The sequence below is a fragment of the Amia ocellicauda genome, chromosome 2 (genome assembly GCF_036373705.1).
Source record: "Amia ocellicauda isolate fAmiCal2 chromosome 2, fAmiCal2.hap1, whole genome shotgun sequence".
In the NCBI taxonomy this organism is placed as follows: Eukaryota; Metazoa; Chordata; class Actinopteri; order Amiiformes; family Amiidae; genus Amia; species Amia ocellicauda.
Genome location: NC_089851.1, coordinates 5,068,074 through 5,212,252, shown reverse-complemented (window position 1 = coordinate 5,212,252; position 144,179 = coordinate 5,068,074). Strand labels below are relative to the sequence as shown.

Genomic DNA, 144,179 nt, shown 5'->3' with positions numbered 1-144,179 from the left:
GTAAAACCAGAGCAACTGATCATTTTTCAGTGGTCTCTTAATCTTTTCCAGAGCTTTATATATATATATACTCTAAGCAACTTAAATATGTTTATCCTATTCTAGAGTTTCTTAGGTACAAAGCTGAAAGATAGAGCGTAAGACATCCACAGCACTCCATACACCCATAAATGTGTTTAAAGAAGGGCTTTTTATTGTATCTCTGGTTCTGATATTAGTAAAGGAAATTCGAGATTAAGGATTTGAAATATTACAGCAGCTACATTTTCGAAAACATGAACTTAGGATCTGTATTCCTTATTACTTCCCACTTTTGAGTATTCTGTGCTTTGCTAATTGCAAATGAATATGTTACACATTCGTTAACTAATTAACATTAACTGTTTAAGCAACCTTCTCAAGTCCCGAGGTTCATACGAGAAGTGCGTTCCAAGTTGAACTGTGAAATGCTGGCGTTTAGGTGCCCTTTTCTCTGAGACACCCTCTTTCTTCCTCAAGTCGTTGGGTTAATGTTAATGGTTTATTGTTGGACAGATGCAGAGCCGGGACCCTGGGGCTACACCTCTCTACATAATGACTGGCTGCCTTCTATTTGTCTTCTGACACCCGTGGACGACAAAAGACATTCTCCACACATTAGTAGCCAGACACTGAGGTCAAAGGGGCTATCTTAATTAAGTCTGCTTCCCCATTACTATTTGAGACGTATGCTGCAAAAGCTTTCTTTCCCTAGATGGATGTGCTGGATGAGCGGGTATGATGGAAGATCCGAGTAATCTGTCATTCAAAGAAAGTTGCAGCTGTATATTAAAATCTCGCCACCGGGATTTAGTGATATGTGTTACGGTGTGTGTATATAAGCACAGCTAATTGAAACTGGGCCATTGAAAGCATCAACCTTTATCCCCTCACATATTCAAGGGAAAGACAAATGAGTATCATTCAATGTTTAAAAAAAGGCTGGCAGTAGAAGGGTGTACCTCTCTAAAATCATCACTCCCTGTAAAATTCTGGTTTTCTCTTCAACTCCTGACACCTTTTCTTGTTCATGTGACATAGGAAGTTAGTAAAAATATGTTTAGGAATAATTAGAAGAATGTGTTAATAGGAAAATATTTGTTGTTGTTGCTGTTGTTTGTTGTTGTTGACAGGCTGCTAGTTATTTGAGCAGTTTAATTGTATGATACAATAGTTCCAGAATGTGTATTGCCTTGTATTGTATACATATCATTTTGCACATATAGTAAACATGTAGTAATAATGGTGTCATAGTTGCACATTTAGTTACAGATATACAGGCAGTTCTGAGTAAGTCAAAATTAAACTGTTTGCAAAGATTTATTACCCATATCCAAGCTTGAAAGATTCTGAAAAAGATGTACAATCACCTCTTTGACTCATGCAGATGTAAATGGTTCAATTGCTTTTCAAGTCAAATCCATTACACGTTTGTTTCTTCATATGAAACATTGTAATAGACTGTATATCATATAATATATAATAGCAAAATGTGCTGCTACCCAATAACCTATTTCTTCTGTATTAAAAAAAGATCAAAAAGCTGTACTGGGGAGAGCAGAGTCAAAGCGACGGAGATTATTAAGAGAAGAATCTGTGCCAGTTGAAAGGAGAGTCTCACATTGTGTAAGGTGTTCAGACTGATGATTTGCAACACAGCTTCTCCGCGGCGCCCCACCTGAGGAGCCCGGCGCTTCTCTTTGAACTTTAACTCCAGCAAAGAAACCGGCTGCATTTATCAAATGCGTCAGACACCGGCCAACAAAAGGTGTAGCAGCTGTTGGTTTTTGGGGTCATTTTATTACATCTTGAAAGATTAACAGCCGCGCCACTTCAACTGGGGGCTTTTAGCTGATAATAATGTAACAAGAGAGCTTTCATATTCCACCGCATGCTGGGGCATGGGAGCTAGGGCCTTTGGGATTAAAAAAGAAATAAAAATGGTGAGAGGTATATAGTTTATGTTTCGCTTGTTACTGTTGAAGACACTGCTGTGCTTTTCCCCCCCGGTTGACCTGGAGCATGCTCAGTTTAAGACTTTAGGCATGGTGGGGCGTGACAGAAGGAGACTTTGTGAGGGCAGGTTTTAAATGTGGAGTAAAGCTGTTCTGGGACTTGATAGAGAACACGATCGCAATGCAAACATGGCGATGATGCAGGGTATTAAAGTAATTCAATTAATCGTGCTATTGGTCACCTTGGTAACTGCTAACTGCACTTAAAGCCTTCTTGCCGCAGTCTGAAGATTAAATATGCTTTAATTTGGCCAGTCTGTTACAGAAGGGTTTGCATTAGGGCTCAGTTTCCTACAGAGGAAATATGCTCTTCTGTTTATTTATTTTCTGTCGTTTTTTTAGTCCAGAACATTTATGAAACAAAGGCACGTTTATCCCATCCTCAATTGCAAACCTATTTACCTGTAGTATGAGAATTTGAATATCAAAACCAGTGTCATCATGTTGGCTAAAGTAGTTTTAAAACAGGAACAAACGGTAGTTATATTTATTATTGGCACCACAAAATGATATCAAATTATTTGTGATTTTGTTGCTGCAGTAAAGCAAAATCACATTTGTAAAGGGCTGTAACCACAACCCATTGTTTACTAGCTCTTACGTAAAGGGAACCTATTGCAATATTCTCCCCCATGGTCTATTATGAATCCACAGAGAGAGCACTGGCTTTAAAATTGACTTACAATCTACATTTTGCAATGTATCAATCTGGAGGAATTAAAGAGCACCCAGCTTCGCTATTTCGCACACTGCTCCATTACAGCTTTATTTTGCCTACTATGAAGCCTGGGGAAACTATTCATTTTCGTTCATTTTTGGGGTTTTTTGCATGTGGAAATTAAAAACAGGAATGAAGTGGGAAGCTTATTATCTCAGAAACATACATAACTCTTAAAGTATTCACACTATTCAACCTTTTGTCCAGAGCCAGACAAAGCGTTGAAATGTCCACGCTATGACACTCTCCATTCAGCCGAAAGCCGAAGCGTTTGATGCCGCAGTGACCATTTAATCAATCTCTTCAACTCACTGCATTTCTATATTTTTAGAACTATTTCCTGAAGTCACTAACATTCACCTCTTGTTCTCTTCTTGTACCTTTTTAATGTCTTGTCGGGGAAGGGAAAAAAGAAGAAAAATCAATACAAATGCAGGAAGGTAGCTTCTGCATTGGTGATGTGGTATTAAGAATCACAAATGACCTGAAAGTTCACGAAATATAACTGCTTTCTTTATGGAAAGCATTTTCCCTCTGTTTGAGAAGGGGGCTGTTTGGCTCTTGCTTGCTTGCATTTAGAAAGTGATTCCAAGGACATTCAAAGAACTCCAGAATAAAGTGAGTCTAGCAGCTTTGATTTGCAAAAAGAAATATGTGCTTATGCAGTACACGGTTTATACCAGTGTATAAGTTTTATTATCTCGGCGTAAGTTTCTTCACAATGTTCCACCTATGCTAAGATTAATTAATTCACGTATTATTATTAACATTATTATAATTATTATTATTTATACTGACACCATTTTCACTGAGGGTAGACCTTCTTGTCCTTTCAAAATGTCCAGATACCTTAAGCACAATAGATGAATGCCTATCAACACAGAAATGGGGTTATTCACATCAACACTTACCCCCTATTTGTGTCATTTGTGCCCCAAAACAGAAATGGCTGCCCCTAAGAAATATTGCTTTCTTTAACGCTTTGTCTGAAATGTCTTTCATTTACAATTTCTGCTGTTGTCGGATCCATTTCTATTTTAGTGAAATGTTTGTATTGAGGTGGATAAAGGCCAACCTTTACTTAGAAGCTCACACAGGTTATATGACTTCTTCATATTCTGCATTTAAAAGGAAGAACAAGCAATTATATGCAGAAGAACCTGATGGAATGGCTGACGGTCTCTCGGTCTGAAAGCTCCATTTTATTCCGTGGCTGTTGTGTTTATTTTGATACACCACTGCACAATGCAATATCTGTGCCAGCGTAAGCGCATCAGTGATTCAATTTGTACAGAATGAAACAATCAATGTACGTGGTATGTTGTACATTTAAACAGGGGGGATTGTACAAAACATACCCGCAGTAAAACGGTTCCTGTTGTTGTTCAGCAGATCTGTAAAGGTGTATGATTAGGTTAATGTAGTTTACATAATTTCTGTGAAGCGTCTTTTACAATGTCTCACTGTATGTGTTCTTTGCAGTCTGACCATGTACATTACTTTATAGGACTCCTTTATGCCGTAATATGTAAATGGCTACTGAAAAAATCAAATTAAATCACCAGAAAAAGTCCAATTAAGGAAGTGAATGTTAGACGATGCACATTATATACTGCATAGGTAGGAGTCTGTAACCCTGGTCCTGGAAAGCTATAGATTAAACTATATGATATCAATGCATAGAGAGATTAAATCAATTTATTAGGGTGGAGAACACCCTCAGTATAAATGTATACGGTTGTCCACAATATGACAATAAGTCCTGGCTGTCATTATACCCTTCACAGAAAGCATTGCCATTAATATAGTTAACGACTGTAAATAGCATTGTTTTCTTTAGTAAGCCTTGACTTGTTTGTTTTTGCTGAACACTGAGCACAATAATTGTGATCTTCAGAAAGTAAAGGTATTTCCACAAATTGTTAATGTCTTTTTATTGTCTTTCTCGGAATCATCATCAGGTTTTTATTTGGACTTTTATTCAAAGAAAAAATGTTTTCTGAGCTTTTACAAAAATAAGTAGTATTAAGAAAAAAACTAAGATGTTTTGGGTGATTTCAATTTCCCAAACTTAGACTGGGAAAGCCTGATTGGAACTACAGAAGCAGAAATAGAAATGGTTGAGATGGTAAATGACTGCTTTCTAACTCGATTTCTCAGGGAACCAACCAGGGAGAGAGCATGCATTGACTTGATCTTTTCAAATGACCAAGATAGAGTCAGGGGGACAGTAGTTAGAGAACCAATAGCAAACTGATCACAACATGGTTAGCTTTGAGGCATTCTTTCAAAAAACAAGGACCAAGTATAAAACAATGGTCTACAATTTTAGAAAAGCAAACCTTGAAGGTATGAGGCGGCACTTAGAAGAGGTAGACTGGAGCACACTGGATACAGAGTTAGTTGAAAATGGATGGTTATATTTTAAGAATATACTACTTGAGGCTCAGGAGAAATTTGTACCAAAACTCAGCAAATTGAGGACCAAAAAACACTGGCCAAAATGGTTTAATAGAGGAATGCAAGATAATATCAAGAGAAAGAAAATGTTGTATAGCGCATACAAAAGGGATGGTGACGAAACAAAATGCAAATAATATTTTGAGCTGCAAAGAGATGTTAAGAAAGGGATCAGAAAAGCAAAGAGGGAAATAGAAAGAGGCAGTTCAGAGGAGAGCAACCAGACTTATTCCAGGTCTGAAGGGAATGTCCTACTGAGAGACTGAGGAACTGAACCTTTTCACCCTGGAACAGAGGAGACTACGTGGGGACTTGATTCAAGTCTTAAATCATGAAAAGCATCGACCACATCAAACCAGAGGAGCTTTTCCAGATCAGCAGGGACACACTGACCCGGGGACACAAATGGAAATTAGGCTTCAAGGCATTCAAGACAGAAAACAGGAGACACTTCTTCACACAGAGAGACGTCACAATCTGAACAAACTCCCCAGCGATGTGGCTGAAGAGACAATTTGGGAACATTTAAAAACAGACTGGATAGGATCCTTGGATCACTTAGTTATTAATGGACACCAAACGAGCACGATGGGGCGAATGACCTCTCGATTGGACACTTTCTTATGTTTCTTTTTATGTTTCTTATGTTCTAATGAGATGCTTATAGAACAATTGTCTGCAGATTGAGAATAAACAAAGTGCCCCTAAGACTGGCAAACTGTAAAAAACGTCTTATTTTGGGAGGATTTTAGAGGATGTTTCTGCAGTTTTTTTCTAAATCCCATGTTCAAGTGACAGCACCTTATAAAAACAACTGTAACAAATGTATTATATCGGGTCTGATAGAATCGTAATCTAAGTGTATCAGCTTATCTGCACTCTATATAGAAGTTTTCTATTAGGCTTTGTTAGAGTAATTTATCCCTGGTCTGAAAATCCCTTGCTGTTCAGGACTGAGCTTTAAGAAGAAATCAGACAGTTCAAATGTATTCTATGTGCTGCTGTTCAGATGCTGAGAGATACCTGGAGATCATCAAAATCCTATTAGTAACTTCAAAAGGTTCACTTTGTCAATTTTCTGCTTGGCTTTTTATTTTTTTATTTTTTTCCCCCTCTGAAAAAGTTTTTTTTTTCTTTTTCCAGCTCAAGGAACTTGTACAAGTTTAGGCCAAAGTATCTCTATCAGTACTTGTTTTTATGCTGCTTTGACCTTTTCGATTTGTGTATTTCTGTATTTTTACCTCTTGCTGTTAGTTTTATCCATTCATCTGAATAGCTGCTGTCGTCTGGACCTTTCTCCTTGTGTGCTCAAAGGTGGCCCGAGGTCATATAGCATGTCAACTCCGCTTAGTCCAGTGCTGATCAAATATCACATTGTCCATCCTATGATGATTGCCACTAGCACCCTGGTTGACAGAAACTAGATGTTATGCCAAAGGCAGAAGGTCCTAGATGTCACCACCTGGTATTATAAATTGTCAGTTTTTGTTTCCATCAGGTGACTTTCCCTTTTCTTTTGTAAGGCACTGGGGCTGCTATTCCTAAATAATTCCTAAAACGGTTAACTGACCGTTTTATTTCTTATCTTTCCCAGTATTTCCTAAGAACTTCCAAGTGACCATCGATATATCAATCATGTGACCAATCAGACAACTGGCAAAGTCAATTCTGTTTCAGGCATCCCTGTGTGCTCAAAAAGGTCAAAAGGTAAAGATACACCGTAAAGATTCACTGAGGTGAGTAAGCTGGGGTAAACAGAAAGTCTTGCAGTAATTCTGTTTAATAAGGTGCAATGCCATCCTTGATAGCCCTTGACATAGAGTTGCACAAAAGTGAAAGAGAGTATCAGACATTAAACAAAGAACGTTAAATTGTCCTACCCAACTCAGAAAAGAATCTTGTGCCCCTTTTTGAGGGCTTCCTGTAACAATTTAGAACATAAGAACATGAGAACATACTGTAAGAAAGTGTCCAATCGAGAGGAGCCCATTCGCCCCATCATGCTCGTTTGGTGTCCATTAATAACTAACTTGATAACGTCTTGAATTTGTTGCATTAGTTCAGGTATTTTCTCATTGATATATAGTGTAATAAATTGAAATATCTGAAGATCTTTATCCAATGATGCACATTTGACTTTATTTATTGCTTGATTGATTGATTTTCATGTGTACCTGTGATGCAAGAAGACAGCCATCCTTGAAATACTGGAATTTACTGAAATGTTCCAGGGCTAAAGATTCTAAAACCTCACTTAATTAATTCAGTTCAAAGGGTTTATTAAATGTATCCACTTGCTGCACCATTACAAATATATTAAGTGGTATGGTTACACAAATTAAGCTTCAAAATCACTTATAAACCAACCTGTTACTCTGCCCCCTGTGACAATCATGCTGATTATGTATTGAGGTGAGCCACATCGCACTGAAATAATGTGCAGTAAAGAAGAAACTTTATTTTGGTTGCTGTCCAGTGTGCCATTTTGTTGGGTTTATATTAGGGAGGGAAAAAAATGTAAACAGGAAGGTCTGTTTGTATGACGCCCAGACTGTCCTATAATAGCAGCTTTGATACTCAAACGTTTCGTATGAGGTACCATGGTACAACCCCCTTTGGTTGGTATTCTCGATTTGAAAGATAACAAGTGTTATTTGTTATAGAAAATCCAGGCAAAACTGCACGGATTTAAAAGTAGACTCTCGTTTCATATACATCTCATTTTCAATATTTCCATAATCTGTGTGCATCCAACAGTAAACCTGAAACAACTATTTTATGTAGAAATAATTATAGAATTATGTATCTTTCACATCACACATCTTTGGGTCTATACATACAAAAGAACTTGGAAACCATACATAAAACTTAAGCCCGAGACTCTTCTGTAATTCAATAAAAAGTAACATAACCTAAAAAAAGAAGACAGTTTTTCAACATCAGGGAAACGTTTCACCAAAGTAATCCTTATTTCATAAATTGAGCCCAATATGGCACTTTGCCCACATAGTAATCTCTTCAAATGTGCCAAAAAAGAAGGCAACTATTCATCTATGAAGGGCATCACATATAATTCAAGTGTTTTACCATCCTTTATTGCAGATTATAAATGAACCATCTTTTTCAGATGAGGATAAATCAGCCTAAAATAGTAAATCTCTCAGACTTATAAATGATAGGTTATAATCTTGTGATTTATTCCCAGTTTAAATATTCATTTTAATACTTTTCAGCATTACAGATTTCTTTGCAATTGCAAGTGTAAGTGACATGACATCGGATCCGTCTCTGTCTTCAGCATCTATAGGATGTGGAAGCTGAATCAGGAAAATTAAACATAAAACATCTGAACCGCGTGTCATTTGAAAATGTATTGAATGCTACACAAGTCTTGTAAGAGTCGCCCTCTGGTTGGCTTTGAAGTGTGTTGAAGGAAACGGGAAACTCTGAAAGCACAGACTTATAAAGCAAGATGAAGTCACTCGTGCAATATAGCAGGTGTCAATTTTCAAACTGAATTCAGAACTACTGCAGAAGCAATCGCACGCTGCTCCAAATTCAACCACTCATCTGGTAATCATTTCACTAAATTGACGCTAATTTTAATGTGGATCCTGATCAGAATTAAAAGATCATGTCAAATACATATGGATCACCATTTTTGATCAGGTTTTTGCACAAACACAAACAAAAGTTAATATATATCCATGCAGGGTACAGGCAAAATCACTTTGTCTTTGAAATACATGACTCTATTTCATCGCATTATAAATCACAGAGCAGCATTTCCAACAATTCCTATGACTCCATCTACTTTCAGAAAAGTTGTTCAAATGAATGCACAAAACAGTATTACAAAAGAGTCCAAAAAAAAGATGTAGTGCATCAATCTACAATGATTCATCTGATTAGATTGTTCACCCAAAACAATCTGTTATACTCATGAAATAACCAAGTAGATGATTTTCACTTCTTTCATTTATTTCCATTTGGTACACGTTCTTTTCCATAAAATTGGTGGAAATTATATTTAACACCAAAATACCAAGCGTCTCTTGATGTTTCACAGCTCAGATGTGAGCTGTGGGTAGATTATAACCTTCTGGCCACTCTTTCAGGTGATCTTTAAAGTTTTCAGCCTGGACTCTGTTTAAAAATCTTTTCTTATGGTGGCAATCAGTTCATCTGAACACTAAGCTTAGTGCTGAGTGTGCCATTTATGCACAAGTTGTGTAGGGTTGCTTTTTATTTTGCTGAAGCTCCTTGGTGTGTGTCTGTTTTCTTCAAATAATTGTAACATTCTGTTTGGAAGTAAAAAGCCTATGCTAAATCTAATCCCGGGGTTGAAGCTCTGAAGCTATTGGGTGAATGTGTGCAGGTAATGGATATAAAGGATAGGAAGAAATGCAACCGACTGCATTTATTTCTGTGCTTTCGGATTGTGTCGAATCAGCATAGGGTTTGCTGCCTCTTCTACAAATACTGCTCGGCTTTATAGGATTTCCTCTCATCATATGGGCCTTAAGAAAGTCATATCAATTTACAAGAGCATATGGTGCTCACAGACACTCAGACATGCATGTTACATACATTACATTTCTGTTGGCTTTATACCTACTTTATAATTGGAATATAATCTTTGTATATTGGCATTACCATTGGCAAATGTCGTTATTGTGGCCATTAAGCACCATCAGTTTTAATTACCAGATATGTAACTACCTTAATGTTGTAATGAGTTAATGGTTATACCCATGTCTCTTGATGTTATTGCTTATTATATTATTATATATCACATGAAACGTAGGACATTTAACGGCAATAAGGCAGATGCTTGCTGTGCCATTAATGTGCCATAAACATTGCAATTGAAAGGACTTGTTGACATATTGCCCCAAAATGGAGACCAGATTTGTGGGATGGTTAGCTACACAGCTACGTAGCTATTTTTTCAATGATCAAGGTAGGTTCTTTATGTGGCATGTTCAAGCCATGATCACATACCAGTGTGCATGGCATGGTCTAGATTTTAAACCATAACTGTGACCACGTGACTGCATGGTGTCCGGCCCATAGCACAGAGACAGAATGAGGTTTAAAAATAAGTGTAAATAGGTGTTTTCATTCAAATAAACCATATCAGACCTTTGCTAAGATGAAAATGTGTGCTTAATGATTACATGGGATCGTACTTTTCGTGTTAATAATAAAAAACTAACTGTAGAAAACTAAAATATTAAATTCTATGATTTTCCAGGATTTAGATTTTAAAATATATATACAGTTAGGTCCATAAATCTTTGTATAGTGACACAATTGTCATCATTGTGGCTCTGTACACCACCACAATGAAAGGAAACAATCAGGATGTGCTTTAAGTGTAGACTTTCATCTTTAATTTGAGGATAGTTACATCCAAATTGGGTGAACGGTGTAGGAATTACACCCATTTTTATATGTGGTCCCCCAACATTTATGGGGCTCAAAAGTATTTGGACAAACTAACATACTCATGAATTAAATTGTGAGTTTCAATACTTGGTTGCAAATCCTTTGCAGTCAATGACTGCCTGAAGTCTGGAACCCATAGACATCACCAGATGCTGGGTTTCTTCCCTGGTGATGCTCTGCCAGACCTGCACTTCAGCTGTCTTTAGTTCCTGCTTATTTCAGCAAAATCAGGCGCAGGGTATTTGGGGACAGTTTGAATATTTTCGGCATCTTTTAGTAAAGTGCTCAGCTATGAATGGAGGTTGAACACACGCTCTGGAGTAACCATCATCCACTAGTAAAATAATATCAGTTTATCCATGACAAAGGGATTTCCAGCTCTGTGGTGATGACCCTCACTGGAGCCTCACTGCTCTCTCAGCTCACACCCTCAGCTCGATATACTGTTGTTGTCTGTTATCTTGCCATCTGTTCAAAGTGCGTCCAATCACAAGCACAACGCTGATACTGTACATAAATTGACCGTAACAAGTTAAGGAAACCATGTTGTAAATGTATTCAAATGTAAATTGACTCACAGATGGTACTTTTCTCAGCGTAAGCACTCGTTTACTCTGTAGGTGTAGCTGGTACTGAATATCTTTAGCGCTCCTAATACGCTAATTTACATATTTAACCCCATAGCTAACGAGAACATTTGAAGCTCTGCTAAATCCACCAGCCCTCATGGTTAAGTATACCAAGTGGCAATGTCACGCCCACTGCACTTTTCTTAGTTTTAGTTAGTTTCTCATATTCTTCATTTGTGTTGCTGTACTAATTTTCTTTTTAAGCCACTTACGTTGTCATTTATTTCTTATTTTAACACTTTCCATCATAACAATACTCTCCTTTCACCTGAAACATGCCGACATACTTTCTCTAGATAATGAATTGTGTGGATTCATTTTTAATCCTGATGTAAGTAATTACGACCGATGTATGCACATGCATGGCATGTATTATGCCCCGTGTAAATCCTCAATTCAAAAGCAGGCATTCATGTTTTGAAATAAGCGTATTTTATTATATACGGTGAATTCAAGAGGCAGATATATAACCACTACTATGCATTTCCATTCATGATACACAGGGCCCTCATTATAAATATCTGGATCTTCCATATGAGAGATCTGTAAGCAACTGCTCCCACTGCTTATGATTTGTATGCCATTAACAGTCAGTTCTCGTTAGCCACCTTTGCTCTTGTTTGTTTGAAAGCAGAAGCTAAAGAGAGATGATGCCCTCTGACATGCAAGTGCAACCAGGCTGTTTTCCTTCACCTTCAATTTAAACTGCTCGCGATTCACAACTCTCCTTCCCTTTCTTTCTCACCCCGATGTATGAATAATGTAAGCAGCTTTTTCAATCAAGGCAGAACATCTCCCCCCTGAAAGTGAGAAGGGCAGAGATCGAAGGCCTTTGTTCGGCATCGGGAGGGCCCGAGATCTGGCCCACCCACAAACTGCCTTTTCTTCCGTGTCATCCTGCATAAAACAGAACTGGCTTCACACACGCTGCTGTCTCACTCTAATGGACGTGGAGGACGAGGGACCAATGAGCTTCTGGGAAAAGCCATTTGGACGAGGACCTACCGTCCAGCTGTACTATAGACACCAGAGTCCATAGGGAGATCCGTGCAAAAAATAACCAAACCCAATCTATCAAAGTCATGCAATATTATGTCAAGGTGGCCACTTAAAATGCAAGTTGTAAATCAGTAATGCTGGGCAGTAACAGATGGATCTTTTCACTCACAACAATGCGGCATTAGCTCTTAACAGTCACTCAGGAAAATTAATAATATATTATACGCAGACCATACCAATCTCTTTGTAAACCATCTATCAGCTCCAGATGTCAGAAAGTGGTTAAATCTGAATAAATGTTAAAGGTGTTCATTGCTCTAAGTCTATTGCTCTACTGTTTTTGTGCAACTGATGCTTGTCAGTCCAAACGAGTTTCAGTTAGCCTTAGAGCACTTGAGCAGGTTATGGAAGAAAGGTTTGCTGTCCATTTCTTCCCAACATGAATTATTAAGTTAAAGAGAATGTTTAAATATATGATGTAATCGCCAAACATTACCCAGAACACAGATAACATTAAAAAATAAAAACATGGTGTCCTAACTGCCTTCTTTCTATGGTCAGTATTAGACCAACCCCTAGCTCCTTCAAATTAATCTATACATTAGAGGCTCTGAACATCATTTTCCAGTCAATAGTAAACTATAAATAAGTAACGACTCCCAACATAAGTTTATATATGTGCATTGTAAATATATTATGTATATACTGTGATGAAATTATAGTTGAGACATACCTCTTTTTAAAGTGGGGAGTAGGGTGTATTTAGAGCGAATGCAAAACTGATTTTGACTAATTAGCTAATTAGCCGTGAGTGTGGGAGGGGAATGTGGTGTATATGTGATATTAGAAAGTTCAAGAAATCCGTATTTCGATGATTAGCTCGATGAGTTACTCGTAAGTAAATGTCTGGTCTTGAAATGATCAGCGTTTGCCCTAACACGCACATTATGATTGCTGAAGGGGAAACACCTCTTGGTTGAAATTCACTTAATTTCCCCAAGGTTGGGTAGAGGTACAGCGGAAGGGTGACATGAATATTCATGCCTTTATTCATGTCTTTGCTACAGTTGAAATTATTAATGTTGGAGAGCCACTCTTTGTCTGTCTAAAAGGAAAAACAAATCAGGGCAGAGTCCGGTCCTTGGCTCTGCCCGGCAACCCAATCCCCATCCTCTCCCTTCTCTCTCCCATTCACAGATGGGGCTCTAACACAATGGAGACAGCAGAATTAATGCCGTCCGAGTTGTGTAAACTACTGACCATGCCACGGGTACTGGAACTCATTTCACGTGTGAATAAACCTCACAGCAAATGAACCCCAGTCGCTTTGGACCTGCTTAGATGAAAAAAAAAACATTCTCCAAGGTAAACAGCCATTGTATTTATTGTTCATGTCAACTGATCTTTGATAGTTATTTTAATAGACCATATATTGTGTTGACAGAATCTATGTAACTTTAATTCAAAGGGAATTAAAAAACACACACACACCATGATGTTAGGGTATATTTCCCTTAAAATATATGATATTACACGCCAGTGGTAACTACGTGGATGCTTCTCTTGTCACGTTGTAAAGTCAATAAGCAGAATTGCCACTGGGATGCAGCACAGAATACCTCTTTTAATTCAAATGGCTCGTCCCCTCACTCTCGAGGATAGCGCCAGAAACCAAACAGTTGTTATGCTCCCAGATAAATCTTTAAACAAAGGCTTTACATCATCTGTAAGCTCTTTATGATATTGCTTTGGAGACAAAGAGCAGTGCGCTTCCGTTGTCCTCTAGATGGTTCATCCTGTCGTAAGTCAAAAATTAAGAACTATCTATTGTTTCGAAGCTCTAGTATTTTACACGTTGTGAAGCGACGCAATAAAAACTGACCTAGACCAGACACAATTCAGAGGCTCCAGAAGAATATATCATATGTGCTGGTTTTTGTCTCCGAGGCGGACGTGCCTTCAAAACTCTTCTGTCTTTGACTCCACTTCCACACCAGCACAACGAGGAGGTACTGTGTGCGATGTTTAAAAGGAACAGAACAAAAATAGAACAAAATTAAGAGAATCGGCTCCTGACGAAGGCTTTTCTTGATCTGTAGTCTTCCTTGGGGCAGAGAATAACAAGCTAAATTTGCCTTGAAGTCCATTTCTTCCTTGTGGTTAGATAAACCTGGGAGACTAAACTGATTTAAAAAAACCCAGGCACTGCAAATGGATCATTGAATGAATTGACAACATGCCGAAGTCAGTCCCGTCTTCAGTCGACCTGTCTTCCCTGAAGCAAGTGATTGATATAAATTGCCGGGGTTTTCAATATTATTTAAAATAATATTTTTTATTAAATACAATATTTACCGTGGATGTCAGTCAAGTTGAATGAATGTGGGCGAACGAGAGGTATTTTATGGGCTTCTACAATATTCCCAATGCCAGCTCTTCAACGACAACTGTTTTCCAAACCCTTGTAATAGAAAAAGCAAAACAAGGCTAAAATCATATGTATTAATTAGTGTTACAATGTGATTGCATCATATTGTAGTGTGCTATAAATAAATCCTGGCTCGGTCAGGGACTAAGCCTCTCTTAACAACACAGGCCTGTTATGTAAGGTTGCTTCTCATACGTGGAAGCAGAGCAATCATTGTAACGGAGTCGAAGATTATTCATTTTCCTGCGCCAATAGTAAAACTCGTGGAATTGTATACGTGTTTGTAGAACCTCCAGCATTGTGCCGTTTGATGAAGGCTTAATAGGTTCACAATTAGAGTAACCTCTCAGAGTCAATAAACACAAACTGGGTTGATTGTTGATTGTTGGGACCCAGCATTGTGTTGGAAAGAAAGGGTGATATTGCTCATGTTCAGCTCACCTGCAGCCTCCAGTAAAGCCTTTTTTAAACCTCAGCTTTTCCTCTTCCGTTTTGTAAGAATAACAATTAACGAATCAATTGATCATTGGTGTATTTCCCCTGTCGAGTCCTTTCAGAAGCGATACGTTTCTGAAGCTGTTAGACTCAAATCTGAATATAATGCTTGCAGAAACAACACAATGATCGCACCGGTCCCAACAGGGTGTAGGAAACCAGAGAATTGGAGTCACAGGAAATCTGCAAACTCTTTTTGTTGAGTATTGGTTTGTACTGTGAAAGGAACCAGCAACCAAGGGCAGAGATGTCCAACATCTGATCAACGTCTGGGGAGGAAAAGGACTTGATGCCTGACAGCTGTCAGTCTGAGGAAGAAGATCCCGATAGCGGCACTGCACACCTAAGGGCATCTACCTACTGCTGTCCTGCTTTAAAACACAGTGCATTAAGAACATGGATCAAGAGAAATCCAACAAAAAGATATGACATTGCGCGGTTTGATACCTGTGAACATTATTACGTCCTGCCAAGAGTATGATTTTGAGACCCCACTCAACAACAAGCACATTAAAAAGTCAACATTATTCTTTCTTTGGCATCCATTTATTTCAGAAATTGTATTGCTCAGTTTCTTGAACTAAGACAAGACGGGCACTTTACCGAATCACTGAAATAAGCAAAAACATATTTCGCACCTTTAGATAATTGTTGGATTAAAAGTTCGGATTTGTGTGGTTGTTGTACTTTTGCTTCACGACTGCTCTGTTTGAATTTAACTGACACTGTATAAAACAACTTGTATTGTCAGCATTAGGAAATGTGAGTGATTTATACATAATGTCAGAACTGCCAGACACTGGGTGGCGAGGATATGGTAATTAATTTAAATAAAATTACAGAGACAATTTAATTGATCTCCAAATGTATAATCAGGAAATGCAAGGACAGGCAGTATTTTCAGCACTTTTAGCAAAATAGGATGTCAGGAAATATATGGAAATGGCTCTGTGATAAAAAATATTTAGCTGAAACTGCTTGAAGGAGACTTAAATGACATTGGAGAACGACTGTGCAATACTTAATTTCTTATTGTGCAAATATAACACATCAAGAAACCCAACATATAATATAATATTACTGTAATAGGAAACTTTGAACATTGCTTATTATACTTTTCACTGAATTGTTTAAATGTAATTCTACTCAGAAATGGAAGTTGGTGAAAAGACACTAAACCATCTTGAAATGTACGGAAAGACCAAACCCTTTGTTGAAATTGTAACTGTTCCGATTCAAAACTGTGTGGAACTACTTGATACATGTGTCTCCCAGCTAAAACAATATAAAACCAATTTTGATCTCCACTTATATTGGGAGACTTGGAGAGTTATTACGAGTTCTTATTTCTCTTATCTATAACAAATCTGACTTTCACAATGGTTCAGATACTCTCGTATGTTATATATCTCTGTGCATTTACGAACCACTGTGTCTGAGTTGTTAATAAAGAAACTGGGAGAAAGCAATGAGAAACGCTTGAACAAAAAAGTCTTCAGCTATCTCATAAACGTCCCGAAACATTTCAGAAATGGTGTAATTAAAGTAGACCGTTAGCTCACCTTTCTTATCTGTGTTTTTTCTTCAAATAACCTTGATTGTTCCCATGGAAGTCCTTTCATAATAATCTTGTGCTCTGAATTAGGTCTGGGTCGCATTCGTGTTGTTAAAATTGGGTCTGCTTCCAGATGGTACTGCAGTCAGAATACTTAAGATTTATTAAGGCACCGCCGCAATGACAGAGGACAGTTGGCGAGAATGGCCCTTCTCGTGAGAAAACTGAAGGGACCAAATGGAAGTAAGCAGAGATGCAACTTCTCTTTAATAGATGTCAGATGTATACACTTGAGGTGGGGGTAAGGGGATGCCATAAATAAACTACCCCATTGTTGGCGCAGTCAATTAAGTTGAATATTAATTACCTGCAATAAATGTAACCTTCCCCTGGGCTTTAAAAGGAGCAAATTACTTGAAGGGGGACTAATTAAGATGATGTAATCTTCCGCACAAAGAATAATGCCTCTCCAGCAACAGAGATGATCTAATTGAAGTATCTCATTAATTAATGCCTCATGAAATTGACTGATAAAATGCCTTTGCGAATGCCATCTGAACTCAGGGGCCTGCTATGTATTGTCCCGGGTTCCCTTCCCTTGACTGCAGAGACAGTATCAGTGACAGGGTAATTAGGAATTAGTGTTTCTCGGTACTTAACATCCTTAACCCTGTAATAGGTGCAGGATGACAGATTTGTACCCCGCAAGCTGAATATGGATCAAAGACTCCAAGCAGTCTGTTACGTCGGCCTGTTCTCTTCATTCGGCCCCACGCGAAGGAAAACAAGGCATGTGGAGTTGATTTGTGTGCTATAAATTGGTTCTCCTCAATTCAAATTCAATTAAATTAACTTTGTTGTCTAGGTGTGCTATTTTAATTCTTAGTAAAGTGAAGTATATTTGAAGTATATTCTCTATCCTGTGATATGAAGCCAAATTATAATCAGGGCTCATGTGACCTGGGCAATAGAAAACAACAAACTATCATTACAGAGAAATATTCTGAGATTAAGTACTCATGTAAATCAACATCTTTCCCCTCTGTATGTCTCAGAGAGTTTCAGAGGTATTGTGACTATTGTATTGTAAACTCTGTGATACATACTACACTTCAAGGGGATGATTCACTAAAATACACTACAAAAAATACAATACATGTTTTTGCTTCTGTTACTTTTAATATTTCTATCAAATGCCCTCCTAGCAAAAAGTGTGGTAGGAAATTAATCCCAAAGAAATGTTAAAAATAGGTTAAAAAATATTCCACAAATAATCTGAAACACACAGATATCTTTAAAAAATATATTGTTACTACGGCTTTGTTACGACATACACACTGGAACACACACAAACATAAATACATTCAATTAAATAAGCAAAACTGTAGCTTCATGGGAGTAATTATGAAGATTTACAAAAGGCTGCATAATACTGGCTACCAATATATAAGCATCTTTAAACAGAGCAGTGATATTAGTCTTCATAAAATACTATAGAGTAGTTAAATTAAAATATCAAGGTGGAATTGATATTCAGCATATTCTTTCAACAAATATTCAGTGTTTTACACTGTATCTTTAAAACACTCTATTAGCAGTACTTCTTGAAATAAATCAGTACGAGTTTAGAAAAATATATCGTCTAAACAACTTGTTATACCAACTCAAAGAACCAGGACCTACTGTATAGTGGAAAAATGTGACACAAAATAAACATATAGTAGTAGGGATTGGAGGTAGCAACTGTACAGGGGTCAAGCATTGGTTAATGTACAATAAGCATATTACTTATAAACTGAGAAGGTCAAATGGCTACAATTCTGAAAATCATGACATACTTGTAATTTCCTAGTGGGCTTATATAACCCAATTCAGTCCTGCGCATATCTACATTGCAAAGCACATTTCTGTACGTTTAACAGCTGTGCAGATAAGTCTCATCCTAAAAGCCTCGTTTGAGCATTTCTAGTGAAGTAGACAGTGGTGTCGATTTAAAAATCTCAAACACACTGTACTGATTACAAGATCCCGACAAGCAAACTTTGATTATTGACGCTTGAAAACCTTAAAAGGATGTGACCGTCTATGAGTTCACACACATTCCTGAGTTATCCGGTTTAAAAAAACAGTATATTTGATGAAAAGCACTGCCACGAGTCCTCCAGATTTCCATTTTTGTATAGGTAAAAAAATTACTTCATAGCTAAAAGATACAGGACTAATTGGGACAAAACAAGACAACGCAAAAGGAAAAGGACAAGGACAAGAGAGAGAAAGACAACCAAAATGTAAAAAACACACAAAGAGCATTCCATTTTTAATTAAATGAATGAATGTCAAATTAAATTCTCTTGACCAACCTCCCAATCACAAAATAAAACTCTAATTCTCAAGGCTTTTTACTCGACAAAGGATTTTCCCCCTCCCGAAAGCAAACCTGCCACCCAGTCCTGTTTAATGTGCAATTGGCAGGTTGTTCAAAGTCTTGACACTGTCCAGGTTAGTGATTAAAGCAATCAGATGTTTAATCAGCAGTTGGGGTCTCGAGAAAATGTACACAATGAAAAATGCACCTCACTTCACGAATTAACGTCTCGCCTCCCACCAAGGACTTCAACCCAGAGGGCATTTTTTACTACATGCATGAAGGGACATCTTTCAGCGGGGCAAAGGTTAACTAGAATTAGTTTGTTCACAAAAAATGTTCAATGGCTGAATGATTGGCTGCTAAATTAACCCAATTTCAATCCAATTGAGAATGTCTTTATGCGGGCTCCCCTCGGAAAATAAATTTGTTAGATGAAGCCAAGCAATGAAAAGGGGCTTGATGGGTCACTAGCCGTGGCTTGTAACGCTGTTATTAACCTGCAATTGATTCGGAAAATGATTGGTAGAATTACTATTAGGAAGAGGAATAAATGAAATATCAAAGTCAGGTTTTTTTTCAGTTCTTTGGCTTGTATGCACAAGGTTTTGGAATAATCTAAACATTTTGGCAGTAATGTTTGAAATTAGTGTTTCGTTTAATTATGATGAATCAAGGTCACATTTACTTGTTTTTTAGACCAGACATCTGGAGCTACACATTCATGTTTATTTGGAAAATTAATGAGTTACGGAGATATTTAAGCTGTCATTAACATTAACAACACCAGTCATTTGGTACAGTTGTGACTGTTAGAGATGGACATCCATACATTACCCATCATGCCTGCTGCTGAGAGGCTCACCATTGAGTTGCTGGTCTAATGTTTACACATCCTGTTATTGTTACAAAGAGACTGAGGGAACTGAACCTTTTCACCCTGGAACAGAGGAGACTACGTGGGGACTTGATTCAAGTCTTCAAAATCATGAAAGGCATCGAGCACATCAAACCAGAGGAGCTTTTCCAGATCAGCAGGGTCACACGGACCCGGGGACACAAATGGAAATTGGGCTTCAAGGCATTCAAGACAGAAAACAGGAGACACTTCTTCACACAGAGAGGCGTCACAATCTGAACAAACTCCCCAGCGATGTGGCTGAAGAGACAATTTGGGAACATTCAAAAACAGACTGGATAGGATCCTTGATCACTTAGTTAATTAATGGACACCAAACAAGCACGATGGGGTGAATGACCTCCTCTCGTTTGTTACCTTTCTTATGTTCTTATGTTCTTAAAGTTTACTAAAAGCTTGATAGATGTGCTGGTAGGTAGGGGTTGGGATCTGCAGAGGAGAATGAAATATCCCCTCTGCTATTGTGCCTTGATTTATGGTGACTTTCCTATTGTTTTGACTTTAATTAAGGTGTTATGCAAATCACTTGGATTTATTCTCCTATGTTTATGATCTAAATAATAAGCTCAGTATTGAACTTGAATTATACCCAATAGTACACAATAGCCACTTTGTAAAACCTTGAATTGGTGTTTCTGGGGGATATTAAAGCATTGATGAAAAGACGGAGAGAGAGGTTCATCTGAGAAATGTTTTGCCGTTGAATATACTGTACTGTATGGAGCTTAATGGGCTATTCAGGGCCAGGGTTAGTTAATTAGGAACATAATAAAAGTTTAAGAAGTTCAGTACTTAAACCTGAATGCCAACAATGTGATGCCTAGACCAAAGGGTCTCCTTAAGGACATTCCATTAGAAGAGACTTTTACTTTCTATAAAATATGTTTTCTATTTCATTTTCCTAAATAGAGAACATGAAATGTCTGCTTTTCTAGGCTATTAAAGGAAAGGTATAGGGGTAGAGAGCTGGTCTAGCTTGCCTAGAATTGCACAAAACGTAACAGTTGCTATTTAAATGTAAAGAAATCCATTCAGGAAATAAGACATCTGTATGGATAACGACATGCTTTCTCTTTAGGTTAAGTACAGTACAGTGCCCTGCACATTGATTGTTTGTCAAAACGTAAGCGCGGGTATTTTAAATTGGAACAGAAGTGTTTCCCGTGGAAGTCAATAATTATTAATTAACCACTATATTGTCTTGGTTAATGGAAGCTGACGCGATGCATTTTCCTGCACAGAACGCCTTCCACTGGATGATTTATTATTGAATTATACGACAGGGTAGCCATTTATTGTCATCTCTCACAGTTTAATTGAATAAAAATACTGTATATTCCAGTGACATCATTCCTGCTGACAGTGAAGAAAACGGGTGCAACACAAGGACTTATGAATGTAAACAATCAGACAAAGCATGGGACTATCTATGCCCTTTAACAACCGGTGCTGTGGAATGTCTTTGATATGATATTAAGCACATTTAAATGCTTTTAATTAAAATAGCAGAAGAAATGATGGTTAAACTTAATCTGTTAATACTTATGGTGGGAAGCACCTCACTGTGAGTTTTACTGCAATAAAAGAATAAGATTCATTACAGGGTTTATCAACTATTTGGCTTCAGAGGTCAGCATTCAAAGGCGTGTGCAGAACCTAAGCTTTCTTATTTCTCTAGTCTGTTGCTATATTTAAATCAGATTGTATTCACACTAATAGTGATAGTCAATCCGTGATTATCTGAAAGCACAATGATAAGACGGATAACCTTTGAAGACGGCGGACGCACTTTTGCAGGGATAATGTTTAAGTTTAAGATAAGCACTTTATTTTATTTTTTTGCCTTTGATTCGCGGATTCATTCATTTGTGACAATTTCCACTTCTGAAATGGTGTTCAATTATTCATATATGGGAGGTCACGCATGAGTGAGACCTATTGAGCAGAAGGGGTAGATTATATAATTGTTCATGTTTCTCCCATTTCATTCGTTTCTTGGCTGTTGCTTATCACTTTATGTACATTGTGCAAATCTCGGGTTTCAGCTGAGGTTGTGATTTGACTGAAGAACGGTTTCAGCAAAAACGACTTCCCAAAGATTTTGCAAAAAGCTAAAAGAGAGAGGACATGGCACAGGAAAGTATAGTAGTGTTGCTCGATAATGTTTAACTCAGGAAAACACCATTCATGATGCAACACTCAGACAGAAGTCTTTCAAATTGATATCAGTCCATGAATGTAACACAAATACACTGGATTAAATGACAAAACATAGATTCAGGACCTATAATATTTTTATATACTTATTATTATTATTATTATTATTATTATTATTATTATTATTATTTCTTGCAGACGCCCTTATCCAGGGTGACTTACAACAACTTAATATACTTTTTCTTCCATTCTGAGCTTCACGATACCGCAGTCTAAAACTGTGTCTACTTAAACTTCAGACGAGGAAATGATTTAGATCGTGAGAAGATGATTTTTTTCTTCAGATGTGTGAAAGAGGCACCTATGCAGCTTTCTATTCAGGCAGCCCTATATTCAGCGAGATGTTCAGCTGACATTGTGGAAAAATGTTTTCACAGAAAAGTAACTCTATCTTCATGGATTCTGATTACCTTTCCTAACCTATTAAGGTTCAGAACATGGCAAACTAGAGGAAACTACTTTCTTCACTACTTTTCCTCTGCAATTTCTTTAGCCCTTTTTATTTATTTTTTCAAACGGAAAGAGAAAGACAATTCAATGTACATGTAGTTCTGCAAGCAGATAAAGAGCCGAGACCTTTCATCTTCAAATGGGAGGTTGCGTGACCTCTCTTACCCAAGTGCAATCGCATCGTTTTGAAAAAGCTGGGCAGTCACAAATGTCTCGTGGTTTGAAAATGCACAGATGATGTGGAATGTGCTGAAGGCTTTCATATGAAATAATGTACATGTATTGCTATCATTCACTTCCTTTCATTTGAACATTTTGTGTGTGCTTTGACTGTGTGCATTCACACTGATACATTTCTTTACTGCAATTGAACGCACACCGCAAAATGAGATCTGTGGGCTATCTATCACACTCATAAGGAGGTACACTTCCACTGCTGGAACCTTTTTCGAATTTCCAATAAATCCACACACACCAGGGGTGAAACTGGGCAATAACAGCAGCCTTGCACACGAGGGTAATGCAAACACATGCACACACAAACACACACGTAATTCATTTCAATCAAAACCTGAGTGCCGGGAAATTAACTGAGAACACATTCTCCTTTCCACTGACAAGCGGGACCGACGCGCTGACAGCACTCAGCTGATAACACAAAACAATGACAATGACATCATGAAACAGGCATGTTCAGTCTTGAACAGAGGGGTCTGTGAGTGAATTTGATTCAAGTGTTTAAAATCCTCGAATGTAATGACAAAGTCAGCCCGAAGGACCTTCCAACTCGACAATGGAACAAGGACACGATGTCATAAGTGGCAATTAGAAGGAGGTGCATCTGTGACTGGAAATAGGAGGCACTTCTTTACTCTGAGTCGTGGGTATCTTGTGCATGTTATCCAGCCATGGAGACTCTGGGATAAAATAGCAACCAACTACTGTAGGAAAGATCTGTGACCTTTCTCATGTTCTCCTGTTTCAGCTACAATATGCAAATAACACACAATGACTGCAATATGTATACAGTAACTTTAATATTCAATTAAAAATGTTGCAGGTTAAATATATATCTGGGCTCCACAGTTCAAGAAAGATATCACTGCTCTAGAGGCAGTTCAGAGGAGAGCAACCAGACTTATTCCAGGTCTGAAGGGAAAGTCCTACTGAGAGACTGAGGACCTGAACCTTTTCACCTGGAACAGAGGAGACTACGTGGGGACTTGATTCAAGTCTTCAAAATCATCACGTCACAATCTGAACAAACTCCCCAGCGATGTGGCTGAAGAGACAATTTGGGAACATTCAAAAACAGACTGGATAGGATCCTTGATCACTTAGTTATTAATGGACACCAAACGAGCACGATGGGGTGAATGGGCTCCTCCCGTTTGTTACCTTTCTTATGTTCTTAAATTTGATATCAATCTTTTTAGTAAAGTGTCCTTAATTTGTGAATGGAAGTTCGTCCACCTTATAATCTCCTTTGGGTGTCGATATTCAGAATATGTTTCATATATTTATTACTCTTAAAAAAGTTGCTCTGAAACAGGTCCTGTCAGACTGAATCTTCCTAGTCAACTTGACAGCAAAGCCTAGACAGCCTCTTTCAGGAGAAGGATGATTGGAAATAGTTTGGCAGATTTCACATTACTGCAGAGGACAGAATGTACTTCCCTTCAGAAAGGATTATATAGAGATCTGTGCACTTTATTAAGGAGCTGTGCAAGCGTCTTCTGATTTCCGCCGGAGGTGAATTATTTACATGAAAATGCCAGCGACAAACAAAGACTTACCAACATCCAGAGGCGAGCACAGCAAGGTGCTTCTAGCGTTGATATTATTATTATGAATTATAGTTGTTGTTCTTGTATTTATTCAATATAATCAGCTGGACCTACTGATTGGGAAACATAAAAGGATTGATCTATCTGTACCAAACAGCGCTGTACACTATATCATCGATGGATTTGACTTTGTTGAATTCATTTCAAATTCTAGGCTTATGTTTGTTGCTTTTTTTTAAAGCTTTTAGTGGCTGTTGTTCTTTTTTCTATTTTGTATGTGGTGTTTTAAATTATCCCAAGGTAAATGAACTCCAATGTGCACACAATAATGCATTCTTGTGATTGACCCTCAGTCAGGACTGGATTGAGCTCCAGCTCCCAGGGTTAAATGTTTCTGTGGCTTCCAGGTGAGGAGTTGTGAACTTGTCAGCAGAGTTGTTGTTGCCTGTCTACCAGGAGAGGCTTTTGAAATATTTAATTATAGTCACCTTTCAATGTCAATATAACTGGAGGGCAGTAAGGTTAATGTCATTTTAGCAGGTATATGCAGGGGATTGTGAATTTAATAGCTCCATAATAAATATAGATTCAATTTTTATAAACTAGGATACAGGAATTCATTTATTTTTTTGAAGACTGACAGGTTAGAGATCAAAACAGGCCTGAAAAGAAAGGATTGCCACACAGGTTTCTAGCTCCAAAAGTCAATGTTGATGAGTGGTAGCTTGAAAATGATTCGGGTAAATGGCCATGAAAATAGCTGCTTTTTTTTCATTTATAAAGCAACGAAATAGAATTATGTTATCATTGTCGTATTGTTGTACTTATTCGAAAAATCATCCTACGGAACCAACACAGTCTTCTGTTTTGATCAACGCATCAATTAACAGTTTTGTAAAAATCCAATACGCCCCCGCAGAGCTGAGAGTGAAAATGGACTGAAGACCAAACCACCTCGAAATTAAAGATTTCTCTAACAACCGGAAAGTCTGCATGAGAAGAAAAGTGTATTACCCATTTAGAAAAATGCCTTTCTGACTTCTCTGAATTGAAGAATACGGTCTTGACCAGGTGGCTCTGAACAATAATTTGAGGCTTTTTTGTAAATTCAATTCAATTGTTCAAGTAATCACCGCTAACTGAATCATCACTCTGTGTGACTGATCGCCCAATCATACGGAAGCTTTTGAAATGCACACTTTGTTATCATTTCAATCACAAAATCAGTACATCAACTTAACATCCGTCCTGTAGATGATAACTTTACTTTGCACCCAAAAAAGATGAATGTTGCTGCCCTAGTTATGGCACTGAGGAACGGGACGCTACTCCAGAAGCTTTATGCATGAGTCTCAACCAGTGCTGAGCTTTTGGGTTTTCTAAGCCTTTATCTGTAATCAATGTCCTTTAGGTTATTTGAGATAATTTCTAAGATGAACTGAAACAGAAGACAAAAAGGAGCCCTGATTGTTCTCATTTTGCATTGTTATGTGTTGCAGCCTTGCTTTTCTTCCTCCGATCGTATTGTGCTCACTACATTACTCACATCAAATCAGAAGCACTTTTTAATGATTTATTTATTTGCATTGGTACCTTGAAGTACACTATTCTAGGTGTGTTTCCTGGAAGTGGTGGTGTCGTCACAGAGAAACACAAAACAATTGGAAAATATCATCATGGTGTGGAAGTACTTTTATAGATGAAAGTGTACATCGATGATGCTTTACACGGCTTTCCGAACCCTAAACTTCCTTCCACTGTTACACCCTGAGAACATTATGTTTTATGGTATACTGTTCATATAGAAATCCTCATTAAGAGACCTTTTGGAGGCTTTTGAAGAATACTTTTCAGAGGAGGTTGTTGGGGAGCCACATGCACTGATAGTAGAACAAAAGTGTCTCTTCTTGCCTTTCATAATTCCACAGTTTAATTGAATTACAACACTGAACTCAAAATATAAAATTCATGATTATACACTTTAAAGGCAGCAAATCTAAAAAGAGACTCATTGGCGAGTGAGCTTCATATATGAGTCATGTAGCTGTCTGTCTGTTTGTGTTTGTAACTGATAGAACGTGGCTCTTTGGGTCAAGGTTTGGTAGAATTTAACTTGGCAATCAAAGGATTTAATGGGAATAAAGATATTTAAATCTGATCACATTCCTGTCAAAAAATGTTTTATTTTATTCTAAGCAGGTCAATGAATTAATGGGTTCAAACTGCTATCATAGTATTTTGTTCGTACTGAACATGGGAATTAAAAAAAAAAGAATCTATATTTGTTAGGGTGAAAAATATAGATTAAATAAGAAGAGGAAAAATGTTAAAAGAGTGTTAGATCATTTTTGTATCGGCGAGCAGCAGGTTTGATACTTTCATGTAAGTCTTTCAGATAAGCTTCCCTTTGTCCGCTGTTTCATTCTGTCTCGCCTGTTTATTTCTTTGAAAATCTTGAATACACGTTTATTTCACATTTCTTTTAAAAATGTTAGTTATCTTTCAAGTCGAAAATGACACCCAGAGGGGGCTGGGTAACATGTGCATTGCAGTCGAATTCATGAACGATTTTATATACCCAGCCCCCTTTGGGTGTCAAACTCTGGGTCTGGCCCTTGAACAGATAGCCTCGCTTGCCACAGCTTGGGTACTCAGTATCCCCCTTTGAGTGTCATTCTCTTTTTCTGATCATCGTTTTCTGTGTGTATTTCCCAGCACAGGCCTCTGGCATCTGCGAAGCTATACATCTAGGAGATTGCCTAAATTATTCCTAACCAAAGTGAAGATTTTGTTGTGTAATAGAGAGCGACTTTGAAAATAGCTTTCCAGATGTATACAGGGAGCCCAGGCATTCAAAGCAGAATACAGAAGAAGATTTACAGCGTGTCACACAATGACACCCATCAGAAAAGTAGCAGGAGACAAACTACTAGGAAATGTCGGGAAGCTGTGAGCTGGATTTCGTTGAATCAAACCACAGTCACGTCGCACAATGAGTCAAGACTTTACAACACTGTGGCAGCACTTGACTGACTATGTTTTGAGCCTCTTGTCTCCTAATATACAAGTTAGATAAGGAAGTTTCACCGCAATGGAAGATATAATGCAAAGAGGAAGGATTTATCCAAACGCCGCTGATTTACAGGAAGGGAAACGAATCCTATTCCATATTTTCACTCAACTGAAATTACTTAAAATTGTCAGGGATGTAATTGACACATATTGTAGTAATTTCATTAATCATACCTACTCTGTTCTTTATTTCAAATACACATACAAAATATATATTATTTAGTTACAGTCAATGATAATAAGTAAAATATTTCTAGCAAATTGCCTTTTTCCCAGTCCGTGATTATACAGGAGATTAAATCTCATTCTATTTGCAAGTAACTACTTTTCATTTGATCTGAAAGGGATTACGATCCTATTATGAGTGGGTTTATCTTGCATGCATTGAACACATAAGGCACGGGGCGTGGCCAACATGAACAGTAAAGATGAGGGACCTGAGGACCAACGTAGTGCCACACACATAGGAAATGGCAAAACAAAACCTGTGACAGAGATATGTTTCATACAAAGGTACATTTACAGGCTAACTGAAGAAATATATGTTGTCTTGAATCTAATCTCTTATTCCTGATGTAGCTAATTTAGTCTGAAAGGTTGGTCCCACATCAATATGCTATGAGACAGTATGATTAATGCATCAACAAGGCCCGCTTGCCTTGCTGTGTCTCTCATAGAAAAAGGGTTTCTATATGTTTTATATTGTTTTTCCTTTTACCCTGTTTTTAAAAGTGATCTAAGTGCAGCTGTGGAGGAAAAAACTACAGAAATAAAATGATGTAACAGGAATACCTACAATAATAATAATAATACACTAATGGGTGTATTACTGCAAATAATAGTAACATGTTTAAATGTTAGATTCACATGTCTTACTTTTTGTGTTTCGTACTTGAATTTCTATTTCTATTTCTTGCTTTAACTGTCACTTGGGATGGAAACAGCACATGTATATTTAATTATAGGTAATCTACACAGGCCAGGGGAATACTTCATCCATATAATAGTGTCCATATAATAAACAGTGTAACTTCTACAGTAAAATACAACTGACTAAGAAGCTGCTCCGAACAGCACCTATACATTCATTATTATTACAGCATGGTTTCTGTGCTATTGCTCCCCTGGTGGCTGCTTTTGGAACTGTCTTGTGAAGGAATAACAACAGAGGCCCCGGATCTGTGTGATTCTGCGGAGAAGCACTCATTCTTACACACGCAGACCATTCACTGTGCTATCAATCTGTCTGACGCTTCAGGAACATCTGTCACAGTCTTTCACAAACATATAGATACCCACCTATACACGCCTAATGAGACACGATTGTGCCTCAGGAAACTAATATGATTTAAGGCTCCTGGATTTGAAAATACTATATGAAAAAGCTTGTTTGTTTTTGTAAACTGTTCACATTATTAAAAAGTTCCCACGCGATTTAACATAACATCTGCACTAAACATACTTAATAACAAATGCATCATGTATGTGTGTATGAGTGTGTGTGTGTGTGTGTGTGTGTGTAAAATAGTAAAGAAACAAATGCTTCATATGAATGACTGATATTTTATGAAATATGAGTTTCATCCTTCAATCCTGTGATGATCTCAAGCAACTGCCAGTTTTAAAGAAACCACAAAGTACTTATTTTATGAAGAAATCTGAACACAATTGTATGTAATTTAGGTACCATTACATTCATTAAAAGCATCAGTGTGCACTGTTTAAGTTCACAGCATGAAGAAACAGGAGTTTCCATTTCATTATAACACTGTTGCATTGTTGTAAATGGTTGCTTTCTGACCGTGTGGGTAGCTGATGTTATTGGGGATACCCATGCTCCCACACACACACACACGCACACAGAGAGACACACACACACACGAACACACACACACACACACACGCACACACAGAGACACATACACACAGACACGCACAGACACGGACACACACACACACAGAGACACACACACACACACGAACACGCACACACACGCAGACACACACACACAGACATGCACACAGAGAGATGCACACACACACACACGCAGATACACACACACACAAACACACAGAGACATGCACACAGAGAGACACACACACACACACACACACGAACACACACACACACACACACACACACGCACACACAGAGACACATACACACACACGCACACACATGCACACACAGACACACACGCACACAGACACACGCACAGACACGGACACACACACACACAGAGACACACACACACACGAACACGCACACACACGCAGACACACACACACACACACACACACAGAGACATGCACACAGAGAGATGCACACACGCAGATACACACACGCACAGACACGGACACACACACACACAGAGACACACACACACGAACACGCACACACACACAGAGACATGCACACAGAGAGATGCACACACACACACACACACACGAACACGCACACACACGCAGATACACACACACACACAAACACACAGAGACATGCACACAGAGAGACACACACACACGAACACACACACACATAGACTCACACACACGCACACACACACACGGACACACGCACACACACGCAGACACACACACACACACACAGACACGCACACAGAGAGACGCACATTACACACACACACACACACACACACACAGACACACACACACACACGCACACAGAGAGACACACACACACAGAGACACACACATACACACGCACACACAGAGACACGCGCGCACACACACACACACGCACACACACACACATGCAAATCAAGAGCGTATATAAGTGCACTGTCTTCGGGCTTTGGGCTGAGCCAGTTCCCCAGAGCACCAATTCCTGCTCTTGTGAGTTTGTTTTGGTCCTATACATTCTCACCGTCTGCGTTTGCAGGATTATATTCTGAACATCACTACAGGGGCACTAAGTATCGCAGGGAATATGAGCATTTTGGACTACATTTTCCAATCTAAGATGAGATGAAAGTAAAATAAAATAATATGCACTTTACATTCTGCCTCAGCAGGTACTTGGCGGGCAGCCACAGCATTCTTTGGATGAAGGACTTCAAGTCAGATCACAGACAAGAGAAAGGATTTGGTCCTAAAAGTGCATTTACTAGAAACCAAACAACCTTATTGAGCCATTTCGTGGAAGGATTTAGTGCTTCAGCATCCCTTGCATGTGCTGTCATCTCAATTCCTTCATTGAGTCCCTGATTTTGTCGTCTTTTCAAAGCCTGCGTTATTGTGTCTGTTTAAAAATCAATGTAATGTAATTATTTGTTATTAGTGGCCTTCCTAGTATTATAACACTGTGTTATTAGTCAAGGGGCCTATAAGGCAGAAGGCTTGTCAGGGGATCCAGTGGCACTGTCACATGACTCAATTGTGTCATCATCCATTAAAGCTACAGAGCCCGTTTCTGAGTGTTCAATGGAGCTGAACCCTGACACACAAAGTGGCAAGCATTTAATTGGGGAACAAATACAGATCACTGGCTTTTTGTGGTTAGAATCTCATGAAACAGAAAGTGATGGTTTGCGCTTCAATAAAGCAGCTTGCCTTAACAAGCTTATATAGTTTTGATTTTCCAGGCCTTGTCCACTGATCTTTGTCAGGTGTGAAAGAGTCTAGGGTGAGACTGAGCCCTGATTTAAGTGCTGGGGGTTTGTCAATGGAGGACTGGGTCATGGTCTAGTAAAAAACAAAACAAAACAAAGAAAACTCTCTAGGAATTCTTTTAGATGATTAATTAATTGTAGGAGACATATATATCTCTAACTGTTTTGTGTTGTATGATAGAACACAACAAATAGGAGACAAAATTAGAGATATCTAAAGAACATACTATTAAAGGTCTAGTAAGGTGTATAATGCTCACTTACACTTTAAAAGGTTCACTATTTGCAATGATGATCTGTAAATGTCCAGAAAAGTCATAGCCGGTACAGACCTAGCCATTATTTGCACATTCTGTGTAACATATTTGCTGTAAATTCATCTGAACCAGTCGATTTTTGGTGGTAAACTGTGATGACATAATTGTCCACCTCTAACAGTTCGAGCTATGTATTTTGCCTACATTCATTTTTCAGTTTCAGAGAAAGCAAATTCCACAGAGGTGTGTGAGACGGTTCGTTGACATTTGCCCATTGAGACTTCCAGTTAAGGCCTTTAAATACTGGGACAGCCTTTAAAGAGTTTTTGTTTAGGCACCGTCAAAAACAGATATGTAGAAAAACAAGATTTAAGCATTAAGGGCTGGATTCACAGACCCACATCAGCACTAGTCATGAACTACCCAATGTTATTTGAGGTGGAATAATGCCAGACTAGTGCTAATCAAGGTCTGTGAAGCCAGCTGGTAATGTTCTAGTTGAAAGGTATAAAGTTCAAAAGTTACTCTCAAAAGTGTGAGGTAAATCTTCAGTGCTCTATCTATTGTTATATCATTGATTAACAATGCAGCCAGGCGGACGGTCGCTACGTGTCTGATGTCGTCTGGAGGGTGAACTGGGATACAGCTCGGTGAACTTTGGTTGAACCATCAGCCATATATGATTGTCTTCTGTGTGAAGAGACTTGGTTCGGATCAGCAGATTGGGGGTTCTGTAATGTGTTCTTGTTTTTTTTCATTGTTTTGCCGTCTGTGGAAAGCTCGGTGTGGATATTTTGTGCTACTGAGGTCATGCTTGTTGAGAAGGTCTGACAGAGTCTCGCGTCATGTGTGAGAGTTGTTTTGTGGACTGTCACCCAGTGTGTGCTGACAACGGGCGGGGTTGTTTCACTATGCCTTTGGAGATTCAAAACCCTCTCAATAAAGAGCATTATACTTCAGACCTCAGCTTCTTCATTAAAGCTAAACTGTTTAAAATGCTACAACAGAAATACACAGACACTCAGTTAATTAAATAAAGACATGAGTCATTTAAAATGGCACCGTTTCTAGGAGCGCACAAAATATTTTAGTTATTTCCAGGAATTGAAATGTACATCATGCGTCGAGATTAGCATGCAGACAATTCTGCCATCATTAAACAATGAATTAACCTGCATAGTGATCACTGCAGGTGCTGTTTTGTGGGTGTAAACTGGAACAGTGAAATCAATTTGATCTGAACATTTTAGCCAGTAAAATGAAAATATAATGCATAATCACACAGGGATACATAATCATACCACTGCTACTTCTACAATAATAATTATAATAATAATAAATGAAAAAACTATTAAAACAATGCTGTCGTGTGATGTACAGATGGAAACGGGCTCTGCTAATTCCTCTGACTGCACAAGTTTGTGATGCCATGCCGCTAAAAGGCACTACAGCACCGCGAGTTCAATTGCGGTCCATTAATCATGACCCAACACCTCCAAGCTTCTGCAAAGTGTCCTGAATGCAAACAGAAAAGGACAACCTCCATCCCCAACCTTAAATAATTGCTCATGGGCCCGTCTGACGGATGCACTCTCTCCTCTCCGCACTCTCGCTGCTGTTTGTGTTTACTCGCTGCCCCCCAGGTGCGTCGCACACTCTCATGTTAATGCGCAGTGATTGAGAACCTCGGGGACAGAGGGCGCCGAAAACAGCTCTCCGGTCCCGTTTCGGAGCTGTTTACTCTTTAGTGCCGCCCGTGGCCTGCTCGAGACAGCTCTCTCTCTTCCCCACTGGGCCCATCTGCCTCCTCTACCCACTGCCCGGCTGCTCTGGGCAGGCAGCTGCCCTCTGCAATTCACTTAATGTTTGTGAGGCCAAGAAAGAAATGTTTACCCTGTAAGGAGAATCCAAGTGTCTTGCACTAAATTGGCCCAATAAGGACACTTTTTTTCCTTGTTTAATCCGCGTGCAGTAGGCGAACCGCAGAGTGACTATTTGCAGTCAGAAGCAGGGCGATGTGTTTACTTTCCTTTCTCATTAGAAAGGAAGCTAAGTGTCATCTTCATTTCGGGCAGAAACACACTGATTACAGGGCCCGGCCTGTCAGATCAGACAATAAATATCATTCCTTATTTATTTGAAACCTACTTCACTAATTCTCAAGGTTTTGTTATCATTCCACTTTTAAAGCTCTCCTTAAGATTGTTTATACACTTGCCATATTTACACGTCCTGAGGATTGTAAGACATTCATTTTGTAGTGTATTTCAATAGGGTGTTTTAATATTACAGTCACTTTAAGACAATAGTTCAATAACATCACTACAAAGGATGCAACATCAAGAATACATTCATCACATAACGAGTAAAACATAATACACTTTTACTTCTGTGAGTGAAGGCACCAGTTTACCAGGATAGTCTGCTAAAATGTAAAAGGTTAATAGACACATATGAGACACATATTCCCTCTGATATGCTTCGGGCAGCTGCTTCTAATGTTTTTCCTTGTCTGAAGGCCACCGCAGACTGTATGTTAGCCTCTTCAGACCCTTGCATGACTAACTGGATGCAGTACAGTGATGCACATGTGGTAGAGCTAATTCCTTCTTTCTGTGCCAGTTATATTGAGAAGAGTAGCAACCATCTGCAAATGTTACTAGAGAGTTTCCTCTAGTGAGACACACAGAACATCATACCGTATCTGTACTCAGACAATTGAAAAATCTGGTTTGGTTTGCCAGCCAATACCTTGCTCTTGATTGCCACCTTCTGAATTATTGTAATAAATAAGCAAATAAAAAACAAACACCTTGATTGGCTGGAACATTCTTAAGAATCTGCTGCTGACACCTTTGGCAGAGTAGCAAGGATTTGTGCACACTTGAGAAAGGCAGCTTTCTCCCAGGGTCATAAAGCATTGTGTGTCCCGTCTTCACTACTCGGCTGTTTCTGAGCAACAAAGTTCAGAGGCAGGAATGTGGCTTTGCCCAGCTGGACTCGAGGCAGGAGAGCAAAAGGATCTGTCATAAAAAGTGACCCCTGTGTTCCCTCTTTGATCGCAGTGCTCTGAGATGTGCTGGTGGGGGGGTGTTTTCAAACTACAAGAACCACAGCAAACAAAAGCCGGTCAAGTGACTTGTACAGTGGCGTCTGGACGTACAGTGAGGGTTTGGGCTTGTTCTGTGGAATCGTTTTGGGAGGGAAACCGAATGTAAATGTTGAAACTACATAATGCTAAGCATAACTATGATTCATATTGTACAACAATCCCCACTAATGTGTAAACTAAATGTCAGCATTGAATGCAGGGATAAAAAAAGGACAGAAACATCAGTGGTTTTAGCTAATGTGGAAAGCCTATACAAGTTTGACTCAACTGTCACAAAGTTGCTTACATTTATAGCAAGAGCCTTCTGAATAAATCTGTGAAATTACCCGTCACATGACATGTCACTGTCCAGGAACCATTCCACTCTGATTGGACAGTGACATGTCATGTGATGAGTAATTGTTAAAATGTCCTCTCTAAGACAGTATTCAGGAAACAATCACCACTTTCATTGAGAACTTCTGCAAAAACACAGTTCAGGTGGTTTATAAATATAGTATAAAGTGGAAATAGGCTATTATTATGAATTTATTTGGATTGCACTTTTATCCACAGTAACTTACATAAATTCCCATTCGTTCAGCTGGGTTTACACTGGAACAATCTTGTATTTTGCTCAAGGGCACAACAGCTCAGTCTCTCACACCGGATTTAAACCCGTGACCCTCAGGTTATAAGACCAGAGACTTACACACTGCTGCCAATAATGCAATATGCATTACCCAATAAATAGAGACATTTTAAAATTGATTATGTTACTAGAATACTACTTGTGGATAAAATGTTTTGAGTATCTTATTTTTTCTTTCTTGCTATTTGCAAATTCAGACTAGAAAAATGTAATGTCTTTATTAATAAAATCAACAATAAAATGTTGATTTCTGTACATATTGTGTATCCTTTCAGTTGGAGGTTTGCTTTATTAGTTCTAGTAATTCGGTCAGATGCCACATACTGTATTTTCTGTGCTGACAAAAAGAAGAACATAAACGAAGGAGGAAAATAAAGGATTAATTTGGAAAAGCATCCGTGTAATCACTAGCAAATGCTATACCAGCTACCTGCGGGGCCAGACGCTTTCAAGGTACAGAATTTCATATAAGCCTAATTATTTAATCGACTATCTTTTGCATCTAACACATGGCATATCAATAAAGTGTAATTAAATTTCATTACTGAGGCAGGTACTCCAAGACAGCAAATTGTTAATCAATTATGAAATTGCAATAATTATAGCCTGGGGTATCCCACAACTAGGCTGGGCACCTCACTGAGTTCAAACTGTAAATTAAAGAACAGCTTAATTTCTGTTGAATTACACAACCACGACAAAGAGATCACAATGTCTCACAGTGTCTTTAAATTGATCGCTAAAACGAGTAAAATCCATTGAATGGGTGCACAATACAAGAGTACACTGAGACACTGAGAACAGGCAGGGGACGTTACTTCTGACATGATCTATAATTTTCTTTGTTGTTATTTGGTTTAGTTTTGCTTCTAAAAGATCATTAAACACAATCAAATTCTTATATTTGTAAGTAAAAAATAAGCAGAATTCCCTTTTAAACCGCTGAGAAACAACCATGTCTTTTCTTCCAGTGTTGATGCAGAATCCCGTCATCCTCTGTCACACCTGTTTCAAACGCACAACAAAACAAGGATGACTGCCACCGATTCAGGTTTCTTCCAGGAAGTCTACTACTAAGAGCCGAAAATCTGAAACAAGAAAACACAATATGCCCGAAGCTAGGACATAAAATGGTGATTAGAGGAATATCTTGTGCAACAGAATGTTCTCAAAGCTGTCAATAGAAGAAAGCTGTTAATAAATAAATAAAAACAGACATACAACTGAGCTAAAAACAACCTCTGTCTCAGATATAAAGAGTAATCTCTTGCAGGAAACCTTTTCTCTACAACAATGGAAACAACATGTTTACATGCGTACAGTAAATAATAGAAAAATGAGGTGCTGGTACAGGTGGCAGATTGCAACCATGTGAGAGAAAGTGTGTTTGTAACCTTTAAAAGTATTTTATATATTCCAAAAGCATATGGCTAATTCCGACCATATATTAACAACACATACAATAAATATATGGATTACAGAGTAAAATATATTTAAAATTGATTATACAAAGACGGGGCAATTTTGGCATGTAACAGATATATGGATCATGCATTTCTACCATACATTACAAATGCAGTATATGTTTATTTGATACGGGACCGTCACAGCTGTCTGTAACACTGTGTGCCTTTGTTGACACAGCAATGCAAAAGTCTGAAAGCTATGTAATGGGGATTTATAGTGTCATCGGGGGTGCTATGTCACACAGACGTGCTTGTACTTCCAGCATGTGTCAGTATAACGACTTTCTGCACCAAAACACCAGGCAGAAATAAAGTCATTTAGCACTGGCCTTGTGTATGAGGCTAAGTGGGCCCATCCGGATGCGGTTTACTTTCCTGTTGCGGTCGTGGACTGTTGTTTCAATGAGTCCCAGCCGTTTCTCATTGTCAGCCATTTAATTCAAACCCGGTCATTGTAATGCAAGTAAAAAGATACGGATCCTAAGCAAATTGTAATTGTGATAAAGAAAGAGCTGCTGGGCAGTTGAATAAATAAATATTCAGCAGCATAGAAGGTTTATGTTGTGCTAGAACTGGCAGGAATTTATACAGAGAGACATACTCTGAACTGGACTGAACCCGAGGCCAAGGCGGATGTTGATACAATATAGATTTGATGCTCGTCTGACTTTTGCACCTACACACATATATTTGGGAAACAGGAGGTTTGCTTCTTAATGACAGAATTCCAAAGGAACCCATCGGACAGAGCAGAGGACCACCATTTTATATTAAGTCTGAATGCATGAGAACGTGTGGTCAGACCTGCATTCACCGAGTGACCACCAGTGTGGGGGTGACATTGCATCCTGCTCAATGCATTGCAACGCACACATCCACATATATCAATGCATCTATTAAATGTGCAAATGTGACAAAGGATGTGAGGGGAAATAAAAGTGCTTCAGGGTGTAAATTAAGATCATATTGTATGCTTGCATGTCCAGACCTCATCTGGATACTGTGGACAGTTCTGGGCTCCACACTTCAAGAAAGATATCGCTGCTCTAGAGGCAGTTCAGAGGAGAGCAACCAGACTTATTCCAGGTCTGAAGGGAAAGTCCTACTGAAAGACTGAGGAACTGAACCTTTTCACCCTGGAACAGAGGACACTACGTGGGGACTTGATCCAAGTCTTCAAAATCATGAAAGGCATCGAGCACATCAAACCAGAGGAGCTTTTCCAGATCAGCAGGGACACACGCACCCGGGGACACAAATGGAAATTGGGCTTCAAGGCATTCAAGACAGAAAACAGGAGACGCTTCTTCACACAGAGAGACGTCACAATCTGAACAAACTCCCCAGCGATGTGGCTGAAGAGACAATTTGGGAAGATTCAAAAACAGACTGGATAGGATCCTTGATCACTCAGTTATTAATGGACACCAAACGAGCACGATGGGGTGAACGGCCTCCTCTCGTTTGTAAACTTTATGTTCTTATGTGTGTGTTCAGTTAGTTGTATTCAGTAGTAAGATGCAGACAAACTCGAAAAATACCCTCTGTGTTATATGTCCAATGCGCTAACAGGCTAAATCTCTCCAGCAAATAAATTCATTTGGCCCTACTTAGGAGGCGGAAAATCCTCTGTAACATCTATGCTTGAGGGGGTATTCGTATTTTGTTTATTGTTGCTGCCTTTGTAGGTTAGATGACTGCTTTGTGTAAAATGGGTTCTATTAGTGTTGAAACTTTGTACTTTAGTGCTGGATACACACAGACTAACCACATTAACATGAAGGTGAATGTCTCTCCTGGCAGCACTGTGCACAAAACATACGTATTTCAGTGGACAACAAAACTAGAAAACAACACGTGGTGCGGCCGTTTTAGTGTCGGGCTCTTGTCACAATTTGTTTATATCCAGGAACTACAGTGCCTGTGCGAGTGGCTGAAAGCCGTGAAGTCAGAAGTATTCAACTCATGAGAGAAATTCCCGCAGAAGGGTTATTGAGACTAATGATGTAAAAAGGCCCTTATGCATTATTTATTTTGTAGAATGATAACCCAAATATACAATATTGCTTTTATACAGATTAGAATCACTCCACCTATGATAGTGTTTGCTTTGTTGTCTGTTTTAATATGAGAGCGTATCTTATAGAGGCAAACAACAACAACTGGAACAAAACATAATGTATCCCCCCACCCCAAAGAATATGCATATTGTGTCTTGTCACCTTATAATAAGTATAAGTCCACAGGCACATCATTCACAGTAAACAGTATAATAATAATAAGGAATTTATAGAAGAGAAAACATCCTGTAATGAAAGAAATCATCAGATGACTACAGCATGTGTAGTTGTGGGGAAACGAGTGCTTGGTCTTTGTACGTAATGAAAAAAGCATAACTATTTTATGTGTTATTGGGGGCTGAGATCTCATAATTGCTATCAGATGAGACCCGGTGATTGAAGTCTTATCGAGCACCTTGATATTTGTCCTCTGTTTGTCAAATTGAACCAGGAGTCCAATATCTTTCTATGCTAAGCAAGCCTCTGAAAACATCACAGGATTTATGTGATCTGGGGTGATGCAAAGCGTCTTTCAATTATATATTGTATTCAAAATCCCACAGATGATATTACTTTTCAGGCATACCTGCAGCTCACACTATTCTTTACAGCTCTGATTTCCATATCGAAGAGGCTAATATACATATAGAGATATGCATTATTGATTTATTTGCATACTGTGTTATGTTGCACAACTATGATTGTCATCATCATTAACATAAGAACATAAGAAAGTGTCCAATCGAGAGGAGGCCATTCACCCCATCGTGCTCGTTTGGTGTCCATTAATAACTGAGTGATCAAGGATCCTATCCAGTCTGTTTTTGAATCTTCCCAAATTGTCTCTTCAGCCACATCGCTGGGGAGTTTGTTCAGATTGTGACGCCTCTCTGTGTGAAGAAGCGTCTCCTGTTTTCTGTCTTGAATGCCTTGAAGCCCAATTTCCATTTGTGTCCCGGGTGCGTGTGTCCATGCTGATCTGGAAAAGCTCCTCTGGTTTGATGTGGTTGATGCCTTTCATGATTTTGAAGACTTGAATCAAGTCCCCACGTAGTCTGCTCTGTTCCAGGGTGAAAAGGTTCAGGTCCTCAGTCTCTCAGTAGGACAGTCCCTTCAGACCTGGAATAAGTCTGGTTGCTCTCCTCTGAACTGCCTCTAGAGCAGCGATATCTTTCTTGAAGTGTCTTTTTAACAATGGTATAACAACATCCATAGTAAACAGCATTTAGGAACCAATACTTATGATCCAAAACCAATGTAATCTCCTTGTTATCCACCATGACATCAACAGCATTTTTCACTTGGAAAAACAACATTATCAGAAAGAGTTCCACACATCCCAGTGTGACACTTTCCCAGTATAAATTACACATGGTTAAACTGACTCTCAGTTTGTCATAGGTAAGGATTATGAAGTCATATTAATCTGATGTAGTTAGTACAGTATTAATATTATCTAGAAACCCCCGCTGGCAATTAATGTCAGAGGAAAGAGAGTCATATTTATTGATTGGGAAATTGCAGCTGTAAATTTCACTTAGATGTGTCAGCGTATTAATTCCAAGAGGCTGCTATCAGAAAGTTAATCATGCATATTGTTTACAGAAGTGTATCTATTTGCTAATACCATAATTAATATCATTTAAGACACTAAGGGGACTTCAGTAATCTAAATATATTGGTATAATTTTAATTGTTCAACGTTTGACAATACAATTAATAATGAAACAATTGATGTCTCCATCCCCACTGCTTGCGCTTTATTTTGAAATAATGTGATAATAATAACCACAGGTGTCATAAGCAAACATCTCAGTTATCACGTCTCCCCTCGTAGGCTGCAGCTACAAAAACAAATGTTTGCTATTTTTATCTGTAACAAGTTGGAGAATCAAAAACATTGTCATAAGTAAGTACTGAATATGCCAATAAAAACACTCACAAATAGAAGAGCGTGTCAGAGTGGTTGGTAGCATGTCAATCACTGGATACTGGGTTATTTTGGGACGGATAGCTTCTGATCCCAGAGTGTTTGGATTTCAGCCAAGAGCTAAAATAAGTGAACAAACTCGGGGTATGAAATAATACAGCTGACGGAGGAAAATGGTCCTCCTCTTGGGTTTAACCTTTAATAAAGATACAGTTCATGCTACACATTATTCTGTATTCGAGTGTTTGTGTGCAGAAATAATGGCAGCTGGAGTTTTAGATTTTGAATTCTGTTTGTACGCAGTACTTTTAAGCCATTAGTCCTGTATCTCCTCTGGTAGCCCTTGACCACATTAGCTATTCTCACACATTTTTAATGGTTCTTAGACTCATTTGAATACGTTTAACTGCATTTAATTATGCTCTCTCTTCTGTTACCTGGGATGTCCAATGCAGCAATGTTTAATTGCCTCTATTGTTCATGTAAACCTACTTCTCTGTAGAAAAAAGTGGAATTATCCAATTTTATGAAGTCCTTTCTGTGGGCTGATTGTTTATGTAGCTAAGTCAAGGCTGCAGGCATAAACCGTGGGTGTCAATAAAACCAAAGTGTTAATGGTTTCTCCATTGAGATTTTTGTTGTAGGATGTTTTGTGTGTGCGTGTGTGTGTGTGACTGTGTGTAGGTGATAAAACGTCTCCAGCTGCATATTTTCTTAAATACCGGATTTTTCAACATTTTGAACACCATTTTTTATGTAATTGTAATGTAAATGAAAAACAGATTTGGGGACAAATAAATCTAATAATTAAATCATAAATATCAATAACCCGTAAAAAAAGGAATGTCTTTACATTATTAGGAAAATAATTAAATCCACCCGTGTTGTTTCTGGCATTTGTTTATTTAGACTAAAATGTCACATTCTGCTACATCCAATTAATATTTAAACATAACACATTTTACATGATATATGATTATTTAACACCGATAACAGTTTATAGCAGTTTAAATCAAATCTCTCTATCTTTATAAATGAAAAAGCCATTAACAAAACCCATTTACAGTTCACATAAGGCACACATGTGAAATAACATTTAAACGTCATGCTTCATATTCTATCCCATATCGCTGGCGAGTAAAACGATAAAAAATCGGCTGGTAACTCTTAAATAAAACATGAACTGCATAACTGCACTAAGGTCAGTCACCAGGGGATTAATGGTTAACCTGCATGATACAGACGCCAGTGCTTCGTGGAAATCTCTCTCCAGAGACGAATCTGAGGGCCCACATTACTGCACTCCGGCAGATAAGGAATCTGAAAGAGATTTGAAAAAGTCAGGAAAGTGCCATGTTACTTCCTGACCTCCAACACCGCCGCTTCCCTCTCCCGTTTCAGATGAGGGTGGATTCCTTCCTCCCGAACCAGTTGGCTTTGGGAAAGACAATAACAATACAGCACTGTCCCAAAGTCACACAGTGCCTTGTGAAAGAACAAGCCTAGTCCCAGTGGATAATCTCTTTAATATGAACTCCTCCTCGGGGTTTGAGTGGGGAAAAGGCATGTGTTCAAATCTCAGGGGAAGCCAAGGTGCGATGTATGCATATGGTGCCCGGCTGATACTGCCGCTGTGGCGTTCATTGCTTTTAAATCGAGCGCTGCAGGGTTGTAAACATATTACAACAAATCTGGAAGATTCGCCAGCTTTGATATTATATCCTGTCTGATGAAAAAACATGGGATTCCGTGACCCGGTAGCTTGACCCTACATTTGTTCAACAGACCGTGAAAACTATATTGGATATTGTAAGATAGCAGCTGATGCTCTGGTGTGATTCCAAATGCGTTCATATGTATATATACATGAATGCAAAACTAATACCAAGTGGTTCATATGGATTGCCTTCGAGAAAGAGAAACGTAAGCGACATCTGAGCTAAGACTAGGGGGAACTAAACTGTATATTACTTTGCTGGTGGCGCTCAAAAATGTACTCTTCTCAATCAGCAAAGAACTCATCCATAATTTACATTCGCAAAATCTGTACCCCGAGCGCCACGAGGCATCAGCTCGCACATTTACACATTTAAAATAAATAAACAGGAGGGCAGTGATAGGAAGGCACAGGGTGGGCATACAGTATTAAATCCCAGTTTGACCCCAGTGCAGAGTTTGATGGCACTTTCGTGTTAACCAGTTTGAAAACCGTAGAGGCAACCACAGATAGGTCTGTCTGGTATTGCTGTGTGGGGGCAGGGGTGGGTACAAATTTCTGCCCCACTGCCAGGGTCATTTCAAACGGAAGGAGAGCAGAGGTGAGGGGATTTGTTTCTCTGCTTGAACGGTGCGATTCTGTAATATATCTTGACATTTAATTTAGAACTGGAATGAAATTAAACTGGTTTGAAGTGTGTAATTTGTTTGTGTTAATTGGAGTTCAATACTAAGTAATTAAATCACACATTGTGTTATTTTACGTGTACGTTAACAGTTGATGGTGCTATGACAGTGTAAAAATCAGATAAACACAAACCCATGAGCTTAAATATCAACTCGAACACAACACAGTGAATAATCAGTGACAGAAGAGAGGTAACGTATTGTCACCTTTTGTGACATTAATTAATATTATTGATATTACTAATAGTAAAATTTTGTGATCTGATTTTGGCTCCTAATTAAAGCCAGGTGGAACAGCTGGGTGAAAATGAACTTTACAAAATGTTACATCAGTTCATTACACTAAAAATTACTATTTTTAACATACACACACACACAAATGTATGCTCGTCCAAAAACAAATACATGGAAACTTAAAAAAAAGATCATTGTGTACCTACAAAATGCATAATTAAAACCACTGCTACCATTATTTTTCATAAAAATTGGTTATGTTATAATAATTACATTTTAGCAGAGAAACAAGAAACATCAGGATATAAATGTTTGAGATATGAAGGATAACTTCAATGATTACCCCCAAAAAATGATTTAGCTTTTTGAGACATTCCCAGCAGTGGGAGATATTACAGTTATGTTATTACAAGTTAGAATTTAAAAATGATCTGAAAATGAATTGGCCCCAGAGGATGCCGCTTTTATCAACTTACACTTGCACATCTGCTGAAGAAGAAGAAAAAAAATAATGTGCACTGCTGGCAAGCTCTTGGGCATTAGGACGGGTCTGGCTGTTGAACTACAGACAATGCCATCGTCACACCGAGCGCCAAGGAACTCCTTCACCGAGAGAAATTTCATAAAACATTTAATACCTGTACTCAAGTTCATTTTGCTCCGTCTGCTGGAAAATCCCTGAGGGGAAATAAACGTGGATACCGAGGTTGAGCACAGTCCTGTTCCTGTGATTGTAGTAATTTAGTTCAATTTGGCGCTGCTAGGTTCAATTTAGCCACCCCTGCCTCGCTATTGTTGTGATTGAAATCGCTCTTACTGAATTGTTTCTGTTGTTGTTTGTTTAGGGTTTTTTTTGGCGGCTATATCAAAACTGGATGAGGGCCTTTTTGAAACTGTACAGAGGCAGAAACTCTCTCCATTAATTATGGAATGAATCCTTGTATTATTTGAAAGTGAGATATAATCAGTGCCTTATTGCTGTTGTTACACAAGGAGTTACATAAAGAGTAGGAATGAACAGATCTGCAGCACAGTGTTAATGATAGTCAAATATCCACTTGAAAATCATAACACTCAGTTTTGTATGTGTTATGTAGAGGTAACGATTTTTCAGTTTTTTATCCACACATTTTTCTTTTCAAAGGATCAGCGGAGGTTATTAATTGGAGTTTTCAACAGACCACCTTTAAAACATGACAAGGCCAACAACAGATCTAGGGCATTTTTAATAAACTCAATTAAAAACATGTTTTAAAAAGCAGGCATTTCTGGAGAGCAGATTGTAATTCCACTTTATGTTAAAAAATGTTGCCTGCTTTTGTTGTTCCCGCTGCTCAATACACAAGGTTCATACATTGTGTTGTTGAACTGCATGAAAGATGCCGGATCAATACTCCTTTGATATACTTTACAATAATCCTAATATAATATTGGTCTCATATTTTCATCACTGCAGATGAATGTACAGAGTGACTATGAACAAAGCCCAGCCACTCTGAACAGCACAAACCAAGACCTCTATAGTTTGCAGCACAGATCTGGTTGTGTTAACTTATCCAAATTCAACTAAAACTCTAAACTAGCCCTACCAGAGTCTGTAAACCATTTCCCTATTGACCAGATATCCTCTGTGGCTCCCCGCTGCTTTTAAAATATGTATGGGGAAATGAGGCTTCACGCATGATTCACGTGTATTATTCAAATCCACAAAGCTCTGCCTGCCTCTTCCTCAATGTGCCAACCTGTCTCCTTTAGTGCCCTCTAGTGAAATGCCATGTAATTCAAAGTGAAGGAGAAAGGATAAACGAATTCAAAAATTATACTGTAACCACTAAAAGAAAATTGTACATATTTCATCAAAGGCTCAAGGGCCCCACGGAGCATTAAATCAGAACCAAGAGAAATGAATGGCGAAGACCTACATAATATTCAGCGGGGTGGGCATATTTCTGCTCATCCAATTGTCATATAATCCCATATGATTGTCCTAATGTTAGACCCATTCAGACATTGCGAATATGAATGGACCGGCTAGGGGTCTTTAGTCATGCTGAAATGATCCCAATAAACGTAATTTGTGTATTTACTTGTTCACCACAAGAGCATCGAAATGGCTAAATTGTGTACACCAAAAACACAACCACCTGCAGGACTCGCCATCAACTTCTGATTCGAGCACATTTTCCTTCTAAAACCAGTACTAGGCTTAGAGTCTTAAACAATCTATTGAGCTTTACGATAACTGATGGTTTGCGATCCGGTTTATTTCTTGACTTTTGTAATTAGAGTGAGACCACTGAATCGGTATTCATCGCCTGACTTAGTTTAATGGGAAACTGAAGCCCATGCAAGAGTCCCTCAAAGCCCTCTGTTCGGGTCAGACCCTGATACAGAATATATAGCACATTCCTCAGCGGTCTGGGCATTTGCATAGCAGAAAAGATCTATGCTTTGTTGCGGCTTGGCCGGGCTGAATTAGCATTAAAAAGCGTGCAGTGTTTTCAAAAGTGCAGAACCGCTGAGGGAAGTGTACAGAGCAACTGTCAAAGAAGTCTAACAAAAAAAAAAGAGAAAAGGATTTCTGTCCGTCTGGCCTTTATTCAGCCGTTAACAAAATAAGAAACAACCCTTAAGAGTTTCTGTGCAACATTGTTGTGTATGGGTGCTTATATTTTTAATGAAACCAGAAAAATAATTAGTATAACAGTCTCTACAGCTATGCCTGTTTATTCATGGGTCAGCTGCAAGGGTATGCATAAATAATAGTTAATTATCTATGTAATGTCATCATAACTGAGGCAAACTACTGTAAACCCCTTCTGATATTTTGTATGGTTATTGGTGTTAGCTGTGGGATATGCTGCTCACTATTCTGTTTTGTAAATTTCAAATTAAGTACTGTACCATGATGAATTGCACGAGTCTGGTGCTCCATCTGTTTCCAGTTATGACTTCCTCCTCTCACAGCCCTAGTAACGCCTGCCTGGCCTGAAACACGATCCCCTTGATCCTTCCTCATACCATGCTGTGAGCGATTCTCCCGCTTCGTGACACAAAACCCCCTCCACATTTCACACGCACCACCCTACCCGCGCTCCGCCGCTGTTTATGTTGTGATTAAGTCATTTCACCGCCTGCTTTCAACTCGTTTCACCCTCAAATGAATATGGTTTTGACACGAAAAACCTCCCTCACTGTATTTGATGTGATTTGCATAATTTCCTACTCATTATCATATTTTTTTTTAATGACTGAAACACTGCTCTTCTACATGGCGTTAGGTTGGCTGATAAAACTTTACAGCCACTTGATGACACTGCTATGTTCCCTGTTACATGTGCATTTTTTTGTGTTTTTTCCCCAAACCCCAAGCTCAATCAAACTACAGAGAACTACTGTCTTACACCGATCCGCTCTCCATGTCGTAAGGAGCTGCTATTATGTTTCCACAGTAAATCTCTCTAAGCTGTAAATAACACATCATTTTAGTTTTTAGAAATATTCAGTCATACCACTGGTGAGAAACATAACTTCAGACGCCTGGGGTAATGTGATCACTAACAAACTCCCTACACCACGCCAGACACGGTGCGGTTTACAGTTTCTAATCCAAACACATGAAGGCCATAAAATTGTCACATTAAAGCAGAAGTGAAAAATGGCTAAATGTTACCTCATATTCAATTATCCCGGCCAGGACTGCCAAACATGTGGCATTTCACTTGAAAAGCAGAGCAACGTAGCAGATGCTCCGATTAGAGTCAATGATTGTACAAGGGGTCTGTTTTGCACGTGGAAAAATACAACCATGTTAACATTAATCTGAACATTAGTATTTCCTGCTTCTTTTCTTCTCATTTGCTTTTGAATTCATTATATTCAATGCTTGAATGTTTCAATCAAGAAATGCACATAGAAGAAACTTCGAACACAAGATGAAACGGGACAATTATGTTATATTCAATCAGCATAAAATATATTTTGGTCACTGATTTTATTAACTAAAATCCTGGCTCAGCTATATATTATTCAGATATTGGTACAGATATTCAGATATTTGTGTGATTGATGACAAATGTGTACAATTACAAATACACACTAGTTACATATAGAAAAATATAGAGATCAAAGGATATATTTTAGTACATAATTAAATTTCATAGATAGCAAAATGAAGCAGAAATAATTAGTAACATATAAAAGTGCAAATCGATTAAAATATTGGCATTACATTATAGGTCACGTTGCTCTTTATATGAAAGCAACAAATAGTTAAATTGTGCTCTTTGTTTTCCTGGGAAAAAGGTGAGAGATTGCATTTGCATCTGTCGTTCCAAAGTGCAGCAACATAGATTTCTTAGATTTACTTCTAATTTCCTCAATATCCAATCTGTCATCTTCCAAATTATAAAACATAAATGATAGGTGGAATAAACAGTTGTCAGCACTACAGAAGTAACTGCATCAATCAGGACAGATCAGTTAAAAACATAACCATATTTCAACAATAACGAATGTCACTGAGGGAAATAACAGACAAGCAAAAAACACGAGAGCTCTGAAAAAATTAATAATACTGACTACAATATCAATACCTAATATCAAACATCGTATATCCAATCTCTCACTGCAGATCTACAGTTTGACGAAAAGATACATTCATATTAGGCAAGCTGACAGGTATCTCTCATTGCTTTGATTCCAGGAAGACTTTCTCCTCCAGTTCTGCGTATCTCTTCAGCAGCGGCACAAACACCTAGAACAGAAACAAAGCAAACGCGGCAGTCATTGGGAAACCAGGTTAGAAGCTGAAACATGGTAGTAAAAGTAATATCTGCAATCCCAAGCAATTCCTCTGCGCTAGGATTTGCATTTCTATCTTCACATCTTCTGAAAAACAGCATTAAAGGGAATCAAACAGATGAAAACGCTCATATAATTATCAATGTAATGAAAACATAAACAGACACATTCTAGCGAAGGTGGTCCCCCTATGCTTAGAAAACCAATTAAAAGGCACTATGGAAATTTCTGCTAATGATTTCTAGATTTTTATTGTGCTAAACTTCCTTACATTTCACAACCATTATTGTCTGAAATGTTGCCATTCCTGCGAGTCCAAAGTTAAAATCAGAACGGGGGATAAATGCTCTATTTTTCCTAGTAAAACCAATTCCTTTCACATTAGTAGAGGTACACTGTTTTTTTTTTTACATTACTCTCATTATGATGTTCAACTCGGTAATTAAATGAATGCATACAGTTCACTATGTTACAAGATGATTCAAAAAGAGGCAGGCATTACCCTAGTTATTCAGCTGCCTCCAAACAGGTGCACTGCATGATACAATTAAGCAATTAACATCCTATCATGCACTGTGGCATGTATAACAATGCTGAGCAGGCCCAGTTGACCTCGATTTTGGATCAAGATGGCAAGTGACTTTGAAAGAGGGGTCATTATTGGGACATGAATGGCAGGAGCTTCAGTCACAGATGCTCAACTGGCTCGTGTTCTGGACAAGTGGGCGAGTACATGTGTGGGTCACCAAGAGAACAGGACAGGCCTGACTGCTGGACCCCTACAGTGAGGGGGTCCGGAGGCTCTGTTATGCTGTGAGAGTCATTTTCCTGGCATGGTTTGGGTCCACTTGTCCCCTTAGAGGGAAGGGTCACTGCAAATCATGACAAAGTTATTCTGAGTGATCACCTTTAAACCTATGGTGACACATTTCTATCTGATGGGAGTGGTCTCTTCCAGGATAACAATGCCCCATCCACAGGGCACGAGGGTCACTGAATGGTGTGTTGAGTATGAAGATGATGTGAATCACATGCTATGGTCTTCGCAGTCACCAGATCTCAACCCAATTGAACACCTATGGGAGATTCTGGACCGACGTGTCAGACAGCGCTCTTCTCCACCATCATCAAAATACCAAATGAGGGAATATCTTTTGGAAGAATGGAGTTCATCCCTCCAGTAGAGTCCAGAGACTCGTAGAATCTGTGCCACGAGCATTGAAGCTGTTCTGGAACTCGTGGTGCCCAACACCTCACTGAGACACTTTTATGTTGTTTTTTCCTTTAATTTGTCACCTGTCTGTATGTTATATGAATATTAGCCCGGAGGACTGTCTTTTCTCCTCAAAAGAAATGGGTGCATGGCATGTAGGACCTTGAAAGCAACTGCATTTGACTGTTTCTATGTACAAGAAAGCAATTCTCAATAACATAAACTCTCAAAGCCCCCTTCTGAGGTCCATACTGCTGGCCAGCCGGGGTGGCTTGGATCTCATCCAGACTGGAGATGAGCCTAAATACCCTCCTTGCCAAACTGCAATTGAGACAAATCATTAGACCAGGGGCGACTGGCGTTTGTAGCCACATTACAGGATGACAGCAACGATGGTGTTAGGCAATCAGTCAGGCTGTATGTTGACAAGACAGAGGTGAGGGGGGATATGTGAGCTCATCCCTAGGTTTGAGGAGAAACTGCCATCTTGCATCAAGGCAACACTCACATGAGCCACCCTCGTCACATTCCTCCGAGCACATCTCTAGGAGCGTCTTTTTGTTGTTGTTGTTTTCAGTGTGTATTTTACACATTCCTATATATTAAGTAATGATCTAATACAAACTAAAATTACTCCTTTTGTGGTTTACATACAAAATAAAGAAATGTAATTATATAGACTGATAGATAAAGATATTGATGGATATGCGTTTCCCTAGCTGAGCCACTACTCCATCAAAACACTCCAGGCTGATGTGCGTCTCGTAGTCGTAGTGGGGAAGTGTGGATCGAAAGACGTAATCGGGCTCGTAGTCTGGTCCAGGTCGGGTTCCAGATTGGGGTCTCAATCATGCAAAGGCTGGTGTCCAATCAGCTTTGTATGGTCCACTCTCTCCTTCTTCTCGAAAGCTCTCCAAAACACCCTGCTCTTTTTTCCCTCAGGTACTCTGCAATGATACGGTTGAGGAGGGTGTGGTTTATAGCGCCCTGTCGATTAGTGCTGGCAGCTTTCTGCCCTGCCGGCTGTCAGGGGTACGAGGGCACTTTCCAGGTCCCTTTGGTCACAGGCGGTATACTTTCAGCAGTGCCTCCATGTTTTGGGGGGGGGTTTCTTGTTTGTTTTTGTTCCTTTCTTTCTCATTTCCTAAACCTCCCTGACTGCCCGCATTCTTCACCCAGCGTGACACTGTGGGGGGTCGGACATGGTGTCTGGGCTCTCAAGCGGGGATTAGGAAAAACGGGCAGGCAGGGGTAAAGGTGCAAAGACATGCTTTTATTATTGCAGGTGCTCAAAATAATGACACTTAAAAAAACCACAAACAAAACCCTAGCTCCTTGAACCTGTTATGCAGGCACTGGCCAATAAGGAGAGTCCCGTTGAGTCCTGAGAGTCCTGCCACAGTTATTCATAAAATATATATTCTTTAAACCATATGGCCCATTTGGCAGACTTCAGGAATGAAGTACAGAGCAGTGGATGGTGACTGTATGTAGGAAGGCTGTACCACAGAGAGAAATGAATGAAGGAAATAGGCCTTTGGAGAAAAGCTCAAGAGGTCTTCTGGCTTTACTTCTGATCGGTTTTGCATCACTGTACAACATGGCGAGGGAACAACATGAACCAGAATATGAAATATTTACATGTTGGAGTATTTGAACTTAAACAGTTTCAGTGGTTAGGTTTTAACTTGTTCCCAGTTGTGTCCCGCGGTGTGGTTTCAGCAAGAGATGAATGGTCTATCTTACACACAAAATCTCACTGAAGGCACGCTGTCAGACTTGGTATTCGAGACAAATTATTTATAGAAGCACTAAAGTGAAAGGTTAGAGTAACGCATAGTGGACCATGCCTATGAGTCAGGGCCGGCGAGCTACACAAACCTGAATCCCATTAGGTGGCTGAGAAGCACAAGACATATTTTGGTCTACAATCTGCTTCTCTTAAACACAGAGGGGGCAGCACATTTGGCACTAACCCTCCAGAGAGCGCGCGGTGCTGGGTCCAATGAGAAAGGCATACCCTCTGTGTGAGGAGACAAACCTGGAAACAAGCCACGTGTTGCCCAAGCTACTGAAAGACCTTCAAAGCAGCTGCACAGTGTTCACATCTGTAAAAGTCTCCGGCAAATCTGTGATCTTCAGATTTCAGAGGAGAAGGAAAAGGGACTGGCAATAAAGCACGTTTACTGACACTTACAGCGTGTCAGTGACATGACACATGCTGCCTGAAGCTGGCACTGCAAAACCGATGGTGAAGTATTCAAGTAATTTAATTAAAGGAGAAACAAAATGTGCTGTAAGTAACTAATGGAGATTTAGAGATCAGGATGTGTGTATGCAAAAATGTGTACACGCTAAAAAGAACATATTGTATGTAATAGTCCAACTTCTCACACCAATTTAGAATCGTTAAACAAAAGAAACAGTGTTTACGTTGTTGGGGGTCCAACCTGCCATGACTCAATGGCATTGTAACACACTGATGAAAGTCCCTGCAAAACATGTATGTGGTCAGATACACTGAAAAGAGCTGTCAAATGTAATATGAATTAATCTATTATTAGTGGTGATGTAAGAATTATTATTTGTAGTTATCTGCAGTGTGTGCATCGCAGAAACAGGGGATTGTGAAGTAGAAAGCTACATATTTCTGTAACAAGGTTCATACAGCTTTTCAAGTCAAATTCAAGCACTTTTCAAGTACTTTCAAGGTGCCTGGTCAAAGCTTTTCCAGCACCTCGCAGCCTTGGTAAACTAAACCTTCTCCTCTGAAATGCACACTCTTCTGCACTGAACTAAGCACATTCAATTATTTCACCACACTATTAGATGTTATTATGGTGTAACACCAAAAATGTTTCATGAGAGCCGTCATGTACACTTGGCATTGTGTTGTTACCTGGCTTAAATCAGGTTGATATTAAATCAATATAAATCAATCTTGCAATCAGTCAAAATTAGTGAACACCAGTACACAGTAACTTCAGTTTGAATTAAAGCTTTAGTGACAATTGTTTTAAACATGCAAACATAACAAAACAAAAAATTACATCAATACTTTTCTTTATTGAACTTCCATGTACATTCAGCGACCAAATGTAAAATAGAGCATAACTAAGCTCTACGAATCAATCCATGTATATTCAGTGTATATGCTCACTTACTGTCACAACAGCATCATGTTTATTCTCTTCAAAACAATCAACTATAAGTTCCTATATCCTTAACCTAGTAAACGGTGACGGTCTTTATGTTATTAATCTCCCTCAGCTGTAAATACTTTGCATTAGTATCTGCTGGTCTCTGCTGTTTTATGTTTTTAAATGGAATTACACATTATAATAATTGAATACGAATACTAAACCATCAACATGTGCACATACCGGCTATATACACTCACCTAAAGGATTATTAGGAACACCTGTTCAATTTCTCATTAATGCAATTATCTAACCAACCAATCACATGGCAGTTGCTTCAATGCGTTTAGGGGTGTGGTCCTGGTCAAGACAATCTCCTGAACTCCAAACTGAATGTCTGAATGGGAAAGAAAGGTGATTTAAGCAATTTTGAGCGTGGCATGGTTGTTGGTGCCAGACGGGCCGGTCTGAGTATTTCACAATCTGCTCAGTTACTGGGATTTTCACGCACAACCATTTCTAGGGTTTACAAAGAATGGTGTGAAAAGGGAAAAACATCCAGTATGCGGCAGTCCTGTGGGCGAAAATGCCTTGTTGATGCTAGAGGTCAGAGGAGAATGGGCCGACTGATTCAAGCTGATAGAAGAGCAACTTTGACTGAAATAACCACTCGTTACAACCGAGGTATGCAGCAAAGCATTTGTGAAGCCACAACACGTACAACCTTGAGGCGGATGGGCTACAACAGCAGAAGACCCCACCGGGTACCACTCATCTCCACTACAAATAGGAAAAAGAGGCTACAATTTGCACAAGCTCACCAAAATTGGACAGTTGAAGACTGGAAAAATGTTGCCTGGTCTGATGAGTCTCGATTTCTGTTGAGACATTCAGATGGTAGAGTCAGAATTTGGCGTAAACAGAATGAGAACATGGATCCATCATGCCTTGTTACCACTGTGCAGGCTGGTGGTGGTGGTGTAATGGTGTGGGGTTTTCTTGGCACACTTTAGGCCCCTTAGTGCCAATTGGGCATCATTTAAATGCCACGGCCTACCTGAGCATTGTTTCTGACCATGTCCATCCCTTTATGACCACCATGTACCCATCCTCTGATGGCTACTTCCAGCAGGATAATGCACCATGTCACAAAGGTCCAATCATTTCAAATTGGTTTCTTGAACATGACAATGAGTTCACTGTACTAAACTGGCCCCCACAGTCACCAGATCTCAACCCAATAGAGCATCTTTGGGATGTGGTGGAACGGGAGCTTCGTGCCCTGGATGTGCATCCCACAAATCTCCATCAACTGCAAGATGCTATCCTATCAATATGGGCCAACATTTCTAAAGAATGCTTTCAGCACCTTGTTGAATCAATGCCACGTAGAATTAAGGCAGTTCTGAAGGCGAAAGGGGGTCAAACACAGTATTAGTATGGTGTTCCTAATAATCCTTTAGGTGAGTGTATATACCTTGTACTGGACACATTATTGTGTTTTTGCTAGGGTTAAGCGATGGCCTAATTTTAGAAACTGTTTAGTTTGTTTTTGCTAGTGCCAGTGCTGAACGACACTCCTGCCCTGTGAAAGTGTCATGCTGATGGGCAGATACATGGATGTGCACAGAAAGAGGAACTGTCATACCATCAAATACATGTGGACAGATGTGGACCTTGTTTTAACCATAGTGTATATTCAATTTTATCGAGCCACCTCTCTTTAAAATGGCAGCTTTCCGGCATATTTGCAACATTGGGCGCTGATGCCGCGCTGTCACTCGCAGCGCATCAAACACACCGACACATCAAACAGGAGCTGCACTGGCCGCGGCATGAAGCCATCAACTGTCTCTATAACCACTGTAGTTATAGCCCGAAGTTAATTAATTTAATCAGATTGCCGATTTATTATGACAGTGATTACCAAATTTTTAAAAATATATATATTTCACAAAATTCCAGCACTTTCAAGCACTTTATTCAAAATTCAAGCACTTTCACAACCTTGAAAATACCACCTTAAAATTCAAGCATTTGCAAGGATTTCAAGCACCCGTACGAACCCTGTGTAAAGACAAAAAATATTTGCAATAAAAACACAAAATACATGCATTGAATGTTTTGGTATCTAAAATATCAGTTGTCTGTGTTCCTTTATTCTTGTTGTTCTGCTTTATATCTCCTTAAACTTACAAGACTGACAAGGAGGGGGGAAGCGAGCAAAGGGTTAATGGCCCCTTCATAAAAATATGAACAAGGATTTTTACATTTAAAAGATCTATGGCTGTGTTTACTGACAATCTAAATGAAAGAAAACGTTAATGACTTTGCTCGTACTATATCAGACGGTAATGTGGAGTGATCGATGCTTCTCAAACGGGCTGCATCAGTGCGACTGACAGCAAAACATATTTCTATATGATCAGAGGTGACACACAACATGCAACACCTCCATGGGGGCTGGGAGAGGGAGTTGTGTTACTTCAAGAGTCTCTATACAGGAACATCTGAAAATGCTAAGCCTTCCCTTCTCAAGTATTGAAATCTCTAATCCTCCTGAAGCAAAAATTAAAATGTATTCAGATATACAGGCTTCAGTTAATGTAAAACAGATCAGTATCCAAATGTAGTTTGATGGGAAACCCTTCAAACACACACCTTAATGTTTTATCTTTCTGTACTGAGATGCAATCTGGCATAATATATCAATGTGTCTTTTGAATGCACAACATAGCTGTTATATACATAATAATACAATAACTAAATCAAATAAAGTTTCTGGGCCTGGTCTTTAATACAGTATCAAAAGAAGCTTCCAGCAAGTGTTACGGAGAGACTTGCATGAAAAGGAAACAAAACAGTTATTTTTTAGATGAGGGAAAAACATAGTTGCCTAGACACCATATTCTAATAAGACTAGTGTCACACAGTGAGAATCTGAAATTGTTTTGGTCTCACGATAAACTGAAACCTCAAGGTATAACAATTTGCCCACGTTTACAATAATATCAACCATTCCACTGAAATAAAATCTAATAATAACAATGTAAAAAAACCTGAAAAACAAAAGAAAAAACGCATATAGAGTGTATTTTAACAGTGAGAGACAGAATAACAACAAACAAATCCAGAACAAAAACGCATTTCAAAAAAGTTATACATTGATTTGCATGTTAATGAGGGAAATAAGTATTTGTCCCCTTCGACTTAGTACTTGGTGGCAAAACCCTTGTTGGCAATCACAGAGGTCAGACGTTTCTTGTAGTTGGCCACCAGGTTTGTACACATCTCAGGAGGGATTTTGTCACACTCCTCTTTGCAGATCCTCTCCATGTCATTAAGGTTTCGAGGTTGACGTTTGGAAACTCGAACCTTCAGCTCCCTCCACAGATTTTCTATGGGATTAAGGTCTGGAGACTGGCTAGGCCACTCCAGGACCTTAATGTGCTTCTTCTTGAGCCACTCCTTTGTTGCCTTGGCTGTGTGTTTTGGGTCATTGTCATGCAGGAATACCCATCCACGACCCATTTTCAATGCCCTGGCTGAGGGAAGGAGGTTCTCACCCAAGATTTGATGGTACATGGCCCCGTCCATCGTCCCTTTGATGTGGTGCAGTTGTCCTGTCCCCTTAGCAGAAAAACACCCCCAAAGCATAATGTTTCCACCTCCATGTTTGACGGTGGGGATGGTGTTCTTGGGGTCATTCCTCCTCCTCCAAACACGGCGAGTTGAGTTGATGCCAAAGACCTCGATTTTGGTATCATCTGACCACAACACTTTCACCCAGTTCTCCTCTGAATCATTCAGATGTTCATTGGCAAACTTCATACAGGCCTGTACATGTGCTTTCTTGAGCAGGGGGACCTTGCAGGCGCTGCAGGATTTCAGTCCTTCACGGCGTAGTGTGTTACCAATTGTTTTCTTGGTGACTATGGTCCCAGCTGCCTTGAGATCATGAACAAGATCCTCCCGTGTAGTTCTGGGCTGATTCCTCACCGTTCTCATGATCATTGAAACTCCACGAGGTGAGATCTTGCATGGAGCCCCAGACCGAGGGAGACTGACAGTTATTTTGTGTTTCTTCCATTTGCGAATAATTGCACCAACTGTTGTCACCTTCTCACCAAGCTGCTTGGCGATGGTCTTGTAGCCCATTCCAGCCTTGTGTAGGTCTACAATCTTGTCCCTGACATCCTTGGACAGCTCTTTGGTCTTGGCCATGGTGGAGAGTTTGGAATCTGATTGATTGATTGCTTCTGTGGACAGGTGTCTTTCATACAGGTAACGAGCTGAGATTAGGAGCACTCCCTTTAAGAGAGAGCTCCTAATCTCAGCTCGTTACCTGTATAAAAGACACCTGGGAGCCAGAAATCTTGCTGATTGATAGGGGATCAAATACTTATTTCCCTCATTAACATGCAAATCAATTTATAACTTTTTTGAAATGCGTTTTTCTGGATTTTTTTATTGTTATTCTGTCTCTCACTGTTAAAATACACCTACCATTCCATTAAAATTATAGACTGATCATTTCTTTGTCAGTGGGCAAACATACAAAATCAGCAGGGGATTCAATACTTTTTTCCCTCACTGTAATAACCCGATCATTAAAAAGCTATTTGTCTTACTTTGGTAAATCTGTTTGAAATGCAGATAAATAACACATTCCTCCAGCTTCGCGGACCAATTTCTACTATGACAATAAGTATTATTCAAAGCGAAGTATTGACCCTCTAATCACGGACTTCAGACTAATATCATGTTCACTTACTACAGAAATTCAATTACACTCACATCCTATTAATTGAATAGACCCTTTCTCCCCAACACAACTAAAAACAGCTATTAAACTTCTTTTATGTGCATGTCTGACTGATACTGAACATTATTACCCAATAATCACTGAGAGGCTATTCTTTTGAATTTAGTGCCTGCAATATAACTATGGGCCTAGTTATTTAAAGTACTACAGGGGCTCTACATGGACTATCACCACCACGGAAAGACTGCCACAGAAGTGATGAACACTTGCGAATGGATCGTAAAACACTTTTATGGCTATTGTATGACTTATGGACGGAATGTACGCCCAAAATGTGAATTTAATTAGACGTTTTCTCGCGCAGTCTATGGAAACGGTTTTACTGGTTGTATCCTGGTCATTCTGTTTGTGTTTGAACGTGTTATTTAAAATGTGCCGCAACTGAGGAAGATAGAATTGCTGAAAATGCCTTCTTATCCGACATTAATTACACATATATCTCGCACAACCAAAACCCCATCAAATGAAACCCAAGAGATTATTGAATGAGAGTCAAAATCTCGGATTACGTGCAGGCAATAAGAACACACGTTACGCAATGTGCATGTGAGTCTGTAACAGTGACGCCACTGCCCTGGGCTTCGGAGAATGGTCTTTGTTAGGGAACTACATGTGGTGATCATGTGAGCTGTGCATATCAGGTGCTTGGAGCTGCACCTGCGATGATGCTTTGAATCTGTGCTACAATTATATAGACCAATACGGCATGACAATCGTGATACTCAAATCATTAGAGGTAATATTAATAATGGAACTGTAAAATACTGCCACCGCCGGTAGAACATTGAGTCAAGCTCTGGTCACTGCATCATAAAATAGATATTGTTGTCCTGGGAAAAAAAGACCAGCAAAGAGTAACCTTTTTTTTGACAGGTAAACAGGAAGGTTGTAAACCTCCGAGTCCGCAGTGCCATCAGAGAGACCGGTCTTCCCACTCATAATGTGACAGTGCACCTCTCATGGGAGGCGATTGGTGGTTTTCTCATGCTGGTACTGGATGAGAATCTGAGCAGTGAGGTCATAAATTAGTGTTATATTGAGAGGAAATGCAAAGAAAAACATCAAAATTAAAAAGAGAAACTGTTGGTAATTAAAACACAGAGGCTACGTTGTGGGCTGCCGAGCATTACAGCTCATGAAAATGCATAAAGCTGGTAACTGTATTAGAAATCAAGGTCTGAGAAAGAAATTATGAAATCGGAAGTACGGAAGATGCACAATTGGTTTTGTGAGAGTTAATCTTATTCACAGGGCAGTAAACTGTTGTTACAGTACAGATTCCTTCCTACAGAACAGATTTAGGCAGAGCTGTCAGGTTTTAAAAGAATCAGAATAGTGGATGAGATTGGATTGGATGAGGACAGTTTGTGGGAGAAGAGCTGGGATCAGATCTTCCTTTGTTCACTGGTTGTAGATGTTTTTAATCCTTTTGAGTACAGGAACCAACAAAATAACGATTAACATATCCACCTGAAGCCGTTGATTCTTTGCAATATCTGAGGCGGTCATGTTTAGTTTTTTTCTGTGTATTTTTGGTGTGAAACAAAATCCGCTCCATTACCAATTAGATATAATATTTTTGAATATCTTAAGGCGTACTCCTGCAAAAACATGTCTTAGTTCTGTTTTATTCATTATGAATGGAAAACGGTTAGGAAGGACCCAGGTAACCTCAAAAAAATCCCATGGTGCATTCCTCCCCGTGTTATCGGTTTGTGTAAAAGCTTTATATTCTGTCAGCTGATATTAATGTAAAGCTTATTTCAGCATGGTCTTGTTTCAATATTGTTCCACAGACACACACATAACACTGCGTTGTAGAGAGACTCGGGTAATTTAAAACCAAACAGGGTACCGGGCTTTTTAGGTAACTACCGCGCTTGAATGAATGAAATGTTTATATGCACACTCAGGACTATCGTAGAATAACCCAGAAGGAAAATTAAAAAACCGTTCCAACACTGAGGTCAGGGGCTGCGGCTGTCACTGGGGATGACTGTACTCGTCAGTTATCTGATTAAAGCGTTTGTGTAATTCCAAATCCACTGGTGATTCGGACAGCTTTCCAGGGTTCAGGTTCCCTGCACTTCATTAAACAGAAGAAATCCTCAGTAGGGATTCTTATCAAATCCATTCGGCTTTCACATATCAAACACTATCACATGTATGCGATGGTACCGTTAATGTACAAGAAACCCAGTGTAAATGAAATGAAATGAAATGAAATGAGTAAATGAAGGTGTGGGCAATGACATATAGGTAGGGAGCTGCATTTTGCATGACTTGGTTTTTTAAACTGTATTTCATGCATGCAAAATGCAGGGCCCTACATATAAGAACAAATGAACATAAGAAAGTGTCCAATGGAGAGGAGGCCGTTCACCCCATCGTGCTCGTTTGGTGTCCATTAATAACTAAGTGATCCAAGGATCCTATCCAGTCTGTTTTTGAATGTTCCCAAATTGTCTCTTCAGCCACATCGCTGGGGAGTTTGTTCAGATTGTGGCGCCTCTCTGTGTGAAGAAGAAGTGTCTCCTGTTTTCTGTCTTGAATGCCTTGAAGCCCAATTTCCATTTGTGTCCCCGGGTGCATGTGTCCCTGCTGATCTGGAAAAGCTCCTCTGGTTTGATGTGGTTTGCTCTCCTCTGAACTGCCTCTAGAGCAGCGATATCTTTCTTGAAGTGTGTGAAAGAATGGCTTTCTGGACAAGTACTGGTTTCTATGAAAACAATATACAGAGATTGTAAACACTGTTTTGAGTCCTCAATGCAGTGTCCAGGGAGAAGAAATATGAAGTAGATAAGCTTGTCTAATTTAACACAGCTTTGTAATCTACTATCAGGCAGTATTTTGTGCACGTATTTAAAAAAGTGAATGAAGAAAGAAACCCTTAATTTCAGCTCAAAGTTGAGGTGGGGCAATTGCTCCAATATAGGCGATAAGTCTGCACATTTTCACATCTTGCTGGTTCTTCAGAGGAACTTAGTAAACACACAATTACACACTAATAGCTGTTAGAACATGTTTCCCAAGAAGTGCTCACTCTCATATATCTGGGCATATGATTTCATCTTATTTGAAACACCAGGACATGTTTGATTGGCAGAACAAACGTTTAGCTTCGTTTAACTACAATAATGACTCACAGAGCTTTGCCATACATGTACAAAACCATAACAGCAAACCAGAGAAACGTACACCGTCGACCGGGTTTCAAAACCAGCACTTAAACCTTCCATTTTCTCCCTCTTCTGCTGCTGCTAATTGTGTAAAATTGTGGATAAGCGCTTTTGCAGATGGCAGTTATTAAATAATTCTCACCCAATTTCAATTTTGTGCCTCAAGTGATGCTCTAAGCTGTATTTCAACACTTCGTTAGCTCCGACACCACGGGTCCGGATGAGCAACGCATAGCAAGTGCTGCTGGAACACCTTAGCCTTGGAAAACAGGTAATTAGATTTCAGCAACACCACGGAATGTGCGAAATGCACGAGAACAGATGACACGAGGAAGTTAATATGCAGCGTTGCTTGCGATTGTTTTGCAGCCTAAACTAAACCATTTAACGTTTTGTGCCAGAGAGTACAATAACAATACATTATCTGACAAAGGCTGAAACCATGATACAGATCGATGGGATGTAGTGTGTAACTTCAGAAGGTTCGTCTCAAAGTGCAATTAATATTCAAGCTGTCTTTGTGATGCATCACTGGGTTAAGAGTAGATTAAGAGTAGGTTAAGAGCCAGTCGATTTTTATTCACACAGAGCTCAACATCAAAATTAAAGCTCTGTCTCAATTTAAATATCCTTTCCTCTTTGGGGTTCCACCTGGTATGTTTCCACACGCCACGAGTGAAGCTGCAGTCTTGTGCCAGCGTTTCCCATCTCATCTGCAGCCTCGCTACGCCACCTTGTGTTTGGATCTGATCCAGAGAGGACCTCTTTAACCGTGACTGGCCACCCATGTCCGTCAGCCTCTCACTCCCAGGCGGAGACAGTATGGTCCCTCCTGCTCGGCCCACAGACCTCAGCTTGACCCGGCACACCCCTCTGCTCATCAGGATCCAGCCTTCTTTAAAAGCAGTTAGCAGTAGCAGTTATGGGGGATTAAATCGACTCGGCTGGTCACCAATTAAGTTCCCAATTGCCTGTTGCAAAGAGAGAGTAGCAAACTTGCGCCACACACTTCAATAATAAAACAGACAATGCAAAGAAACCAAAGAGGTGAAGAAATATAGTTTGAAGTGAAAGAAAGTAATAATCAAAAACGCTAGTCATTGCTTTTGTCGAGGCGATTTGTCCCCATCTGGAACACATACAGATTTATTCTCTCAAAGAAAGTAACCTTTGTGTTGCTTTTCACTTCCTACTTTAGGTCAAGGGTAGGTTTCATTGCCTACCATACTAATGAAGACAAGTTACTTCGTGGAAGCAGTTTTACTTGTAACACAGTCAACCTTACACTGTTACAGTCGTCCTTGTTAATGGTTGCTAACGAGAAAAAAGAAGTCTGACATTCCAAAAACATTTTGTGGGAATGAGCAGAGATAATGCCTTGCACCTCTTTCATAATGCAGGGAAGGTTAATGCTCTAAAATGACCATCTCTTCAGCAAAGGCTAGAGACATAATTAAACTTAATTAGAACAGCAGTGTCATTTAGGGTTTTATTGCCACTCAGTGAGTCACAGTCTCAGTTTTTCATCCTCGTGATTAAACACACTAATAGTTTTCTATGTAGTATTGCACCATTTCTGTATTTTCCTGGTGACATCGCATTACTTGAAGGTTGCAATTCCTTTTGTGTCGGTAGAGCTAGCGCACAACAGCGGGGAGACGATTAAATCTGCTCAGGGAGACAACTAAAACAATGAAAATCAGCCCACCACTGTATTACACGACAATTCTTAACCTACAGGCAATATTTTAAGTGAATCCTCGTTAAAATGCGTCCGTTACAGTCTTGTAAGCATGTCTCTTTAGGAAATGTACGTCATGTAAACATACTTTTCAGAAAACCTATTCTGTATTTATTGGCTGTCCTTAATTTCTACTCGGTACAAGCGCCCTATGTTTTATAAATACATCTGAGGAACTCTGTCAGAACATTAAATGGATTTTCCTCTAAACCAATTTTCTGGTTCAGTTTTCAGAATACATTAGGTGGCCAAAAAACTCCATGTCATGTAAATGCAGTGATCGCAACATTTTGATTGCCACTCGAGTAACGGGACACGCGTGTGCTAAAAGCGAGAGCGACTGGGTCTGGGAATAACGGGGGTTCAGTCAAGTGAAAACCTGACCCGAGAAAAAAGTTGTTGTTATTAATATAACACGGTTTTCTGAATGAGGCCCTTAGCATCAATGGTCACTTAATAGCACTGTTTCAATAGGAGGAGACTACGTGGGGACTTGATCCAAGTCTTCAAAATCATGAAAGGCATCAACCACATCAAACCAGAGCAGCTTTTCCAGATCAGCAGGGACACACGCACCCGGGACACAAATGGAAATTGGGCTTCAAGGCATTCAAGACAGAAAACAGGAGACACGTCTTCACACAGAGAGGCGTCACAATCTGAACAAACTCCCCAGCGATGTGGCTGAAGAGATAATTTGGGAACATTCAAAAACAGACTGGATAGGATCCTTGAATCACTTAGTTATTAATTGACACCAAACGAGCATGATGGGGCGAATGGCCTCCTCTCGATTGGACACTTTCTTATGTTCTTATGTTCTAATAAAGACAGAGCTGGAGGCTGTGTTCTCCACAATAAACATAACTATATCTGCACAACTGTATCTGCACTGCCAGCTTAGGTTATGAAGGTAAAATAAAAATAAAAATGGGCATAATCATAGTTATTTCCATTGGGACAGGAAGACAGGATTTGCAAGGATTTAATAAACAATTATCTGGAAAGCTGAAACATTGTAGCGACAAAATGAGACCACTAACGAACAAACTGCAGTGCCAGACATTATCTCAACGTAGTAATGGGTTAGGCAAAACAGTGAAACACACAAAAACAGATTTCCAAATGGCCTGGTGCAAATTAAAACAGAAATTGTGCTCCACATAATTAAGCAATAGAAATGAGAACACAAAGAAACAAACACTAAAGAAAGAAATGAAAAGGTGAAGATATTTTTTAAAGCGCGAGAGAAGCAAAAATAATCCACAGAGAAACTCAGGGATCTGTTGGCACTTTGTCACCATCAGTGACACAATCCGCTTTCTCCTTTCAACGTCGATAGCACTTGTATGTTAGAAGACCAGTGTGTGTGTGAGTGTTAAACCATGCAAGTCACCTTCGGTAAAGGGATCTGCTGGAAATCCTTAAAAATAAAAATAACCACCTGTGCACAGAAGGACTTCCAAAACACACAAAGCACGAGCAACACAATCTAAACACAAACGCCAATAAAAAGACATGCAATACAGAAAGAAACCATGCAGAACAGTTGCCTGCAAACCTAAAACTAATTAAACAACCCGCCAAACAACCAACCTTCATCCTAAAGCAAACGTCACCGTGCCTGATCCCCAAAACACCAATCATATCTGCAAATGTCATTTTGAATCCACCGTTCCATACACTCTATTTAAAATCCAATCCCTTTAATTATTCAACCAGCTCCCAGTCATCTCTCCCCAGAGCCCGGGCTAATTCCGCTTCGATTTACTTCATATCTCCTGTCCCGGTTTGACCCCAGCGTATTTTTTTTTTTTAATACTTGGAGGCTGGCATGTAATTTACTTTTACAATTCCTCACCAAAGGGAATGGAGCATTTAATGAAGAAGCAGTGACTCATAAAAGTAGGCCACTCGGCAGCAGATAAGTCTTGATCTGGGATTCAGAGTTCAAGTGCTAAAAAGAGGCTTTACGGGCTGCAGGCTGGCTGGCTGGCTGGCTGGCTTTTGCACCCTGAAAATGTGCTCCTCCACTACAAAACCCATGCCTGTGAAATACAAACCTCGCACATGAAAGGGGGACCGGGAGTCGAAGGTGCCGGCGCTATTTACTTGATCAAGCAGCTCACGCAGAAGCACACGGAGAGGTTAGGACACGCTGGCGACGTGCCGTAAGTTACAGAGACTAGCCTGATTTGTCTATTATCATCTTGACATCTCTATCGTTGTCAGTGTTATGCAGATTTTATTTGTGCACAGCTCGATCCAGAGACACAATAAGGCACAGTTATCGTGTTTAAATCACGCGTGCAAGTCAGGGAAACGGGGGCTGAGAAAACACTGTCAGCTATACAGAGGGAAAAGAGATTAATTCACTTAGGTACTGCTGGTGACCATAAACCCTCTGGTGACATCACAGAAGACAGCTGCTCATTTTCCACAAACGGTTTCCGTACACCTGTTCGGTACGGAGGATGTCTTGGGGCATGGACGGATCAACTGCAGACTAGGTTGTTTCCCACTTCACACTCGGCTCTGAAAAGCCTTTGTGGGAATAAGTCCTTGCCAGACTCCTTCAGTCAGCACGGCAAATTATAACCGAAGCAGAAAATAACATACACAAACACACACAAGATAAAGTACAATGTGCGATGCAGATACTTTAATTTACTTTATCCCACCTGTTCTGCTCCCGGCATCGGTGTCACTGCCAGCCGTGGCTCCGGGGCGTCCCTGACAGCTTCGGAAAAGCGCACACCTTGATCAGCAATGAGTCCTGGAACACACAGGAGACCGGTAAGACATGCAGACAGTGGGAGGCCCAGGCTTTGTCTAACATCTGAGAACACAGAGCAATAAACTGACTGCCTATCACTGGGGAATTCACACATTTCCCCGGGTTTCCGTGCTTGTACATTTTTAGGTTCTTTACTTCATCCGTTCTTCCTCCATGGCGTCTCGGGATTCGTCTGAGTGCTCATTGGAAAGCTCTGCTCTACTCTAGACACTACATTTGATATTTCCAGCCTCTTTTTTTGGCTCAGCCAACAAGAACTCAAGCCACACTCCCATCCCCCCACAGAGCGATCAAACATATTTTACCACGTGTTTCTCATCAGATATAAAAGAGTTAAAATAGAGATCACGACCGGAGACAAGAAGATGCAAGTGAATTAATTTCGTGTGCGCATACAGTATGCACCAGCAAGGGTTTATGGTAAGAACTTGAAATGAGGGCAGGGAGAATAAGTGACCCCTCGTCCGCCTGATAGAGCTGGTGGAGGGTTTAGTGCTTGGTTCACAAAGCAGCCAAGGCTATAGCAATGATGCTTCGGTGTCCCTGGTTTGGCTGAAAGATGATTGGTTAACAGTCAAGCCACCACAATCCCAAGAAACCAAAATCGACTCTTAGCTGTAATGGCAAGAACAGTGCATTGGTCTGCTCTGAAAACAGATGTCTTTTTGACAGGCAACATTTAGCACTGAGCAAAAAAGACTGCAATCGAAAGTAAACAGTCTCCCCTTCAAATGAGCCATTTGAATCATTACTAAATATATTCTGTAGCTTAAAATGTCCCTCCCAGCAGAAGCAACGGTGCTACACATCCAGGGCACTGTGTACCAGCTGTGTGAAGCAACAACCGGCGAGTCTGGCAGCCAGGAGCCCAGCTGGGCCGGTGTTTGCTCAGCGTTATACTTCACACTCAGACAGAGCAGGACACCTCAGACAACAGCACAGGACGCCCTTCAACCAATATTGATGTTCAACATCAAACCGGGGAACATCCATGCCAGGCACAGACACGCCATGTTGAGGAATTGTATTTCAATTATAGGTGTAGAGCTGTATGCAAATAAAACAGCTCAAAAACTACTACTGCTTGCACTTATTTTCTTGCTGAATATACTTTAGAAACAGAAATTACTGTGCAGCACATACTTATAAAAGGTGATGTATAATGTCTCTCTCTATCTCTCTCTCTCTCATATATATATATATATATATATATATACACACACACACACACACACACAATATAAACAGGCTGAATTAACACCCACGTGGATGTATTGTAACATATGTTGTTTCTCGATTTTAATTTTGCTTTCATCACTTGTCAATCAATCAGATTGTAAAGCAGCTTTTAATAGAGTATATATTTAATAAAAACCTTATATCCATCCATCCATCAGCCCTTATCAATTGACGGCAGGAAAAGACCTCCCTATAGGAGATTGTTAGCCATAACTGACCACACTGGCCAGACGGGTGGATAAATACAACACACACACACACACTGTAATTTTGATCTATACCTGATATGTCATCTAACTAACTAAATTGTTATGCAGTTATTGCTGTTCTAAAAATAGATAAATAAATACAGTGAATAACACCCCCCTAGTATGAGACATTTAGACAGATTGTTCAATAGAATTGTCAATATGTTCATACTATTTTGAATAACATTTGGCTGCTTGTACAACCTCCATTACAGAATTGTGTGTTTATTTTTCTTATATAAAAAAAAAAGGTAATGTAAGATGGTTTGTTCAACGGTGCTACAATAAACTGCTCAGTCCTGCACTTTCCACTTTTTCTAAATAAATCATGTCAGGCATTCCTTTGGATGGAATTCAGTTAGAATTGCATTTAAACATGAGATTTCGCTTTACATTTCCTTGACTGCATGAATACATTAATTAAGACCGATGCCGGGCTGGAGACTAAAATATGCAGCCCTATATTATAAACTTGTTGCCAAGTCATCAGCACGACTTATATACACATATTATGAATCTACTGACCTTTAATTTGAGTCAAATAACTTCTCTTCAATAAATGTCGAGTCATGCTGAATCTGCTTGACATTTTAAGCCAGGTTAATCTAACATGATTGTTTTCCATGTTTTATATGGAAATTATAATGCAATGTCACTGAGAATTATGGTATCAGGGTAATTTGTGGGCTTTTATTGTCCACATTTTGAGCATGAGCTACCTGTATCTGAAGTCTCAATATAAATGTGAAAATAGAGCTAACTATTAATAAAATGTGATGTTTTTCTAACACTGTACTTATTTTATTTAAGTTATACTCAGTGTGAACTCACACCCCCAAGATCAGAATCAGGACCTCAGAAACAAGTCAGAATAGTCTCTACATCTCCATCTCCTCTTTGCTATTAGTATTATTGTTGTTAAGAGAAGACTCCACAGTATATACAGTATACAGTATATCCAGGAAGTTTCAGAGGAGTTTAAACTTATTTTCATGTTGTATTTAGACTGTGTGGAGGTCGCACGGCTTGGACGGGACTTTAAACCATTCAAACTGAATAAATTTAATGAGCGTAACAGCCTCAGCCTTCATCGTTACAAACTCTGCTGGAAGAGGCAGGATTTCTCACTCATTTCCTACAGTGTATGGGCCCTGAAATAGTAAATATATGTGACTTTCTCCTAATTTGTAATGACAAGAGGCACCTCTCATTATCATTACCACCATTTGCCCGATATTGCGCTGATCAACCCGAATCTAGAGCTGTCTGACACGCAGAAATATTCCCAAAGCGTTAACCTCTCCAGAATGCTAGATCTCGGAGGCGACAAGGAATGGAAATGATGGCAAGAGGCAGTCGCTTGAATCACCTTGCTGCTTGGATCCTTATTAACTATAATTAATGCATTCAATTCATATTCTGTTTTAAACAAACTGGGCAAGTGAGAACATTTCCGGACCTTTGCTGTGTCCTCTGAACACAAATCAGAACAAATTGCTTGTGAACAATCCCTTTCAGCTAACAAGGAGGTGACAAATTATATTCACTGCCCACAACAGTTAAGCGTGAAAGTAAGATCGGCCGAAAATACATATTTTGACACGTCAGCGGTGTAGGAAAATATATACGATGCGAACGATGACTCCGGATTGGACCTGGCATCCTTATTGAGTTAAAGTCTGGTTACATTTCAGCCCAGCCTGTGAAAGGATGTCTTCATCGGTTTGCGTCTGCTTGGACGTTGACAGGATAAAGTTATCGTCGAAGAGTTTTAAATCGGATCTGACGCGGCTCTGGGAACACGGCGCATCGGACGCGGGGAAGGAGGAGGGCCTGTAAAAGCCTGTGACAAGACAGGAACTTTATCCCTTCCGTGTAGAAAATGAGTAAAAGGCTCAAATCATGCTTTCGTTTTGTGTTTGTTTGTTTTAGTTTCTATCAGTCTATGCTCTCACCCTAAAGATAACAGACATTTCCCGTTTTCTTCACCCAGAGAAGCAATTAAAATGGAGTGTCGAGTGTAATGAGAACGGAGTACGTCTTGCCTGTACAGAATGACTTACTGTGCACTTAATATGACAAACCCTGACTACGATTAGGCCTTTGTCTGTCAGGCAAAAAAATGAAAGAACATTTCATTTTTAATTAATAGTATTATCAAACACACTCTTGTCAACATCCCCGGGGACTGGTTTTATGGGAGACTTTTGACAAGACCCGATACAAAATAATTAGTTCTAAAGAAAAGCAAAGGAACAATTAATCAGACACAGGCTTAATGCTTAACAGTCTATAATTAATAATTTAAATCGCAAATTTGGTCCATTGTCCCTGCAATTCATGGATTACTACTACAATGTTGGTTTTATTTAAACCATTATGTTCTAGTCATTAGGCATTTATTTATGACATCTAATGTCTACAGTCTATCCTTTAAAACAGCCTTCTTAATAAGCTGTCAAGAATTAGAAGGAGCAAAGGTTATTTTATGATGCAAATTAAAAATAGTTGCAAATAAATAGATGTACACCAGGCTCACAAATGGTTTTAATCTGAGGAAAGGTACGTTCTGCAAGATAAACATTTTTTTTTCCTCGACACAATTAAAGGTTCAGCTGATTTTGCTTCCTAATATAATTTCTTCCTACTCTGATCCGTGAAACACTTATGAGAGCATCAGACAAAACACAGGCAGCGCTGCAGTATATTTGTCACTTTGACACAAGCTATGGGTCTGTCACAGCCTGCTACTGGAGCCTTCAATTCCACTGTAATGTTCGGCTTTCTGTACTGAGCTTTGGAAAGGGGTTGTCTGTAAATCTCTTTTAGCATTTTGAATGTCTAAGCTAAACCTGCCAAAAGTCTTTTTGTTGTTGTTGTTGTTGCAAGCAAAAGATCTAGTTCTATTAATTTGTCCGTGTGTGTGTCAGCGTTTGTATTATTCTGTCCACTATTATCTGCCAGAGCGACAATGTATTTGCAATAGTGAGAGCAAAGCTGAACCCAGTGCTTTAAATGTGCTCAGAGTAGATGGTTACACAGTTTAGCATAACTGCCCGACCTTTCAAACCTACATTTTCAAATACCGTAGAACTCTTTCCTGTAGACAGAAAGTGATGTCTTGAACCAGAATACAGGTAATATTGTAAACCAAAAATCTCTGAAAGAAAATACTGATACGTTCTGAGTTTGTGTCTGTGGGAAAAGATGAAAATGTCATTTCTAAAGCGACATCTCCGTGTGATTCGGTCTTTGTTGACTGCTTCCAAACCCCTGTCATAAGATTTCACAACTCAAAATGTTCGAGAATTTACAATTTTAATAACATTTATCGTATTTATTGTTTTGCTCTGGAATTTCTTCCTGTATCATTGCAACAGAGACAGAACCCACTGTCAGTTATTTCAGAGAGCTTCAGCAAAAGGCTTACAAAAATAAAAAGCCGAAGTGTCACAAGAAAAGCCGTGTTGTTACCTGATGCACAAGGAAACCCGGTAGAATGAAGATTTGAAGTTATACATACACAGACAGTAAAAAGTAAAGCATATTCTTTGAAAATACATAGCATTTTATGATTTAACGAATACAGTACAACTATGAAATCTAAGTAGTTCATTTACCAGTCAACACTCAGTAGATGAATAGTCGTACGTTGTTTTTAAATTTAATAGAAGGTTCATTTATTTGGCGGAAACAGCAGTTAAATACTAAAGTTAGCTAGAGCAAGTAACATCATATAAATCATTGAATTTAATTTAAAGTACATTTAATTTTATTATCATTATTAAGTTGTCAAAGAAGATAAACAGCATCTATAATAGATTTGAACAGATCTGTAAATAAATAAATAATTAACAAACAAAAAAAGACAGACAAACTTATGTCACTGCTTACTTTCTGGTCATTCATAATAAAATAAAATGGGCCTTAACTTCCAGTAAAATCAGATACACTAAATTGTCACTGCTGGACCTACTTGAACCCATCGCACACCACTGACATATATGTATATATATATATACAGTGGGGGAAAAAAGTTTTTGATCCCCTGCTGATTTTGTACGTTTGCCCACTGACAAAGAAATGATCAGTCTATAATTTTAATGGTAGGTGTATTTTAACAGTGAGAGACAGAATAACAGCAACAAGATCCGGAAAAACACATTTCAAAAAAGTTATAAATTGATTTGCATGTTAATGAGGGAAATAAGTATTTGACCCCTTTGACTTAGTACTTGGTGGCAAAACCCTTGTTGGCAATCACAAGGTCAGACGTTTCTTGTAGTTGGCCACCAGGTTTGCACACATCTCAGGAGGGATTTTGTCTCACTCCTCTTTGCAGATCCTCTCCAAGTCATTAAGGTTTCGAGGTCGACGTTTGGCAACTCGAACCTTCAGCTCCCTCCACAGATTTTCTATGGGATTAAGGTCTGGAGACTGGCTAGGCCACTCCAGGACCTTAATGTGCTTCTTCTTGAGCCACTCCTTTGTTGCCTTGGCTGTGTGTTTTGGGTCATTGTCATGCTGGAATACCCATCCACGACCCATTTTCAATGCCCTGGCTGAGGGAAGGAGGTTCTCACCCAAGATTTGACGGTACATGGCCCCGTCCATCGTCCCTTTGATGCGGTGCAGTTGTCCTGTCCCCTTAGCAGAAAAACACCCCCAAAGCATAATGTTTCCACCTCCATGTTTGATGGTGGGGATGGTGTTCTTGGGGTCATTCCTCCTCCTCCAAACACGGCGAATTGAGTTGATGCCAAAGAGCTTGATTTTGGTCTCATCTGACCACAACACTTTCACCCAGTTCTCCTCTGAATCATTCAGATGTAAAGGCCCGTCTGAAGTTTGCCAACATGTGCTTTCTTGAGCAGAGGGGCCTTGTGGGCGCTGCAGGATTTCACTCCTTCACGGCGTAGTGTGTTACCAATTGTTTTCTTGGTGACTATGGTCCCAGCTGCCTTGAGATCATTAACAAGGTCCTCCCGTGTAGTTCTGGGCTGATTCCTCACCGTTCTCATGATCATTGAAACTCTACGAGGTGAGATCTTGCATGGAGCCCCAGACCGAGGGAGACTGACAGTTATTTTGTTTCTTCCATTTGTGAATAATCGCACCAACTGTTGTCACCTTCTCACCAAGGTGCTTGGCGATGGTCTTGTAGCCCATTCCAGCCTTGTGTAGGTCTACAATCTTGTCCCTGACATCCTTGGACAGCTCTTTGGTCTTGGCCATGGTGGAGAGTTTAGAATCCGATTGATTGATTGCTTCTGTGGACAGGTGTCTTTTATACAGGTAACGAGCTGAGATTAGGAGCACTCCCTTTAAGAGAGTGCTCCTAATCTCAGCTCGTTACCTGTAGAAAAGACACCCGGGAGCCAGAAATCTTGCTGATTGATAGGGGATCAAATACTTATTTCCCTCATTAACATGCAAATCAATTTATAACTTTTTTGAAATGCGTTTTTCTGGATTTTTTTGTTTATTCTGTCTCTCACTGTTAGAATACACCTACCATTAAAATTATAGACTGATCATTTCTTTGTCAGTGGGCAAACGTACAAAATCAGCAGGGGATCAAATACTTTTTTCCCTCACTGTATATATACACTCACCTAAAGGATTATTAGGAACACCATACTAATACTGTGTTTGACCCCCTTTCGCCTTCAGAACTGCCTTAATTCTACGTGGCATTGATTCAACAAGGTGCTGAAAGCATTCTTTAGAAATGTTGGCCCATATTGATAGGATAGCATCTTGCAGTTGATGGAGATTTGTGGGATGCACATCCAGGGCACGAAGCTCCCGTTCCACCACATCCCAAAGATGCTCTATTGGGTTGAGATCTGGTGACTGTGGGGGCCAGTTTAGTACAGTGAACTCATTGTCATGTTCAAGAAACCAATTTGAAATGATTGGACCTTTGTGACATGGTGCATTATCCTGCTGGAAGCAGCCATCAGAGGATGGGTACATGGTGGTCATAAAGGGATGGACATGGTCAGAAAAAATGCTCAGGTAGGCCGTGGCATTTAAACGATGCCCAATTGGCACTAAGGGGCCTAAAGTGTGCCAAGAAAACATCCCCCACACCATTACACCACCACCACCAGCCTGCACAGTGGTAACAAGGCATGATGGATCCATGTTCTCATTCTGTTTACGCCAAATTCTGACTCTACCATCTGAATGTCTCAACAGAAATCGAGACTCATCAGACCAGGCAACATTTTTCCAGTCTTCAACTGTCCAATTTTGGTGAGCTTGTGCAAATTGTAGCCTCTTTTTCCTATTTGTAGTGGAGATGAGTGGTACCTGGTGGGGTCTTCTGCTGTTGTAGCCCATCCGCCTCAAGGTTGTACGTGTTGTGGCTTCAAAAAAGCTTTGCTGCATACCTCGGTTGTAACGAGTGGTTATTTCAGTCAAAGTTGCTCTTCTATCAGCTTGAATCAGTCGGCCCATTCTCCTCTGACCTCTAGCATCAACAAGGCATTTTCGCCCACAGGACTGCCGCATACTGGATGTTTTTCCCTTTTCACACCATTCTTTGTAAACCCTAGAAATGGTTGTGCGTGAAAATCCCAGTAACTGAGCAGATTGTGAAATACTCAGACCGGCCCGTCTGGCACCAACAACCATGCCACGCTCAAAATTGCTTAAATCACCTTTCTTTCCCATTCAGACATTCAGTTTGGAGTTCAGGAGATTGTCTTGACCAGGACCACACCCCTAAATGCATTGAAGCAACTGCCATGTGATTGGTTGGTTAGATAATTGCATTAATGAGACATTGAACAGGTGTTCCTAATAATCCTTTAGGTGAGTGTATATATATATATATATATATATATATACACACACACACACACACACACACACATAAAATATGCATTGTATGTGCACAATAAGATTACCTTTAAAGCCACATTTGTTCACGGTTGTACTTTCCTGAGCCACTGGAACTTTTCTGGGTGCAATATAGTATAGACCTACAGCAAAATGTTTAAGTGATCCATAAAACCAAATTATGTAGATAAACCTTATCCAAATATCAAGTGACATTTTAATCCTAAAACACTGGGATTTGTATGTATTAATTGCAAGACTCCACTTGCTAATTAGATGTTTTAATATTGTAATAAGCTTCAAAAAAAGAAAATATAGTCTCGAACACTCGAAGTTCACCCCACTCCACTTTACATTTATAGCACACACACAAAAATCCAGTTAAAAACTTAAAATCTTCACTCTTACAATGCTAACAATGTGTAAACACAAACATCCACTGCACAAGTCGGCAAATATACCATTCTTACAACAAACGTGACCAAAAACGAACAGAAATTAAAACAGAAACTGACATACAAAGAAGAAGGCCGACACAAAATAGACAGTGGCACTGAAATGCCACAAACAGGATGAATGTGAAATACACAGATGCTGCCAGAGATGTTCATTTTGAAGAAGCTGTGCCATCCTTTCAGTAAACTCTGCAAGACATCATTATCTGACGTCTCATTTCTATAACTGTCCAGTTAATAGAATTACCGCTGCACTTAGCAAGCTTTAAATTACATATTTGATTCCATTACACTCTTTAGTTATCTTACAATCAATGCATTGTATCATATTCATTAACATAACTTAATCAGGTCTGTCTCATTCCCGTAGCCATACTGTCGTCTGCATTGTCTTGGACTGTTGGTACTGTGGCTTTAAGCTGAAAACCGAAAAGCGTGTGTATATGTAAAGATGGTGCCTGAAAACATGACCTGAAAGCCTATCAATGTTTGCCATAGAATAAACACAGAGAGGCGTCACAATCTGGAACAAACTCCCCAGCGATGTGGTAGAAGCTGAAAGTTTGGGAACATTTAAAAACAGACTGGATAGGATCCTTGGATCAATCAGTTATTAATGGACACCAAACGAGCACGATGGGGCGAATGGCCTCCTCTCATTTGTAAACTTTCTTATAAAAGAAAATGATGGGTTGTGAAAGCAACCCCGGTTATCTGAAAAAAGAAGCACTGCCCAAGGGGGAGGGGTTTCTGCGCACTTCCGTAGGAACCCGAACGAAACGTCACTCTATGAAAGCTGCCATTGGCCCCTGCGCTCGTCACTCAAACAGGTCCCTTCCCACTTCCTGTTCTATAAAACGGGGAGGTGAACTGCTCTGATGGAGCTGAACTGTGGCTGCTCCCACAGCAGACGGCGTGCTAGACAGTACAGTCTGCACGACTGGAGACCCCCTTGCCTGTTGATATAGGTGAACACCGCTGTGTTGTCCATCCGAACCAGCACATGTCTGTCCCGCAGGACCGGCAGGAAATGAGACAGTCCAAGGAGGATGGCTTGTAACTCCAGGACGTTGATATGGAGAGCCCGTGCTGGCTCCGTACACCTGCCTCGTACTCCATGTCCGTCGCAGACTGCTCCCGTGGTAGACTGGCCCCAGGGGCACACTGAGGGTTAAATTGTGAGGGCTCCACCACCAACGGAGCGCCTTCCAGCACGCCGGAGTGACTGTAATTCGGCGTGCTCGATCACGGCGAGGATGCATCCTGAGAGACCTGAACCACCACTGCACCGGCCTCAACTGGAGGAGGCCGAGGGGGAGGGTCTCTCATGCAGCCGCTAGGAGGCCCAGCAGCCTCTGGCAAAGGGACACCCTAACATGAGCTCTCAGTCGGAAGAGGGAGAGACACGTGCGTATGGAGGAAACTCTCTCTGGCACCAGCGTGGCGAGCATGGCAACGAGTCGAGGCGTAGTCCGAGGAACTGTGCCTGCCAAGTTGGTGTCAGGCGGCTCTTCGCTTGATTGATCTGGAGGCCCAATTCGGGGAGATGGCCGAGAATCAGGTTCGTGTGGAACCTGCTCCCTGGAGTGAGAACAGACCAGCCAGTCGTCTAGATAATTGAGAACACGGACCCCTGGAGGGAGCATCTCCTCCACAAGGGGCCAAAAGTGAAGCCCGGCGACATGGGGGCATCCATGAGGTGGGTCCTGTCCACCTCAGGAACCCGTCGTGCCTGGGACAGCCAGAGCTGGTGGTGTGCCTCCACAGGGACCGCCAAGTCGCCCTCGCCCTCGCCCCTTGACGATTCACTGTCATCAGCTGGTCAGCTGCCGCAGCTATCTCCGCGATAAGGGGCGGGGGCAGTGATGCGTCGTCGTGCTCCGAGGGCTCAGCCAGCTGGGCCAAATACAGGGCCAGCAGGCTCTCGTGTTTCTGAGGCAGGCCGCTTGCCATTTGGCAGAAACGGGCCTGGTGGACTTCCAGATACTTGTCGCTGGATAGTCCCAGGTGGCCCTCAATTCATTGAGGAGGTCAGGAAGCAGCAGGAGGGCCCGTGTGGGCCGCTGCAAGCGCTGACCTGTCTCGAACCTGGAGTGTGTGCTTCAAGCAGGTGGTCTTCCTCTACTGCTCTCATGCGAGGATGGGGCAGATAGACTCCCCTCAGACTCCAGCGACAAGGTGTGGGCCGGCGGTGGAGCGTCATGGTGTTGTGTGTTGTACAGCAGAGCGCAGATCGGTCCTTCCTGCTGTTCAAAGTGTGGACGGCCTCATCGCGCTCCCTTGCCGACGGCGTGGTGGGGAGGGGGCTAGCGATGACTCGGAAGAGTGGGAGGGATCCCGTGGGCGTCGCTCCGCCACTCCGTTCTGTCTGTCCCGTGCTCGGCCATAGCGGTGTGCACCACAGGCACATCAGGCAGGGGGAGCGTGGCTGCCGCAGGCAGTGCAGCTGTCTCAGAAGCTGCACGTCTGGAGGAGGAGGCGGAGGGGCTCGAGGAGAGGCGGAGGTCCAGAACCACTGCACCCCTATCATCACTCACCAGAGTGGGACGCTCATGTTCTCGATTCCAGCAAAATGGCAAAAGAGGACGAACCTGCGCTGATGTCAGGTTTTATGGAACAGAACGTGGGAAGGGACCTGTTCTGAGTGACGAGCGCAGGGGCCAATGGCAGCTTTGATAGAGTGACCCCTTGGGCATTGCTTCCGACTTGAAAGATAACTAACCTATGCAGCCTTTTATTTTTGAAAAAGGTATCTATAAATATGCACTGGAAAGGAAAAGGAAACCACATATGGCCACACTGTGAATTAAATGTATTTGAAAATAGTGAAGAGTAGAAAACACTGCCATAATAAATTAAATTAGTCTAATTAAACTTACATGGAATTGCTCATTAAAATAAAAGATGCAAGGGTTCTATGGTTAAGCTGAATTTAATTTATTATTATTGGTTTGTGCCGATGAAAATTCATTTTTCAAGTGTCATGGTGAACACATGTAATTAAGCATCATTAGGAACCTGCCGCGCTGCTCTTTTGTTTAAGAAAACGCCGGATTTATGCACGAGGAACAGCAGAGCGGACTTAAAATGCAAGTTTTGATTGTTGTGAAAGAAGTGCTCTGGGCTACACATTAACTACAATTTTTTACGAGTGGAGAAAGAGGAGGAAAAAAAACTGGTATGAATAATAAAATGCTACTAATTAAAGTTCTCCAAAGATTCAAATTGAAGAAATACGATTGATGAAAAACCCTCTATTCTGTTTTACTAATTGATACCAAAAACTCTATCCGGCGACGCGTTACATTCAAATTTCCACAAGCGTTTGAAGACGAGTCAAATAATTTCCCCTTTCATTTGGTTTTAAAGCAAAAACTAATTTCAATCTGCTCTTCGCTTGAGTTATCTCATTTTATACTACAGAGGGTGAGGTTTCTATCAATGAGCTTTCATATAGTATACATGACACATATAGTTAGATAACCAGACAAACAGAGAGAGAGAGGGATAAATAGATATAGCACCACAACGCATGAATACGGAGGTGATTACTTGTGTGTCAGTTTGTTTGTGCACGTGTCTTAATATCCAGGTGGACAAAAAGTGATCTTTATCTGAGAAGTGTATTGTCAACGTGCCCGTTTCATCCCCACTCCCAGACTAGACACAAGAGCTTGGAAGTATCTCTTTTTTTTTTTTTTAATGCTTCCGCCTCCTTATATATCGGAACTTGATCAAACATTCCAGATCTCCATCTGAGTTCTGAAATCCGGAATAATGAAAAAATAACGGAATACAAGGTGCAAAGCCGCGAATTGTGAGAAATAACCTGCCAGGTCTTATTGGGTCACGCAGGCCCAGGAGCCAGGGCCGAGTGTCGCCCATGCACAGCCGCCATCGCAAAGTAGATTATTTCCTGTAATCCGCTGTTCCCCAGCAGTAAGTGCCCCAGATAGATTAAAAAAGGGAAACGCTGAACAAAGGCAGGCCGTATCAGAAAAACCCAATACACATCTCTGAGGGCTTTCCATCGGGTGGGGGAGGTTTCCACCCAACCCCAATTCAATACCACAAAATTACCCTTTTTTCTTTTTTTTCCTCTTCTAATGTATTTTTCAATTGTTGTCTTGTCACCTCTCGTCTGTCCTTCATTTCAATGCGGTTCGATGCGTCTTTTCAACAATGGACTGCAATAAACCTAATTAACTACACCTTCTTACAGGGAATTGGCGTCTGTTATCAGCTGAAAACCTCTTAAAATATAAGAGGAGCCGAGACAGTAATGTGACGTGAATATATAAAATTGACATGGTAATGCCATACCACTACAATTTGTGTATAACTGATGTACTGTTAAGTTTGAAGTGATTATTAGTTCAACTAGGGTTAATTCAAAATCGCTTTCATGGTGATGCATAGTCAATAGGGGTTCAGACAACGGAGCAGGTTTCCAACTTGGCTGAACGTTTGAACAAATTACAGCGGAGAACCTGTGTCATATTGTGGATATTCATTAATATTTTATACCCCGGCACAGCCATTTTAATTCTCTTTATAAATAAAAAGAACAGTGTTATTTACGGGCTAAAGCTGTTTATTGACCGTGTTTACAAAGGCTTTAATGTGCATCCTTTTTATTTCACTGCTGTCACGGCATTTTGTGAAGTGCTTATTAAGCATGTTGTTAAATATTAAATGTGGTAAATATAGCTTACTGGCCCCTGAAATTAGGAGCAGTATGTGGATTGAGGTGAAATAGATTCATTACAAAAGTCTCTGATGAAGAACAGGTTTTTTTCTGGTTTGTTTGTTTGTTTTCAATACACAAAATGAATAGCCTACATGGCATGGCCACCGACTGAGAGAATTACTGGAATAGAAAATAGAAACTGGTATGTATGTCCTGAAAAGCAAAGCAATCCAAGATAGAGAACTATAGAGAAATCCTGAATGATTATAATCTCAAAGCGGTAGCCCAGATTAATAAATGACCTCCTGCCGTGGTACAGGTGAAGATTCTCCACAAATGTGGTAAGCAGTCCTGTCTCTGGAAGAAGTATGAGCCAAAGTCACACAAGTCTGAAAGTCACACCACACCTGCAGGCGCTTCCTCCCCGTTCTTACCGTGTCTGGCCCTGTAAGCACAGCCGAGGCAGGCCGAGTTGGCCGTGTCGATTGTGAACACCGGGGCGTTGAACACATCCGCCAGGACCTGAGCATCATAAGGAGGAAAACACTTTCAGACGTCCGCTTAAAGATCACAGATCACAGAAAACCAAATCACATCGCCGACAGCCAGCCAGCTCGATGCACAGGTAGCATCCGCCTGAGACAATTAATTAATGAAATCCTCCTGGTTTTTAATTGCCCTTATTGTGGGAGAGATCATATACATTTCACCTACAATTAAGAAGTTAAGTATCTCATTCTTTTCATACTGAAATTACTCAAACTTATTATTTCTTTCTTAATGACTGCAATAAACACAACAAATAAAAACGCAATTGCATTGTTAAATATTCGTCTTGTGTTTGGCATTATTAATACGCTGTTTATGTCCTGTTAATTAATAATTCAGCAGATCAGTCAACCCCAACAGAAGTAGTTGGAAGAAAGCACCACTAGTACAACACAAATCTGTGAGCCAATTAATGCAAATACTGCAATGTAAAGATGGAAAATGACTTAAAATTCACTATTGTTGTTTTTGGAAATCAATCCAAAGTGTGACTATGGTCCTTAGCTAAACTTCAGAGCGAGAAAAAAGTTTCCTGAATGATCTGAGAAAGAAATATGCTGGGTAATCTTAGTAAATACAAAACACATCCATTCAGATTAACAAACAAGCAAATAAATAAGTCTAAAATGTAACAGAAGTGTAATTTACAAGAAAGATGCATACTTCATATTCATACATTCATTGAACGGCGATCGGTAAGTCGATGCCTCCAGCTCATGTGAAAATCTCACTTCCAACATCCAAACAATCACAGTGATATAATTTTGTCATTGGCATCGTCTATTTACCTGTAAGATGTCCGTGTTTGAGGAGGCGCCTCCGGTGGCCAGCACTCTGGTTCCAGGAACTATAAAATGAAGCATTTCAAATATAAGTTAAAACATGTTAGCAAGTGTTATTGTCAGTGACCGTCGGCCGCTCTGTATCGCCTTGCTGAATTGAATTTTATATTGATTTGTAGCACTTTCGTAATGCTGTGAAAACTAAGACATCCTGTTAAGGGCATCTGCCAATAAATACATACATACATACATAATAAAAGAAAAATGACCCCATAACACACACAGATCACATCAAGCTCCGATAGACAACGAATCACAAGAAATCCTTGAGCATCAGAAAACACCTGGCCAGGCCCACTGCAGCTCCAATTGTGCAGATAAACTAGACCTACACTCAATTCTTTCCTTTCTCTTCGTGTGTGTTATGTTGTGGTGCCACATTACATCCATTAAAGTAGATTTCAATTACACACATTGCACACTTACCCAAGATAAACTAAACAACACACATTGTTCTGCGTTGTTGTTCAACTAGGTTAACGGGTCATTAGCAGTGCTGGAAAGTCCAAATACAATTTCCCAAACAATATTCAATTTATTAAGAAAAGAATGTCGAAATGTGAAATATTTTTTTAATTTCGGCTTCAAACTCAAATATTCCACAAGGCAGCAGGTCAGGGATGAGGTAACCTGTCTGAGTATTATGTTCTGGCCATTTCGATTCTGCCATCTGCTTCAGAATAACTGTAGAAACCGTTTTTCTTTCACTCGCTGTCTAGTCACTGAGTCCGTGACTTTTGTGAAACAATAAAGCAGACTTTCTTTCATCTCCTTCCCCTTGCTTCTCTGGAAATACTTTCCCCTTGCACAATAAAACAAGAACCTTGCTGCCAACCTCTTGCCATCCACAGAAGCTAAGAATGTTTATCACCGACAAAACAAGGGATTGCGTTTAACCACAAGAAACCGCCGTCCTGTCACTGCTTGGACCTCCGAAAAATGAGAATTTGATTGAATATCAAATGGTCAGGGATGGGGAACGAAACAAATCTGTATATTATAATCTATATCCTGCACGCTTTGAAAAGCACCACAATTGTGACAACAAAAATGGCCCTTGCAATACAGTGTAATGTAGACTGTTCTGTGTGTGCAATCCATTCCCCAAAACTTTAAAATTGCCATCTGAGACGACCCCATCAATTCACTTACCCAGAACAACTGCATTATTTGTAGTCCAGACTGACACAAATGCCATGGAATAAAAACACATAACGTAGACAGGAGTATAAACTAATCACATACATTGAAATCTAATTTAACCCTTACCCTGAACCTTAAACAATTTACATGAGAGTTTGCTTAAAAATCTCCACTGAATGTCTGTTTTAAAAATGCAAATATCACTAAGAGTTGGGTACATCTGAAAAGTCATTTAATAGAAATTGTTCTTGTTTTAGTACGTGTGTGTTCAGCAACGATTGTTCAGGGCGTCCATCTCTTTCTTATTTTCCGAAGCCTTTTTGTGATACAGCCTTGTTTCGGAGTCATAATATGACTGGGATGTCAACAAGAACGTCTCTTTTCAGCAATAAGTCGTGTTTTCATCAAGTTACATCATTATGTGGTTTGAAGAGAGAAACTTTTCAGGCAGAATTACATATTTCCATAGCACCCTTCTGAGGAAATCCAGCCATTTCTAGCTTTAAAACTAATGTTAATTTTAAAAGAATAATTGTTTGCTTTAAAAAATAACTGTACAGCGTGGGTTTCAACTTTGATTATAGCTTAAATGGCTGTGGGCTTCCCCTAAATACCCCTTGTCAAAGTAATTCCGTTTCCCACTGCCACCACCACCAGCCACCAGCTGTAATTAATCTGAGCAGCCAACTATAAACGCCTCTGATGGGATAACAAAGTGCGGTGTGTAATTGAAATTCCAGGCATCGGGAAAAACCTCTTCAGCGCCGAACCGTACCTGGCCTCATCTTAGTGCGCCCACAATCATGCAACACGCCCTTGTGATTGCAGTGCGCCGTACAGAGGAGGTAGCTCTATCAGATGCATGCTACCAAAGTGAAATTACCAAGGAATCTTTCTTCTGGTCCTTCTAAAGGGCATTATCATAACACATCCAGCCCCGCTGGAATTACCATTCGCATGACACCATCAGAAAGAGTCGCGGTGGCCGCTGTAGCCCCGGGGCGCCGATACGAATGAAACGGGTCCGGGAGATGTTTTCCATAATTGATTTGTCGCTTTGCTTTCATTCTTTGAATGTCCATCACTGACGGCAGCAATAAGAAAAGGGGGGGAAAATCAATTCAAATTATGGGAAACACTACAAAGAGGCAGAGGAGAACTGAAGGAGTTGTGCCATCAAAAGGAAAATAAATAAAAGCACCCCTCCTGAAGCCAGTGCCTGTGAAATTAACTTCTAAATTCTTTACCAAGGGGTTCATGATATTTATATTTGTAGTATATGTTTACCCCCACCAATGTATTTATTTAGTACGTGAGTTATGTTATTACATCTCTATCTGCAGAAAACATAGGAATGGCTGCTACATTTAACTCTTTGGCTGCCAGAGGAATCTGCCACAAACACAGCCCTGTGGCACACCTGACGCCCTATTGATCGCAACGTATCGGTACTTTACTAAAGTACCGATAATAAAAATAATAGTCTATTCTTGTATTAATGTGTAACTAAAAATATATTAATTATTAGTTATGACTACAACTCGTATGGATGTCACTACTACGTATCGTAAAGTTTGCTAGTAGTAAATAAATTCATACTAAGTAGTAGTAGTAGCGGTAGTAGTAATAGTAGTAGTACAGATCAGACATTGCAGTACCAAGACATTTTAGCAGCTTTGCCTAGTGATGTCTTTCCAAGCTGGATTCTTAATTTCTTTATCATTTTGGTTTTGAATATACAGCTATTATGCCAAGACACTGTAATAATGTTGATTACAATTTTAAATGCCCTACATTTCGTATATTGTTCTGTTTTTAACATAAAACGAATCTGTTTTAATTGAGCAGCATCGTAACAGAATACAGTATTTTATAACAGTGTAATAGAGGGTAAACTCTCTGTTCACAGCCATGAGAAGATAAAGTGAAGTGCAGTACGTAGACTGATGTTTTTTCATTTATTTTAATGTATTGATTTATTGCTTTGTAGACCGAATGCCAGTTCAAACAACCTGAATCAATATCTGTTTTGATTTCCAGGCTTGTCTTCCACGTGTGAATACGGTTATGCACATATACAGTTCGAATTAATTGACTGAGTTCATAATGTGAATCCTGTGTGATGAAATGATGCCCGTAGAGAGGAGGAGCGAAGCAACCCCAAGCAGAGAGAGTGCGTCGGACTCCAGGAGCAAAGCAAAACAAAACTGGAGTTTCAGAGTCGTGTTAAGTGGCTTCCTTGCCACCATGTTCAGTGTATCTAGAAAGAAGTTCCATCGTTCGGGTATTAAGTGTGAGGAAAGATACTCTCAACGAACGGCAAAGGCGCCTCTCCGCTAAACTGGCACTGTACGCCCATGGCTCAGAGCAGACACTGCCATGTGGAAGAAGGTGACAAGCACATGACAGAGGCCCTCGAAATAGCTGCCACTCTCTTAGCACGGGTGACTTGGCATGTGCAGTCCTGCCAGTTGACATCCTGTCACACGCCATCCGCCTCTCTTCTCACAACACCGCGGAGCGCAAATATCTCTCAGGCCAACTCAGATAATTACTTTTAATCCAGTTCTCAAGCATACGGTACACAAGGAAGCACACCCTCTCAGTGAGAATTTAAATTAAGCCTTCGGTTAAAGAACATCCTATTTTTTTCCTCCGTTTTAATAATGTGGGACTATAGCTCTTCCATCTGGAATGCCATAGAACGTGACTGATTCAGTTGTTCTTCATTTGCATACATAAAATATTCATGCTGCCTGCGAAGGCTTACACACAAACCAGCACATATTTCATGCAAAAACGTATATTCCCAGAGATTGGTCTATTCTGTTTAACTTGCGTTTATTTAAAACTGAACTGTTTATCCTCAGTTTTAAGAAAGTAACAATGGTATTCCCTTGAGAAACGAAAAAGCTAAATCTGGCCTATTTATACCGCACAATATTAAAAGGTACTGAGTGAATTCAGTTGCAAACAGAATGGAATCCATTGCTGAAAATGTTTTAAATATAAAGTACAATGACTACAATGATAAATCGAACTCCGTGTTGGCAAAACTCAATCAACCAAGCCACAGTATTCTGCACAGCTTTTTATCTATGGATTGTTTTCCAGGTAGACCGTAACTGTTTAGCTGAAAAATAAATAAACAAATCAAACGCTGTTCTCACATCAAGTTCCTTGAACCAAAAGAAATGTATGATGGCACACTGCAAGTGTTCCCTCGAATCAGATGCTCAGCGACAGCAGGGGGCTGTAACCTTAACCGAAGGTGGAATTTCAGATTTCAGAAAAGACAATAAATGCTCGGGGCCAAATCTGGAGAAAGCGGAGGGTGGTTTACGAAATCTGAAATGCCACTTTCATCCAGCATGATCATCCGGGAGGCAGACAAGGAGATGGGGGAAGGAGACGTTGGAGCCACACTCAAAAGGTCTGAAGGGGAAGCAGAATAAATTGACTGAATGGGCATTACACTGCAGATGAAATTGAATTGTTGTTAGAATGATGCCATATACTGTCATTTCAACCTTTTAGAAGTCCCCTTGCAGGTTTTACTTCAGTGCCTGCATGCAAAATCAGGATCCTGACTTATGACAGTTAGTTACAATTCCCCAAGCAGAGCTTCATACGTCGTTCAGTTAAAACTCTCAGTCGCAGAGCGCTCTGTTTATGACACACCTAGCCGCTTAAGACTTTTTTTTTTTGCTTTCAAAACTTCAAAAAGGTAATTCACTGGATTCTTTCACAAGCAGATACAAAAGCAGTTTCAAACGGGACAAAAGATGAGGATTCTGCATGGCAACATTAGTAGTTGCTTGATACTGTGATAATAATAATAATAATAATAGTAATAATAATAATAATAATAATAATAATAATAATAATAATGTCTATTTTTTTTTCTTTTTCATTTTTGTCACCATAGTATATTGCAGGAAACAATGTGCATTTTGCTATTGTCTCACAAATTAGTTGAAGTTGACTCATCACATAAAATGGCACATTGCACTTTGTTTTCATGGCATTGTCAGTGTTGCACGAATGAATTAGCTCCTATATTCCCAAAGGAGAGGGCTCAATAAATAACTAAAAAGACTGAGAAAAATAAATCAATAAATAGTGAGTACTTTAGGTATCATAGAGGGGTGTAAAAACGTGATGCTGCCATCTGTCTCTGCTACCATTCACTGGAAACTGTGCCTGTGTTATTTTGTCAACAATGTCAAGTGTCAACTCAATTTTATGAATCATTGTTCAGGATGTTAATACGTTGACAGCTTCTGAACACAGCGCACAAGTGAACCATACAATAAATAATTATTGTATGAATTATTGCATGAATTATGCATGCGGAATTCCATTCCATTTCTTTCATCTTATTCTGTGCGCATTTTCGTCCTGTCCTGATGCTAGTTCTGTGCCACGTTCCTCTTCAGTCTCGATTAGAGAACCATGTCCCTGGCTTTGTCAATTTACACACACAACCAAAAGGTCCGCTGCTTCCTATTTGGATACATGCACATTTCAAGGCGGCAGCGAGTTGAATGTCACCGTGCAATTCTCTCTCATTACCAGCTGCCATTCCACTTAAAGAGTTTGGTAGGGCGCTGGAAATGATAATTGAAACACAACCTCAGCGCACTGCCTACACATCTAATTGCCTGTTTCGCTAAAAAGGTCTCGCTGGGTCTCATAAAATGGGAATTAATTTCAGGATTGGGATTCATTTTCACTTATTTCCTGTTGTGTCACCATCTGGACAAATTGGTTAAAAGGGTGTCGGCTCTAATTCTGTGTAACAAGCGTCGTGATAAGTGCTCAACGCTTGCTCGTCTGAAGTCATTATTCCTCACTTTTATTTACAGAATAGCATCATACGAGCCCATATGCATACACACAGGGGAATGATTTCAGATATTTTAAATTATAGTGGTGTTGTCCGTGCATGCTCACATCTCCTCACACATTCCTGACACAAGCTATAATAAACACGGGAATGTCAATCTCAATTTAGTTTTTAATTAGCCGAATAATGAGACTGATAAGCAATAATTTGGCCTATTTTCATTAATTGTGTTTAAACTATTAACTAATATTGATCACAGCCTTACTCAAAGTGTGTTTGTTTTATTTGTTTACTATAATTGGCTCCTTGAACCCTTCTAGCACAAAGAAACAGTGGTTTACAATCTTATTAGCATAGCAAGTGCGGGGATATTTCACCAGTAAATTAATATCCAACTGGTGTTTTTATCTTCAGAGACGTGATTTTGAGATAATTATTTCTAGATCATCCCCCATCTTTCAAAGTGTTAATAAATCCAGCCAAATATAGCAGTGTTTACACAAGCCCCCATCGACGGGAAAGACAAAAGCGTCCCGACAGTTATGCTTAGTATTCTAGACAAACGACAAGAACCACTATTAAGAAAGCACAGTTAAATAAAATTAATAATACATGTATTTTTGTATGTATAAAATTGACTTCTTACAACGGTTTTGTTTCAGTATGTATGTTTTAATTAAGAGAGAGAAATAACTTCACTCAATTATCACCACACAACTGCACAATTATCACAATTATCGCTTAAACGAATTAGATGATATTCTCGCGTTTCTGTGTAACGATATCCTGAACATTGAGTACACTGGCTGCATTAACTGCAACAATGCACTGGGTCATGTTGAGGCCATTCATTATTCAGTATTACAATATCCCAGGATTGTAAGTTTGTATGATACCAGTATCTACTAGCCTGTATGTAATGGATATTACAATATTTCTGGAAGATCTACAGGTTCTCAGCTAAAAGCAGTCATGACTTAAATTACAAATAAATCACTAAAAATCACTATTTTGATGGACATGATAGTCTGGGAATATGTATAACACAGTTGACAACAATGATAAAGAGTATTCTGCAACTTTTAAGACAAAAAAATGATGATTGTGTAAATCTAAAAGCCGAGAGCTTCAGATATAGATCAATAATGTGGCTGTCAGAGTGCATTATGGGTATTATGTTTTATTTGGCTAAACGATTATTATAACCATTTTTGTATGATAACATTTCCTATCCATTTAAAACAGAAACTGTAACAACAGTAACGTGTGTTTTATTGCTGCTTTATCTCAGTTGACACCCATCAATCTGGTTCCTTAAAATATAATGGTGTTACTATAGTCACAAAAAATCATATAATACATAGGCTCTGTGATTTATTGGTACCCATAAAAAATAAACTATGTGATGAAAAATGTTCATTGTTTTATGTAAGACACTGAATACATTTAGTATTATACACATACGGACACACACACACACACACTATCTTTATCTTTAAGGAGGGAAAACAATGAAGACTTCCACATAACTATTTACATTCTCTGTCAGGTTTTACTCTCACCTCCCCGAATACAATCTTCTCACTGCTGCCCATTACCACTTCCTTTTAGACTAAAGTAGTTCAAATAATGCCTCATTAGATTAAAGCAATTTTATCCACATTTCCACTGCTTCAACACTATGTCCCCAGGCCTATTTTAATCTCAACTCCCCCCCTCACCTCATGTCACAGATAAGCTTTCTCTAGCGCTGCGCGGTTTTCAGCCCTATTCCACGAGGCGAGGACCAGCCAGTATTTTTCCAGCACTTTTCGGGAATTTCTGAGCTGGATTGGGGTGGAGTTCCTCCTGCGTATTAATCCCACTGTCCCGAGACGCCGTGCGAGAGATCTGCAGGAGGCCGGGGGGGCGTTCGGAGGGGATAATTGGAAAACATGAGTTTTGCAGTGGTATCCTTCGCCATCTTAATGAGCATATTCATTTTTTTTTTTGTCTGGCTTGATGTGCAACACTGAATATAAATTATTCAAATTCCCGAATAATGTGGAAGTGAAATACTAATTCCATTTCCTATAGAGAGTGAGATGATCTGATGCAGGAGGCCAGGGGATTTGCTATTAATTCATTTCCAAAACTGTTTTGTTCTTCTAACACTCATATGCATTAATATAGAATATAAAATGACACCCAACACTTCTTTTTAAAGTCACAGATTTCTTAATCCAAACAAATATTGTTCTTCTCGCAATTCCTGGCCTGGGCTTGTTGTAGGCGACGCTTCAGTGACCCGATTTCATGTCCACGTATGACTAGGGTTTGACTGTAATTTCAGAGGATGTGTCCCATCACCCTCCTGGTATTATCTTTCCAAACAAAGCAGAAGTGACCGTGCAACGTACTTTAAAGTCTCTTCTTAAATCCAAAACGATTTGAAACCGTTTTCCAAAACTCCTCCTTCCGTATGACCCTGTTTTGAACGAATGTGACTTCTCTGAAATAGCTGTGCTCCACTGAAAAAGACAGGGCGCACGCAGCTGGTAGTAGGACTGGGGGGGTTGCTGGTGTCATCTCCTGGCTCTGGGACTGTTCCTTCTCATACGTATGGCCCTCGGAGAACACAGCCAGCAGCGCCGGAGTCAAGATACGTACTAAAAATACCGCCAACACCCAAGACCGAGAGACGAGGCAGCTGCGGCCCTGGCACGATCGGCAAGAGAGGGTTACGCGAGGATTTATTCTCCTCTTCTCGTTATTTCACATCTTAGTGAATGATACGAGAAGGATTTATACGGACAGGTTTTAATATCTGTACATGCGGATGATACAATACTGTGTTGGACTTCGGGCTGGCGGAGTAATGCTCCCAGCAGCCTCACAGATCGAGTTTAATAGATTGAAAAAACGGTGGGATATCAGTGGGCTCATGAATAACATTTCAAAAAAGAGAGTGAGAGAGAGATTCTTTCCACTGCGTGGGTCCAGGAATTAATTAAATAATGTAAGCAAATTGACACTGCTGATGGTGAGGAAAAAAAAAGGAATCTCATGAATTTCAAGTACAGGATCTGTGTAACACAAAAGTATCTGATAATGTGTTTTCATTTGAATGTGTTTGAATTGACACAGTGCCACTGTTACGTACAGCATAAACACAAGAGCCCCACAGAGCTAGGCAGCTGCTAAATAGGAGCAGATGTATTCGATGTGTTAAATATCAAGAGAGAATAGGAACATGTTGCAGGTAATTTTGACTTCTTTGTTTAAACATTTTAACCACCTAAGGCAATTTATTTCTAACTAAAGCCATACTTATATAAAAAAACAGCTCAAAAGACATATTATTGTGTTTTGGATAAGAACATAAGAACCCAGACAAATAACTGGTGTTTGTGCAGAAGCCAAGTATACGCGTACGAATCATCAAAAATGAATAATGCTTCTACCGAACACTGCGTGGCACACAGAACAAACATCTGTAACATCTGTAATTGCGCATCTCCAAGATTATAAAGAACCTGTAACCTTGCAGTTTGCATGTCTGTGGAATTTGTATGAATTGTTGACATTGTGGAGGTAAATTTACCAGTGAAAGACACTACAGATGCATCCATGTCTCTTGTGCATTAGACGCCATTAAAAAAGTTTTTGCTGGAGCTGAAAACACGGAGGAGAAGGAGAGGTTAAAGGAGGGAATCGAGCACATTTCCAGGAACAAGCCTGCAGATGTGCTCGATTCCCTCCTTTAAGTTTTGAGAGCAGCCCTGGTCTTGTTGTTGATTGACAGGTTGGTTTAGGCAGACAGGAAATAAGATCAGCCTAAAACAGGATGGAGGCAATACACCCTCAGCCTCTTTTCGGTAATCTGTTATTGTTCTCCTTCCCCGGCTATCTCGTTAAGGAAACTGTCAAAGCGGGGCATCCGAAAGCGCAATAATCGCCGGAAGCCCACGGGAAGAATCCATCACGGTGACACGGGCTGGTTTCCCACAGTCGTCTTGAGAAGTGTTTATTTGGATTAGTCAAAAGACTGATATATATCACGGCGGGATGGGAGGGTCGGTCCGTTACATTGGAGTGAATAAACGTCCCCATAAACTATTTATGACTTGGTCGCACAACGAACTTGAGGTTCGCAAACACACACACACAGGAGTACAAATCGATGCATCTGAAATCATAATGTCTCGCGCCTTGCCGCACACCAACATTTACAACAGCTGTGCATACTGAACTCAACAGCTTCTGGAGTGAAATGAGAGAGGAAATGCAAGCTACAGATGCAAGAAAGGATACCCAGTACTTTGTCATATAGCTGCTTTACCTGATTGGCTGCCTTGTATAAACCTGATGAGTGACAAATTAAAGGAAAAACCTGAATAAATGAGTGGAGGAACATAACGAATGCAGATGCCTCCAAACAGGTGTACTGCATGATACAATTAAGCAATTAACATCCTATCATGGTCTGTGGCATGTATACAAATGCAGAGCAGCCCAGTTGACCTCGATTTTGGATCAAGATGGCAAGTGACTTTGAAAGAGGGGTCATTATTGGGGCACGAATGGCAGGAGCTTCAGTCACGCAGTCGCTCAACTGGCTCGTGTTCTGGACAAGTGGGCGAGTGCCTGTGTGGCATACCAAGAGAACAGGACAGGCCTGACTGCTGGACCCCTACAGTGAGGGGGTCCGGAGGCTCTGTTATGCTGTGGGGGGCATTTTCCTGGCATGGTTTGTATCCACTCGTCCCCTTAGAGGGAAGGGTCACTGCAAATCATGACAAAGTTATTCTGAGTGATCACCTTTATCCTATGGTGACACATTTCTATGCTGATGGGAGTGGTCTCTTCCAGGATGACAATGTCCCATCCACAGGGCACGAGGGCTCACTCAATGGTGTGATGAGTATGAAAATTATGTGACTCATATGCTATGGCCTTTGCAGTCACTAGATTGAACACCTATGGGAGATTGTGGACCGACGTGTTAGACAGCGCTCTCCACCACCATCATCAAAATACCAAATGAGGGAATATCTTTTGGAAGAATGGAGTTCATCCCTCCAGTAGAGTCCAGAGACTCGTACAATCTGTGCCAAGAGCATTGAAGCTGTTCTGGGGCTCATGGTGCCCAACACCTTACTGAGACACTTTCTGTTGGTTTTTCCTTTAATTTGTCACCCCTCTGTACATTAAAGTGGGCCAATCTGTTACTGGTACACAATATGAGATGGGCTTGGTTTGAATTCAAATGCTTTTTGGGGTTTTCTTGCAATTGCCTATTCTTGGATTCCCTGTTAGTGAAAGATAAATAAATAAACAATTACTATGGAGAAGTATGAAGCAAATCTGTGACCAGTGGACAAAATAATCATAATAAGTATTTCCAAAAGCAAAATGACAGAACAACAATGTTAGACAATTGTTGGCATCATTACTTCCTGTAATTGCAAAACTTTTTTTCCTCAATTACTCAAACGTGACATGTGTAAAAGCCCAGAGTGAAACGCACCATTTCAATGCCACACTAGCCAAGACCAGAAACATGTTACACTTTATTCAAACAGACAAAAATTAAGCTATGATTTTCCATATTAAATGTTAAGATTCAGCTTTAATTACTGTCTCACAAGAGTGATCCGGTGCGGAGATTAAGCCATGATTAGAATTCAGATATCAGATTTACAGGACTCACTCACCCGTGACAAATTTTAATTCCATTTTCTTTTTATTCAAATTGGATTTTTAAAAGTACTCGTTTTTCACAGTTCATGCCGCCGAAGTGTGATACACAAATCTGCCCGATTTAATATTTAATCAACCCTAGGAAAATGCTAAACCTTTCATTTGCATCCTCTCCAGAAGAATCTCCTTTCAATGCCATGTTCCTGTGATTGAGGAAAACAACAGACAGGAACACATGCCCGTTGTAACATACAGTGAGTGAAAAAAGTATTTGATCCCCTGCTGATTTTGTACGTTTGCCCACTAACAAAGAAATTATCAGTCTATCATTTTAATGGTAGGTGTATTTTAACAGTGAGAGACAGAATAACAGCAAAAAAATCCAGAAAAACGCATTTCAAAAAAGTTAAACATTGATTTGCATGTTAATGAGGGAAATAAGTATTTGATCCCCTATCAATCAGCAAGATTTCTGACTCCCAGGTGTCTTTTATACAGGTAACGAGCTGAGATTAGGAGCACTCTCTTAAAGGGAGTGCTCCTAATCTCAGCTCGTTACCTGTATAAAAGACACCTGTCCACAGAAGCAATCAATCAATCAGATTCCAAACTCTCCACCATGGCCAAGACCAAAGAGCTGTCCAAGGATGTCAGGGAGAAGATTGTAGACCTACACAAGTCTGGAATGGGCTACAAGACCATCGCCAAGCAGCTTGGTGAGAAGGTGACAACAGTTGGTGCGATTATTCGCAAATGGAAGAAACACAAAATAACTGTCAGTCTCCCTCGGTCTGGGGCTCCATGCAAGATCTCACCTCGTGGAGTTTCAATGATCATGAGAACGGTGAGGAATCAGCCCAGAACTACACGGGAGGATCTTGTTAATGATCTCAAGGCAGCTGGGACCATAGTCACCAAGAAAACAATTGGTAACACACTACGCCGTGAAGGACTGAAATCCTGCAGAGCCCGCAAGGTCCCCCTGCTCAAGAAAGCACATGTACAGGCCCGTCTGAAGTTTGCCAATGAACATCTGAATGATTCCGAGGAGAACTGGGTGAAAGTGTTGTGGTCAGATGAGACCAAAATCGAGGTCTTTGGCATCAACTCAACTCGCCGTGTTTGGAGGAGGAGGAAAGACCCCAAGAACACCATCCCCACCGTCAAACATGGAGGTGGAAACATTATGCTTTGGGGGTGTTTTTCTGCTAAGGGGACAGGACAACTGCACCGCATCAAAGGGACGATGGACGGGCCCATGTACCATCAAATCTTGGGTGAGAACCTCCTTCCCTCAGCCAGGGCATTGAAAATGGGTCGTGGATGGGTATTCCAGCATGACAATGACCCAAAACACACAGCCAAGGCAACAAAGGAGTGGCTCAAGAAGAAGCACATTAAGGTCCTGGAATGGCCTAGCCAGTCTCCAGACCTTAATCCCATAGAAAATCTGTGGAGGGAGCTGAAGGTTCGAGTTGCCAAACGTCAGCCTCGAAACCTTAATGACTTGGAGAGGATCTGCAAAGAGGAGTGGGACAAAATCCCTCCTGAGATGTGTGCAAACCTGGTGGCCAACTACAAGAAACGTCTGACCTCTGTGATTGCCAACAAGGGTTTTGCCACCAAGTACTAAGTCGAAGGGGTCAAATACTTATTTCCCTCATTAACATGCAAATCAATTTATAACTTTTTTTGAAATGCGTTTTTCTGGATTTTTTTGTTGTTATTCTGTCTCTCACTGTTAAAATACACCTACCATTAAAATTATAGACTGATCATTTCTTTGTCAGTGGGCAAACGTACAAAATCAGCAGGGGATCAAATACTTTTTTCCCCCACTGTACATCAGACTAAAGGCACGGTGATTTACAAAACACAATGTGTTTGTTTCAAGATGCGGCCTTTTTAGAGATTAGTAGTCAACTGTCACACTTAGCTCAAGGAGGCGATCCGTTATGAGAAAAATTTTACTTTACCAGACGTTTCCTGCAGTCATTTAGAATTATCCCTCATCTCAAGGTCATTGTGGCTGTCAACAACAGCCGAGTTACATCTGTACATGACGGGAAGTAACACACCGCTGGATGAAATTCGAGATATTTAGTATGATATTATAATACCACACTGCACAGTCGATCTCTCATCCTCAAGGATGTCAAAAACTTCACAATCATCGGCTGGATACAAAACAAAACACATAATACAGCTCCTATACATGACTACACCGATCAGCCATAACATTATGACCACTGACAGGTGAAGTGAATAACACTGATAATCTCGTTATCATGGCACCTGTCAGTGGGTGGGATATATTAGGCAGCAAGTGAACATTTTGTCCTCAAAGCTGATGTGTTAGAAGCAGGAAAAATGGGCAAGCGTAAGGATCTGAGTGACTTTGTCAAGGGCCAAATTGTGACGGCTAGACGACTGGGTCAGAGCATCTCCAAAACTGCAGCTCTTGTGGGGTGTCCCCGGTCTGCAGTGGTCAGTACCTATCAAAAGTGGTCCAAGGAAGGAAAAGTGGTGAACCGGCGACAGGGTCATGGTGGCCAAGGCTCACTGATGCACGTGGAGAGCAAAGGCTGCCCCGTGTGGTCCGATCCAACAGACGAGCTACTGTAGCTCAAATTGCTAAAAAAGTGAATGCTGGTTCTGATAGAAAGGTGTCAGAACACACAGTGCATCGCAGTTTGTTGCGTATGGGGCTGCGTAGCCGCAGACCAGTCAGGGTGCCCATGCTGACCCCTGTCCACTGCCAAAAGCGCCTACAATGGGCACGTGAGCATCAGAACTGGACCACGGAGCAATGGAGTTGGTGTTGACTTGGCCTCCAAATTCACCAGATCTCAATCCAATCGAGCATCTGTGGGATGTGCTGGACAAACAAGTCCGATCCATGGAGGCCCCACCTTGCAACTTACAGGACTTAAAGGATCTGCTGCTAATGTCTTGGTGCAAGATACCACAGCACACCTTCAGAGGTCTAGTGGAGTCTGTGCCTCGACGGGTCAGGGCTGTTTTAGCAGCAAAAGGGGGACCTACACAATATTAGGCAGGTGGTCATAATGTTATGGCTGATTGGTGTACATTCCTAAGTCAGATCTGTGGACTGTAACTTGCCCGTTTGTTGTTATGGAACAAACATAGACAGGTGCTATCTGAGATCACATCAGTGTCAACAACTTCTAACCAATGAGGCCCGTCTACATTAGCACAAAAGTCGGCTGATTGTATTGTTAACGAGGGGAATGCAGGGTTTTGTACACGGGCCACATTCTGTCATTTCTTGTAAGGTGAACAAAAAAGGTGTTTGTATTGATTTTTACATGCCATTGACAGCTCAATACATTGTGTGTGGAAGAAATTAATTGAAAGTCTCTGGACTGTGACATATGGGTTGTCTGAGAGTACAGTACAGCTCCATTGTTTGCTTCCGCTGACTCACAGGATGCCCTTGTGAAACGCGAGGCTCCGTCTCAGAAGATCAGTTATCCGCTGAGGAGAAGTGAATTCGGCGCTGATAAATGGAGTGGTTATGTGGGCTGTGATCCCCCCGTCCGATGGAGATAGAATTCCTTCCGTTTATTAACTTTATTGCGGTAGATTTTTCTTTTCTTTTTTCAAGAATCGGTTTAACGATGAGTTACAAAAATGGCATCTCGTCACAGAATGCCATCATGATCTGAATTGTTTTCGAACTAAACGACTACTTTGATCCATCAACGAGAACAACAAGCCGACTTCCTCTCGCCAATGCCAATTCAGAACAGCCTGTGCCTTTGTTTTAAGATTACGAGTATTAGGAATACAGATTAATATATTTCTGATGCGGATAAAATGCGACAAGCAAATCTATACTCTGGAACACGTTTCGGTCGGAACGGACAATAACAGAAGAATTGCAGAAATTGCAGAAAGATCTCCTCTACCTGCAGGCCTGCCGATGATGGGCCACCTCATTACTGCAGTCAGTCTGTCAGTCCTTTGTTGGGTGACAGAGAAAATAACTGCTTACGGCCACACATCCGATGTGAAGTAAACACTCAGGCTTAATGTTTAAAAGCCGATCTTATTGAGAGGTGAGAGTTCACACATTAGCTGTATTTATTTACTTATTTTTTCAAACCTAGCTTGAATACCAGCTCACTGCTCGGAGAAATAATGTGATCGATTCTTCTCAAAGCCCTTTTACCGGTAGAAACTGGTACATATGCAGAGGCGTCTGTCAGCGCACTCCTGAGTGAATTCCCTGAGGTTTTAACACAGCCTGCAAACATATGTACAGTATAAATATATAATGATTCTCTTTTTTGAGGTCCTTGCCTCTTACTTTTATTCCCCCCAACATGTACACGTATTTATCTCTCTATACAGTATACATATATATATACACACACACACTTATATATACAAACACATACATACAAACGACACGTACATTTGGGGGGGTTGGTTAGAGTAAAGAACCACAAAAAGAGAAAATCATTGAATTTGAAAGAGACTAAGCTGCAGACCTGATCGAGAATGACACAAACGTTGTTTTCTATTACATCACACTTGTTTAACATTTATGTCAATGGACATCTGTGTCATTTAATGTGACCTCTGCTTTAAACTCCACACAGAACTTGGGATGAGAGAAGGAGAATGTAGCAACGCTGTTATTTTTTAACTTCTCTTTTTCTCCTCCACAAGGGTCTAATATTATTTGAAGTGCAGTCCTTACGCTACGATATCGAAGAAGAAGAGAAGTGAAAAGACGTGACAGCTCCTTCGGTCGTCCTTTTCAACCAGGTTCCCATTCCCGTTTCAACAAAAAGATATGACCGATTTCCCTTTATATAACACACAGAATTTAATTTCACTAATGATCAAACACAAATTAATAATTTGTATGTGTCTGGAGGGAATTAATTCATACGATACGAAAGGTGTCACAGATGAGGTAAGTTTTCTCCAGCTGACTATAGCACTCGGGGCCTTATTCACGGGCTGTCAGGCAAACAGGTCCTTTCCTGCTCTGTAAATATACATTAGATATGATACATGGGGTACTTAGCATATGGGGATTTTGACCTCCTTTTGTATTGTATTAATAAAACACTGGATATTTACATGTTTAGTGCATATAAGAAATGGCAGCATAAACGCGTACAATAACAAATACATACGACTACATTGTATTGTTTACTGTATATTTCCTATACACGTAAATTGTAAATTGCATTATGCTTTGAACTGTACTGTACTTTTGCACTTTGTATTGCTCTTATTTGTATCTGCCAATACATAAATAGTAATAATGATGGCAATAAAGTTCCTGCATGCAGTAGTCTAACACATTTGACTACTTCTGATAAAACTAAATAATACATGGGTGCATTAACGTTGTGCAGAAGGTGAGCAGATCTGACCAGCAAAGCAATTCATTTTCATAATCGTATGACAACAGTGTGAATAGTGACGCATCCAACTGTCTTTTAAACACACTGTATGCAGTTATACACACACAACAATATGATACTATATTTGTGAATATTATAATCAGCATTGCGCTGCAGAATGGTGATTGTTTTGCCTGTATAAAAATATACAATAACAGTAGTGTGACATCTCGGCGTAATTTACTGCCGGTCCGGCTCTGCTCTCCGGATCCACGGGCTGATGTAGCGTCTCGTCCCCAGGACCACAGCGCTCTTGCCCGCAGTCTCTGTTTTCTGTGTGAATGGGTCTTTGCCGGCATTTCAGTGTGAATGGGGCTTAAGTAACATATGAATAAAAGATATACCTCAGAAAATTGTGTTTTTATTCTTGCTATTAAAAAAAATAGGACAGAAAATGATGCAGTCATGTTTGATTCTCGACTGTAATTATTTCAGACACTTAATAATAATAATAATAGTATCTTAATAACATATACAGAAGAGTGAATTTGTGTGTGTGTCATCTGTATAAACCAATCTAAGCTTATAGTTCATTAATCGGAATTGCAACTGGACTGGAATGGTCTCCCCATGTTCATAAATCAGTCTCACCCTGTCAGAATACAAAATGCTTTCACGTGGTTGTGAAACTCATACAAATTAACCAGGGTGATTTTAGACAGTTAACGACATAATCTCTGTGACAAGTGGGGAAAGGCGCCCCGCGCAAATGCTATAGTCTGTGCTATGGTTTTGTACTTTTAATTTTAAACCTGAAAATAACTATGAGAGAGAGCTTTAATACAGAACATTAAATTAACCTTCTTTCACCCACAGTAATGTCACATTTTAACATTTAGAGTCTAGTGAAAGATGAAACGGTCGGTTTTAAAATAAAAGGAATAGAAACGCCCTCAGGTACAATTTATATTTGGTGCATGCATCTCACATCTCAGCTTTACCAAAGTGTTATGTATGGTTCACCAACTGGAGAGAAACACAAGCCGATACAAAATTGTTTCCTCTTTTAAGCAGATGCAGAACACAGCTATGGTGTCTAATTTCCATGCTTACTTTAAAGAGCTAGACATTTTATGAGGACACAATCCACAAGTATTTCTTTTGATGTGTCAAAGGAATCGATTGAATGGTTCTGCGAATGCACACAACTTTAGTTCCTCTCTTAGGCGGTGAAACATTCTGACTGAATAGTCTTTGGTACTGACAACAAACCTTCCTCCAAATATCAACAGTATTGAGCGATTGCTGGGTGAATGAGTTCAAAAACCGAAGTGGCTGGCAAACACCAGTCAGTAGTCACATGAGAACGAGAACAAAGATGTCTTTACAAAGCATATGGGCTTTGCCTTTAGATACGCTACCATTAGTAAAACACTACTTCTGTGTTTCTTGTAATTTGACTGAAACAGATTTAGTTTGTATTACTCCTTCACAATCTCAGATCAGCGCAGCTCTTTCATCAAACAATCTGTCTTTGTAAAATATGGAGTAGTAATGAAAATAATCACAGATGCAAGACATGGAAAGTCGCAATTATGATTTCGTTTTCAACGGCCATTAAATGCTCATTTACTTACATGTGATGATAAGAGTCTGATAGCCTTGAAAATCAAATCAGCAATATACATTTCTTCTTGGATTCAAACACCAAATATTGCACATTTCATTCACAGATTAACTATAGATACATATATATTACAGTATTTTATTAAATATCCAACCTAACTGTAGTTCATTCTGTCCAGCTGCTGTGTTGGTTATAGTAAATAGATTGAAGGTGATCTGGTCAAGAAATTTGGAGTGGTTTCTGTTACTAATGATGAGCTTATATGAAAAAGAGATTACTACCCAAACGGTTACCTTCCCAAACTGAAAAAAAGAAAAGGAAGTGCAGTGAATTGTAAGGCTTTATGCAGAGTTAAAACAGCTGCTTGTCCGACCGAATCAGTTTCCTACAAACAGCCCCAACTGGGATAACTCAAAATAGTAACAAGGTTGGAAGACCAAAGTACCTGCAAGAGCTGCAGCCAGGTCAGCGCAGCAGCAAGTTCAGTCCCTCCTGACACACTGAGTACACCATGTACTCGGAACGGGATATTTTATGGCGATCAACATACGCAAAACCAGAAACACATAAAGGACACCTGCCTCCTCATAACCTGTGTGCAGCGGGAGCACAACGAGAGGGGCGTGACTCCCTGAAGTAAAAATAACTAAAATGATGCCCTTCGATTTGACAACAAGTAGAGGTTTGTATGCGTTTTCTGATTAACGTCATGTAAGTTTTCCTGTGCTGGCGTACGTGACTGGAAACCCGACCAGGCTCGCTCCAGGCTGACCCTAAATGTCACAACGACTTCCACAGAAACCAAAGTACAAACCGCCTAACCTTTCTCCACTTTTTTTCTTTAGAATTTATTCTAAACTGACAAGTTCCATCCACTTTGAGACATTTCTTGTAGGCCAGTGGCTTAGCATTAATCTTTCCATCCTAGCAGCACTCATACAGACTTAGTGCTACTTAAAGAGCACACAACTATAATATATATATTTATATATTTTCATATAGCGTGGCTTATGTCAGAAAAACTTGAGTGCCCATGAAATCCCCTGGAAGCCCTAAGTGTTAAGGGGTTAATGCACAGGTTAATGACAATATCTGTCAGCCGCAGCACAGGATTGTGGGTAGCGCTGCATTATGCTAAAGACCGTTGCAGGGAATCGGTGGCTTCCAGTTTTCCAGGAAACTTTGATCCTCGTCGGCGGTTACATCATTCTCTCTTAATCCTTGCCAAGAGTCACGTCGTCTCGTGAGAGAGCGAGAGCACAGGTCAGAGATCGACAGCCGAAGAGGAGATGATTGTTAACCCAGAAGTCACTTCCGACAAGTTTTAACCATGAAAAATAAATGCCCCTTTCCCTGAGCAAGAAGCGTCTGCCGCTACTTTGCATTCCTTTCCTGATGTCAATTACAGGAACTACTTGTGTAAATTCGACAGAACCTACACAAAGAGTACAGCAGAGACCCCGTTCATGTTTGAGATTGAGGCGCAGGGCCACCTTAACTCATATGTGAACGGGGTTATAGTTTTAAGGCAGCCCTGGGCCGGGTGAAAACTAGTTCAGCTTTTTGACCCGGCCTAAATCTTTTGAGGGGCCGAAAGGCAACCTAACTGTGAACATGAGCACGCCGGGCCCTGGGTGTGGAAGAGACACCACTTCTTGCCAACGCAGAATAAACACAGGCACCAAAACAGCTTATTGCACTGCACAAGACAAACAGTATTGTCTCTATATTGTTTGAATGTCATATCGATCTATAGCCTTAAATGTACTGATAAATTTCGCTAGCTCACATCTTTATATATATTATAAAAGTCTAGTCTAGTAATGAGTTATAATGTAAACAGTTCAAGCTACTTGGTCGATTAAAATAAAAGTGTGTAGCTGGTAAACTTGCTATTGTTTGTTCTTGTACTAAGTATGATTGAAGTCTGAAATTTAACAGTATGCAATTTTCAGGTGTAAAATGCATTGTGAAATTGTGAACGGGACCAGGTAACTTTATTAATTATCCGAATTGTGCATTAAAACGATATAAATTTAACCGAAGCAGGTTTCCATTCAAATCAATGCATTTCAAAACAGGAACACATGTTTACTGTCCAATCCGAAATGCGATTATATTGAGCTGAGCAGTACAATCACAAATGCCGGCGTTAGAGGTATCAACTGGGACGATGCAGAAATTAAAGTGCTGCTTAAAATGTGGATGGAAGATAAAGTTAAAACAGAAACCGAAGGAAGTGCACAGCGCTGCTGTCTATGAGGATATCATTATAGAAGCAATCACAGAAGGCTGCTTTCAATGGGTATCAATCACTCGCCAGACCAAGTTAAAAGGAAAATAAAAATGCAAGGATCAGACTTTAAAAATTACAACAAACGTGGTGGAGTCCAGAGCACGTTTTTCCGAGGAACTCTAAGAAATAATGAACAGCAGCTTGGGATTGCATGGGACACATCGACCTGCAGCAGACAGCACCGAAGAGATGGACACTTCTGAAGTACTACTACTGTAATATATGTACTGTATGTGTGTGTGTGTGTGTGTGTGTGTGTGTGTGTGTAACAGACATGCATACGATTTCTTGTGATTTAATGTAGATGTCGTAAATGTGCTTCACTTTCGGGTGAATTGTACAACAGCACTTTTAGACTTGCAGAACCGAAGACAGACCTTTGAAAAGGGAAATATATTAATTCTATTCCCCATTGAACCAGCAATTTTTTAATTATATTAGAAAGCTTTGGCTGCAAAGGGTTTACTTTCAAAAAATATATAGGACCGATCAATAGCCTATATATATCGATATTAATAAGTTGTGATATATATAGGAATATATTGTATACACCTGTAAGCAGACCTAATGTCATGCGTCACTGGTTTGTTTGAGCAGATGTGTTTTTTCCCAGCATGCATTTCGTTTAGGCCTCCTTTTCAGCTGCATACGTGAATGCACTTAGGCCTCCTAAAACCTCAACTGTGAACGGGGTCAGAAAAAAAGCCGAACTAAATTTGAGGCCTAATAAGAGTTTTTTTAAGCTATGTTGCACAAATCGTTTAAACAAACTCAGCTGTACTCTTTGTGTAGGTTCTGTTGAAGGGGAGGAAGTGTTTATTTTTCATCGTCCTATTCTTCTTCCTGTTCGAAATATAAATCCAGTTAGACTAATACTTTCCTTTACTGTTTATGAGCTACTCTGAATGGCAGTCGCTGTTTGGGCAATAACGTGGTTGGGACTCAAGAGGGCTTCTTTTAGATTTACTTTCATTCCTCCTGTTCTATTTCGACTACTATCTATTTAGATTTAAATTTGATTTGGGCTGTAGTGCTTGTCATGGACACCAGCAGACTTGATTAAAGTCTTCAAAATCATGAAAGGCATCGACCACATCAAACCAGAGGAGCTTTTCCAGATCAGCAGGGACACACGCACCCGGGGACACAAATGGAAATTGGGCTTCAAGGCATTCAAGACAGAAAACAGGAGACAAACTCTGAACAAACTCCCCAGCGATGTGGTAGAAGAGACAATTTGGGAACATTCAAAAACAGACTGGATAGATCCTTGGATCACTTAGTTATTAATGGACACCAAACGAGCACGATGGGGTGAATGGCCTCCTCTCCATTGGACACTTTCTTATGCTCTAATAGACACCAAGATTCTTCCAAGATAAGCTCTGTAATAACAGCCCGGCATATTTAACAGGACAGTTTTGTATATCGCGTACACCCAGGGTCTTATGCAAACAAAACTCTTTATGATTTTATGAATACAAGGAATGTATTTTTGGAATGAGCAAGCCAGTCTTGGGATCGATTCGAGACTTCGGGAATCTCTCCCATCAGCCACAATCACGCCAACTACCTGTCAGCCGAGTTCAAAACACTCAGGCACCGCCCGCGTGTGGAGAATCTGCTCTGACTTCGCTGGGATTTGCACAAGCGCTCACTTCTTCCTGGTTTCAAATTCACCCACTGACAGCTGCTTATGTTCTTACAGCGGTGTAATTTGTTTCATTGCAGCCAAAATGACTGTCGTTGATATACTGTTCAAGGAAGAAAAAAGGAAAAAGGAAGAGGAATGTATAAAGAGCCGGCCCAGCAGGCACTCAACACGCTTTATATGAAGTGAATGTTAGACATGTCAATATGACACTGTCTGAGAGATGTGCCCTTAAGTGGAAATCAGTCATAATCAGGATTTCGGAGGAACATGCCTTCTCAGCTTTCTCTCAGCAGATTTCTTTTAAAACCCAAGTTGTTTTTTGTGACGATACCTGCAAGCCCTGGATTTAATTGCCTATGGTACTAGTTGACACAATGCCACTCGGCTACAAAGCCCAGTCCCTGTGTATGTTCATCAGCTCCATCATTCGGGAACCTGCAGCAGCTTGGTCCTCAGAGACCCGTAAGAAATCTTCCTCAGAGTTTGTTCTTTTTCTTTTCAAGAGGGGAGAGAAAGGCCTGCAGCAGAAAGTGCTTTTTAAATATGATTGTGCAGTTGCTTCTCCCCACATCTACATAAGCGGATATGAGTCTTTAAACACAAGGCAAGAGAGGATCGCACACAGGGGAGGCAGTCGAAAGTGGCGTTTCCCATCAATCAAGGTAAAAATCTTGAGGAATTCCTCAAACATTGTGACCACACCGATGTGAGCAGTGCTATCAGAGACTATTAGAAAAGTGCACAAAAAATACCACCGCAAAAAAAAAAGCATATCATGGAATAAGATCTACCCTTTCATTGTTTGGCTTTCACTTGCAAAACAACAACTGCAAATTATCTATTTCCACGAGGCTGCCTGCTTCCACTCCACTTCAACACACACCGAGCATCACACAGATTAAAGACGCCACTAATCGAGAAACTGTGAACTTCTCCGAGGGAAGCGTAGATTAAAGGGAATTGGAGCACAACGGGAAAATGTTCGCCTCTTAGGGGGGTCTCCACGACAGAGAGCATTGCTTTTTTATTTTCATTCAAGTAACACCAGTTGAGTGCTGGTCTGTTTCATACATCTTTACATTAGGAGCGATTGTTGAATCCGGGAAGATTATATTTAGAATGCTTTTGAAGAATTTTGTTTTTCCCAAGGTGAAAGTACACTGCAGGATGAAGCGGCGAAATTGAATAACTTTTTTGATTCACCTTTAGATCACATTTGGAAACATAAAGAACAGAAATAGAAATCAATGGAATGGCAATCAAATGTTTAGACACCTTGCTTTACCTTGAGACACCTACAGGGACTAAATTGAGTTCATTTTGATGACGCAGTACGATAGCTAACTGGAGTAATTAATCATCATTTGCATGTTCCTCCTTAAAAAAAATTGGAACTATGTAAGTTACATCATAAACAATGGGGTGACAAAACTGTCTGTTTAAAGTAGCAGGGGCTGAGGCCTCTTCATACGCCGTGAGAAAGCGCGGTAGAATTTTGCTTTGGCAGGGAGATGTGACCTGGCCTAGTTTTGAAAGGTTACTGTTTTTCAGTTTCACCGAGTTGAGACTTCGGACATCAGCCTGAGCGCCAGGAAGAGGAGGATTGTGTTTTTTCAGATGTTTAATGTTTTGTGCGTATTGCCGTCATGCCAGACACCACAATCATGGGTAAATATTATGCTGTCTCACTCAATGGACTGCGCATTCAATCTAACAAACAAAACGCCTCAGGAAACACTTCAAGTGTTGACGGATATGCCGTTAAGGAATGGCACTTAGCACAACCTCAGCATCCTGTCTATTCTTTACACCTGGCTGGGAACCGATGTTCACGGGTCTCAAACTGCAATCGTTGTCAGGCTCGAAACGATTTTGAACCACCATCGGAACAAGATGTTTTCTCCACAAACGCTGTGTTCAACCTATGTGGGGCATGTTGTATCAACACAGTAAAAGGAGGTTAAACGGCACACTTTGCAGCTGATATAATAAATGAAAAATACAATTCCCCGTCTTCTTTTCGCACTTAATTTACTGTTTTAGACAGCTAGAAAAATTGGGGTTACGTTTAGTTCAATGGGTAAAACTCTGCTCCTGGTTGCTTAGCTACATCACAGCACTGTATTTTCAAGAAATAACACTTGATTTAATTTGCCATTTCTCTGAAGATGAATATGGTAAACTTAATCTGAAACGTTCTGCACAAACCTCAGTTATTAAAGTGATACTGACCTGGTTTTGCTTTTTCTGGATACCGGGATATTTCCTCTGGCACTTTTTATGATCCCTCACCCAGTTTGCATAAAAATACCATCATTAGCATCTGGTCTATAGCAAACCTCTCACATAAAGGCACGTCAGGAAAATAACTTAGCGAGAGGAGGGCTGAGAGGATGCCATTAAGCGAGAGAGAAATGGATTGATCACTTGCTCAACTAAGCACCAGATTGTTCACTCAAGTCCTGATTGTTTTTCAGGTCATGTTATTATGCGTCTTTTTACGACATTAGTCTTGCACAAATACAAGGAGAGAGAAAAGAAAAACACACAAAACAAATGAGCCTATCCTTCAATTCCGTCTAAAAACAGTAAGCAATCATGCCTATGATAGATAATCTTTCAGCCAAAGGTTGAATCAGTGTAATCAACTGGTTAACCCGTTATGTCAGGACTTAAGATTTAACACCTTAACCACCACTCACCACTAAAATCACTACAGAAAATTATCACAATCTGAACAAACTCCCCAGCGATGTGGCTGAAGAGACAATTTGGGAACATTCAGAAACAGACTGGATAGGATCCTTGGATCACTTAGTTATTAATGGACACCAAACGAGCACGATGGGTCGAATGGCCTCCTCTCGATTGTACACTTTCTTATGTTCTTATTAAAGACCTTCTCTCTCCACACCAAAAACCCAAAACGTCCATCTTGTAACAGGTTGCCTAACTATATAATTAGACAACGCACAAAGATACAAGTTGAGCCTTTCTAAAAAGTACTTCCATGTGATTTTCCCCACAAAACAGAAGGATGCTAGAAATCATATTCAGGGATCAAAGAGAGTTTGAAATGAATAAGCTTCTTGCATCAGAAGAAAACCCAAGCCAGTAGAAGACATTTATCCAAACAAGATCACACAATGCTCCAACTGTAACAGTGAAATGCTGGACAGACAGGTGCTGCTGAATTCATGCTGATGTTAGCAAGGCGGGCGTGTTTAGAATGAGCCCAGCATCACTAATGACCTGTAAATCATACACACGCCACGCTAAGGACTCGGCAGGTGGAGGGTTTCCAGCCTGTCCTCTGGCTCTTCCTCTATCACAGCTCCGAGTCACGAGCGTCGCCGATACCCGGCCCTTCTGTTGCGGCAGAATCGCAGATGCTAATGAAATAACACCTCGGATGCTCTCGGAGAACCTGCTCGCCTCCAGTCACCGACGGCACGGTGGATGTGTACGCAGTGACCTTTCCGAGGCATCTGTCGCCAAACATGAGAGACTCCAACCTTGAAATTTCTCCTGTCGGGGTTTTTTATTACAACGGCGGGGTTTCCGTGCGGTGCTTTGGAGTCATGAGGTGGGGATGTTTCGCCCGTTTGGGCCTCAAAACTGCGGAGGCAGCCAATAAACAATAAGCCAAAGGTTTCATCATAAAAACAGTAGTCAATTACCGAAGAGTAAGGAAAAAAAAATGATACAATTATTGGAAATCCACACTCATTTCTACAACTAAAAAAGGGGCATAGCAGAGAAAAAAGATGAATGACTTATAGTTGTAGTCACTCTTATAGTTCAGTATTGCCAGAGATAACATTTTTTAAGTATTACTTTCATTTTGGACTACCAAACCAGTTTTAATTTCTTATTTGAATTAGTGAATAAGAGTTGCTTTTATACTCCTGTCCTACTCGGAGAGACTGAGGGACCTGAACCTTTTCACCCTGGAACAGAGGAGACTACGTGGGGACTTGATCCAAGTCTTCAAAATCATGAAAGCATCGAACACATCCTCTCGATTGGACACATTCTTATGTTCTTATTATATCTTTGAACTTCATTTCACTGTTTTTAGAGTTTCAAGATTATTATTTTCCCCCTACATTTCTGTGGGTGTCAATGCTCAGAAATGAATCAATTAATTAGTAGCAGTAAGCAGTACACAGTAGACAGTATATTCTCAATAAGTAAAAACAATAAAAAACATTGTTTCAAATATAAATGATAGTGAGGCTGATTAAATGGTTCTTAATAAAGCCTTGATGGGGAAGCATTTACACTTTTAGTCCCAAAGACCTATTGGTTACATTTACAATCATCCTAACAACCTTGGTCTGTAATTAATTACCGTAATCAGAGGATAGCAATATTTCCGAGCAAGTTGTGAAATTAACGTCTGCGAAAGGTTTAATGAACACAGATGGCATCTCTTTGAAGAGGTTATAAAACACGATTGCTGTGATATAAGGGTTCTCCGTCGATAGCTGCAGATAAAAGCGCATCTCTCCAAGCCTTCAAAGAGTCAAGAGAGGACGGGCTGCTTCGGCCCTCTCATAAGCAAAAGGGATAATAACAGTTAAAAAGTTGAAGCCATAACTATATATCTAATGCTCCAATAACCCACCGTTTCAAACAAACAAAGTAGGGCCAGCATGTGTTTATCAGCTAATGTAATCAGTGTTTTCATAGCATTAAACTTACAGTAGTGTACAGAAGTTGTGGTACCACTTTAGATTCCACGATTATTGCCATTCGGATTAAATTTCCTGACACAAAACTGTTTGATAATGCTTTTTTAATTCCCTCTGATGGGTAGAAGCTGTTGTATCACCTGGAGAAACTGTACACCAGCTTTAAAACAAACGAAGAACTGCTGCAGGCTTTTCAAACTTATCTGTGGTGAGGTTTAAAAATAATATCAATTGTTCTCTGCCTTGATCTACAGCTGTAATCTCTCCTTTGTAATTGTGTCCTCCCTGAAAACCCCCCCACACACACATCCAATCCCACTCCAACTATCCCTTTCAGATAAAACAAAAACTGAATATCTCTGGCCTGGAACAGAGGCGATTCTGTGGGGATTACACTGAGGTAATAAACACCCTGACAGGAGCTGCCAAAGTTTACCCACACGTCTCATTTCAGTTCAACAAGGAAAGTAGAACAGGGAACAAAAGTAGGAAAGTACAGCCGAGTGAATTAGGGACACTGTACACATGAGTTGTGATTGAATACATCGCCATGCTATGGAAGCTTATTCCCGCTGATCTTTTATGAATAGATTCAATAAAGTAACCAAGCAAGCAGGATTGGCTGAATTTATTTACACTATTTACTTTTTCTTTCCAATTCAGATTTGAACCATAAATAGAAAGTTCTGAGACCATTTTTTTTTGGGGGGGAAATACCTATACTGTATTAGATTAAAATAAATAAATTAATTGATTAATTAGTTAATTAAATTACATAATCTGCAGTACAAAAGTTCTGACACAAACTGGATCTTGTGCTCCATTCGCCAACGACCGCATTTCAGTATTCGACTGAAGCCTGGCTGAATTAAAGGCACTATTTAGTACTTGTAAATGCAAATTCCATTCAAACTAATTTTATTGACTATTGAATTTTTCTCAGCACTTAGGCCTATTTGTGTACAGCTCCAAGGTCAGCATCATTAGCCTTTTGCTATCAATAATGTTGCTTTGTGCATCTACGCAAATCCCCTTTTCTTTCAGTGGAAAAGTGAGTCACTCCACTCCCGGGTTATGGAGCAGACTAATTCACAAACGTAACTAAAGGTAATTTGTTCAGCAGAGTCCAGACAACAACAATAGCCCCTGTCTTGAATCCAAGGAGACAGTACACTCTCAAAACAGAAACAATCCCTGAGCTTAAAAGGCATCGAAAAGATTGTCTGTGTTACGCTGCGTCGAAGCATAGCAACACCATTGTACGGCAAAAGTAACCTTCACCACCGTTTAAGTTTTAAAACGGCTCAGAAGTATTTGCACCATGGAATTTGAGTATGGTTTTGTTTTAAGTCACAAACCTGTAGATTGCATATATTTAGACAATGGGGCGAGGAGAGCAGAAGCCTTGCCTTACAGTAGAGAGCACAAAAGACGTTTCATGGAAAAGAGGCACTGTGGATTGAAAGTGGGGAGGCCTTCAATCCGAGTGCAACGACAAAGGCAGAGGATGATGTTGAGTATAATATTAATAACAATATTAATATCCTTTCAAGGCCACGGCACGCACAAAAGTCTATCAAAAAACGGACTGAGAAATTAGCTATGAAGCTCCCCGCACTGGGGCAATAGCAGCTGCTTTACAGGGCAGGCAGTTACTGATTTGTTGACGGGGGTGAGGCAGATAGTGGACCGTCGACCGGGATGGGGGTCACAGTAGGGGAAGCACTTACACAACTACAAATATTGTAAACATATTATAAAACCTAACCTGGCATTTTTTTTTTTTTTGATTTTTTGGTTTGTTTGTTTGATTTTCATAAGTACTTACATGCGAGGTTAACCTCTGCCCTTAAGCAAGTGGTTTTTAATAGTCAATTAACAGCAACACGAACCACTGAAATGTGTTTTTACAAACCGCACAGCCTTACCTTTCATCTGGTCCTTTCACAAACGGATTCTGGAAACGACTTTAGAAGAGCTCACATCCGTCTCATTCAGTGACCATCTGAACGCGAATATAATGCTCTTCAAACGGTCAAAGCAAATCAAACATGTATGCTTGCATTCAAATGTATACTTATTTTCCATGTTTGAAATAGTCATGAATGACTTAAAGCTATACCAATCACATAAAGTACGGGGTATCTCATTTAAAAAACTAATTAAAATAGAAAAAGAAGAATGGAATGAACTGTGGAGTGAAAACTTATTTATCAATGTTTCTGCAATAGCGATTCATCCTACAGAAAATTATTCCAATGCACCACACCACATGAACACTTGTGTATCCTGGTAGATCCACTATTGCCCTTCCTGGATATACAAATGTGTTCAAAATCACATGTGCCACGTCCCTCTGGTTTAATTCAATTCATTCTTGTCGCATTGGGAGGTTTTGCAATACAGTGTACATATAGTCTTGTGTGTGTGTTTGTGGTTAACATAGTAGGGTCACTGGGTCACCCCCAATTTGAATGTGTATCAATTTAACTCACAAAGCAGTCTCACATTTCAGTAATTCAACACATTTTCTCGGTTTTCTGGACGTCAAAACCATCCTTTTGTTAACCACTTGCACTTGACTCAACTGTCAGTAAATGAGGGATTTGTTTTTTCTTTGTATAACCTCAGCTCTGTCACCACAATCACAGCTTTTGTTTTAGCCTACTTTGCCTGAGAAAGCCTCTCCTCTGATGCCCCAGGACCAGCAGAACAGAGTTCAAAAGTTTACAGTTAAAGCATCTATTCACATGTGGGTTAATAGTGACACACGTGACCCTTTAGACACGTATGAGGTACCACAGTCTCTGCCATCTAAATTACTGTTCGACTAAATTAGCTCTGAGCAATTTACTAGACAATTATACACACAGAAAATAAATTAATCATAAGAGAGTGATTATTGATTACCCTAACTGCTGCATGGATGTAATAAATTACACACAGTTTCAATAGGAAATATTAAAATGACCTCCTCAGGTAGTCACTTATGATAACAGTGTAATTACATATGCATTAATAATGTAATTGTGGTCCTGGTATTCTCATCAGTATATACAGTTATACTAGTCTTTAAAACGATAAATATGAACCAAATATAGTTTATTTCTGCATGTTGGTTTGACCAGGCTCATACTAAACTCTTGCTCGTACATCTGTTACAATGTCTACTGAAATGCCGGATTGACCTTCACTGTTGTATTCAGTATTCACTATTCTGCTCTACTGCTAAATCTATTTTAATAGTTTCCATAAATGCTTCCCCCCACAAGCTTTGCTAAGGAGTGCCTGCAGGTATAACTGATCCTAGCTGCGCATGGTGTTGTTTTGTCTAACTCATGATTCGAGTGACTCTGGGGATTTTAATTTAGGTTGGTTTGTTTTTCTGTTGTGTTTTTATTTCCCCCAAGACGTCTCATGTTCTCTCTTCCATCAAGACTCGTCGTTGTGACCCCCCTACCTGGTGTAATATGCGTCACGATACTTTTCAAAATTGCATTCTTTACAACATGGGTGTCAGACTCCAGTCCTTAATTTTTCTAATTAAACAATTAACTGGACAAATTGAACCCTTCTCTCCAGACTCTGGAATGTTCTGTGGCTTCAGTGTTTTGAGTCATCAACACATTTCGACTATAAAAATAAAATATTAAGGTTTTCAATAAGTAAATAACAACATTAATTAAGTAACTGGGAGCTCCTGTTGGAACAAAAACCAGTGGACACTGCATCCCCCCAGGTCTGACGCCCCTGCTTTAAAAGATTCATAACATTTATTTAAAATTATCAACAAAATGTTACTTTTCTTTTTTACTAAGAAATTGTTTTACTTCTTTCTCAGTATCAGTTCCCTCGATTGCATCACCTCTCGCTTCACAATGGAGAGAAAGAAAAGAGGTTCTCCCCGCAGACACTCCTGCACAGACCTGTCCGGCCCTGACGGGTATGCGATATGATACGGTACGCCGAGGAGCAGCTGAGCTACAGCTGAGCTACAGTGGAAAAGCCCCTACAGCTACACCCGGGCCAGGCGAGGAGAACCTGGAAAGATTCAACGGAGACCGATAATGTGATTAAACAGTCAACGGGAAGAGAGAAGAGAGGAGAGGGGAGATATCAAAGCCAACCTGCCCAGAGCCCGAGAGGAGTGCACAGAAGCGGGGAACTCACTGATTTTATAGCCCAGCTGCTCGGCATGTACTCTCTTCGCCAGGAACTGGCCCTCGATCACGGCTCGAATTTCCCGCTCCTTGGGGAATCCCTCAACCTGTGCCAGACACAAAGGAGACATTGGTAATCTGATCAGTGGTACAAAGATCCTGGTTTATCGCATCCTCACAGTTTACCGTTACTGCGTTCTCTAAATCCATCTCAGGTGTGTGTTTTTGTGACCGGCATAGCCTCTATGAAAGTTCTAGCATGTGTAAAACATGGTCAGGGCAGTCGGCGTGGTTTTGGGGGTCGGATAAAAGCTAATAAAACATTGCTACATCTGACTGACTGTGAAACGCCAATCTATCACGTTTAATTTCCAAACAGCTATACCGGCGAGTGAGCATTGAGCAGGAAGTCCTTATCCTCACAAAGCCTTTCAGGTAGTCGCCATCCATCAGCAGTTGTAAGCAAAGCGCAGCTGTAACTCACAGCGCTGCTCACAGTCCAAGGCAAAGGGATGATTGAACTGGCTGGAAACGTATAACAACCATCTTCAGTCTGACCTAAATCTTGAGCAGCTGATGTCAGGCCAAATTGAGTCTGCTAGAAAGCTGAAGCGCAGTTTTTATTGTTTTTCTCCCCTGTTCAGATTCGGCGTTTGCTGTCAGCGCAGAGCGGTAAAGCTTACCTTGTTGTCGTCTTTGTCGAATCGGTGCACCCCCACTGCCGCCGGCGTAATCTCCATCGCATCAAAATACATTCCTGAGAAGAGAGCATTGTGCCAGTGAAGTTGCTGTTCTATCCTTCAAAGCTTGTCACAGGTGCTTTTGTTTCTCCCTAAAGAAAGTTAAGAATATGCAACTCGCACATCGTTAATACAATATGAAAATGTTAATGTTCAGACTTAGAGCTCATCTCGATACTGTGGACAGTTCTGGGCTCCACACTTCAAGAAAGATATCGCTGCTCTAGAGGCAGTTCAGAGGAGAGCAACCAGACTTATTCCAGGTCTGAAGGGAATGTCCTACTGAGAGACTGAGGAACTGAACCTTTTCACCCTGGAACAGAGGAGACTACGTGGGGACTTGATCCAAGTCTTCAAAATCATGAAAGGCATCAACCACATCAAACCAGAGGAGCTTTTCCAGATCAGCAGGGACACACGCACCCGGGGACACAAATGGAAATTGGGCTCCAAACGAGCACGATGGGGTGAATGGCCTCCTCTCGATTGGACACTTATGTTCTTATGTTCTAAAAGTGAGAATTTGCAAAGTAGATTCACAAAGTTTTATAGGACTTAAGAAAATACACACCTATGTTCCCCTCATTCCCCATAGGAACCGCCCGAAGTGCTTTAGAAAACTCTTCCCATGATCCTTCGGCGCATTCGTTCCTGATCCTCTCGCGCGTCAGAGACCCATTCTTGAAGCTGACACAACAGAAAACAAGAGTACATGGATATTGTCTAATTACAGACACATTTCAAACTGCAACTTTGAGACTCCCATGACCTCAGGCTTGCAGGGCCGAGTTTAATTACGCTATTGTCATTTCTCATTGATGCTTTATTCTCCCTGTAAATGAACTACATATTCAGCTGTATGCAGCTACTGAATGTACTGGAAAACGTTGTGACAGAAGGTTAATTACAAAAGCTCACCGGGGTATTTGTTGCTTGTTAAACAGACGCCGTCTATTATAACGCAACACAATAGTGCAGGAGTCCCGGTGTTGGAAATGAAAAGCCGCAGAAGAGGACGGGGGAAGCATCTAGCTCAAATGGAGGCAGTGCTCCGTAGCTCAGAGAGGACATACACAAGACATAGCTTTCAAAATTGAACTCAACAGCAAAATATACTCTCCTTGGTACTTCCTGGTTGTGTATATTGCCGAGGTGGGAAACATATATTGCCACCATAGTTTCTTAATAGAAGTAAGACTTTATTTACCATAACAAAGCCATGAAAGCCTGGCTAGTCACTGGGTTACAGAATATATGTCCCTTTACAGCGGGCTTTGGGTCCTGGATCCAGAGGAAGACAGTGTCACTGGTCCCAAGACTCACCTACAGTCAAAAACAAGGTGATTTAATGCGATCTTCAACGATGATATTGAACATGTGCAGATGTTCATTCGTTTAAGCAACACCCTACTCTCAATTCGATCATAACACAGAAATTAGCTTAATTGTCGATTTTCAACCACCACCATAATTAAACAGTGTCCTCGTCATCTGGATTGACCCGTGCACGGCGGATGCTGTGCTTCACGATTTTCATTGACCTTTATAGATGTTTTTTTCTCTTTTCATTAACAAGTTTAGTCTCCTCCCTCACTTTGTTCTGAGAAAAGACAGGACTGGAAAAGGCGCTGCTCCCGATTATTTATTTTCAGGAATAGTGGTCCGTAGAAAATACGTGGAAAAGATTCTTGGAAAAATTAACGTGTGAGAAGAACCAGGCACAAAACTCCAGTGTGAAATATAAGTGTTACACCTGAGAGGAAACGATCCAAACACAAATCCAAAATACAGGATACAGGATACAGGATATGAAGTCTGGGTCCAAGAAACATACATCATTGGCTTTAAACGCCTGAATGTTTACACAATTACAGTGCCTTTAGTGTCTGTACAGTACTCTCTTACAGCAATGTCTCCTTCCTGCAGTCTCATCCCAGCTAAGGAACCTGAAGACAAAACAAAAAGGGTTGTGCGATTAATACGGGTTTAAATTTGTATATAAAAGGCATGAAAAACACATTAACGGCACCTCAACAGCACACCAACATTTAAATTAAAACTCATAGAGAATCCTTTCAATCCATGATGCCACCGATCAATTTAGATTGATCCGCCAATTTGCTTTATTAGTTTAGACCAATAACAATAAGCTCCAATCAATGGCAAACTGCAGATCTGATTACTCAAAAGAATAATTAAATTACGGGACATTTAGTTTTTAATGCTGTGTGTTTCTAACAAGTCATAGATAAATGTCCAGATATTTTTATTTATCGAGGGCAGGAAAATGGACTATTTAAAGATTTCATAATTCTGGTCGATCCATTTCCTTGTTGACTTTCCACAATGATGTAATCAATGTTCTCACACAGGCAAACTACACACAGCAAAGCGACCCTTCTGAAGAAACTGTTGTGCCACCGAGAAGTGCGTATGGATTTTCCTTTTCTGATTTGTGATCTGCCAACTAAAAAGCATTTTAACCATTCAATTAGTCAGTGGGCTTTTCTGTGGGTAATTCCCTGTTTGTTTCAATCGTTTATGTAAAAATAAACCTGAATACTGGTATGTAGTAGTTAATGGGCTTTTGCTCAAATGTTTTGCTGACTGACTTCAAATAAAAATAAAGCAAATGAGGGTCTTTGAACTTGATTAAAGGTTATGTCTCTATAGGCCGACACTCTCCACTGGGCTGTAGTCAGTTAGCAAAATCTGGAGTGCAATCAAAGGATACAGGTACCTGATTTGTCAAGTTAAATTTCACTTATAATAAGATCTAGTAAATAATAAGATGTGAAGTTGACTGGAAGAAAACACGTACAGTTTGTCTTGTTTCATATTCGGAAGTGTCCTTGATTGTTACTTATTTGCAAAGCTATTAATTAACTTCACACTCTTGTACACAATATTGTAAGATATATATTCCATGTTGAAATAGTCGATTATGCCCGAAGTCGGTCATCAAATCTAGAAAATGCCCCGTCTGAGGTCAAAACAAAATAGTAGACTGGAAAGATTTTTGGTTGTCCTGGGAATCATATGAGCTGTAGCTTATTTTTTTATTTTTTTATTCACTTACTAGTATGTTGGTGGCATGACCACTAAAGCATGTGAGTAGTATGTGACATAGATAGGAGTAGCAATGTGTAGGTTTCATATAACAATTATACCCCTGTACACGCCTGCTTTTCTAACTGTAAATACAACCAATCTGAGTCAAGCATTCCCTTTAATAGTATTATGTTACCTTAGTTTAATCATACTAAAACACAGCTGTGCACCACCCACAAATACAACAGGTAAATAAACAGTTTGTTGATACAACTAATCTGTTCCTTTCTTGTGTTTTTGACACTCCAATGTGAGGTTAATACTCAGTTATGTTCACTCAGGCTCGCAACACAAAGGACACGAGTAAACAATGCCAGCATGGAGTGCTAGTACCCCCTAGTGATGCAGGGATGACATGCCACACATAGGAAGTGGAGGGAGGTTTTAACACGCTGATGGAAAGACAACAGACGGGCTTGGGTCTCACCTGGGTTGTCCCCCGTGAAAGCCACGACTCCACAGTCTGGGGAGAACCCATAGCGCCGGACGAAGTAGGGAGACACAGAGCCCTAGAAAACAAGCAAAAGCCCGCGGCCACGTCACCACCAGCAGCACTGTTCATGCCAGTGCAGGCCATATGCCCTCACCCGCACAAAGATGGCGATTAGTCAGAGAGAAGAGCGTCTGCTAAATGACAAATAATGTAAAGACGTGAAGTTTTTACAAATGTGATTTGTGTCGATTCATTATTTTCTCATGAAAGTAGTTAATCGGTGTGTTTCCTTTGCATTTGAACTATCCCAGCCTAGATCCCCTTCTTCAGGGGCGTAAACTAAATGAAGGTGAAGATTTGGTCTTGTCGTATACCACTCCCCAGTTGTACAACATGTATGTGTTGACACGCACTTTGAACATGCTAAATGCATTCCGAGAGTTCTCACCTTTTGCCATAGGGTGGCACCACATGCGTTATGTGGCATAACCTGTCATGTTTTCCTCCGCCTGTGGAAACACCTTCAGTGCGTTCAGCTGGATTCCCCGTTTTCACAACTGTTGTGTCTTAGTTGGCAGGACGAGGGGCGCGATGGGCACAGTGTGGCAATGCATGTGACAGATGTTGTGGATGTGTTACTGTGAACTATGATCTGATTTTCATTCTAAATCCTCAACATATCATTCAAGATATATAAATGGTTGTATATATATATATCAAATGCACAATACCAAAGAACAATTCAGGCCATTCGAGAGCGTATATGTTGCGCTGACCTCCATTTATACTCCGCATGATTTCCAGCAGGGGACAACAAGTCCTAGCTCTCGAATTCATTAAGAAACCCAATCTGATGTGAACTCTGAAAGCCAAATATTCTGTATTGTAACATCTATCGTAAATCAGTGTACTACTGTGTCCAAATCTACACCAATTACTCAGAAATACAGTTTACTTATTCAAAATCAACTGGTCAAGTATCGCATCACTGCTCTGGGCATACTTATTAATTCAGCTACCGTATATCTTCAGATGAACTCTAACATTATGGCTGTATCAAATGCAAGAGCTCCCCAGTGAGCTGCAATCAGGCTGAGCAGTTGTTCAGCTGCACATCTTTCATCAGATAGAATAGCAAGCATTAATTTGGCAATTAGAAGTCAAGTACATCGAAGTTTTTTAAACACCCAGAAGTCTGGCACTGCCTTTCTCACATGGAGTAGATAAAAAGTATTAAACATGATATCTTTCTAAGATGTTTTTCTTTCACAAACCACTGTAACACTGTACAAATGTGTTGATATTATTGCGGTTACACTCTGTCAAGGCACTGCAATAATCTAATCATACCATCCACATACATTGTGTGCATAGCCAGCAAAGGACAAACATAAGGACATTGGGGGGCTAATTGAAAATGTAAACGATGGCACAGTAAAGCACTGTGCGTTACAGAACGCCCTTGAACAAAAATTGTTTAATAGGGTTATTAGGGCTGCCGAAGTGTTTTTATTCTCTTTGGTCTTCGGTGGTGCTCTGCTTTAATGGAGAGCTTGTGCTTTATTGATAACGCTGGTCTCTCTGTGTAGACAAAACCGTCTGGAGTCAGAGGACACTGAAGGATTATCTGAATCTTTAACAAACACATATATGAGGGGTGAATAACCCTGGTCCTGGAGAGCCACAGGGTCTACAGGCTTTTGTTCTATCCAGATCGTTAACTGCTTAATTGAACTAATTGTGTGTCTTAATTAGGCAAAATGTCCCTGTGTTCAAGGTATCCAATGACTGGTAATTAAGAGAGACCTGGAAATCCTGCAGGATTGCGGCTCTCCAGGACCAGGGTTAGCCACCCCTGGTATATATCATTGTTTTCTAATCTGACATCACAGCCTAGTATAGTTTTTACCTCAACATCTTTCCTAAATTGACACATATTCTGCCATCCTGGGTTTTGTCTTACATATTTACCTACAGTCTGAAAGACTATACCGTTATGAACAATGGGTGTTAAGATAATAAACAAATAGGTTACCAGAACTGTCATGGAAGGTACCAGAGGGCCGAGTTTCTCCTCCAGCTGGGGTGCTGTGGCTCTCAGACACGGCTGGGCCCACTGCTTTGCAAAAATGTCCATTAAATTCATCCCTGAACCTGGGGGGGAAAGGGAAACCACAGAGCAAAGCTGTTGAAATTGAGAGTTAACAAAGCCACGATGGCTCTGTACACTCTGTTTGATAGGGACTCCCTGAAATCCTGTCTATATGAAGATGAAGTTTAATCAGTTATTAAGGACTTCTTGGGACGGTATTTTTCAAGAGATTGCATATAAGTATCAGAGAAAGAACACTTAACTGTAGTCTATCTAAATTGGTCCAGGCAACAGTAGGGCCTAGTATAGCAGAACTGCTCTAGTTTTTGGTTTTGTTATTTTGTTATTTTCAATTGAAGTGTGCAACAGTAGTCTGGGAGGCAGACGTGATGTACGTTTCCACCGCGCACTGCATCTTCAGTCGTATAACCTCTAAATGCTGGGGAACCTCAGAAATATGCTGACAGAAACCTATACATTTCATAAATTACACATCAGGCAGGCGAGTTCTTTTCAAATCTCATACGACCTTCAGATACTGAGTATGTTTCTGCTGGACCACCACCAAAGGAGTGTTTCAATTGTTTCAGTTGTTTTAATGCATTAAACATTAAACAAAGATAAAGAGACTGAGCTGAGACCTAAAGAATAAGTAACAGACCTCAGAAAACACTCTGTTTAACTCACATAGCAATGTTTTTTTTCCTCCATTGATTATAGCCGGAACACTTTTGTTTTGTTGTAGTTTTATTTTAAAAGAGGCACATTTCTCAATTTTTCCGATACCCTGTGGTTTTGATACTGGCGTGGGAGGCTGGCATAAGCTTCTACCGATATCCTCAGAGTTTTAGTTTTTTGTTCTACAGTAAAAATAAGATATTGAAGCCGAGATGCAAATATCCTTAGCCCGGCTTATACAAACACAGTGGCGGTTAATAACTGCTCTATCTTTGACAAACATTAACTCTAGACATTGTAAAGCGAACCTGATACGCAGTAGTCACCAGCACTGAATTTGCGTTTCAAAATATCTGGGACAGGATGTAGGCATGGGACATGGATCAGACGCACACTTCCTAACAGAGGAAAACTCACCATCACTATAATCGATGGCGGCGTAGTCCCCGAGGAAAAGGGAAGCAGCGAAACTGCTCACCAGGGAGATTTTCTGCCAAATTAAAAATACAAGTATGAACATAAAACAGTTACAGAGCCATTAGTGTCATTAATACATCAAAGGTGGGTGTGACATTTGAATAAGCCAACTCTGATACTGGAGATCTCAGGTTTCATGGATGACTCAAGTCATTCACAGTGAACAGGAACTAGAGTTCAGCCTCTGATCGTCCTAAAAAGTAATTTGATCTGTTCAATGAAATCCATACCATAAGGGTATCAGGGTGTTGGGGGTCTCACTGCAAATTATCTTTAAATTAGTTAATTACACAAATAACGTACGTAAATCCAATCTTCTCGGAATTGATGAGGATGCCTATACAAACCTAATCTCCAGAATGAGAATTAGCATTTCCATTTCGCTGCATGCAGTTCCTCGGCAGAAGTCACTCTGAATGTGTAAATGAACTGATCTTCATCTCTGTACAGTTCACTGTGGATTACTGTGAGCACTTCTGAAACCGTTGACTTCAGAAACAGACTCCAGAACCAATGCAAAGGTTAAGACATGCACAAAACTCACTTTAACTATATGCTATGTGACTGTTTTTTGTATCACCTCTGTTTCGTTGTAAAGTCCAGGGCTTGTCTTGAAAACCTTAGCGATCTGATTTCCTGTGAACCTCTAAAGAAAGAGATTGTTTAGATTAGTCGAAATGAAGAACAAAGACACAAACGATAATTGTTCTAGTAGGTGAAACACAAAACCCATCTTGTAGACACTTATGTATAACAACACATACAACCATTAACCACCTAGTTTTATTTCATATGTGATATTTTTTGATGCAGTGTCACAAAACAAAAGACCTTTTCTGCTTTACTGCAGGTGCAAACTGGAAACCGGTCAATGGAGTAACTAATTATCTTCCTAACTAACACAATCTGGCTCAATGTACCAGCGCACAAAACTGGACCAGGCCTTCTGGAGAGCAGAAAGACATCTGAGACTCATTTTGATCTGTTAAATGAACCACGCTGTATGCAATGTTATTTGATGATTTCACTAATCTATACTGACGGCTGCCCGAGGACATCGTGGTGGTGAAAGGAATCATGGGAAATCGCGTCTCTCTCCTGACCCACCTCGTACGCCCGAGAGCCCGTGATCTCAGCCAGGCCTTGTGCTCCTCCTGCGGCTTTTTCCAGAAGCTGGCACTGCTCTGTGGTACTGGAGTCCATCCACACTGGGCTGTCTGCCACTGCAAAGCAACCCTGCGGAAACCAGCAAACGTCAAATAATTTCACACCCCAAAAATGAGTTTATCATATAATGGGCACCACCTTATCCAAGCTTTTAGATAATCCTACCAGCAACTCACAAAGTAAACCCCAAATCAGAATTTCAAACCAGAAACTAGGATCTTAGACAAACATTATTACAGGAACCGAGCACTCAACTCAATCCCCAGGCAGGTCAAAGATGTGATTTAAGTCCTTTATAGTTAGTTCTAAATCCTCATTTTGTTTAAAAATCCTTTTTTGAATAGAAGGTGTTGCCTATTTCTGGAATTCTTCAGGAAACAGGAGTCTGAAGTAGTAACCCACTAGTGATGCATCACTCTTATAGCCATTATATATTGCTAGAGAGGGTATTTCAAAAGGGAAGTAATTCAGTTGTTATGTTTAATAATCATTTTATGGGGCCATTATTCTACATTTCGTAATGGTCAATGTTCAACACAGTGACCCAACTATATCCTCAACAAAACGTGGATTACAAAACAAACATTCAGCTGTATAAACATCTCATTTTAATCTTATTTGGTTTCCTGATAGAGCCATCAGGGAAACCAGAAACTACATCCTGAAGCGCCCTCTATGCAATAAGAGCATCGACTTAAATAAAACGGCAACGGATTTCAACAAAACCCGATTTTCTAGCTGTGAATTGCTGCAGGGTAGACGATACGATAAAAAAGACGGGTACAATTCTAATGAGATTAAAATCACTTCAGAAGCAAGCTTTGTAGGATTCCTTCTATAATGTTTTATCTAGGACTACATCATGTTTGGATCACATTATTTGAACACGTCATTTCGTACGACACATGGAAACATAAACTATAATCATGATCAGAAAGGAGCTGTGGCATAACATAATTCAGAGTTGTTATTTAAAAACAAAAACATACCTGTAACAACTCATGTAGAGGTTTATCATACGCAAGGTTCTGGAGAACTTGCCTGGCACCGGCTCTCCAATAAACACTGCCATGTTGCTATATGATACCGCCAAGAGAAGAACAGAGACAAAAAAAACAGCATTTCCCAATATTTACACGAAGGATTTAGCTGAAGTCATGGTCTCACAGGATCTCCTCTGCAATGTCCATTCAATCCACAACATACCTGCCCACTCCCAGATAAGGCTTTCACACGTCCGAAATCAAACCCAGCATTCTTCATCTTTTCAAGCAGAATGTCTAGGGCCTGGAACCAATGGCAGAAAAATATATATAAAGGCATTGCAAACTTCACTATCAAGTGTAGACTTAGAGTAATCATGTTATGAATTGTTTTCCTGTGAAGTTCTTACATGAATTTCGAATTCTTCCCATGAAATATGCATGACCACATACTTGTCTTAAGCGCTTTATTAAAAGCTAAACTTGATAGACCTGTACGTTATGGTCTGGGGCATCAGCACAGTGTTCAGTTCGGTAGGGATTTGTCCTTATCCTACCTGAACCCACATCAGCACGGGGGAGGTGACCGTCAGCTTGTCACCATGGACATGAACGCCACCCTGGGTCCTGGCCAAGACACAAGACACTGTTACCCTGAGACGCAGATCGGTGAATCGAGAGAAACATCTGCTCAGCTGCACCAACATCCTCACATCATGGACCACAGCTGTAAGATGCACAACACAGCAGTGGGGGTTTCCTATGGGTGCACAGCCCCACGCTGTGCTTTACTAGACTGGGCTATGACAATACCATGACACATGCGTCTCAGGCATGTTTACTGTGGTAGAATTGTACTTATGGTTCAGTGCACATAAAAGGTATGCATGGGAACCCACTGCAAAACTATGGCAAAACCACGATACAAGTGCCAACAAATATGGGAAATGCGCCACAGCTCACTTGCAATGGGGCTGTGATTGTCTGATTTTGCATTTCATACCAGCAGAATCTACTGGAGTGAATTGTTTTTAAATGGTTTAAAACTGTTTCACTTACTTGTATTCAGGAAGTTCATCGTCAAACTGTACATTGTTCTGATAGATGACGTTCAGATTGTGATCAACAGCAATCACTTTCAGCTACAACAACAATAATAATAATTCATACGAATAATAGTGTCTGGAGGGTTACAAAACTGTACAGTGAATGTTCATTTTGCATATCCAAGCCCACGCTGCCACAGAAAACGTCACGTCACAATGACACAAGAATTAGGTGGAGAACAATGTATTTGCATGTTTTTTCCCCAATAGGTGGTAAAGATCTGTTTTCAAATCGTACACATGCCTAAACATACCGCAAACGCTAATGGCATGACCTTGCTTGTTATATGTTTACGTGACATTCTGTTACATACTTTACGATAGCTTATTCGACAGCCCCTAGCATGAATGAAAAGTTTCTGGCATTTGTTTTAAAGGTGGCACAGTTTTGCGCAGGCCTGCACGATCCCAGCGATCCCATTGGTGGAGCCGCGCAGATCTGCGCAGAAGATCCCCTGGCAGCTTCATCCTGCAGGATCGTGCGCACACACATGCTGTCGAGCTCCTCCGCTGCTGTTCCCGCTTCCAGGTGCATGTTACGTAGTGCACATGTGTTTCCCTAACATGCAGGAGCACACATGAACATGCCACACGCATGTTGCAGCCAGCCCTACCTGCTGAGTGCTGAAGTCCAAGCCCAGGTAGCAGCCGTCGGCAGCCGCAGCCATCATGTGCACGGCAGGGCGGGACTCCGGGCCTGACGTCATGACGCGAACACAGCGGAATTAAAGGGGCCGCTACCATAAAAACCATTTTTAACACTGTACGGTCTTCAGTTGGATTGGTCTGTTTGAGATGGTAAGATATACGGCAACAAAAAGACACAAAGAACAATTGTGAAAACATTGGAGAGAAAATGAAACAAGCAAGGTGTCGGTGTTTGTTTGTTGTTCAATTTAAAAACACAATTACATAATGCAAAAGCTATCACTGTATCACAATGTAAAGCCAGTGTATGTGTCACATATGGTTACAATAACAATACTTTGCGTAAAGATTAGATACATTTCCCAACCATAATGCATTCATGAAATTCTGTAATACAAAAATAACCAAGAGATGTCCTATAACTGACCACATGTTTATCTGACCACTACAGACTAACATCAACTACAGAAAATGAAGGTCACTCTTAAAATAATCCAGGATAACACCTGATCCTGTTGACTTGTTTTAAAATCCAATCTATAAAACTGTCTGACTAGCATTTTAGATGTAGCAAACTTAGCCAGATTGATACTGTAATAAACCATTTTATAACATGTTATTTTCTATGGACCATATTGATTTTATAATGGATATAATAATAGACTATACTGAGGTGAACTTACCAAGAAAGATCTAACTTTAAATTGGACAGGTTGGAATACATGTTTAGCATTTTAGTTATTGCTATTGCTATTGAATTATTACTATTGACAGACAAGATTTTTCACTGTGCATGGTTTAAATTTAGTATACACATTTTTGTCCATAATGCGGACAAAATAAGGAAACATGATTGTATTTATGTCAGCTGTGGTGTTTGTGATTCAAATTAATATGAATATAATACAGGCAGTCGTTGTGTTGCTCAGTAACTGAGCTACAAAATGACCTCGTCTACGTGTCTGGTAACGTAACAATGGTATAAGTCGACCTGCCCACTTCATAAACATTGCTGTGTCAACACAGTAGCAGCAGCAAATGCATCTTTACATGTGGAAGGGTGTGAATAAAATGAAGGGGAGCATTGTAATATAGTATCAGAAATGCCAGTAATCAATTACATTCTGTTTACTTTTCTTTCTTTTGAGGAGTTGTATATTTGTTCAGTGATGAATTTGAAAAGTCAGGGTATTTGATATCAGCTTGTAAACCAGCGAATAAAAGGTAGTAAAGTTTTTGAGCTGAACTGGATGACGCATTTACTGTAAATATGCACTCATTCTAACAAATCCTGAGACGTTTTCTATATTTTATCACCTGTGCTATGTCTAACAATTAGAGTGTGTAGCATGTTAGAAATGTTCAAACATTTAATTTAATTTTAAGACTGGAAAATGGCTGCTTATCCTGTTTTAAACAACCCCGAATGCAGACAAATACATATAAAAAATTAAAAACTGAAAATTGTCCTTAGTGTTTTGCTGTTTTCCTTTTTATTGTTCATAAGAATAAGAACACCTTATAATTAAAAGTATGATTTAGATCTTAATTGCACTGCATACTTTTCTAATAGTTCCAATAGTTGATTTGGGAGAGTGGATATGTTTTTATCGGACTATGCATACATTTTGTAAGTATCAGAACATTGACTTTGCAGTATTTAAATATAAAAACATAACAGCATTTCAAACCTGACTGATTACAGAGCATACAATAACCATTTTAGTTTAATGACGTATCTGACTGTACAGATTCAGTTCCCATAGTTTGGCATAGAATCAGGTTTACACAACACATCCTGCAACCCTGAACATAAGACTATACAGTCACTGTGACCTGGGAGAGGCCACCATTGACATAGATTTCCTTTCCCTCTGCAGAAAATACAATAAGACCAGGGACACGTGTTTCCATAATTTTCCTGTCAGTTTGCAAAAACTCACAAAGTTTTCAGCTAAACTATCAAACCTGTTACTGGAAATGTAAAAAGAGACAGGAGAGGGGTAGAGGGAAAGATGGGAAGGCAATATATAAACCCAATATATGTTTATTGTACACTATGTATTTGTCTTAGGTGGAGAAACACCAGTAGGATTTAACTTGTTGTTCAATGGTAATACGTAGTCCCTGTACCTTGGTCTTGATACCTAATGTTTTTTATGTGTCACCACCATGTTTGTAAATTACACTCACCTAAAGGATTATTAGGAACACCTGTTCAATTTCTCATTAATGCAATTATCTAACCAACCAATCACATGGCAGTTGCTTCAATGCGTTTAGGGGTGTGGTCCTGGTCAAGACAATCTCCTGAACTCCAAACTGAATGTCTGAATGGGAAAGAAAGGTGATTTAAGCAATTTTGAGCGTGGCATGGTTGTTGGTGCCAGACGGGCCGGTCTGAGTATTTCACAATCTGCTCAGTTACTGGGATTTTCACGCACAACCATTTCTAGGGTTTACAAAGAATGGTATGAAAAGGGAAAAACATCCAGTATGCGGCAGTCCTGTGGGCGAAAATGCCTTGTTGATGCTAGAGGTCAGAGGAGAATGGGCCGACTGATTCAAGCTGATAGAAGAGCAACTTTGACTGAAATAACCACTCGTTACAACCGAGGTATGCAGCAAAGCATTTGTGAAGCCACAACACGTACAACCTTGAGGCGGATGGGCTACAACAGCAGAAGACCCCACCGGGTACCACTCATCTCCACTACAAATAGGAAAAAGAGGCTACAATTTGCACAAGCTCACCAAAATTGGACAGTTGAAGACTGGAAAAATGTTGCCTGGTCTGATGAGTCTCGATTTCTGTTGAGACATTCAGATGGTAGAGTCAGAATTTGGCGTAAACAGAATGAGAACATGGATCCATCATGCCTTGTTACCACTGTGCAGGCTGGTGGTGGTGGTGTAATGGTGTGGGGGATGTTTTCTTGGCACACTTTAGGCCCCTTAGTGCCAATTGGGCATCGTTTAAATGCCACGGCCTACCTGAGCATTGTTTCTGACCATGTCCATCCCTTTATGACCACCATGTACCCATCCTCTGATGGCTACTTCCAGCAGGATAATGCACCATGTCACAAAGGTCGAATCATTTCAAATTGGTTTCTTGAACATGACAATGAGTTCACTGTACTAAACTGGCCCCCACAGTCACCAGATCTCAACCCAATAGAGCATCTTTGGGATGTGGTGGAACGGGAGCTTCGTGCCCTGGATGTGCATCCCACAAATCTCCATCAACTGCAAGATGCTATCCTATCAATATGGGCCAACATTTCTAAAGAATGCTTTCCGCACCTTGTTGAATCAATGCCACGTAGAATTAAGGCAGTTCTGAAGGCGAAAGGGGGTCAAACACAGTATTAGTATGGTGTTCCTAATAATCCTTTAGGTGAGTGTATATCCAGGTCTTAAAAAGCAAATTATTCCACACTGGCGAAACATGACCCCCACAACAGCTTATAGGCGTTTACTTTGAACTGGCTTCTGCAGTACATCCGAGACATAACAGTGGTAATATTCTTTTGTTAATGCATACTTGCAAACAAGGGCACAATATAAAAGTCCCTTCAAAAGCCGTTTCAAAAAGCATTGAAGCAAACCATTCCTGTTCTGCACCTGCTCATTTTAAGCTCCTCTTCATGTATATGTATTGACATGTTCCCATGTTCTCCCATTGGTTACCAAAGAACCAGAAATTAGCCTAAATATTTGCACACCGCCAGCACTGTCTGTATCCCAACATGTAGACAACAGAGAGCTCTACTGTAGCTTCCCAGCACTGCGAGCTAACTTCAAAATATGACTGTCCTAGAGGGGAGAAGGGACAAGAAGAGAAAAGCCAGGCCAGTATTATCCAGATGCACTCGGGCATGCCAGATGTTGTCGTGTTGCTCTCTGGGCTTGGCGGCGCTGTGGCAGCAGCTGACGCGTCATCGCCCCGCAGCCGCAGGACGCCCGGCCGGGATGGACGTGTCGCTGCTGCGGGAGCAGTATCACTGCCTGCGGAGGAGGCAGAGGTCCGAGACGCACGTCGTGTTATTCAAGAAAGGTATGTTTCGGGAATTGTAATGTAGTGGGCTTTGCGTACTTGGGGTAAGAAGTGAAATAAAGTGTTTCAGCAGTGTGCGTTAAAGTGCATGCACAACACAAGCTCTTGAATGACGTGTTTGAGTACTTTTATTTTCTGCCGCTTTCAAATTATATCCTAAAGGGGGTTAGTTCACCTGTGATCTTTGGGAAGTTCAATTTGAGTCTAAAACGCTTCGTGCAGAAAGTGCTTAACCCGGCGCATACGTCCACAGTTAGGCACTTCCTTCTACCATTATTATGCAAAGGATGGATATGTTTTTATTACACAAACAACATGATTGTGACGTTACCGCTGCATGTAACTAATGTAGACGCTTACTTTGTCCAAATGTAACAATTAGATCCACACGTTACAGATGGCCAACACCGCCCAGCCCTGCGTGTAAAGTCATCTGAGAACTGGTAACATGAAGCGCTGTTGCGTGTGCGCTTGGGTGATATTGATGTGATACTTTAAATTAATTTGTATAAAGGACTGGCTGCGTGTAAATCGAGACATTTGTGAAGTGTGCATGTAAACAGCATGTAATTCAGATCAGTAACCCAAGCTCTTCAACTTTTATTTAATTGACATTAAAATGGACAGGGCTTACGTCGTTATACTGTTTATGTTAGTAAAATGTATCCTTCTTTGATTGTAACACTAGGACGTGCCAACTGTAAACGTGAAACTCTGGAAATCAATGTCCCTTAGTTTTAAAGCGCATTAACCCTCTTCCACATTTAAGCGTTTCGATACACTGAGGGGTCCACTGAGCAGCTGGGTTATAAAGAGTGAGTTGTATAGCTATGTGAACTTGATCAGACTTACAAAAAAGCACATTGCATGCAGTGCTAATCCTTCTTGATATCATGATTAAAAACTCGCCAGACCTGTTAAATGGTTTTGTTTATCAGACTGATAAGACCAGAATTTACACGGAAAACGTATAAGCATTTGGATAAGTCTGTTCTGTGTAATTAACCTGTAACATAATACAGGAAATACAGCAACCCACCTACATCTTAACCATTTGTGTAATCACAGTGCTTATTGCTATACTGACTGTCCAACAAGAAACTGGTGCTTCATGTGATTAGGTTTGTATTAAAACTGCTTCTTGTATTTGAAAAGGGAAAGCAGGCGTCACTGATGTTTTGATCAATTCACTGACGTGCTTTCTGTTTGTGGTATTTTATCATCACAGTTATACTGTATACTCAGCAAGGGAATATTACTCATGCCTAATATGTTGCTGCAGTTGTAGCAGGCTTTATTTGATTTGACTTCATTAAGCATTATTGTATTTTTCTTTACCCTCACCCACAGGCATCAAAGACACGAGTGGAGAATCCTTATTCAGCACGATACCAATAAACCAGGAAGTGAATCCTGCAAAACCCCTTGAGGAACATATGGCGGTCAAAGGGATACAATTTGATTTTGTCAGTGACTCGGAGGATTATAGAACCCCTTGGCGCACACACCTTGGAATCCACCGCATGGCACATCCCAACCGCCCCCGAGAGGCAACCTCGGGCAAAACGTCCGACACAAACGCCATGACAGCCACCTCACCCAGGGAGCCAGGCAGCGCCAAAAGAAATCTTCTCCTCACCAAACATGCCTCTCTGGAAAACCCAGTGCCTTTAGAAAAATCAGAAAACCCAAACGACACCTGCCCAGCTGGGAGTGCCATCTTGTCTCAGAGGAAGTTCTCAGCCCCTGTCATCCTGTCCAGACAGCTGAGTCTGGATGAGTCCAGATCTTCACAAGCCTCCACTAAACTCCAATACTACCCCTTTCCACAGAAGAAACAGCCAAAACAGTCTGAAGCAGCCAGGAGACTTGGACTGTATGAGTCACATTAATGACTCTTCATTAATCAACTGGTTGCAGTGAAACCACATTGAGCAATAATTGGAAAACAGAAGGATTCAAGACGTTTTTCGAAACATCATTGGTTAATTGTATTAACTTGCACTTTTTGTGGGGAAAAATGTTACTGTATAAGATGTATTGTCAAAATGTCTAAACTGACAACCAACTGGAGGAGTCTTGAACACCACATATCTCTCCCAGTTGTTTTTGTATTTCACTGTATACTATGAATTAAATATATAATACCTGGAGGTGTCTCGGTTATATTGTACAGCAGAAACACTTTAGTTTACAGATCTTCACACCTGACTATAGATACTTTGACTTATTTTATAATACATTTAAAGTTCAATATTTCATTTGATTAAAATAAATTAAATCTGTCTGGATATACAGAAATTACTGTTTTGGATATTTATTTTGCAGTCATTTTCTTTTGAGTACCATACTGACATAACTGTCATTATAAACTGTGACCCACCAGCTAATACAAAACTACAAAACTATTCGCAGTCTCACAGTCAAACAGTTATTTGATTAACAGAAGCCTTCATTAATATGTAGCCCACATTTGAAACTAACATGTACGACGAGTAGAACTCAGTACAGGTGTTAAGGACTTAAATTGATTTGCCTGTGAACTGTAAAGAAACAATAATATCATTCATTTTTAACCAAATAGTGTTCAGGTGGTTAATGTATAAAGAAGATGCGAGCCCAAGAAAGTTGAGAGAGAAGGCATGTTGGTAACCACTTTAACCAAGTATATTAAGTTTTATTTTATATTGGAGATGGTAACGGATGATGTAAAAAAGTGTTTGGTAAAGTGGATTTGATTTCCACCAGAAAGCTGAAAGAATTGTTGGTTGTGAGAATTAGTTCAATTTTTAAATACAGAGCCACAGTTTCTTAGCTGACACACTTCTTAAACCACCATCAATATTCTGAGCCAATATAGCCCCCTGTCTTTGCTGTTGAAAACATGGGACCTCTATATATGATAATATGTGCTTTTGGACTCAAATGTTTATTGTGTTTGGAAATGTAACATGACAAATGATTGAAATTTACCAAGATCAATATTTGTATACCCACAATATGATCAGTTGAAGTACATATTTATAAGTAAATTGGTCTGATGTGTGAGGCATGAACTGTGAATTTCACAATCAATCGCAAGTATTTTTGAATAAAAAAAGATGAATACTTATCTACTGTAGATTTACATAAAGTAGTTTTCTTTATGCAAAGTATGATGATACCCAATTTAGTGTTTATAAGGCCTAGCCCATATGTATAGTTTTTATAGCCTACATATAGTTTTTTTTATGTTTGTGTGTTTTTTCTTTTCTGCTAATATTTTAATCAACAAATAGGCCTGTATTTGTTAACAGACAAAACCAGTTACTGTATACAGATATCCCAGACAAATGTAATACAATCTGTTCTGTAAAACACATTGCAGTCTGTTACTTGATGCCTTAATAACTGGTTTGGCCTAATAAATATGAATATAAACAATACAATCTCCTTCCTTCCTAAGAAATCTAAAGCATGAGATTTTTGGGATAACAATTTTCTACTGTATTTTTTCCCCACCCACAACAGTATGCTTTCTGTGTCTATCATTTTGCCTTTGTTAATTTCAGAGTTATGCTAATTCACACCATTTTTATTTTGGGAAGATAGGTTTAGCCAGAGTTCTGCAAAATATAAGTACTGTATTATTTTGATTGAATAAATCTCCATTAAGTTAGAAAAGAAAGAAGAAAAAAATAATAAACTTTAAGCTAAATAATGAAAACCATACTTATACATTTGTCCTATTAATTTAATTCCATACAATCTTACACCAAAGATCAACATTACATTAAGATATTTAATCTTGTATGTAAATGTCTTCCACTTCTTCGACTACATCTACAGTACTACTCCAGCACAGATAACTAATGATAACTAATAACTAATATAACATATTATATAATATAACTACAATATAACTGATAACTGATAACAATATGGATGATTTACCTTCATAAGGAAGGGTATTTTCCAAAGGAGTACAGACGGCACAAAAAAGATACACAAGCACAAAGTATGAGTAAGACAACAAACAATGAAAACAGGCTGGACTGTACTAACCGATATTCAGAATATAGATTACAGCTGATTTAATTTCCTAAATCAGATGTCACCAGAATAAAGGAAACAGCTTGAAACCTTTGTGCAAATGAAGAATCCAGCAGCAATGCATAAAATGTGCACTAAACAATAAGGAGTGTTTATAAGAACAACGACGGAGGCCCCTGATTGGCTCGATAAATACAGGCCACAGGTTGGGATCCATAATTCAAATCTGGGATACATCAGCGCTGAGAGTCCCTAAGGAGTGACAAGCAATCGGCCAGTCCAACCAGTCCTCTATGACACTTTCCCCCAAAATTATGACAAATGATAATAATACTTATAATACATGATACATTTCATACTACTACTCTTTTGTTTTATGTATTCCAAAATACTGTTATTATCATCATATTGTTATAAGAACATAAGAAAGTTTACAAACGAGAGGAGGCCTTTCGACCCATCATGCTCGTTTGGTGTCCATTAATCCAAGGATCCTATCCAGTATATTTCTAAATGTTCCCAAACTTTCAGCTTCAGCCATATCGCTGGGGAGTTTGTTCAGATTGTGACGCCTCTATGTGTAAAGAAGTGTCTCCTGTTTTCCATTTTGAATGCCTTGAAGCCCAATTTTCATTTCTGTTCCCGGGTGCGTGTGTCCCTGTTGATCTGGAAAAGCTCCTCCGGTTTGATGTGGTCGATGCCTCTCATGATTTTGAAGACTTGAATCAAGTCCCCACGTAGTCTCCTCTGTTCCAGGTGAAAAGGTTCCTCAGTCTCTCAGTAGGACATTCCCTTCAGACCTGGAATAAGTCTGGTTGCTCTCCTCTGAACTGCCTCTAGAGCAGCGATATCTTTCTTGAAGTGTGGAGCCCAGAACCGTCCACAGTATCCAGATGAGCTCTAACTAGTGCATTGTACAGTCTGAACATCACTGCCCTTGATCTCAATTCTACACTTTTGACAATATACCCTAGCATTGTGTTTGCCTTTTTTATTGCTTCCCCACATTGTTTGGATGGAGAAAGTGAGGAGTCCACATAGACTCCTAGGTCTTTCTCATGCGTTACTTCATCTAGTTCTATTCCTCCCATAGTGTAATTATAGTGGACATTTGTGTTACCTGCATGTAATACCTTGCACTTGTCCGCATTGAATTTCATCTGCCAGGTGTCGCCCACAACTGAATATTATCTGAGTCCCTTTGAATAGCCTGTGCTGCCGAGATTGTATCTGCTGAGCCACCTATTTTAGTATCATCTGCAAATTTGACAAGTTTGCTAACTATCCCAGAGTCCAGATCATGAATATAGATTAGAAAAAGCACAGGCCCTAATACTGATCCCTGTGGAACTCCACTAACAACCTCACTCCAGTTAGAAGCAACTCCTCTAATCAACACCCTCTGTTTCCTATACATCAACCAGTTCATAATCCATCTACTATAGATAATTAACTATAGTTGTAATCAATGCAGCTATAAATTAATTATTTCCAGATGAAAGATTGAGTTAATGTGTTACATTTTGATGCTCTCTAGTATCTTTTTTTCTTTCCCAGTTCAATTTAGACCCTAGTGTTATTTTAGTTTATTTTAATAATATATTCATGAGGCAGTATTGATATTTTACATTTAAATTGCCTGAATTACTAAATCTTTCGTACGTCCTTCTATTTTCATTTTTAAAATCATAAAAATCTAAAACTAAAGATGACATGTGTTGCGTTTGTGTTCCCACGACGTTTCCTGTGTTTAGGAACGCGTTGGACCAAATGAGGCAAAGCAGTTACTCGGAATGACCCTCTTAGCTTACCGTAATCAGGAAGTCAATGAAAACAATAACAGCAGCTCTGCAGTGCACGGCAGCGATATTATACCAACGAAAGCAAAACAGAAACCAGACTGCTAGCATTGAGTGGATGTGACGGGATATTAAACAGCAGCTGTACTTCAGGTAAGATATCAAATAAATGTAATATGTCTTATAACGGCTTGTCATACGAAATTATATCCCTGTCACCAGTCGTAGGCTAATGATAAACTATGACCTACCACGCTGAATATTATTTACTGCGAAGTCGATTTTTTTTTTTACTTGAAACTGGAAATGTTATTACTACAATGTTATTTTTACTTATAAAACGTGTTCAGTACTCGTTGCCATACTGCTTCAATACCCAGCTGAACAGGATAAAGTTATGCAGCGAAGGGAAATAACGGCAGGATTGAAACGTGGGGTTTGTTGGCAGTTTTGTCGTCCCAGGTCTTCATTTGAGAACTGGAAAAATTGACCTCTCTGTTTCAGTTCAGTGAGTCAGTTTAAGATGGATACTGCAGGGCAATGCAGCTCTTCGGAAATCCCCTGCGCTGTCTGACTTTCTGTTTCTAGAAAGTACTACATAAAAAACAACTACTATTTATTACATGGGTTATTAAAGTTATTGGTACTTTAAAACGTCTGAGTTCGTCATCTTAGAGCAACTCAATTTATCTAGCTGTAAAAAAAAGTTAAGAAGTTTTGTTTTAAGGGTCGTAATTACGTAATGTTAGCCAAAGACAGGCTACTTTGCTTACGTCATTGGCTAACATGACGCCATGTGCGCATGGAAGATGTAGTCAATGGTAATAGTATCATGATAGTACTAATCTGCTTTATTTTTGTACTATACAATGTGTACAGCTGATTTTGTGTGTAATGATCTTAAATAAGGGGTTATGATCTCCGCATGTTTGAAGATTTCAGTTTACAATCTGACACTAGAATGATAAGCAGACTAGTTGCAAACACAAGGCAATATCTGAGAGAGAGAGAGAGAGAGAGAGAGAGAGAGAGAGAGAGAGAGAGCCAGAGAGAGAGCCAGAGAGAGAGAGCCTAGATGAGACCAATATTGTGACGAGAAAAACTGTGTAAGGTAGACCAGAGCTACATAAATTAATGCATTACCTATCATTTGCACACGAAAAACACAGTATTGCATGATGGATATTCATTAGGTAGGGCGAAACATCTGTCAAATCAAAAAGCCTACAGGGTTGGAGTTTCGATTTGAGCTGAGTAATCTGTAAACCATGTCCAGTCTGGCACATCATTCTTCTTTGTTTTTTGTATTTGTTTTAGGGGGGAAATGGCTCATGAAGAACATGTTCAGTCAAAGGTGAAGAAGCTTTTGAGAGAGGAGAGCATTCAGCTTTGGGTACCTCCCTACACAACTGAAGACAAAAAGGCAGGACCGCAAGCAATGAAGGTATATTGTAACTGGACCTGCTCCGTGCTGCGCAGGCTGAATCATCGGCTGCAGAATGTAATCCGAGATGTGCAGCATCAAGTGTCTTTTAAATTGATTTTGAACATGTTTACAGTTATGGATTAGCTACTGAGCAAAGGGGTCAAGGAAAGTTAAAACGCCTAAAGAATTTAATTTGAGTTTGAAAAATGTAAGCCCTGTGGTGTATCAATGCAGTTTATAAGTCTTCTGATTGAAGTGTAATATTTTCATAGCTTCAGCAGTTGAAATGTCATGTGGATTCTATTGCATATTTACTACTTCAGTTGGGTCAGAGAAACGTCAGGTTAATTACAGATTGAAACCCCACAGACGGATTGATAAATCATTCTTTCGGAGAAACTACTGGAGGGTAAATGATGTGTTCACTTCCTGTGGTTTCCCAGGAGAGAGAATACATAAACCAGAGGTCAAGGTGCAGTTGTTTAGAGACACAACACTGAAAAACCTGTATAATTCCTCCAATTTGAAATGTATTATGCTTTATGTTCCTGTGCGAACTGAAATTAATAGAGTACCCGGGTTTCAGTTTGTTTCTGTGAATTTGTTAAGCTCTTGAACTTTGCACTGAGAGAATGTAGGCCTTCTGTTCGTTTCAGCGAGTTACAAAGGAGAAGGACCGCAAATCTCTCGCACCGAGAGTTTACACTGTGGGAGGCAATAAGATAATGCAAATGTGGCTTAAAAAAGCTTATAAAGGTGTGCCTCCCTGTATGGGAGCTGAAAGTGTGGAAATGTTGTTTAACCGCATTTCAATTAAGACGAGTGGCGCATTTCACCTACAGTGAACTGGTCAATGGGCCGATTGTAACCAAAGGCCAAATTGATTTGTTCATTTCAGCCACTGCCAAACATGGAAACAATCATCTCAATGCCTAATCACTGTCAGTCCTGACGCAGGGTGAGATTTGACCTCATAAGCTTGTCTTTTGTAGCATTTTATAGCGAGGTAGAGCAGCAAACCCAATTCAGAGTTTAGCAATATAAAGCACTGGCAATGGGGCAGAAGCTTTATTCAGTTTTACTAACATTCAGAAGCGGATCCCTGATGAAACCTCTGCTTTGTTTCGATGCTTAAAGACACCAGTACATTTAACTTGAAATGAACTTGCTGACTTTGTTTCACTTTGCTAGGAGCTTGCAGAGAGATATGCGGTTCAGCTCAGTTTCGATGTTACAGAGGTAGCGCACGCGTTGGAGGCCATCAGGGCTCAGGCTGTGAAGCGAGGGCAGGGCAACTCGACATACAGGGACACGGGGGTTGCAACGCTGGAGCTGCATTTGCCCCAAGCATTTAGACAGGTAAGTGCAGTAGGATCATTTAAATACATGAGAAAGTGTACAATTGAGAGGAGGCCACATCGCTGGGGAGTTTGTTCAGATTGTGACGCCTTTCTGTGTGAAGAAGTGTCTCCTGTTTTCTGTCTCGAATGCCTTGAAGCCCAATTTCCATGTGTGTCCCGGGTGCGTGTGTCCCTGCTGATCTGGAAAAGCTCCTCTGGTTTGATGTGGTCGATGCCTTTCATGATTTTGAAGACTTGGATCAAGTCCCCATGTAGTCTCCTCTGTTCCAGGGTGAAAAGGATCAGTTCCTCAGTCTCTCAGTAGGACATTCCCTTCAGACCTGGAATAAGTCTGGTTGCTCTCCTCTGAGTGGAAACACATTCATTCGCAATTAAATATAGACTTAAACACCATTGTAATTCAAAGAGTTTGGAAAAATGTATTGAAAGATTCTGATCACTGATCTGGTTGGGTGTGAACATGGTACCAGTGTGATACCAGTATAACAAGCCTTGCCAAATACATTTCATTTTTTTTATCACTGACGACTACTTGTTTGAGTTTAGTTTAAACGGAGATGACACTTTACATAACATTCCACAACGTCTACAGTTTGTAGGGGAATTTATGCGGAGGGGGGAATTGGAGAAATTACAAAAATGGGACAACTGCTGTGGGGATTTTACATTTAAATTATTAAAGAAACATGTTTAAATGTAGACACTATAGGAATACCAAGAGATGCATAAAACTATCTTCATGCTTCTAGGAACTGAAAAAGAATTATGTGGAAACGAAGCTGCAAATTACAACTGAAGAGCTCATTAATAAGTAAGTGAAACTGTGCTTTGAATATGAATTGATACACATTTCTTTCTCTTACATCTTGTGTTTGTAATCATTCACTGCTTGTGTACTGTGTAAATGTTGTATCGTGATTAATCTTCTAAATCTGATTTTGAACTTATGTATGGGACCCCACTGAATATCATAATTACATTTCAAATGGATATAATAGTGATATTAATGTATGTCCCACTGCATTATTTAGTGTTTGATTAATTCTTGGTCAAATTAATAAAATAAAACAGCCTAGAAAGACACAATTGTATACAATCAGGGCTGTTGTTTAATTGCCTTTATAGGCTATTTCTCTCTAACACTATATTTTTGTTTGTTTTTTTGCTGAAGGATTGCTGAAAATTATGGAGTTCCATATATGAAGTTAATTTTAAGTGGAAAGCAATTGGTACCTGGTATGTGATTTTAAAGAACCTGACAGTAAAAATAAAAACTATTTTGTAAATGTTGGTTTTGTTGCTGCATGCAAATATATAGTGAACATTTTGAATCCTTAGTATTCATATCTGTTAAATGCTGACAATGTGTTATTGGAATCTGATTAAATACATATTTTATAAAGTTATGAATGACTGCTCTATAATTCAGGCAGCATCCATTCTTTTAAATTGGCACTGCCGGCAGTGAAAGTGTTGTGTATCGATGCTTACGGTGCCCTTCTCCTTCTCACTTCTGTACAACTTATTTGCAGGTAAGACACTTGAGCAACAGAATGTTAAACACAACTCAAAGATCATGGTCTTGGAAGTAAACGAGACAGAAAAGAAGAAGATGGCCGTGGAAGAAGAGAAGCAGCGATCCCAAACAGAAAGTCTCAAGAGGACTAAGAAGGCTTTCCAGATTTTATCCGAAAGAGGTGAATACAATTTCCTGGCTTTGAAACAGCCCTGTGCGAGGAAAATCATTTTCATTCCCTTTTTTTCTGCCCCATCAACATTTCCCACCTCAGACAGTCGAATGACACAGAGGTCTTTTACCTGCTCCTGATACCTTATTCCGAGATTGGAAATTAAATGGGATCTCGCTACAAATAAATGCTTGCTTTATGATAATAGTTCAGAGGTTAATTTAGGGTCTTATATTTATGACATTTGGTTGAAGTTCACAGGCATACAAGCACAAAGAAACAAACATTGCATTGATGTCATCTATATTCACGACGAGTCATAATATCTGTAAAGAGTTACAGTTGGGTCATTTTGATTTACTGCGTCTGGATTACTGTTTTCAAATAAATGCAGAAAATGGGCACGATGCTCCACCTGGTGGATAAAACTGTGATTTACTACCAGTGTTCATTTTAAAACTGATGCATTAAAATAGAGAGAATTGATTGAGGATAGAAGGCAGAAAAAACACGAAACAACCCACATCTTCATCAAACTGTTTCAGCTTTCTTTCTTTCTCTGACCTATGGACATCAAGTGCTTTATTCATGAAACAAACAACATTATATTAAGTTAAAAACTTTTTCCTCAAGACTATGAAAAAAAAACGCCCACATGTACACAATAAAAAAGAAAATCAATTTGCCTTTTTTTTTTACTTTTATCCTAGGGGGTCTAATGTATATGACATTCCCCTTTTTTATTTTTCCCTTGTTTGGAGAAACCAAATATTAGCTCTGTGCTTATTGTTTTATGAATGTGGTCCTTTACTTCTATGAAATGTTTTTAGAAAAGGTATGGCTGCTTTTGAAAAGCCACGATTGCCAATATCAATGAATGCGTACTTCTATTCCTTTCCAGATGGCAGTGTTGACCCAGAAACCACTCCATTTTTGGAAATAGCCGATCAGAAGGGAAACCCCATCACCATTCCCGAAGTGGAGAGAAGGGTAATTCATTACACCGGGGCCCTCTGCTTGGCCGTGGGGTCGGGGAATATCGTGTGTTGAAAACGTCTCTGATCCTCTCTAGGCACTGATCCTGGCCATGGGATTGCACGAGAAGGGAAGGGCCTTAATGAAGAGGAAGCAGTACGAGGCTGCGCTGAACCACTTGCTGCAGGCGGATGAGCAGTTCAGGTGAGCAGAAATGGGACGGGCAGTGTGCGGTCGCACTCTGTCACACGCGTGTCTGTGGACGGGTGAAATCACCCAGGTAAACGAGTGTCAGTCTGAATAGAGGGTCTTCTGCGCTGCTGCTGCTCAGTGATGCCCCCATCGTTGCCTCTGTTCCCATGCGCAGTAAATGCGGCTCTCAGCTGCTGAACTCGGTGGACAACTACGCGGTTCTCCAGCTGGACGTCGCGTGGTGCTACCGGACACTGAAGAGTCTCGAGTGCCTGACTGACGCCAAGCAGAGGCTGCAGACGGCCGAGACGTGTTTCCTCAAATGCTACGGAGAGCGACGGGAGAGACTCTTACAGATAAAGGTTGGCACTCCTAATCGGATGAAGGGGTACTATTCATTGACTTTCCTGACGCAGTCACTCTAATGCTTGTGTTCATTTCTGATTGACAGGGCAGTACGGGCAGAGAAGAAGTCCTGTTCCTGAGGTTGTACCTGCTTCAGGGCCTCGTCGCCTACACTGAAGGCAACGATCAAGCCACGGAGAGATTGCTGAAGGTGGGTCTCTCGAAACAATTACCGCTGTAGTCTGCAAAGTTACCTCAAAACTTCCAATACATGCCGGCCTCCAATAGTCGCCGGGTTGATTTGCATAATCTTGTAAACTAAAGCTGGCCTCTAATAAATGCTGGGTTATGCGTCTTTTTGTTTTCAGTAAATATATATACTGTATATTAATTTAAAAAACACCATCACGTGTATTTTTATTAATTTATTTCTCACTCTAACGATATACACACATAAAGCTGTATATTTGTATTGCTGTTAATTGTAGTGATTGAACTAACTGTCAACTGCAACATAAACTGCATTAATGAAGTATAATGTTGATGGTTGGGTTTAAAGTGTATTTCCGCAGTTTTTTTGAAGTGCTGTGTGTTTATTTAGCGAAAGTTCACAGTATATTGAATCTTAGACTGCAAACACAATCATATCTTTTTAATCCAGTGTATAGTTCACCACACATTGAATGTGATTTGTATGCATCTTTGAAAAGCAAATTATTAAAAAAAAAATAATAATAATAAAATCCTGGCCTGTTAGCCTACTTGTGAAGCAATGTTTCAGGCTCGTCTTACCCTGCAGGAATCTGCAATGTCTTTTTATTTATGAATGTTAATACAAATGCCGGCCTCCTACAATCTCCAGTTTCCAGTTGACACCGGGGTTCCTTGCAGTTATTTGGAATAAACACCGGGGGCGTTTAATTGAAGTTTTACGGTAATGGTAAAAGGGAAAATGTATCAGATGTTAAAATGTGCATGGTCACTTTACATCTGTGCTGCAATTCTATTAGGTTTGTGCTTTGCATGCTGTTGACAGCAATTAATATTCTCTCCAACACGTTCCAAAAGGTTATGAATAAATTAGAGATCACCAGAGGCATTTTAGGTAATTAATCCCCAGCTGAATTCCCCTCCATTGACAGTTCACCCAAGGACCATGTTTAACAGTTCTTTGCAACTGCGGCCATTAAAGTAATTATGCTGCTGTGATGTCCGATTATTTCCCTGTCTTCAGATAAGAGCAACTGATATTTCCTTCAGTGTCCTAAAAGCTAATGAACATAAAACACATTCATGTATTTGACCTTGGTAAACACGACTCTCTTTTATTTTCTTTTATCTGTGTGGATTCGTTATTTTAAAACTTGTCACATGAGAAAAGTATCAACTCCTCTGTGCTGAGAGTCAGACGCCAGCTCTTAGAATCTAGGGCCAATTACACCTAATTCAAAGCAATATCGCTTCTCATATTTACACTTTCTCGCCACCAGACAACTTCAGAGCTGGAATATGACTGAGCTTGAAATATTCCAGCTTCATAAATGTGTTTTGAACTTCTAAAACTCAGTTTATGACATAATCAGACAGATCTTGGCTCAGATCAGTGTCTCCAGGCCACACAGACATCTTAACAAGCAATTTCCACAATTAGTTTCTTTAGGATCTTGTGTTACGCCGCCATCATTATCATTAGTCGTAAATAAATAAAATGGTCTCATCCTTGTCCAGCTCTGAGATTAATTTAACTGATTTGCGCTGTTGTTGTTTTGTAGAAGGCAGAGGACTTGTACGGGCAGCTGTGCCTCGATACCGGTAAGATGATGGAACTGATGGCTCTGGGCTTCACGGAGCAGGAGGCCCGTCTTGGCCTGCGGGCCTGTCACGGGAACCTCAACGAGGCCGCAACGCACATCTCCCAGAGGAGAGAGGTACGCTGCGAACCCGGCACGAGAGATACCGTCCTTCAGAACAGCAGCACTTTGAGTTGTTTCAATCCTGTTATCATGTGTGTGTAAGGGTTGCATTGTAATACACGTCTAGGTGCCGCTGAGATTTCTGTTACTGCTGTTCTGGGGTAATTGCCGAACACTGAAACTTGTGCTCGCTGTATTGTTTTTAACACTCATTTGAGTTCTGAAATACAGTGTAAAATACGCACGGCACTGGACTTCTCTCCGTTGTCCTGAAAGTGACTGTGAATTCTGTCGCAACGCCCAGCTATCGAAGGATTGACGGGCGTTGCTTACGGAAGGACTGAAATGATGTTCAGAACAGAAGCGTTGCGCGTTTGTCCAAGCGTTTCAACGCTGGTTAACGGCGTGACCTTTGGATTTAGGAAAAGGAAAAGTTGAGGAGGGAGGAGCGTGAGAAGCGGAGGAGACGGGTGGAGAGCATCAACACATTGCGAGAGATGGGCTACTCGAAGAAAGACGCGGCCAAGGCACTGCACAGGACCCAGGGCGATCTGGACAAGGCCTTCCTGGTAACTCGGCAGAACTAAGAGTTGTCTTTATACTGTAGTGGACTGGTTGGTGATTGGAAGTCAAAATGGATAATGAGAGAGAGATCGTTTGCAGACTACTCAATTCCAGCCCATTTTCCAGCTTCTTTTAGATTCGTTTCAGCCCGTCGAGGCGGCAAACAACAACCGAGGATCCGAGGACTCTTCTGATCTGGACCGGAGAGACATGATCGAACAGGTAGGAAACGATCGGTATCTACTGGGTCTTGATCCTTAACCAGTGTCAAGTGAGCTGATCTAGTCATTTTCATTGAAAAAGCACGGCTCTTGTGTCTGTGCGTGGGCAGGTTTCATTCCTCTGGTGTCTTTGTGTTTCAGTTGGTGTCTCTAGGCTTTGAGCGGGGAGCGTCCGAGGCGGCTCTGAGGTTCTCGGGCGGGAACATCCAGGTGGCCTCTCAGCTTCTGGCCCATCACGAGGGGAACCTGCCCCCCGACATCCTGTCCCCCTCCCCGCCCTCCTCACTGTCTGAGGAGCCCAGCACCTCATCCGAGTCCACAGGTGGGTCCGCCCTACTTTAAAGCCTGCTGAGAAGAGACTTAGAACATAGAACATAAGAAAGTGTCCAATCGAGAGGAGGCCATTCACCCCATCGTGCTTGTTTGGTGTCCATTAATAACTAAGTGATCCAAGGATCCTATCCAGTATGTTTTTGAATGTTCCCAAATTGTCTCTTCAGCCACATCGCTGGGGAGTTTGTTCAGATTGTGACGTCTCTCTGTGTGAAGAAGTGTCTCCTGTTTTCTGTCTTGAATGCCTTGAAGCCCAATTTCCATTTGTGTCCCCGGGTGCGTGTGTCCCTGCTGATCTGGAAAAGCTCCTCTGGTTTGATGTGGTCGATGCCTTTCATGATTTTGAAGACTTGAATCAAGTCCCCATGTAGTCTCCTCTGTTCCAGGGTGAAAAGGTTCAGTTCCTCAGTCTCTCAGTAGGACTTTCCCTTCAGACCTGGAATAAGTCTGGTTGCTCTCCTCTGAACTGCCTCTAGAGCAGCGATATCTTTCTTGAAGTGTGGAGCCCAGAACTGTCCACAGTATCCAGATGAGCTCTAACTAGTGCATTGTACAGTCTGAACATCACTGCCCTTGTTCTCAATTCTACACTTTTGACAATATACACTGTGTTTGCCTTTTTTTATTGCTTCCCCACATTGTTTGGATGGAGAAAGTGAGGAGTCCACATAGACTCCTAGGTCTTTCTCATGCGTTACTTCCTCTAGTTCTGTTCCTCCCATAGTGTAATTATAGTGGACATTTTTGTTACCTGCATGTAATACCTTGCACTTGTCCACATTGAATTTCATCTGCCAGGTGTCGGCCACAAATGAATATTATCTAAGTCCCTCTGAATAGCCTGTGCTGCCGAGATTGTATCTGCTGAGTCATCTGTTTTAGTATCATCTGCAAATTTGACAAGTTTGCTAACTATCCCAGAGTCCAGATCATTAATATAGATTAGAAAAAGCACAGGCCCTAGTACTGATCCCTGTGGAACTCCACTAACAACCTCACTCCAGTTAGAAGCGACTCCTCTAATCAACACCCTCCGTTTCCTATACATCAACCAGTTCATAATCCATCTACTTACATTACCCTGAATGCCTACAGCTTCCAATTTGAGGATCAGTCTTTGGTGTGGGATATAGTATATCATATCATATGATTTCATGTGATCTTGAGAAATAAGAAAGAATGAAATAAACAAGAAATATGACTTCTAATTGAGTTCATGTGACATTTCCATTGAATGTAAAGGCAGAACAATTTTAACCGTCAGTGGTCGAGAGAACCCATGATCTCCCGTGGACGTGTGTTTGAGCCCCATGGGAGACCGGCCTGTGACCCTCTCATCTCCTCCCTAAAAGGGTACGTGAGTCCAGGGGAGGACCAGATGGAGGTCGACCTGGTCAATGAGGTCCTGGATGATATTCCCAAACACGAGGAGGATTACCTGGACCTCACCCTGGAGGAGGAGAGCGAGGCGATGGCGCAGCTCAAGTCCTATCTGGATCGGGGACACCGGTCCCAGGACTGAGGGACCAGCTGACGCACAGGTACTGCACAGTGCTGGAGAAGAAGCACTTTCCCCGCCGGGCTTGAGATCAGAAATCAGATAATTCACTTATTTTTACAGTCTCTCTTATTGTTATACTTTCCCCCCCCACAATAACTTTTAACATTTATATATTTTTACGAAGCATATTTTGTTATGGGTTTCTGATCCATACTGTGACACAATTAAACGGCATACTTTATTATAATTGTAATGACAGAAAAAAGTATTTAAACTTAGATTTTATCAGTATATGTCATTATTTCAATCTATCTGTCATTTTGCAGGGATGTGAATTTATCATTTTTTAATTTATATCAAATGAACCCCCTGGTCTACTTTTACTCTAGTCGACCTTTTCAAGCAGAAGACAAGTCTTGGTGCCAAATGTGATCTGAAAATGTCAGAGCCGCCTTTGAATCTGTGATCTGTTAAGCACACGTTTTGGGACAGTGTTTTCATCTAAATGTGGCTAAACCGACTGTACAGAAATAAAAAATTAAAATCTAAAGAGTGTAGTTTCTTTATTTAGATTTTTTTTGTTTTCCAAATCCTCGCTTTGCCCAGTTTATTGAAGCATGCATTGTGATCGTGCTGGTGGGGATGAAATTGGCATATTAAAAGTGTTTAATGACATGGATCTGTTTAGAAAAAGCTGTTCACTTTTAACGTGTTTTTAATAATGCTGTAATAACTAATTGGCGAAGTAACTAATTAAAGTCATGCTTCCTGTTTCCTGTAATTCAAACTGGGTCACATGCTATAGTATCATTTTTCTTCTGTGTACTCTCAGTGGTACAATATATCAGCCTCTCAGCTTCAAGACACTTTTCCCTCGAAGCATTAAAAGACACGAGACTTTACTCTTCGGTCTATGTGTCCGGCGTCCTATTATTGTACTGGAAAAGTTTGATTATGTTTTAGGGG

General features: G+C 40.1%; 3 protein-coding genes across 4 annotated transcripts; 2 read left to right on the top strand and 1 right to left on the bottom strand.

Moving 5' to 3' along the window:
* Positions 1–41,562: 41,562 nt before the first annotated feature.
* On the bottom strand, positions 41,563–122,844 carry xylb (xylulokinase homolog (H. influenzae)). The gene is made up of 19 exons (XM_066716624.1): positions 122,770–122,844; positions 122,109–122,191; positions 121,607–121,676; positions 121,273–121,353; positions 121,056–121,142; positions 120,007–120,135; positions 119,480–119,545; positions 118,840–118,912; positions 117,688–117,806; positions 115,647–115,728; positions 114,014–114,054; positions 113,316–113,431; positions 112,680–112,795; positions 112,052–112,125; positions 111,379–111,475; positions 79,820–79,878; positions 78,917–79,004; positions 64,886–64,980; positions 41,563–48,059 (listed from the first exon to the last, which is right to left on the bottom strand). The coding sequence occupies exons 1-19, from the start codon at positions 122,824–122,826 to the stop codon at positions 47,991–47,993; spliced, it is 1,602 nt and encodes a 533-aa protein (XP_066572721.1). The 5' UTR covers positions 122,827–122,844; the 3' UTR covers positions 41,563–47,990.
* Positions 122,845–126,558: 3,714 nt separating this feature from the next.
* On the top strand, positions 126,559–130,313 carry LOC136762968 (uncharacterized protein C9orf152). Its single transcript, XM_066716614.1, has 2 exons — positions 126,559–126,863; positions 128,214–130,313. Exons 1-2 carry the CDS (start codon positions 126,614–126,616, stop codon positions 128,753–128,755), a joined length of 792 nt encoding a protein of 263 aa, XP_066572711.1. The 5' UTR covers positions 126,559–126,613; the 3' UTR covers positions 128,756–130,313.
* A 2,405-nt stretch (positions 130,314–132,718) lies between these two features.
* On the top strand, positions 132,719–143,763 carry nub1 (negative regulator of ubiquitin-like proteins 1). 2 transcript variants are annotated; one of them, XM_066716600.1, is made up of 16 exons: positions 132,719–132,847; positions 134,012–134,138; positions 135,312–135,479; positions 136,231–136,292; positions 136,653–136,717; positions 137,014–137,178; positions 138,071–138,159; positions 138,242–138,348; positions 138,512–138,698; positions 138,788–138,892; positions 140,454–140,609; positions 141,017–141,163; positions 141,285–141,380; positions 141,521–141,701; positions 143,065–143,253; positions 143,540–143,763. In XM_066716600.1, exons 2-15 carry the CDS (start codon positions 134,019–134,021, stop codon positions 143,232–143,234), a joined length of 1,818 nt encoding a protein of 605 aa, XP_066572697.1. In that variant the 5' UTR covers positions 132,719–132,847; positions 134,012–134,018; the 3' UTR covers positions 143,235–143,253; positions 143,540–143,763. The 2 variants fall into 2 exon arrangements, with proteins under 2 accessions (XP_066572697.1, XP_066572688.1); XM_066716591.1 differs by having other exon boundaries at positions 143,065–143,763.
* The last annotated feature ends 416 nt before the right edge of the window (positions 143,764–144,179 follow it).

Bases quoted from the DNA above. Each gene is read 5' to 3' on its own strand.
- xylb (XM_066716624.1), bottom strand. From the start codon at position 122,826: ATGATGGCTGCGGCTGCCGACGGCTGCTACCTGGGCTTGGACTTCAGC. The intron at 119,546-120,006 runs GTGGGTCAGGAG...CTCTTTCTTTAG, and splicing joins CGGGCTCTCGGGCGTACGAG to AGGTTCACAGGAAATCAGAT. The intron at 64,981-78,916 runs GTAAGAACGGGG...TGTGTGTTCCAG, and splicing joins TGCTTACAGGGCCAGACACG to GACTCATTGCTGATCAAGGT.
- LOC136762968 (XM_066716614.1), top strand. From the start codon at position 126,614: ATGACTGTCCTAGAGGGGAGAAGGGACAAGAAGAGAAAAGCCAGGCCA. The intron at 126,864-128,213 runs GTATGTTTCGGG...CCTCACCCACAG, and splicing joins CGTCGTGTTATTCAAGAAAG to GCATCAAAGACACGAGTGGA.
- nub1 (XM_066716600.1), top strand. From the start codon at position 134,019: ATGGCTCATGAAGAACATGTTCAGTCAAAGGTGAAGAAGCTTTTGAGA. The intron at 135,480-136,230 runs GTAAGTGCAGTA...TCATGCTTCTAG, and splicing joins TGCCCCAAGCATTTAGACAG to GAACTGAAAAAGAATTATGT. The intron at 136,718-137,013 runs GTATGTGATTTT...ACTTATTTGCAG, and splicing joins TGGAAAGCAATTGGTACCTG to GTAAGACACTTGAGCAACAG.